Source organism: Oncorhynchus masou, chromosome 15, assembly GCF_036934945.1.
Source record: "Oncorhynchus masou masou isolate Uvic2021 chromosome 15, UVic_Omas_1.1, whole genome shotgun sequence".
Classification (NCBI taxonomy): Eukaryota; Metazoa; Chordata; class Actinopteri; order Salmoniformes; family Salmonidae; genus Oncorhynchus; species Oncorhynchus masou.
The window spans coordinates 42,978,576-43,122,754 of record NC_088226.1 but is presented as its reverse complement, the minus strand read 5'-3'; the positions used below and the strand labels follow the sequence as shown (position 1 = coordinate 43,122,754).

Genomic DNA, 144,179 nt, shown 5'->3' with positions numbered 1-144,179 from the left:
CTGTTTAAAATGGGAGCGTTTTATTTTTTTCAAAAATGAAAATACTGCCCCCTAGTACCAAGAGGTTTTAACACCCCGGTAGTCCTACAATCTAAGCTAGATGCCCTCAATCTCACATAAATTATCAAGGAATCCACCATGTACAACCCTAAATACGTAAACATGGGCACCCTCATAGATATTATCTTGACCAAGTTGCCCTTCAAATACACCTCTGCTGTTTTCAATCAGGATCTCAGCGATCACTGCCTTATTACCTGCATCCGCTATGGGTCCGCGGTCGAACGACCAGCCCTCATCATTGTCAAATGCTCCCTAAAACACTTCTGCGAGCAGGCCTTTCTAATCAACCTGGCCCAGGTATCCTGGAAGGATGTTGACCTCATTCCGTCAGTAGAGGATGCTTGGTCGTTCTTTAAAAGTAATTTCCTCAGCATATTAAATAACCATGCCCCTTTCAAAAAATGTAGAACTAAGAACAGATATAGCCATTTGTTCACTCCAGACCTGAATGCCCTCGACCAGCACAAAAACATCCTGTGGCGGACTGCACTAGCATCGAATAGTCCTCGTGATACGCATATTTTCAGGGAAGTCAGGAACCAAAACACACAGTCAGTTAGGAAAGCAAAGGCTAGATCTTTCAAACCGAAATTTGCAACCTGTAGCTCTAACTCCAGAAAGTTTTGAAGAAACTTGGAGAAGAAGAGCACCTCCTCCTAGCTGCCCACTGCACTGAGGCTAGGAAACACTGTCCCTACCAATAAATCCACGATAAATAATAATAAGCATTTCTCAATGGCTGGCCATGGTTTCCTCCTGGCTACCCCAACCCCGACCAACTGCTCCACAACCCTTGCAGCTACTTGCCCTGCATCTAATTGCCCAAGCTTCTCCTTCACCCAAATCCAGATAGCAGATGTTCTGAAAGAGCTACAAAACCTGGACCCTTACAAATCAGCTGGTCTAGACAATCTGGACCCTCGCTTTCTAAAATTATCCACCACCATTGTTGCAACCCCTATTACCAGTCTGTTCAATATCTCTTTCGTATTGTCCGAGATTCCTAAAGATTGGAAAGCTGCCACGGTCATCCCCCTCTTCAAAGGGGGTGACACTCTAGACCCAAACTGTTACAGACCTACAGTTGAAGTCGGAAGTTTACATACACCTTAGCCAAATACATTTAAACAACATTTTTCACAATTCCTGACATTTAATCCTAGTAAATTCCCTTTCTTATGGCAGTTAGGATCACCACTTTATTTTAAGAATGTGAAATGTCAGAATAATAGAAACGAGAATGTTTTATTTCAGCTTGAATTTTTTTTACCACATTCCCAGTGGGTCAGAAGTTTACATACGATTAGTATTTGGGAGCATTAACTTCAAATTGTTTAACTTGGGTCAAACGTTTCAGGTAGCCTTCCACAAGCTTCCCACAAAATGTTTGGCCCATTCGACCTGACAGAGCTGGTGTAACTGAGTCAGGTTTATAGGCCTCCTTGATCGCAGACACTTTTTCAGTTCTGCCCACAAATTTTCTATAGGATTGAGGACAGGGTTTCGTGATAGCCACTCTAATACCTTGACTTTGTTGTCCTTAAGCAATTTTGCCACAACTTTGGAAGTATGCTTGGGGTCATTGTTCATTTGGAAGACGCATTTGCGACCAAGCTTCAACTTCCTGAATGATGGTGTTTTTTGGCTTGCAAGCCTCCCCCTTTTTCCTCCAAACATAATGATGGTCATTATGGCCAAACAGTTCTGTTTTTGTTTCATCAGACCAGAGGACATGTCTTCAAAAAGTATGATCTTTGTCACCATGTACAGTTGCAAACCGTAGTCTGGCTTTTTATGGCTGTTTTGGAGCAGTGGCTTCTTCCTTGCTGAGATGCCTTTCAGGTTATGTCGATATAGGACTTGTTTTACAGTGGCTATATATATTTTTGTACCTGTTTCTGCCAGCATCTTCACAGGGCCTTTTGCTGTTGTTCTGGGATTGATTTGCATTTTTGCAACAAAGTACATTCATCTCTAGGAGACAGAACACGTCAGTATGATGGCTGCGTGGTCCCATGGTGTTTATACTTGCATACTATTGTTTGTACAGATGAAAGTGGTACCCTCAGGCATTTGGAAATTGCTCCCAACGATGGACCAGACTTGTGGAGGTCTACAATTTCTTTATGTGGTCTTGGCTGATTTCTTTTGAATTTCCCATGATGTCAAGCAAAGAGGCACTGATTTTGAAGGTAGGCCTTGAAATACATCCACAAGTACACCTCCAATTGACTCAAATGATGTCAATTAGCCTATCAGAAGCTTCTAAAGCCATGTTCTGTTCTGGAATTTTCCAAGCTGTTTAAAGGCACAGTCAACTTAGTGTATGTAAACTTCTGACCCACTGGAATTGTGATACAGTGAATTATAAGTGAAATAATCTGTCTGTAAACAATTGTTGGAAATATTACTTGTGTCATGCACAAAGTAAATGTCCTAACCGACTTGCCAAAACTATAGTTTGTTAGCAAGACATTTGTGGAGTGGTTGAAAAACAAGTTTTAATGACTCCAACATAAGTGTTTTTAAACTTCTGACTTCAACTGTATATCCATCCTGTCCTGCCTTTCCAAAGTCTTTGAAAGCCAAGTTAACAAACAGATCAATTCCACATTGTGAATCCCACAGTATCTCAATCCCACCGTACCTCAATCCGGTTTCCTAGCTGGTCACGGATGCACCTCAGCCACGGTCAAGGTACTAAACGATATCATAACCGCCATCGATAAGAGACAGTACTGTGCAGCCGTCTTCATCGACCTGGCCAAGGCTTTCGACTCTGTCAATCACTGTATTCTTGTCGGCAGACCCAACAGCCTTGGTCTCACAAATGACTGCCTCACCTGGTTCAGCAACTACTTCTCTGATAGAGTTCAGTGTGTCAAATCAGAGGGCCCGTTGTCCTGTCCTCTGGCAGTCTCTATGGGGGTACCACAGGGTTCAATTCATGGGCCGACTCTTTTCTCTGTATACATCAACGATGTCGCTCTTGCTGTGAGTGATTCCTTGATCCACCTCTACGCAGCCAACACCATTCTGTATACATCTGGCCCGTCTTTGGACACTGTGTTAACAAACCTCCAACCAAGCTTCAATGCCATACAACACTTTATCTGTGGCCTCCAACTGCTCTTAAACGCTAGTAAAATTAAATGCATGCACTTCAACCAATCGCTGCCCGCACCCGCCCTCCAAACTGGCATCACTACTCTGGACAGTTCTGACATAGAATATGTGGACAACTGCAAATACCTAGGTGTCTGGCTAGACTGTAAACTCTCCTTCCAGAATCATATTAAACATCTCCAATCCTAAATTAAGTCTAGAATCTGCTACCTATTTCTCAACAAAGCCTCCTTCACTCATGCTGCCAAACATACCCTCGTAAAACTGACCATCCTACCGATCCTTGACTTCGGAGATGTCATTTCCAAAATAGCCTCCAACTCTATACTCAGCAAACTGCAGTCTATCACAGTGCCATCCTTTTGTCTCCAAAGCCCCATATAACACCCACCACTGCGACCTGTATGCTCTCGTCGGCTGGCCTTTGCTACCTATTCGTCGCCAGACCCATTGGCTTCAGGTCATCTGTAAGTCTCTTCTAGGTAAAGCTCCGCCTTATCTCAGCTCACTGGTCACCATAACAACACCCACCCGTAGCACGCGCTCCAGCAGGTATATCTCACTGGTCATCCCCAAAGCCTACACCTCTTTGGCCGTCTTTCCTTCCAGTTCTCTGCTGCCAATGACTGGAACGAATTGCAAATATTGCTGAAGTTGGAGACTTATATCCCCCTCACTAACTTTAAGCATTAGCTCTCTGTGCACTCTCGCTGCAACTGTACACAGCCCATCTGTAAATAGCCCATCCAACTACCTACCTCATCCCCCATATTGTTTTATTTGCTTTTTTTGCTCTTTTACACACCAGTTTCTACCTGCACATCATCATCTGCAAATATATCACTCCAGTGTTAATTTGCTAAATTGTAATTACTTCACTACTATGGCATATTTATTGCCTTATCTACTTATGCCATTTGCACACACTGTATCTAGAATTTTTCTATTGTGTTATTGACTGTACATTTGTTTATTCCATGTGTGTCCATTGGTAATGTTATTCCACGTGTGTTGTTGTTTGTATCACACTGCTTTGCTTTATCTTGGCCAGGTCGTAGTTGTAAATGAGAACTTGTTCTCAACTGGCCTACCTGGTTAAATAAAGGTGATACATTTAAATATATATATATATATATATATATATATAAACTAATTATGTGACTTCTGAAGGTAATTGGTGCACCAGATCTTATTTAGGGGCTTCATAGCAAAGGGAGTGAATGTATATGCGCCACCACTTTTCCGTTATATATTTTTTTTAACAAGTTATTTTTTTAATTTCCCTTCAACAATTTGCACTATTTTGTGTATGTCCATTACATGAAATCTAAATAAAAATCCATTTAAATTACAGGTTGTAATGCAACAAAATAGGAAAAACGCTAAGGGGGATGGATACTTTTGCAAGGCACTGTATCCCTGACACTTTGCTGCATTTTAATTCTCACAGCTGACATCTGCCACACTCCCCGTTTGTAAACCATGAGGACTATTCTGAGATACAGAGAATGTGACAGGGCAATAAATATAACAGCTTGACTTTTTGTTGAACACAGCGTCGACAGTGCTAAGTGTTTGAATCATGTGACGATTGTGCTGCATATTTCAATCTTTAAATAACTGTGTAGGAACAGCTGTATAGAGTGTCAGGGATGGTACAGTACAGGTTTCTGCTCCTGTTAGGATACCTTAGATCATATGTATGCCGAATCTTACTGTAAGTCACTGAAAGAAAGTAAGAAAGAGAGGTGGATGGGGGTGAAATATTTATTTGACCTTTTATTTAACTAGGCAAGTCAGTTAAGAACAAATTCTTATTTTCAATGATGGCCTAGGAACAGTGGGTTAACTGCCTTGTTCAGGCGCAGAACGGCAGATTTGTACCTTGTCAGCTCGGGGATTTGAACCTTTCGGGATTTGAACCTTTCGGTTACTAGTTCAACACTCTAACCACTAGTGGGAATGAGAGAATTGTATTCAGCAGGAATTGATTTATAATTCAAGGCCTTTCAATGCTAGCATGTGCACCTGAGGATTGATGTCGTCAGAGAGAAGTATAGCACGATTCCAGTCTCTTATAATTATTTCTATACATTAAAACGTTTCAGTCTCCCTAAGACTTTTCAGAAACTTGTGAAACAGTATGCAGTATTCAATACAATACCATATGCATAACTGTGTGGCTCAGATTATGTCACTACATCTTCTGCATTGTGCCAATGCTACCGCTACTGAATTTCTGTGGAAAATAACAATGCCTGGAGCTATATGCAGGTATTCCAGGGAGGCAGCACATCTCTGATTTACATCAATTCTTGCGAAATTGTGTAAGGTGTCTATCAAACAGTCACCCATGAGCTGTGGGCACCAATCACATCACAGGCTATCTGTCACCCAGATTGCTTATCTGCAGGAGCAGAATTCTCTCCAAGCACCAACAATTATTTTAAAATGAAAAAGTAGCAGTAAAATCAATTCAAACCAAGTAAAGTAAAGCTACTGAACATGTATAGCTGTGGATTTATTGATAGAAAATGCAGACAATGTTGTAAAGGAACTGATAAGTAACAGATTCCCGTAGATTCATGTCTGGAACAGAGTGACAGAGGAAAAAACGTTCACCTTTTCGATAGTCTGCCAATGTATGAACTGCTGGTAATAAGTTTTGATACTTTCCCCATGGTGTGGATTTGTGCTGAGTATTTTTAATAATCACGTGGGGGCTGAGGTGGGGGTAAATTGATTAGGGAGACATTCAGTCTGAAACAGCAAGAGACACGGCTTGCCTCGTTTCTCTGTGCATTTGTAAAGCGGAGAGAGAGAAAGAAGAGAGAGTGAGAAACAACTGAATTTCCCCCGATGGGGGAGAAAAATGTATTGTATTATTTCCAAACTGTCAGCAGTTAAATATAATGCTATAAAACAAAATACAGCCACTGCAACAGCAGGAAGTAAATGCATCATGGGTAGCATAGTGGGTGGTAATAATTTTGTAGAGGCGGAACTCATACATTGAAATTCAGTGCATGAATGAAACAGCCCCAGATTATAGTTTGATCACATATATTATCCCCCTCTCTCTCCATCCCTCCCATATTGCAGTCGCCCACTCCCACCAGAGTGACTCAGAAGCCAGGTGCCATTGCACTTATTCATCCCACTGGTTTATGCTTCAGCGTGGGGTAAACTTGTGTTATTCAAACACGTCCATAGGACATCATTTGCTATGGCCCAGTGAACCTAAGAGAAAGGCCAACGTGTTTAAATTCAGTTTCTTTGCTTGCCACCACTACAAGGTACATATAGTAGGGGTTGCCAGACCTGCCATAATTGGTACAGCAACCTCTGGCCCTCTCTCATTTTCATACATACTTCAGGGATGAAGCGATTGCTCTAAATATGGAAGCTAGGTCACGTTGCGTTGCCGTGCAGGGGGTTTGTATGTGTGTGTGTGGTAAATCTGGTGTGCAAAGAGAGCGAGGGTGTGTGGCGTCCCTCCCATCTGCTGCTGTTCAGTCCTGTTGGCCCTTGGGAATACACTGGTTCTGGGCAGGAGGCAGGGAGTGTCAGGAAGGAAATATGATTTAAATACTAGCAGTGAAATGGGCAATATCACATTAGAAGCATACAGTATATGTTTCCATGCCCTTGAGACATAAGGGTTCACTCTGCCCAAGCTTTGATGTATTCTGGAGAATTGTTTATTGTTGTATTTTCCTCCCCTGACATGGGCATTAATATCATGCTACCCATTGCCTTGTTTCTCTGCTCGTGACTCAGCGTGAGGAAGAATCATGTTCCCAGGTCTGTTTTGTTATTCCAGGTCAACTGGAGAAAATAGCTGGTGAATTATGTCAAAGCTTCCTGTGATGGATGAGGATTTGGTCCCATTTGAAAGACAGAGAAAAAAAATCAATGTGCTTGATCATTTGCAGAGTGACTGAGGATGAAGTCTCATCAGCAGAGTGGACAGACCTGTCTGAAGTGAGCACAGTGTCGTAAGGTGCTGTGAAGAGATTAGGATTACCTATGAATCTCATCTCAAGTCTTATGCGAGCCTGAGGAGGGCCAATCAAGATGGTTTAAGAGGTTTACACACTCCACCAGCCTCATGGCTCTATCTATAAGCATAACTTGGAACTGTCATATATACAATGCAGATGTCCTCACTTGATGGATTTCCCATGTGGCTGAAACAATGGCACTGTTTGGAAAGGATCATTCCTTTCTTTCGCCTTCCTCCATTCCTTACTTCACTTCTTCCTTTCCATCCTTCCATCCTTTATTTTTTTATTTCTTTGTGCAATCACTGATCTGTAGCTTGAGTGATAAGTGTCCAATCTTTTTTTGTCCGAAAACTAAAATTCTTAACAACAATGTAAGTAACCTAATTTATGTCCCTCTAACTGCCCTAAATGCCTCTGCTGATCCCACAGCTATTGTATGCAGCAATCATTGGTTCACAGTCATGAGGTCTGTTAGCACTGCGGTGGTGTGCCCTAGTACTAGTAACTCTCCGTATCTGGATAATATGTGTGAAATGCTTGATAATGTATGTGAAATCAACATAGGTATGTTTTTGGGGGTGATTTCAATATTGACTGGCTTTCATCAAACTGCCCACTCAAGAAAAAGCTTCAAACTGTAACCACTGCCTGCAACCTGGTTCAGCTTGTCAGTCAATCTACCAGGGTTGTTACAAACAGCACAAGAATGAAATTATCAACATGTATTGATCACATCTTTACAAATGCTGCAAAAATTGCTTTAAAGCAGTAACCAAATCCATCGGATGTATTGATCACAATATACACTCAGCAAAAAAAGAAACATCCCTTTTTCAGGACCATGTCTTTCAAAGATTATTCCTAAAAATCCAAATAACTTCACAGATCTTCATTGTAAAGTGCTTAAACACTATTTCCCATGCTTGTTCAATGAATCATAAATAATTACTGAACATGCACCTGTGGAACGGTTGTTAAGACTAACAGTTTACAGATGGTAGGCAATTAAGGTCACAGTTATGAAAACTTTGGACACTAAAAAGTCCTTTCTACTGACTCTGAAAAACACCAAAAAGATGCCCAGGGTCCCTGCTCATCTGCGTGAATGTGCCTTAGGCATGCTGCAAGGAGGCATGGGGACTGCAGATGTGACCAGGGCAATAAATTGCAATGTCCGTACTGTGAGACGCCTAAAACAGCGCTACAGGGAGACATAATGGACAGCTGATGTTCCTTGCAGTGGCAGACCACGTGTAACAACACCTGCACAGGATCGGTACATGCGAACATCACACCTGCGGGGCAGGTACCGGACGGCAACAACAACTCCCCGATTTACACTAGGAACGCACAATCCCTCCATCAGTGCTCAGACTGTCCGCAATAGGCTGAGAGAGGCTGGACTGGGGGCTTGTAGGCCTGTTGTAAGGCAGGTCCTCACCAGACATCACCGGCAACAATGTTGCCTATGGGCACAAACCCATCGTCACTGGATCAGACAGGACTGGCAAAAAGTGCTCTTCATTGACGAGTCGCGGTTTTGTCTCACCAGCGGTGATGGTCAGATTTGCATTTATCGTCAAAGGAATTAGCGTTACACCGAGGCCTGTACTCTGGAGCGGGATTGATTTGGAGGGCCCTCATGGTCTGGGGCGGTGTGTCACAGCATCATCGGACTGAGCTTGTTGTCATTACAGGAAATCTCAATGCTGTGCGTTACAGGGAAGACATCCTCCTCCCTCATGTGGTACCCTTCCTGCAGGCTCATCCTGACATAACCTTCCATCATGTCAATGCCACCAGCCATAGTGCTCGTTCTATGCATGATTTCCTGCAATACAGGAATGTCATTGTTCTTCTATGGCCAGCGACGAGCCCAGATCTCAATCCCATTGAGCACGTCTGGGACCTGTTGGATCGGAGGGTGAGGACTAGGGCCATTCCCCCACAGAAATGTCTGTGAACTTGCATTTGCCTTGGTGAAAGAGTGGGGTAATATCTCACAGCAAGAACTGGCATATCTGGAGCAGTCCATGAGGAGGAGATGCACTGCAGTACTTAATGCAGCTGGCGGCCACACTGTTACTTTTGATTTTGACCCCCCTTTGTTCAGGGACACATTATTCCATTTCTGTTAGTCACATGTCTCTGGAATTGTTCAGTTCATGTCTCAGTTGTTGAATCATGTTATGTTCATAGAAATAGTTACATATTATTTATTTATGTAAATTTTCCTGAAAATAAACGCAGTTGACAGTGGGAGGACGTTTCATCTTTTGCTGAATTTAGTAACCATATCCACTGGCATGTATTCATGGATGCCAAGTGAAGCCAGGCTTCCCAAAAACATTTACCAATAAAAAATGTAGTCTCTATTTAATCATTTTCCTTCAATTCGCAAGATGCTGAATGTATCTCACAGGAGAAAGCATCCGAGCGAGCAAATTAGTGCCCCTCTGTCTCTCTACGTGTAGGCCATCCATTTGATGCTGTCTGGTCTAATCAAGTATGACATGTTGCCACCCGTAGCATTGAAAGCAAGAAAAGCCAGCGAGCATGGAATAGCCTTCATTTCTCAGAACAAGAATAGACTGATTAGTTTCAGAAGAAAGTTATTTGTTTCTGGCCATTTTGAGCCTGTAATCAAACCCACAAATGCTGATACTCCAGATACTCAGCAAGTCTAAAGAAGGCCCGTTTTATTGCTTATTTAATCAGAAAAACAGTTTTCAGCTAACATAATTACAAAGGGGTTTTGTAATGATCAATTATCCCTTTAAAATGATAATCTTGGATTATGTCACGCTCTGACCTTAGAGAGCCTTTTTATGTCTCTATTTGGTTAGGTCAGGGTGTGATTTGGGTGGGTATTCTATGTTCTGTTTTCTATGTTTTGGTATTTCTATGTTTTGGCCGGGTAGGGTTCTCAATCAGGGACAGCTGTCTACCGAATGGGCGGTCTCTGATTGGGAATCATACTTAGGCAGCCCTTTCCCTGTTGTCATTGTGGGAAGTTGTATTTGTTAGGGGTAATATAGCCCTTGTAAGCTTCACGATCGCGTTTGTTATTTATTGTTTTGTTGGCGACATTTGACTAAATAAAAGAGACAGATTAGCTAACACAACGTGCCGTTAGAATACAGGAGTGATGGTTGTGGATAATGGGCCTCTATATGCCTATGTAGATATTCAATTTCCAGCTACAATAGTAATTAATTTACAACATTAACAATGCCTACACTGTATTTCTGAATTTGATGTTATTTTAATTTAATTTCTCTTTAAAAAACAAGGACATTTCTAAGTGACCCTAAACCTTTGAACGGTAGTGTAACTAGACATAGAAGGCATTGTTAATTAGCTAACATTTCCCATGAATGGAAGTTATCACAACATATTGGTTGTAATATGGGTGGTGGGCTTGGCTTCCCCAGTGATTTTACCCACGCACCGCTACTGGCCATATCTAGGAAAACAAACGTTTCAAAGGCTGGTTCTAATATAGTGTACTGTATAAGAGTTCATACAATCAGTTTTGTGGTATCATTCTTATGTTGATGATGTAAAGAATATTTGTCAGTCTGTGGCATGTAATTAGGAACAACCCGACACTGCACCTGACACATTTATGAAATTGCTTATTCAAGTTACTAATAAGCATTTACCCATTAAGAAAATTACTGTAAAAACTGTTCTCTCCATGGATTGATGAAGAATTTGAAAATTGTTTGGCAAAAGACAAGGCAAATAAGTCTGGCACCAAAACCGATTCACAAAAGTACTGTAAATTGAGAAATGTAACTAAACAAAAAGAAGATGAAACTATACTATTGTAATGACGTTGCCATGTTGGATGAGGTTTATGACCCCCCCCCCATAAATAACTTTCCCCTTTTCTCTTCAGTCTACAGAATGGACAACAGAATGATATCAGAAAGTATGGTAACATCAAAAGTTTAGGGAATGGAACAATATTTCCCTTTCCCAACCAGTTGAAAGTGTCCGTTGGTACTTAAAGAATATGTTGTCAGATCAGTTGTTGTCTGGGACATTATATCTGATGACAGGACGACGTAAATTGTATCTTGGAAAGTCTACACATTCTAGTCATCAGATTCACATGGAAGTGTGCAATTTAAATGTTTAAATATGAAACCATTTTTGAGAAGATGAAATGTGATTTTCATTCATTATACATTAAATAATTGTTTTCATAAGTAAACTTATGCTCACTCAGTGGCCACACCCAAGTGAACAGTCATTGGTTGTTGAGTGATGAAACACCCCTTTCTCTTCCCCAGTACAAAAGCCCCCGTGACCCAATTCACGTTAGACTAAGCAACCCTCGGGATGAGCTGTGGTTGCGAAAGGTTGAACGACTACTCTATCTAAAGAAATTTACACGAGACCAGATCACGTGGAGGTGACAATCACCCTGCCGGAATGGTGAATTTCGACTAGAACAGCCAGAATACAGCACGAGCTGATTATGGCAACTTGGTATAAACTTTGAACTATTATTCACTAAAGGAGATGTGATACATCCTGGGCGTCAAGTTCTCAGCTGCAGCCGTAAATGTACGTGGCCTAGGAAAGGACAGACAATCTCAAGAACGACAGGGTATTTCAATGTATGCGCTCTACAACACTACAACCAGAAAGATTCTTCAAAGGACAATGGCGATCTGTGCTGGGCAAACCAGTCTTCCATCTTCGACCCATCTATCGAAGTGCAGCTCAGAGTAAATATATATCTTGCATTTTCCTTTTACGAATGGGCGGTTATTAGAATGCTTAAGATTCTGTATTTGCGGTAGCATAGCTTCTCAACGTCCGATAGAGACCCAATCCCTTTGTCCCTCCGTCTTCCCGCGCTCTTTCATTCAAACCCAACCCACTTCATTTGTGTAACCAACCATCATATCTGATTTGTTATGCACTTGAGTGAAGACCCAAAAGCGGTTTAACAGAAACAGAGTTCTTTTAATGAAAAAACAGGAATGGCATAGATCCTCTTCCGACGTTGTCAATGGCACAATAGACTACCCGCAGAGAGGGCGACAAATGAAACATAAAGTCCCTCTGATGAATAGCTGGGTTGCGGCGACAGGCTGCAGGTCACTCGCGGTCGGTGCGGGTCACAGAGGAACGGTGGTACCTGATCACACGTAGCATATGATGAACTGGACACAGTGCAAACAAAAGATAGTTAGAAGTGTACAGGATGCACCTGCCAGGCAGACTCCGACAGGATAGGACTAGGAGGAAGCAAACGAGACGATAGCTTGCTTCTGGCATGAGAAACACAAACGAGAATCTGACACCGAAAGTAGCAGGAACAGAGAGAGAAATATAGACCTAATCAGAGGGAAAAAAGGGAACAGGTGGGGAAAGGGTGAACGAGCTAGTTAGGGGAGATGAGGAACAGCTGGAGAAGGAGAGAAAGAGAAGGTAACCTAATAAGACCAGCAGAGAGAGACAGAGTGAAGAGAAAGGACAGGAACAGACATAATAAGACATGACAGTACCCCCCCCCCCCACTCACCGAGCGCCTCCTGGCGCACTCGAGGAGGAAACCTGGCGGCAACGGAGGAAATCATCGATCAGCGAACGGTCCAGCACGTCCCGAGAGGGAACCCAACTCCTCTCCTCAGGACCGTACCCCTCCCAATCCACTAGGTACTGATGACCACGGCCCCGAGGACGCATGTCCAAAATCTTACGAACCCTGTAGATAGGTGCGCCCTCGACAAGGATGGGGGGGGGGAGGGACGAGCGGGGGCGCGAAGAACGGGCTTAACCTCTTGAAACTCCCCATCCCGGATCCGGGATTGTGACTAAGCCTCAGGCTCATTAGCATAACGCAACGTTAACGATTTCTGAAAATCGCAAATAAAATTAAAATAATGCGTTTGCTCTCAAGCTTAGCCTTTTCTTAACAACACTGTCATCTCAGATTTTCAAAATATGCTTTTGAACCATAGAAATTGACTAATTTGTGTAAGAGTATGCAAAGCTAGCATAGCATTTTGTGTAGCATGTAGCACGCAACATTTTCACAAAAGCCAGATAACCAAATAAATAAAATCATTTACCTTTGAAGAGCTTCTGATGTTTTCAATGAGGAGACTCCCAGCCACATACCAAATGCGCAGTGTTTCCTGAAAGCGTCTGTGTGTAGGAGAAATCGTTCCGTTTTCTACATTGCGCCTGGCTACCGAAACGAACCGAAAATGCAGTCACCTACAACGTGAAACTTTTCCGGATTAACTACATAATATCGACCGAAACATGGCAAACGTTGTTTGGAATCAATCCTCAAGGTGTTTTTTCACATATCTCTTCATTGACATGCAGTTCATGGAAGCTTGCTTCTCTCTCTGTGCCCCATGGAAAAATACTGGCAGGTGACTTTTGCGCACCAATTTCGGCGCAGGACACCGGGCGGACACGTGGTAAATGTGGTCTCTTATGGTCAATCTTCCAACGATCTGCCTACAAATACGTCACAATGCTGCAGACACCTTGGGGAAACGACAGAAAGGGCAGACTCATTCCTCTTGCGTTCACAGCCATATAAGGAGATCATGAAAGACAGAGCCTCAAAAATCCTTGTCATTTCCTGGATGCCAAGTCATCTTGGTTTTGCCTGAAGCTCACGTTAAAGGGCACGCACAGAGAAGATATTTGTATTTCTGGACACGTCAGAGTGTTTTCTTTTGAACAGTAGCAATTATATGCATAGTCGAGCATCTTTTTGTGACAAAATATCTTGTTTAAAACGGGAACGTTTTTCTTCCAAAAATGAAATAGCGCCACCATAAGTGTAAGAGGTTAACACAGGAGACATGGAAGACCGGGTGAACGCGACGAAGATATCGCGGGAGAAGAAGTCGCACTGCGACAGGATTAATGACTTGAGAAATACGGAACGGACCAATGAACCGCGGGGTCAACTTGCGAGAAGCTGTCTTAAGGGGAAGGTTCTGAGTGGAGAGCCATACTCTCTGACCGCAACAATATCTAGGACTCTTGGTTCTACGCTTATTAGCGGCCCTCACAGTCTGCGCCGTAAAACGGCAAAGTGCCGACCTGACCCCCTTCCAGGTGCGCTCGCAACGCTGGACAAAAGCCTGAGCGGAGGGGACGCAGGACTCGGCGAGCTGAGATGAGAACAGCGGAGGTTGGTACCCGAGGCTACTCTGAAAAGGAGATAGACCGGTCGCAGACGAAGGAAGCGAGTTGTGGGCGTACTCTGCCCAGGGGAGCTGTTCTGACCAAGACGCAGGGTTACGAAAAGAAAGACTGCGTAAGATGCGACCAACAGTCTGATTGGCCCGTTCGGCTTGACCGTTAGACTGGGGATGGAAGCCGGACGAGAGACTGACGGAAGCCCCAATCAAATGGCAAAACTCCCTCCAAAATTGAGACGTGAACTGCGGGCCTCTGTCCGAAACGACGTCTGACGGAAGGCCATGAATTCGGAAAACATTCTCGATAATGATCTGAGCCGTCTCCTTAGCAGAAGGGAGCTTAGCGAGAGGAATGAAATGAGCCGCCTTAGAGAATCTATCGACAACCGTAAGAATAACTGTCTTCCCCGCTGACGAAGGCAGTCTGGTGATAAAATCTAAGGCGATGTGAGACCACGGTCGAGAGGGAATGGGAAGCGGTCTGAGACGGCCGGCAGGAGGAGAGTTCCCAGATTTAGTCTGCGCGCAGACCGAACAAGCAGCGACAAATCGACGCGTGTCACGTTCCCGAGTGGGCCACCAGAAACGCTGGCGAATGGAAGCGAGCGTACCCCGAACGCCGGGGTGGCCGGCTAACTTGGCAGAGTGGGCCCACTGAAGAACGGCCAGACGAGTAGGAACGGGAACGAACAGAAGGTTCCTAGGACAAGCTCACGGCGACGGAGTGTGAGTGAGTGCTTGCTTTACCTGCCTCTCAATTCCCCAGACAGTCAACCCGACAACACGCCCCTCAGGGAGAATCCCCTCGGGGTCGGTGGAGACCTCAGAAGAACTGAAGAGACGAGATAAAGCATCAGGCTTGGTGTTCTTTGAGCCCGGACGATAAGAAATAACGAACTCGAAACGAGCGAAAAACAGAGCCCAACGAGCCTGACGCGCATTAAGTCGTTTGGCTGAACGGATGTACTCAAGGTTCCTATGGTCAGTCCAAACGACAAAGGAACGGTCGCCCCCTCCAACCACTGTCGCCATTCGCCTAGGGCTAAGCGGATGGCGAGCAGTTCGCGATTACCAACATCATAGTTACGTTCCGACGGCGATAAGCGATGAGAAAAAAACGCGCAAGGATGGACCTTGCCGTCAGAGAGGGAGCGCTGAGAAAGAATGGCTCCCACGCCCACCTCTGACGCGTCAACCTCAACAACAAACTGTCTAGAGATGTCAGGTGTAACAAGAATAGGTGCGGATGTAAAACGATTCTTGAGAAGATCAAAAGCTCCCTGGGCGGAAACGGACCACTTAAAGCACGGCTTAAAAGAAGTAAGGGCTGTGAGGGGAGCTGCCACCTGACCGAAATTACGGATGAAACGACGATAGAAATTCGCGAAGCCAAGAAAGCGCTGCAGCTCGACGCGTGACTTAGGAACGGGCCAATCAATGACAGCCTGGACCTTAGCGGGATCCATCTTAATGCCCTCAGCGGAAATAACGGAACCGAGAAAAGGGACAGAGGAGGCATGAAAAGTGCACTTCTCAGCCTTCACATAAAGACAGTTCTCTAAAAGGCGCTGGAGGACGCGTCGAACGTGCTGAACATGAATCGGGAGAGACGGTGAAAAAATCAGGATATCGTCCATGTAAACGAAAACAAAAATGTTCAGCATGTCTCTCAGGACGTCGTTAACTAGTGCCTGAAAGACAGCTGGAGCGTTAACGAGGCCGAAAGGAAGAACCCGGTATTCAAAGTGCCCTAACGGAGTGTTAAACGCCGTCTTCCACTCGTCCCCCTCCCTGATGCGCACGAGATGGTAGGCGTTACGAAGGTCCAATTTGGTGAAAAACCTGGCTCCCTGCAGGATCTCGAAGGCTGAAGACATAAGAGGAAGCGGATAACGATTCTTAACTGTTATGTCATTCAGCCCTCGATAATCCACGCATGGGCGCAGGGACCCGTCCTTCTTCTGAACAAAAAAAAACCCCGCTCCGGCGGGAGAGGAGGAGACTATGGTACCGGCGTCGAGCGATACAGACAAATAATCCTCGAGAGCCTTACGTTCGGGAGCCGACAGAGAGTATAATCTACCCCGGGGGGGAGTAGTTCCCGGAAGGAGATCAATACTACAGTCATACGACCGGTGTGGAGGGAGAGAAGTGGCCTTGGAACGACTGAACACCGTGCGCAGATCGTGATACTCGTCCGGCACCCCTGTCAAATCACCAGGCTCCTCCTGTGAAGAAGAGACAGAGGAAACAGGAGGGATAGCAGACATTAAACAGGTCACATGACAAGAAACATTCCAGGATAGGATAGTATTACTAGACCAATTAATAGAAGGGTTATGGCGAACTAGCCAGGGATGACCCAAAACAACAGGTGTAAAAGGTGAACGAAAAATTAAAAAAGAAATGGTTTCGCTATGATTACCAGAGACAGTGAGGGTTAAAGGCAGCGTTTCACGCTGAATCTTGGGGAGAGAACTACCATCTAAAGCGAACAAGGCCGTGGGATCCCTTAACTGTCTGAGAGGAATGTCATGTTCCCGAGCCCAGGTCTCGTCCATAAAACAGCCCTCCGCCCCAGAGTCTATCAAGGCACTGCAGGAAGCAGATGAACCGGTCCAGCGGAGATGGACCGGAAAGGTAGTGCAGGATCTTGAAGGAGAGACCTGAGTAGTTGCGCTCACCAGTAGCCCTCCTCTTACTGATGAGCTCTGGCTTTTACTGGGCATGAGGTGACAAAATGACCAGCGGAGCCGCAGTAGAGACAGAGGCGGTTGGTGATTCTCCGTTCCTTCTCTTTGGCCGAGATGCGGATACCCCCAGCTGCATAGGCTCAGCACCCGAGCCGGCGGAGGAGGGTGGCAGTGATGCGGCAGGTGGCAGTGATGCGGAGAGGGGGGCAACGGAGAACGCGAGCTCCTTTCCACGAGCTCGGCGACGAAGATCAAACCGTCGCTCTATGCGAATAGTGAGAGCTATTAAGGAGTCCAGGCTGGAAGGAACCTCCCGGGAGAGAATCTCATCCTTAACCTCGGCGAGGAGACCCTCCAGAAAACGAGCGAGCAAAGCCGGCTCGTTCCAGTCACTAGAGGCAGCGAGAGTGCGAAACTCAATAGAATAATCCGTTATGGATCGATTCCCCTGACATAGGGAAGACAGGGCCCTGGAAGCCTCTTCCCCAAAAACAGAACGGTCAAAAACCCGTATCATCTCCTCCTTAAAGTCCTGATACTGGTTAATACACTCAGCCCTCGCCTCCCAGATTGCCGTGCCCCACTCACGCGCCCGTCCGGTAAGGAGAGAAATGACGTAGGCGATGCGAGCTGTGCTCCTGGAGTAAGTGTTGGGCTGGAGAGAAAACACCACATCACACTGAGTGAGGAATGAGCGGCACTCAGTGGGCTCCCCAGAGTAACACGGCGGGTTATTGATCCTGGGCTCCGGAGACTCGGAAACCCTGGAAGTGGGCGGTGGATCGAGGTGGAGTTGGTGAACCTGTCTTGTAAGGTCGGAGACTTGGGCGGCCAGGGTCTCAACGGCATGTCGAGCAGCAGACAATTCCTCCTCGTGTCTGCCTAGCATCGCTCCCTGGATCTCGACGGCGGAGTGAAAAGGGTCCGGAGCCGCTGGGTCCATTCTTGGTCAGATTCTTCTGTTATGCACTTGAGTGAAGACCCAAAAGCGGTTTAACAGAAACAGAGTTCTTTTAATGAAAAAACAGGAATGGCATAGATCCTCTTCCGACGTTGTCAATGGCACAATAGACTACCCGCAGAGAGGGCGACAAATGAAACATAAAGTCCCTCTGATGAATAGCTGGGTTGCGGCGACAGGCTGCAGGTCGCTCGCGGTCGGTGCGGGTCACAGAGGAACGGTGGTACCTGATCACACGTAGCATATGATGAACTGGACACAGTGCAAACAAAAGATAGTTAGAAGTGTACAGGATGCACCTGCCAGGCAGACTCCGACAGGATAGGACTAGGAGGAAGCAAACGAGACGATAGCTTGCTTCTGGCATGAGAAACACAAACGAGAATCTGACACCGAAATTAGCAGGAACAGAGAGAGAAATAGAGACCTAATCAGAGGGAAAAAAGGGAACAGGTGGGGAAAGGGTGAACGAGCTAGTTAGGGGAGATGAGGAACAGCTGGAGAAGGAGAGAAAGAGAAGGTAACCTAATAAGACCAGCAGAGAGAGACAGAGTGAAGAGAAAGGACAGGAACAGACATAATAAGACATGACATGATTAGCCCACTAGGGGCTTTTCATGACATGATTAGTATTCGATGTATGATCTATCCTGTGTATATATATGTAATTCTGTGTGATTATTTAGGTATTTGGTAAATAAATAATTAAGGCAATTTGTGTATTGCTGATTCAACTTGTTAGCCAGTGTCACAATCGTCATAATGAGCGGACTAAGGCGCAGCGTGTGTAGAGTTCCACATCTCTATTTCGGTGAAACTTCAAACAATAAACCAACAATGAAACGTGAAAGTAGTGGTGCACGTGCACAAACACAAAACAATATCCCACAACTCAGGTGGGAACAATGGAGAACTTAAATATGATCCCCAATTAGAGCCAACGATAATCAGCTTCCTCTAATTGGGAACCATACCAAGCACACCAACATAGAAATAGGTTAACTAGAACACCCCCCTAGTCACGCTCTGACGTAAACACCATAGAGAACCCGAGGGCTCTCTATGATCAGGGCGTGACAGCCAGGGTTCATGCAGATAAACAAGTACTTTACGACAATCAGAATGAGACTGATCGAGGGGACTATTAATAATTGACTGCAATTGATATAAAAGATCTTCAGATCTTTAAGAGTGGATTCGGCAGATAGCCGCTCTATATAAATCCAATTATTCCACTGTGCCCTAGGTTATTAATTGTTTAATTGTTGCATGGTTTAATTCAATCATGTAATTAATTAAACGTTCGGTAATCAATTTGATAAAATAGCATGTCATATAATTTAATCATAGTCAGAGACACAGCACTATGAAACAAAGATCAATTACATAAAGATTAATAGTAAAAAGCTTTGGAGCACCTTAAATGAAATTGTGGGTAAAAAGGCAAACTCAGCTCCATCATTCATTGAATCAGATCTGTCACGGTCGTCCTCCTCTTCCTCTGAAGAGGAGAGGCGAGAAGGATCAGAGGACCAAAAAGCGGCGTGGTATGTGTTCATCATTAATTTTAATAAAGAAAACACTGAACACTATACAAAAACAATAAATGACATAACAACCGTGAAGCTAATGCGAACTGTGCTGAAACAAGCAATCAACATAGACAATCACCCACAAACAAACAGTGCAACCCAGGCTACCTAAGTATGATTCTCAATCAACTAATGACAACTAATGACACCTGCCTCTGATTGAGAACCATACTAGGCCGAATCATAGAAATCCCAAAATCATAGAAAATCAAACATAGACTGCCCACCCCAACTCACGCCCTGACCATACTAAAAAATGAATACAAAACAAAGGAAATAAAGGTCAGAACGTGACACAATCACAAAAGTACTTAAATACTTAAATATTTTTACTTTGGCAAGATTAGCAAATGTAGGCATGACATGCTAGCTACAAACGCTGACACAACACATTCAAGTATATCTGACCAAATTATGAAAGACAAGCATTGTAATTTTGATTTACGTAAAGTGAGTATGGAAGAGCTGAAAAATTGATGGAAAATTACTGAGGATAATAGTGGACGATATTGCCACTGCTATTTGCCAAATATTCAATTTAAGCCTACTAGAAAGTGGGTGCCCTTAGGCCTGGAGGGAAGCAAAAATCATTCCGCTACTTAAGAATAGTAAAGCCCCCTTTACTGGCTCAAATAGCCAACCAATTAGCCTGTCACCAACCTTTAGGAAAAAATGGTATTTGACCAGATACAATGCTATTTTACAGTAAACAAATTGACAACAGAATTTCAGCACGCTAATGGGGAAGGACATTCAACAAGCACAGCACTTACACAAATCGCTGATGATTGGCTGAGAGCAATTGATGATTAAAAGATTGTGGGGAGTGTTTTGTTAGGATTCAGTGCAGCTTTTGACATTATCGATCATGGTCTGCTGCTGGAAAATCTTATGTGTTATGGCTTTACACCCCCTGCTATATTGTGGATAAAGAGTTAACTGTCTAAGAGAATACAGAGGGTGTTCTTTAATGGAAACCACTCCAACATAATCCAGGTAGAATCAGGAATTCCCCAGGGCAGCTCTCTAGTTCCCTTACTTCTTCAATCTTTACTAACGACATGTCTATGTATGCAGATGACTAAACACTATAAACATCAGCTACTACAGCAACTGAAATGACTGCAAATGTGATTAGCATGACGTTGTAAGTAACAATAAAATTTCCCAGGATATAGACATGTCTTGTATGGGCAGAAAGCTAAATTCTTGTTAATCTAACTGCACTGTCCAATTCACAGTAGCTATTTCAGTGACAAAATTCCATGCTATTGTTTGAGGAGTGCACAATTATGTACTTGAAAATGTATCAATTGACCAATTAGGCACACCTGGGCAGACTTGATACAACATTTTGAACAGTAAAGTCTCAAATTTGCAACATACACTGCTGCCATCTATTGGCCAAAATCTAAATTGCACGTAGACTAAGTGATATAATGGCCTTTCTCTTGCATTTCGAAGATTATGAAATAAATAGATGGATAATACTAATAATAGTATTATCTTTTACCAGATCTAATGTGTTATATTCTCCTACATTAATTTCACATTTACACACACTTCAAAATGTTTCCTTTCAAATGGTATCAAAAATAAATTGAAAAAAAGGATCCGATCCTTAAGAGGACCAAAAGATTGACAGCCGTGCCATGTAGATTGCAAAATAGTTGGGAAAATATTTCGATGTACCAATTCCTTGGCACATGGTTTATGAATTGACACGCAATTTCATGTTCCACCTGAACGTGAAATAAGAGTGTGCTCCTAATCTCAGTTTGTTACCTGTATAAAGACACCTGGGAGCCAGAAATCTTTCTGATTGAGAGGGGGTCAAATACTTATTTCCCTCATTAAAATGGAAATCAATTTATAACATTTTTGACATGCCTTTTTTTCTGGATTTTTGTTGTTATTCTGTCTTTCACTGTTCAAATAAACCTACCATTAAAATTATAGACGGATCATTTCCTTGTCAGTGGGCAAACGTACAAAATCAGCAGGGGATCAAATACGTTTTCCCCCTCACTGTACATGGTGTATGTTATTACAGCATAATCAAAGTGAGGACAATCGGCAATCTGCTGTATACTTATGGCCTATTGTAACCTGGAGTCACACCTTTCCAGTACTCCTCACTTGCAATCTCCTCACAAAAGATGCCATCCAACCATGTTGGGCTATTAGCTGGACAATAGACTCATAAACCTTTACAAAAGGATAGCTCGACTAGGACGGGAAAAAAATCCCCCAACTTGCAATGTATTAAGTACTCTAAAGTTTTACATTTCTAACTCTTAACCTAATGCAACCGCAAAATGTCGGATGAAGCACATACCGTACAATATTTCTTCAACATCTTTATGCTTTCGTTAATAAAATAATAACAAAAATACTCTTTCAAAATGCAGATGTTTATTTCAACTATCAGCAGGACAATAGACTCTTGCAGAGTTTAGGGATTAAAAAAATATAAATGGATCCATAACGAATTACTATGGGAATAAATATCACCGAATGACATAGTATGGGGACTGGTGTTGATAACTGGTGTTCAATCAGATTTTATTTAGAAATGTTAGTGAAGACCAAAATAATCCTATCACAATATTAAAAACGTTCAAATGCATTCATGAATTAAAGCGCCTTAGCCGACATGTTGCGGTTCATCTGATGAAGGTGCACGTGGGCTTATTTATATAATGAATATGAATTCAGAGGGCAGAAATTATTAAATATTAAAGCATTAAACATCTCACTAAAGGTGTCAGTCATACAAAAATTATACTTAAATCCGAACTAGTAAGAATGTCTCACCCCATGTTCAAGAATGGCCTTTTCCCTTTGTTCAGATTACAACCGCTTACTTTTGGTTATTTAAAAAGGAAATAATTTAAAAAATATTGTACATTTTATTACAAACCATAGAAAATTGGTTCCAATTTCAGTTTAATCCACCAGAAAAGACAATAATATAAATAATACAACAAATATTGTGGTTAAACTCAACTATAATAATTGGTTAAAACATTTGTTTTTATTATTGAAAAATTATCTTTGTAAATTATATCATAAATAGGACTGGTGGAGTTATGTCACACATGCAGCAAACACAAATATATGGAAATGTCTGCTCTACCCAAAATTACAACCAACTAATTGTAGCATTACACCGTACCCAAACTGGACATGTGTGTGCACGATCGTGCTCAAATTGATTTTGTCCCCCTACACCAAACACGATCATGACATGCCGGTTGAAATATCAAAACAAACTCTGAACCAATTACATACATTTGGGGACAGGTCGAAAGCATTAAACATTTATGGAAATGTAGCTAGCTAGCTTGTCCTATTTAGCTAGCTTGCTATTCCTAGCTAATTTGTCCTGGTACATAAATGTTGAGTTTTTATTTTACCTGAAATAGACAAAGTCCTCAACTCAAAATGTATCCACACATAAAACGGTCAACCGAATCGTTTCTAGTCATCTCTCCTCCTTCCAGGCTTTTTCTTCTTTGGACATTTTGTGGCAATTGGCATCAACCATTCGCAGGTGTATTACCAGGACAGACCGACCGAAGTTCATCTTTCAATCACACACATGGATATAACTAATGAGGAGATGGCAAGTGGGTATCTGCTTTTATAAACCAATGAGAAGATGGGAGAGGCAGGACTTGCACCGCGTTCAGCGTCACAAATAGAACTGACTTCTATTTTAGCTCTTGGCAACGCAGACGTTCGTTGTCGCGCGAGCAGTGTGGGTGCAATGATTGAATAACATGTATGTGTACATTTATTTTGCAACGGTCACGCACGTGACGCTAGCATTGTGGTCAGCATGTTACCGCAAAAATGGAAGAGGCAAGTGGAAGGGGGAAAAAGTAAGGAACTTCCCGACAGACAAGATTCTTACCTGGAAAACATGTTTTCAAGCACTTGTTTTTCACAAGGGCTATTAGCAAGACAATAGACAATAGACACGATGTGGTCCCAAAAACACCTATTTGACATAGGGTCCAGCATATCTCTTGATGATGTCATTGAATGTCTCACCAGCTTTGATCTATGCCTGGGCCTGCAGCACACAAAGATTGTGTCATTGGGTCAAAACTACAGAACAGTAAAAAGCAAGAGAACACACATGGTTATGTTATGCATTAGGGGGCGCTATTAAATATTTTGGATGAAAAACGTTCCCGTTTTAAACAAGATATTTTGTCACGAAAAGATGCTCAACTATGCATATAATTGACCGCTTTGGAAAGAAAACACTCTGACGTTTCCAAAACTGCAAAGATATTGTCTGTGGGTGCCACAGAACTGATGTTACAGGCAGATAAAGATAAAATCCAACCAGGAAGTGCCACATTTTTTGAAACCACCTCATGCCAATGACTCCTTATATGGCTGTGAATGAGCTACGAATGAGCTTACATTTTCCACGTATTCCCCAAGGTGTCTACAGCATTGTGACGTCTTTGTAGGCATTTCCATTGAAGAATGGCTGAAAGGGACCATATATAGCATGTGGTCACATGGTGTCTCCCGCAGAAAATCTTGCGTAAAATACTGAGGTAGCCATTTTTCCAATCGCTTCTTATGAGAAACCAATTGCCTCGACGGATATATTATCGAATATATATGCTAAAAACATCTTGAGGATGGATCCTAAACAACGTTTGTCGTGTTTCTGTCGATATTATGGAGCAAATTTTGAAAAAGGTTTGGCGTTATAGTTGCAGCATTTTCCGGTCGATTTCTCAGCCAAGCATGATGAAGAAACGGGAGCTATTTTGCCTACAAAAATACAATTTTTGGAAAAAAGGAACATTTGCTATCTAACTGGGAGTCTCCTGAGTGAAAGCATCGGAAGTTCTTCGAAGGTAAATGATTTAATTTGGTTGCTTTTCTTATTTTCGTGAAAATGTTGCCTACTGCCAGCAGAGCCTAGCATAGCATTATGCCATGATAAACTTACACAAATGCTTGTCTAGCGTTGGCTGTAAAGCATATTTTGAAAATCTGAGATGACAGTGTTGTTAACAAAAGGCTAAGCTTGTGTTTGAATATATTTATTTAATTTCATTTGCGATTTTTTTAGTATTTATGTCCGCTGCATTATGCTAATGCGTTTGAGGCTATGATTACGCTCCTGGATACGGGTTTGCTCGTCGCAAGAGGTTTTAAACTTCTAGATTTTTTTATATATATACACACACACATCTCAAAAAAATAAAGGGAACACTAAAATAACACATCCTAGATCTGAATGAATGAAATATTCTTATTAAATACTTTTTTCTTTTCTTAGTTGAATGTGCTGACAACAAAATCACACAAAAATTATCAATGGAAATCAAATTTATCAACCCATGGAGGTCTGGATTTGGAGTCACACTCAAAATTAAAGTGGAAAACCACACTACAGGCTGATCCAACTTTGATGTAATGTCCTTAAAACTAGTCAAAATGAGGCTCAGTAGTGTGTGTGGCCTCCACATGCCTGTATGACCTCCCTACAACGCCTGTGCATGCTCCTGATGAGGTTGCAGATGGTCTCCTGAGGGATCTCCTCCCAGACCTGGACTAAAGCATCCGCCAACTCCTGGACAGTCTGTGGTGCAACGTGGCGTTGGTGGAAGGAGCGAGACATGATGTCCCAGATGTACTCAATTGGATTCAGGTCTGGGGAATGGGCGGGCCAGTCCCTAGCATCAATGCCTTCCTCTTGCAGGAACTGCTGACACACTCCAGCCACATGAGGTCTAGCATTGTCTTACATTAGGAGGAACCCAGGGCCAACTGCACCAGCATATGGTCTCACAAGGGGTCTGAGGATCTCATCTCGGTACCTAATGGCAGTCAGGCTACCTCTGGCGAGCACATGGAGGGCTGTGTGGCCCCCCAAAGAAATGCCACCCCACACCATGACTGACCCACCGCCAAACCGGTCATGCTGGAGGATGTTACAGTTAGCAGAACGTTCTCCACGGCGTCTCCAGACTGTCACGTCTGTCACATGTGCTCAGTGTGAACCTGCTTTCATCTGTGAAAAGCACAGGGCGCCAGTGGCGAATTTGCCAATCTTGGTGTTCTCTGGCAAATGCCAAACGTCCTGCACGGTGTTGGGCTGTAAGCACAACCCCCACCTTTGGACGTCAGGCCCTCATACCACACTCAAGGAGTCTGTTTCTGACCGTTTGAGCAGACACATGCACATTTGTGGGGCACATTTTGCAGGGCTCTGGCAGTGCTCCTCCTGCTCCTCTTTGCACAAAGGCGGAGGTAGCGAGTCCACCAAAAGCATTGTTTTCTAATGTCATCTGGATGGATCCATAACAAATTACTATGGTTATAAATATCACTGAATGACAGAAATATTGGAATAAAGTAGGCTAATGAATGCAAGAAATTGTTGCTTACTGGAACACCCCAAAGTCATCCAATTGTTATGATAGGATTTGACACAATAGTTGACCACACGTGGGTAGGCTATCTTACACCATTTCGCACTGCTCTGAGACAAGCATGGGGACTGGTCTTGATAGATCAATGACATTTTTATTTTCACTGAATCTCTATTTCGGTATTGGTTAGAGGGTTTCCTTTTTCCTTGAATAGAAACACCATAATATTAATCTAATTAATTCACTGTTTAATATTTTGTTTTTGCTGTAATGTAAGTAAGTGCCTTAATGTGTTTAGACCCCAGGAAGAGTAGCTGCAGCCTTGGCAGGAGCTAATGGGGATCACTAATAAATACAAATTCCATCATGGCCACCTCATCGTCCTCCTCATTCCTTATTTCTTACTGTAAATCACTCCTCACATCTCCACCTATTAGCTGATGTGTGGTGAACATTCTGGCAAAAACAATTGTCACCGTGCATCACCCAGGTGGGTGCTACACATTGGTAGTGCATGAGGTGAGTTTCCCCCTACTATGTACTATGACTACCTCAGTTGGTAGAAAAACACTTTATACATCCAAGCAAGTATTGTTTAAGGACACATACTCAATTATACAATGCATGAATTCACACAGCAGTCTCTTTCAAAATGAAGTGCAGGAGACTTCCCACTAGCTGAGAGCCTATCTGAGAGGCATTCACAATCTCTCTATCAGATGATGATCAGCCCACCATGAGTAGATTACATGGGGCTAACCCATGAGGCTTCCTCCGTAATTACTTTACTGATCAGAAAAATAAGAGCCCCTTACGAGCTCTGTCAATCAACCATGCTGGTATGTTCAGATCCTCTCTCCAACTGCTGCCTAGTTAAATAAAGGTTCAATAAAATACAAATAAATGTATTTGTACAGTGGAGCTAAAACTTTTAATTTGTCTCTTTACTCCAAACAATGTTTTATATGAGGTGGCAGTAAAGAATATCACCTTTTATTTGATGGTATTTTCATAATTTTCTATTTAACCATTTGGAAATGAATGCACTTTATGTATCCCCCTATTTGTATTTGGACAAATTCACTGGCATTTTGTCGAAAGTTTAGTATTTGGTCTCATATTTCTAGCACACAATGATTACATCAAGCTTGTGTGTATTTGAAGTTTGTTTTGGCTGTGTTTACGATTATATTGTGCCCAATAGAAATGAATGGTAAATAATGTAGTGTGTCATTTTGGAGTCACTTTTACTGTAAATGGGAATATCATTTCTGAACACTTAGGATGAAACAGTCAAGAGGTCACCAAGCGCAACATAGCTTCAGCGTGTGAATCAGCTAATAAGATGTGTCGGCATCGAGTAATTGTCTCTGGCCCCCTCCCAGTTAGGGGGAGTGATGAGCTCTACAACAGAGTCTAACAACTCAATCACTGTTAGCCAGCCTGCCAGCATAGAGGAGTCTGCCACTAGCACAGTCAGTGTAGTCAGCTCAGCTATCCCCATTGAGACCGTGTCTGTGCCTCGACCTAGGTTGGGCAAAACTAAACATGGCGGTGTTCGCCTTAGCAATCTCACTAGGATAAAGACCACCTCCATTCCTGTCATTATTGAAAGAGATCGTGATACCTCACATGTCAAAATAGGGCTACTTAATGTTAGATCCCTTACTTCAAAGACAATTATAGTCAATGAACTAATCCCTGATCATAATCTTGATGTGTTTGGCCTGACTGAAACATGGCTTAAGCCTGATGAATTTACTGTGTTAAATGAGGCCTAACCTCCTGGCTACACTAGTGACCATATCCCCCGTGCATCCCACAAAGGCAAAGGTGTTGCTAACATTTACGACAGCAAATTTAAATTTACACACAAAAAAAATGACGTTTTCGTCTTTTGAGCTTCTAGTCATGAAATCTATGCAGCCTACTCAATCACTTTTTATAGCTACTGTTAAAGGCCTCCTGGGCCATATACAGCATTCCTCATTGAGTTCCCTGAATTCCTATCGGACCTTGTAGTCATAGCAGATAATATTCAAATTTTTGGTGACTAATATTCACATGGAAAAGTCCACAGACCCACTCATTGACTCAGTGGGTTTTGTCCAACATGTCTCTGGACCTACTCACTGTCACAGTCATACACTGGACCTAGTTTAGTCCCATGGAATAAATGTTGTGGATCTTAATGTTTTTCCTCATAATCCTGGACCTTCGGACCACCATTTTATTACATTTGCAATTGCAACAAATAATCTGCTCAGACCCCAACCAAGGAACATCAAAAGTTGTGCTATAAATTCACAGACAACACAAAGATTCCTTGATGTCCTTCCAGACTCCCTCTATCTACCCAAGGACATCAGAGGACAAAAATCTATTAACCACCTAACTGAGGAACTCAATTTAACCTTGCGCAATACCCTAGATGCAGTTGCACCCCTAAAAACTACAAATATTTGTCATAAGAAACTAGCTCCCTGGTATACAGAAAATACCCGAGCTCTGAAGCAAGCTTCCAGAAAATTGGTACGGAAATGGACCCACACCAGACTGGAAGTCTTCCGACTTGCTTGGAAAGACAGTACCGTGCAGTATAGAAGAAACCCTTACTACTGCTCGATCATCCTATTTTGCCAACTTAATTGAGGAAAATAAGAACAATCTGAAATTCCTTATTGATACTGTCGCAAAGCTAACTAAAAAGCAGCATTCCCCAAGAGAGGATGGCTTTCACCTCAGCAGTAATAAATTCATGAACTTCTTTGAGGAAAATATCATGATTATTAGAAAGCTAATTACGGACTCCTCTTTAAATCTGCGTATTCCTTCCAAGCTCAGTTGTCCTGAGTCTGCACAACTCTGCCAGGACCTAGGATCAAGAGAGACACTCAAGTGTTTTAGTATGATATCTCTTGACACAATGATGAAAATAATCATGGCCTCTAAACCTTCAAGTTGCATACTGGACCCTATTCCAACTAAACTACTGAAAGAGCCGCTTCCTGTACTTGGCCCTCCTATGTTGAACATAATAAATGGCTCCCTATACTCCGGATGTGTACCAAACTCACTAAATGTGGCAGTAATAAAGCCTCTCTTGAAAAAGCCAAACCTTGACCCAGAAAATATAAATAAACTCTCGGTCTATATCGAATCTTCCATTCCTCTCAAAAATGTTAGAAAAGGCTGTTGCGCAGCGACTCACTACCTTCCTGAAGTCAAACAATGTATACGAAATGGTTCAGTCTGGTTTTAGACCCCATCATAGCACTGAGACTGCACTTGTGAAGGTGGTAAATGACCTTTTAATGGCATCAGACCGAGGCTTTGCATCTGTCCTCGTGCTCCTAGACCTTAGTGCTGCTTTTGATACCATCGATCACCACATACATTTGGAGAGATTGGAAACCCAAATTGGTCTACACAGACAATTTCTTGCCTGTTTTAGAGCTTATCTGTCGGAAATATATCAGTTTGTCTCTGTGACTGGTTTGTCCTCTGACAAATCAACTGTAAATTTTGGTGTTCCTCAAGGTTCCGTTTTAGGACCACTATTTTTTTCACTATATATTTTACCCCTTGGGGATGTCATTTGAAAACATAATGTTTCACTGCTATGCGGATAACACACAGCTGTACATTTCAATGAAACATGGTGAAGCCCCAAAATTGCCCTAGCTGGAAGCCTGTGTTTCAGACATAAGGAAGCGGATGGCTGCAAACTTTACACTTTTAAACTCGGACAAAGCAGAGATGCTTGTTCTAGGTCCCAAGAAACAAAGAGATCTTCTGTTGAATCTGACATTTAATCTTAATGGTTGTACAGTCGTCTCAAGTAAAACTGTGAAGGACCTCGGCATTACTCTGGACCCTGATTTCTCTTTTGACGAACATATCAAGACTGTTTCAAGGACAGCTTTTTTCCATCTACGTAACATTGCAAAAATCAGAAGCAGAAAAATTAATCCATGCATTTGTTACTTCTAGTTTAGACTACTGCAATGCTCTACCTTCCGACTACCCGGATAAAGCACTAAATAAACTTCAGTTAGTGCTAAATACAGCTGCTTAAATCCTGACTAGCACCAAAGCAAATTATCATATTACTCCAGTGCTAGCCTCCTGACACTGGATTCCTGTCAAGGCAAGGGCTGATTTCAAGGTTTTGCTGCTAATCTACAAAGCATTACATGGGCTTGCTCCTACCTATCTCTCTGATTTGGTCCTGCCGTACATACCTACACGTACACTACGGTCACAAGACACAGGCCCCCTAATTGTCCCTAGAATTTCTAAGCAAACAGCTGGTGGCAAGGCTTTCTCCTATAGAGCTCCATTTTTATGGAATGGTCTGCCGACCCATGTGAGAGACGCAAACTCGGTCTCAACCTTTAAGTCATTACTGAAGACTCATCTCTTCAGTGGGTCATATGATTGAGTGTAGTCTGGCCCAGGAGTGTGAAGGTGAACGGAAAGGCTCTGGAGCAACTTACCATCCTGAGACAAGGCCGAGTATAGACCACAAAGATCTCCGCCACGGCACAACCCAAGGGGGGGGGGCAACCAGACGGGGAGATCACATCAGTGACTCAAATCACTCAAGTGACGCACCCCTCCTAGGGACGGCATGAAAGAGCACCAGTAAGCCAGTGACTCCGCCCCTGTAATGGGGCTAGAGGCAGAGAATCAGCCCTTGCTGTCTCTGCCTGGCCGGTTCCCCTCTTTCCACTGGGATTCTCTGCCTGGGCTAGGTCACTGGCTTACTGGTGCTCGTCTAATTCTCTCTTTCTCTCGGAGGACCTGAGCCCTGGGACCATGCCTCAGGACTACCAGGCATGATGACTCCTTGCTGTCCCCAGTCCACCTGGCTGTGCTGCTGCTCCAGTTTCAACTGTTCTGCCTGTGATTCTTATTATTTGACCATGCTGGTCATTTATGAACATTTGAACATCTTGGCCATGTTCTGTTATTATCTCCACCAGGCACAGCCAGAAAAGGACTGGCCACCCCTCATAGCCTGGTTCCTCTCTAGGTTTCTTCCAATGTTTTGTCTGTTCTAGGGAGTTCTTGGGGTTTTAGGCTGAGTTTCTGTACAGCACTTTGAGATATCAGCTGATGTACGAAGGGCTATATACAGTGGGTCAAAAAACTATTTAGTCAGCCACCAATTGCGCAAGTTCTCCCACTTAAAAAGATGAGAGAGGCCTGTAATTTTCATCATAGGTACACTTCAACTATGACAGACAAAATGAGAAAAAAATCAAGAAAACCACATTATAGGATTTTTAATGAATGTATTTGCAAATTATGGTGGAAAAGTATTTGATCACCTACAAACAAGCAAGATTTCTGGCTCTCACAGACCTCTAACTTCTTCTTTAAGAGGCTCCTCTGTCCTCCACTCGTTACCTGTATTAATGGCACCTGTTTGAACTTGTTATCAGTATAAAAGACACCTGTCCATAACTTCAAACAGTCACACTCCAAACTCCACTATGGCCAAGACCAAAGAGCTGTCAAAGGACACCAGAAACAAAATTGTACACCTGCACCAGGCTGGGAAGACTGAATCTGCAATAGGTAAGCAGCTTGGTTTGAAGAAATCAACTGTGGGAGCAATTATTAGGAAATGGAAGACATACAAGACCACTGATAATCTCCCTCGATCTGGGGCTCCACGCAAGATCTAACCCCGTGAGGAAAAAATTATCACAAGAACGGTGAACAAAAATCCCAGAACCACACGGGGGGACCTAGTGAATGACCTGCAGAGAGCTGGGACCAAAGTAACAAAGCCTACCATCAGTAACACACTACGCCGCCAGGGACTCAAATCCTGCAGTGCCAGACGTGTCCCCCTGCTTAAGCCAGTACATGTCCAGGCCCATCTGAAGTTTGCTAGAGAGCATTTGGATGATCCAGAAGAAGAATGGGAGAATGGCATATGGTCAGATGAAACCAAAATAGAACTTTTTGGTAAAAACGCAACTCGTCATGTTTGGAGGACAAAAAATGCTGAGTTGCATCCAAAGAACACCATACCTACTGTGAAGCATGGGGGTGGAAACATCATGCTTTGGGACTGTTTTTCTGCAAAGGGACCAGGACGATTGATCGGTGTAAAGGAAAGAATGAATGGGGCCATGTATCGTGAGATTTTGAGTGAAAACCTCCTTCCATCAACAAGGGCATTGAAAATGAAACGTGGCTGGTTCTTTCAGCATGACAATGATCCCAAACACACCGCCCGGGCAACGAAGGAGTGGCTTCGTAAGAAGCATTTCAAGGTCCTGGAGTGGCCTAGCCAGTCTCCAGATCTCAACCCCATAGAAAATCTTTGGAGGGAGTTGAAAGTCCATGTTGCCCAGCAACAGCCCCAAAACATCACTACTCTAGAGGAGATCTGCATGGAGGAATGGGCCAAAATACCAGCAACAGTGTGTGAAAACCTCGTGAAGACTTACAGATAACGTTGGACCTCTGTCATTGCCAACAAAGGGTAAATAACAAAGTATTGAGATAAACTTTTGTTATTGACCAATACTTATTTTCCACCATAATTTGCAAATAAATTCATAAAAAATCCTACAATGTGATTTTCTGGATTTTTTTTCTCATTTCGTCTGTCATAGTTGAAGTGTACCTATGATGAAAATTACAGGCCTCTCTCATCTTTTTAAGTGGGAGAACTTGCACAATTGGTGGCTGACTAAATACTTTTTTGCCCCACTCTAAATACATGTGATTTGATTTGATTCCACTTTAATATGGATGCTACCATGATTACGTATAATCATTAATGAATTGTGAATAATGACGAGTGAGAAAGTTACACATGCACAAAGATCATGCCCCAAAAACATGATAACCTCTCACCATTACAATAACAGGGGATTTTTTTGGGAGGGTATGATATTTATGCTTCTTTAACTTTCTCACTCATCAGTATTCGTAATCATGGTAGCCACATTAATATAGAAGTGTTCAGAAACATATTTTAGTATTTTTTATAATAAAAGTGACTCCAAAATGACACAATAGATTATTTAGTTTTTTTCGGTACAGCAAAACATCCAAATCACACAACCAATGCAAATGCATCCAACAAGTTTGATGTGGTCATTGCGTGCTATAGGACCAAATACTTCAATGTGGTCCAAATACTTATGACAGATTCAAGCATTTCACTGTAAGGTATACCTGTTGTATTCAGCGCATGTGACAAATACAATTTGATTTGAAATGGGGGGGACTAGATACATCAAGTGCTTTCATATGTAAATGAGAAATTAGATTTGAAAACACCATCAAATGAAAGGTGACCTTTTCTACTGTCACCTCAAACATTTGATCTCAAATCCAAAATGCTGGAGTATAGACCAAACGGAACATTTTAGCTGCACTGTCCAAATAAATACATAGCAGAGTGTATATTACAGGGTGAGATATCACCCATTCTTCTTGGTTTTACATTCTGGGAATCATGCAGCATACCTAAAGGTTGGCCAATTTACCAATTTCACAAACAAACACTGGGAAATGCATCAACCTCTCACATATAAATATGCAGATGTTTAAGCTCCAGTGATCACAGCCTGCAAACATGTTACCAAATCTTGAAACAGCTATGAAACGTGTATGTGTGTGTGTTGTAAGTAGCCTAGCGGTTAAAAGTGTTGGGCCAATAACCGAAAGGTCACTGTTTGGAATCCCTGAACTAACTAGAAGGAAAATCTGTCAATATGCCCTTGAGCAAGGCACTTAACCCTAATTGCTCCTATAATTCACTCTGGATAATAGCGTCTGCTAAAGGACCGAAGTGTATGCCTGCTTGCAGGCTGAGCAAACATTTCATTAAATGTGGTTTTTGTTTACTTTGTTAGATAGCCTGGCCTTGTTATTCTCATTCTGCTGTGGAGTAGTTTGCTTGGAAGAACTCTGGCCTCTGCAGACCTGGGGCCTCATTTCTAAACGTTGCATATGCACCAAATATACCGACAAAATATTTGTGCGACCATTTTCACGCAAAACTTTGCATTTGTTTAAATGTTACTTGACATGAGAATGTGCTTATCCATTTTACCAAGCGTACGCACCGTCTCTAGTGGTTGAAGTACTGCATGGCATGTAACAAAAACCTAGTAGTAGCCTTGTGCAAATGGGGAATATGTGATGACACTCTTATTCACAACAAAAAAACAGGTAGCTATATATAATAACAAGATGCAATAATTTGCCATTAGTGAGAACAGCTAAAAATCTATTTATTTTCTCTTTACATTCTAAAATAATTAGAAAAAGGCATCTATTTACTATTATTTATTGTAATGGTTTCATCATCGCAAAATAGCCTATAGGCCTACAAAAAGTTAGGATAGCCTACCATTCGTTCCATCTCTCATTAAGACTCGACCCATTCACAGTAGCCTAGTAAATAGATAAGCTATTTGCTCTATGCGATCCGATCCGAATCGCAGTTTAACGGTAGAACAGACGGTTCACCTTGTCCATTGACGTTTGTATACTACATCTGAATATTGTAATACAAATTTCTCAAGTAGCCAATTTGTGACTAGTTTCAACTAGGTGTAACTAGTTGTATGTCGCGTGTCACTACTTCATAGGAGAGGCATTTGAACATAAAAAAAATCATTTGGAGGCAGAAATGCCTTCTGGAACATGTGAACTTTCATGTGCCTTAACAATAAATGTGTATGCCATCTGTAAATACGAATACAATTATTAAATTATAGCTCAGGGGATAGAGAAAATTCTGGCGTTTGAAAAGAGAACACGCAGAAGGCTGTTGTATAAAACACCTATCTCCGGATTACATCTTCAAACTAAGGGCAACCGTGGCATCCGTGATGGAGAGGGAAAAGCATCCATCCATGTGTATGGGTAAGATAGTCTAGCTAGATACATTTTCAAAATGTAATACTTTTCTAATTTTATCAGAAAGCCCTTTTCATTTCAAGTTAAAGTGTACTGTAAGTTGTGTATGATCTGTGTAGTAATATTATTTGTATCTCAAAGCCATTTGCATTGTTAGTTATAGCTTAATGTTAGCTAGCTAGCTAACATTGAACCCGGTTGGTTAGCTACCTGCAGATTCATGTAGGGTAGTACCATTATGAGTTGGAATTATGGTTCATTGTTTAGCTAGCTAAATGTCTAAACAAAACACTCCACTATGCAAGTAACCATTTAACTACACCTTATGTATTGTGTGCATGTGACAAATGAAATTTGATTTTATTTGATATAATATTTATTTACCAGAAATGATAATGTGAAGAACATGATGAGCACGAAAGTCAAATTAGAATATAACGTTAGGCCAACAAGATAGTGTCCAAGTTCTAAACTGCTCCAGTAGAATGCCCTCCTTTTATTTGATCACACTCACAACCATAAGGTATTTTATGTAACTGGCTCGCCATTAACTTGTAAATAATGATCCTGTTGTGAGTTGATTTTCCTGTAATAATGATGACAAATTAGCTAAAGTGAAGACGTTGTCAGCTATATAATATGATCATTATTTGAATTTAATTTAACATTAGCTGGTTAGCTAACAAGATAGAAACGAAACAAAACAATGTTTAGAAAGTTGCTTTTAGTTGCCTGGTTTGTATAAATTGACAAATACTATATTCATTTTTAAACGGGTGGGTTTATTGGTGTTAAAATACACTAGTTATGCTATTTTGGATGACCAGGCTGCTGATGTCATGCAACCTGCAGTTTTTGTGTTCATACTTTCTCATAACGACAACGACAAGTTTGATGTCGGACGACATTAGAATGTTCATGATGTCAATGCAACAACTGTCTATAGACGTAGTATAAACCAGCCTATAGTCTTTGGTTGTTTGGTCCATGGCCTCACATGTGAATGCTTAAAGAGATGGGTGGGGCTAAGGCTGAATGGGTGTATACAAAGAAGGGCTCTCCAGTACGCTTACCAAAACATTTTCCTATAAGTGAGTTTACAAGTTTATCAACTTTCAAAGCAGAATTACCTTCCCATTGTTCCTCAACTGTAGTGTATGATACAGCATATCATTTTCTAGCTCCGAGTTTCTACTTTTATCCAATGTAAAATAAAATAAAATAAAAAAATAAAAATGTTGCTACATAAAGCCGAGTCGAGCCTGTCGGTCACATTATTTCTTTAATAAAACATATTGCATGATACATATACTGTATCATAACCATTGCATAATACATCCCTCACATTTTATGGCCATATTCCCGAAGTAGCCGTAGAAGATATTACCATCCTCATCTCTCATTTCATTGGGCCTATTAGATAGACTATTACACTTTCAAGATTTTGCTCCCTACTGAAGTTTTTTTTTAAAACAGTAGGCAATGTTTCAGATTTCGCTGGCAGTGCAGCATATTTAGGGTCGGGGAAAAAGTAAATGCAACATTATTGAATTCAAACTATTTGTTTACAAGTCCACAACAATTTGCAATTGTTTCTGTCTTTCAGAAATGGTCAGATAGGCTACCGCAAATGTCACTGCAAAAGAAAATATTCTGCCAACACCTCCAAAGACAGTAGATCAAGTTTGCGATTGCTATTTCCTTCAGATAATGTCTTGGCCTAATTCCAATACTTCCAAATTATACAGCAAATAAGGGCATTATTGTCGCCATAGAAGGTGAGTGATGGGAGTTTTTCAGGCAGAGTTTTAATGCTCGTTCACATGCTCACAGTTTTACGATAGGTCTGATTTATAACGGGAAACATGTGAATGTATGACGTGTGCAAGTTTATAAATCTCCATATTTTTGTGCATGCAGTCTTTTCAAAATGACGCACGTAGATATTTAGTGTAAAATGTACACAAAAGGTTATACATTTGGCCCCTGGGCACTGTCAGTAATATGTGTGTGCAAAACTGTATGTTTGTGTGTGTCTGATCTTCCATTCCGCTATACCATTAGTAGGGCTCTGTCAAACGGCTTACGAACAGAGGACCACAGTGCAGTGGGGAGGGCACAGGGCAATGGGGAGGGCACAGGGCAATGGAGTGCAGAAAGCCAACCTGTGGTGCGTTACAGACCGACGCACACACCTGCTCATCATTCTGACACCAACATGCAGGAGGCCTGTCAGAGATCCATGGCATGGTGCTCTGAGTGTTTTTGCATTAAACACTGTAGGGCAGAGGTGGGCAACCCTGAAAACAAAAGCATGCACACATGTTGGCTGTCGCTGCCTAAGATTGTCCACCCCTGCTTTAAAGAATTGTGAAATGAAATAAATATACCTGGTGACGTGTGTTTTGTCCTGTATAGGAAAACAGCATATCTATTATTAAATCTGCAGCAACAGCTAACAGGTCCTGTATGGTTACCAATAGGATCAAGAGAGATCAAGAATCATGGTTATTCACCTCTAATATGTGACTCATTTCAGGAAACTAGGTGTATGTCGCAAGTCACAACTTCACAGGAGTAGAGGAGAGTAATTTGAACATTATTTTAAATGTTTTTTGGGGGGGTCTCTCGAGTGGTACAGTGGTCTAAGTCACTGCATCGCAGTGCTGGCTGTGCCACTAGAGATCCTGGTTTGAGTCCAGGCTCTGTCGCAGCTGGCCATGACCGGGAGACCCATTGGGCTGCGCACAATTGGCCCAGCATCGTCTAGGTTAGGGGAGGGCTTGGCTGGCCGGGATGTCCTTGTCCCTTCGCGCTCTAGCGCGAACTCCTGTGGCGGGCCAGGTGCTGACATGGTCGCCAGGTGTACGGTGTTTCCTCCAACACATTGGTGCGGCTGGCTTCCGGGTTAAGCGGTCATTGTGTCAAGAAGCAGTGCAGCTTATCTGGGTCGTGTTTCAGAGGACGCATGGCTCTTGATCTTCGCCTCTCGCGAGTCTGTATGAGAGTTGCAGCGATGGGACGAGACTGTATCTACCAATTGGATCCCATGAAATTGGGGCATTTTTTTAATAATGCATTTTTGGCAGAAATGCCTTCTGGAATATTTCAAATTTTATCCGCTTGAATAATAAATGCATATGCCATCTGTAAATACAAATAAAATGGTTAAATTATGAGCCTAGTTGGTTTAGCCACAGAATAAGAGCAACCTTCCCGCTAGACATGATTGGCTGAGATAGTGAGTAGGCTGGACATGCCGAGAGATGAGTTTGGATTGGTCTGCCATATAGCAGTGTTGTTGTCACGGAACAAGGTGACTGAGTTTTGAAATCAGTAGAATGTCTGGTAGAAGTAGAGTATGATAAGGAGATGAATAGAATTCTTGCATTTGATTGCAAATGCAGAGGGAGTTGAAAAGAGAACAGGCTGCTGTATAAAACACCTGTCTCCGGATTACATCGTCAAACTAAGGGCAACTATGGCATCCGTGACAGAGAGAGAAAAAGATCTGATGATTCTTTTGGCATTGTACACGGTCAGTGTGAACCAGTATGACTGGACACAACGGACAAAGCAAGCTGTACAAACAAAATGGAAACTACACAGGATGTCTTATTTTAATGAAAGGGGTTGCAGTCTGCCATGAAGAGTTCATCCATGTAAGAGTCTAGCTACAGTTTCAGATAATATACGTTTCTAATTTTGTCAGAAAGTTGTTTTCATTGCAAGTTAAAAGTTTACTGTTAGCTAGCTAGCTGACTTTAGATGGGTGGCTCGCTAGCTGATATTGTGTATATGATCTGTATGTAGTAACTAACTAGCTAACATTGAATGGATGGATAGATGCCTTTCACTGAGCTGTGTCAAGACAGACGGGGGTGAGACAATTCATTTATCTTAATGTGATTTTGTTGTTTGCAGGTGCACTACCACAGTCTGGACTTTCACTTCCTGGTCACAAGCCACCAAGTTTGCCGCTGACTGATGCTTCGGCCTCATCAAGCAGCACTTCGTCTGAGATGGCTGGGGTTGTGAAGGACAACACTGTGAAAGGGGTCAACATCCCACAGGTTGGACAGGAAGATGGTATGGTGCTGGTGGAAAGCTATGGCTGGCAACAACACCTGACTCCGTATTTCAGGTCAAGCATTACCAGCACTTCAGGTGAATATCCTTTTCATTGCATTGTATGAGGTTATTCTTCTTATCTAAACTTGGGAGGTGAATTGATGTTGTGCAAGGTTGTAATGTATTCTCAATTTTCTTTGTTATATCCTGTTTTTTTGGTGTTATTGTCACCTAGGAGCGTTCGGAGTCAGTCGGGACCAGGTTTCAGCTGCTGCGCAACGCTGACATCTTTCCTCCCAAGCATCACCTGGACTGGACACAGCAAGACAAACGTATCTTTTTGAGAAGATCAGGGAGCTTTGTGACAAAGAGTCTATGGACATCACATGCCCTGCACCAAAGTCAAGGGCAGGGCAGAAACAGGCTCTCCGAATATAGATTCCCTTGTTCATGCGTGGTTTGGACAGACCAGTTCATCACTAGGAGCGAGTCCACAGTCATCAGCACTATCTTCAGTGCCTCTATTCAAATGAATCTCAGCTAACACACCCACAATTTCTTTATCCTGCTGCTCAGCCACTTTACCCCTGATTGTATCTATATAACTACCTCATCTATCACTGATATCGTTTTTGGTATTGGTCTTGTACATAATGTATATTATTTTCTTTATATTGACATTATCTATTTCTGATATTGTTACTATACAAGTAATAATTTTGCTGTACCGTTTACACCTTGTGTAGAGACAGATCCACTTAGCAAGATGTGGCTGGGGGTTATAGCATTTATTGAAAATGTGTCTGAGTAAGTGCCATTTAATATTTTCATCTGGACACTTTGTTTGCCTGGAATTTTTCCTTATTGTAGGCTACTACTTCTACCACTTTTAATCTTAATATACTACTCACTGTTAAGCATATGACCTCACATGTGAATCCTTAAAGAGATAGGTGGGGCTGGTTTAAGAGGGTGTGAACAATGCTGAATGTGTCACGTTCTTTATTTTGTCTTTATTTAGTAAGGTCAGGGAGTGAGTAGGGGTGAGCAGTCTATGTTTTGTTTTCTGTTTCGGGCCTAGTGTGGTTCTCAATCAAAGGCAGGTGTCGTTAGTTGTCTCTGATTGAGAATAATACTTAGGTAGCCTGGGTTTCACTGTTGGTTTGTGGTTGTTTGTTTCCGTGTCTGTCACCACACGGGACTGTTTTGGTTTTCGTTCATGTTCACATTTATTGTTTTGTATTTCTTAGTGTTTAGTTTATGTTTTATAATAAAGGATATGGACACTTACCACGCTGCGTTTTGGTCCATCCCCTAGCTACACCTCCTCTTCAGACGAAGAGGAAATCTGCCGTTACAGAATGGGTATAGACAAAGGAGAGCTCTCCAGTAGGTATCAAAACATTCAAAGGAACTTTGATGAAAAGTTTATCAATTTTCAAAGCAAAATTACTTTCCCATTGTTCCGCAAATGCAGTGTTTGATATACCATTTTGTAGTTCTATCTCTGCTTTTATCTAATGTATGAAACACCATCTCGAATTTTGTCAAATAACACCGAATCAGGACGGTCAGTCACATGTCTGTGTTAGACCACAGAACACCCTGCTGTGAGGGTCTGAATGGAAGAGAATATAATGTATTATTGCCCACATGTCCTATTTTTCCTCTTCTCATCCATCTGTCTGCTGAATTACCCATTTAGACCCTAGTACAGTCCTTGTACTTGTCAAAAGGGAAGGGATCACAAAGCTTTTGTGATGTGAAGTCTACCATTAGCCCTCTCCACACTCTCTTAAGTGTACTTAAGCTACAGTATATAGAGTACCAGTCAAAAGGTCACACACCTAATTCAAGGGTTCTTTTTGTACTATTTTCTACATTGTAGAATAATAGTGAAGATATCAAAACTATGACATAACACATATGGAATCATGTAGTAACCAAAAAAATGTTAAATCAAAATAAATGTTATCTTTTAGATACTTCAAAGTAGCCACCCAATAGCTTTGCACCCTATTGGCATTCTCTCAACCAGCTCACCTGGAATGTTTTTCCAAAGTCTTGAAGTAGTTCCCACATGCCGAGCACTTGTTTCGCTGCTTTTCCATCACTGTGGACCAACTCATCCCAAGCCATCCCAATTAGGTTGAGGTCAGGTGATTGTGAAAGCCAGGTCATCTGATGCAGCACTCCATCACTCTCCTTGGTTAAGTAGCCCCTACACAGCCTGTAGGTGTGTTTTGGGTCATTCCCCTGTTGAAAAACAAATTATAGTCCCACTAAGTGAAAACCAGATGGGATGGCGTGTCATTATAGAATGTTGTGGTAGCCATGCTGGTTAAGTGTGCCTTGAATTCTAAATAAATCTCTGACAGTGTCACCAGCATAGCACCCCCACACCATCACACCTCCTCCTCCTCCATGCTTCACAGTGGGAACCATACATGCGGAGATCATCCGTTCAACAAAAATCCCAAATTTTGACTCATCAGACCAAAGGACAGATTTCCACCGGTCTAATGTCCATTGCTCGTGTTTCTTGGCCCAAGCAAGTCTCTTCTTCTTAATGGTGTCCTTTAGTAGTGGTTTCTTTGCAGCAATTTGACCATATAGACAGATTCACGGTCTCCTCTGAACAGTTGATGCCGAGATGTATCTGTTACTTGAACTCTGTGAAGCATTTATTTGGGCCGTAATATGAGGTGCAGTTAACTCTAATGAACTTATCCTCTGCAGCAGAGGTAACTCTGGGTCTTTCTTCCCTGTGGCGGTCCTCATGAGAGACAGTTTCATCATAGCGTTTAATGGCTTTTGCGACTGCACTTGAAGAAACTTTCAAAGTTCTTAATGTTCCTGATTGACTGACCTTCATGTCTTAAAGTAATGATGGACTGTCGTTTCTCTTTGCTTATTTGAGCTGTTCCCTGCCATAATATGGACTTGGTCTTTTACTAATATGGACTTGGTCTTTTACCAAATAGGGCTATCTTCTCTATACCACCCCTACCTTGTCACAACACAACTGATTGGCTCAAACACATTTAAAAAGGAGAGAAATTCCACAAATTAAGTTAACAAGGCACACCTGTTAATTGAAATGCATTCCAGGTGACTACTTCATGAAGCTGTTTGAGAGAATATTATCTTCTTAAAATTTGATTTTATACCTAATCCTAACTAATGAAGGCCATGATTGATGAGTTGGTCCAACAGACCATTCGTACATTTGGGCGGAAGTGTCTGGGAACGAGATTTGGTGTAATTTGACTAACATGACATCACTTTAGACCATATTCTAATCCTTTGACCCAAAATGTCACCCTTTATAAAGCACATGTTTATATCATATTCAACACACGTGGGTTATGTCACACAGTTATGCCTCATCTATGAACCCTTTATAAACCTCATGACATAGGGTTAGATACTTTATAACACATGTATGTAGTGCTTATGAAGGCATTATGAAGGCTTTATGAAGCCTTTACAAGCTGAACATCATTTAAAGCGGGACCCAAGCAATCTGTTTTACAACAGCAAGAAATGAACAAACTCTATGCCCTGAGGCTAAATTTGCCTAATATTGCCTAACTACCCACTAAATGTGTCGCAGGTGGCTACTGCAAGAACATTTCAACACAACTGTCTTTTAAGTAAGCCAAAACATCTTTGACTGTTGCTGTGCTTTTGTAAACATTTAGAGAGCCCGTCAGAATTTGTTGCTGCTTTTACTTCAGGATAAAAGAGCCCATTAGACATTCATTATTTCCCCATCCATTACTTATTACTCACGTTCTTGATAATGTGGATTGTTAATGGAGTTACTCTTGTTGATGAAGAGTTTCTGCCCATTCTCTTCCACCAATACATTCATTACACAGAGAACGACTTCCTATTTCTAGTAAGCTTCAGTGAGGAGGACGGAAGTAATGGCCGCTCTGACATAAACTATACAAACTATACCATACTAATATTTACACATGGCTCCATTAGATAAACTGGCGGCTAATTGTACCATTCCACAACTCATAACAACTCGTGGCCTCCATTAGCGCCAATGTAATTAGTTGTAATTTGCATCATTAAAGAGCAAACAATGGCCTAATCATTTATGAATACTCAATCAGAAGATAATTACCGTAACTTGATCTGCATCTTCAGGCGGCAGGCTGGAAAGGAGAGGAGGAGAGGACGTAGTCAGATTACAGGACATTATCTTTCTCTCTCTCTCTCTCTCTCTCTGTGTTTGTCTGTGTGTGTGTGTGTGTGTGTGTGTGTGTGTGTGTGTGTGTGTGTGTGTGTGTGTGTGTGTGTGTGTGTGTGTGTGTGTGTGTGTGTGTGTGTGTGTGTGTGTGTGTGTGTGTGTGTGTGTGTGTGTGTGTGTGTGTGTGTGTCTCTTTCTCACAGCTGAAACAAACACACTAATTTAGTCACTGGGAAACAACTGTGTTTGTTCATGTCTGGTGGCTTGTCATGTGAAATTGTAAAAGATTTGTCCTTCTCATGTACAGTATATCACAAAAGTGAGTACACCCCTCACATTTTTGTAAATACGAGTGTTTCTTTTCATGTGACAACACTGAAAAAATGACACTTTGCTACAATGTAAAGTAGTGAGTGTACAGCTTGCATAACAGTGTAAATTTGCTGTCTCCTCAAAATAACTCAACACAGCCATTAATGTCTAAACCGCTGGCAACAAAAGTGAGTACACCCCTAAGTGAAAATGTCCAAATTGGGCCCAATTATCCATTTTCCCTCCCCGGTGTCATGTGACTCATTAGTGTAACAAGGTCTCAGGTGTGAATGGGGAGCAGGTGTGTTAAATTTGGTGTCATCGCTCTTATACTGACTGGTCATTGGAAGTTCAACATGGCACCTCATGGCAAAGAACTCTCAGAGGATCTGAAAAAAAGAATTGTTGCTCCACATCAAGATGGCCTGGGCTATAAGAAGATTGCCAAGACCCTGAAACTGAGCTGCAGCACAGTGGCCAAGACCATACAGCGGTTTAACTGGACAGCTTCCACTCAGAACAGGCCTGAGTGCACGTGCTCAGCATCATATCCAGAGGTTGTCTTTGGGAAATAGACATATGAGTGCTGCCAGCATTGTTGCCGAGGTTGAAGGGGTGGGGGGGTCAGCCTGTCAGTGCTCAGACCATATGTCGTATACTACATCAAATTGGTCTGCATGGCTGTCGTCCCAGAAGGAAGCCTCTTCTAAAGATGATGCACAAGAGAGCCCGCAAACAGTTTGCTGAAGACAAGCAGACTAAGGACATGGATTACTGGCACCATGTCCTGTGGTCTGATGAGACCAAAATAAACTTATTTGGTTCAGATGGTGTCAAGCGTGTGTGGCGGCAACCAGGTAAGGAGTACAAAGACAAGTGTGTCTTGCCTACAGTCAAGCATGGTGGTGGGAGTGTCATGGTCTGGGGCTGCATGAGTGCTGCCGGCACTGGGGAGCTACAGTTCATTGAGGGAACCATGAATGCCAACATGTACTGTGACATACTGAAGCAGAGCATGATCCCCTCCCTTCGGAGACTGGGCCGCAGGGCAGTATTCTAACATGATAACGACCCCAAACACACCTACAAGACGACCACTGCCTTGCTAAAGAAGCTGGACGTCAGGTCAGCGTTACACAGCCACAGGCAGATCAGTTGAAACTGGGGCAGCAGGATGACCAGGTGGACTGGGGACAGCCAGGAGTCATCAGGCCAGGAAGTCCTGAGGCATGGTCTTAGGGCTCAGGTCCTCCGGTAGGGGAGGGAGAGAGTGAGAATTAGAAGGAACATATTTAAGTTCACACAAGACACCAGATAAGACAGGAGAATTACACCAGATGTACAGTAACATACTGTCCCTAGCCCCCCAGCACATATACTATTGCAGCATAGATACTCGAGGCTGAGACATGGAGGGCCTGTGACACTGTGGCCCCGTCCGACGATACCCCCAACCAGGCAGGATATAACCTCACCCACTTTGCCAAAACAAAAAACCCTCCCGGAAGACCTGAACCCTTCAGATGGTTTGGGATGAGTTGGACCGCAGAGTGAAGGAAAAGCAGCAAACAAGTACTCAGCATATGTGGGAACTCCTTCAAGACTGTTGGAACAGCATTCCAGGTGAAGCTGGTTGAGAGAATCCCAAGAGTGTGCAAAGCTGTCATCAAGGCAAAGGGTGGCTACTTTGAAGAATCTCAAAAATAAAATATATTTAGATTTATTTAACAGTTTTTTTTGGTAACTACATGATTCCATATGTGTTATGTCATTGTTTTGACGTCTTCACTATTCTACAATGTAGAAAATAGTCCAAATAAAGAAAAAACCTTGAATGATTAGGTGTGTCCAAACTTTTGACTGGTACTGTATGTACAGTGGATTTGGAAAGTATTCAGACCCTTTGACATTTTCCATGGTCAACCTGACAGCTCTAGAGTTCCTCTTTGGAGATGGGAGAACCTTCCAGAATGACAACTATCTTTGCAGCACTCCACCAATCAGACCTTTATGGTAGAGTGGCCAGATGGAAGTCTCTCCTCAGTAAAAGGCACATGACAGCCAGCTTGGAGTTTGCCAAAAGGCACCAATAGGACACTCAGACAATGAGAATCTTAATTCTCTGGTCTGATGAAACCAAGATTGAACACTTTGGGCTGAATACCAAGTGATACCTCTGAAGAAAACCTAGCACCATCCCTACGGTGAATCATGGTGGTGGCAGCATCATGCTGTGGGGATATTTTTCAGGGGCAGGGATTGGGAGACGAGTCAGTATCGAGGGAAAGATGAATGGAGCAAAGTACAGAGATCCTTTATTAAGATTTGCTCCAGAGTACTCAGACTGGGGGTGAAGGTTCCCCTTGCAACGGGACAATGACCCTAAGCACACAGCCAAGAAAACACATGAGTGGCTTCAGGACACGTCTATAAATGTCTTTCAGTGGCCCAGCCAGAGCCCGGACCTGAACCCAATCCAACATCTCTGGAGAGACCTGAAAATCGCTGTGCAGCGACACTCCCCATCCAACCTGACAGATTGAGAGATTGCAGTAAAATATGGGAGAAACTCCCCAAATACAGGTGTGCCAAGCAAAAACAAACTAAAAACATATTTTAAAAACGTATAATGGGGTATTGTGTGTAGATTGAGGAAAAAAAATATTAAATCCATTTAAGGATAAGGCTATAACATAACAAAATGTGGAAAAAGTCGAGAGGTCTGAATACTTTCCAAATGCACCATATGTATATACAGTTGAAGTCGGAAGTTTACATACACTTAGGTTGGAGTCATTAACTCATTTTTCAACCACTCCACAAATTTCAGCATCTACTTTGTGCCCGACACAAGTAATTTTTCCAACAATTGTTTACAGACAGATTATTTCACTTATAATTCACTGTTTCACAATTCCAGTGGGTCAGAAGTTACACCAAGTTGATTGTGTATGTAAACCTGTAAACAAAAGTTGACTGTGCCTTTTTAAACAGCTTGGAAAATTCCAGAAAATTATGTCATGGTTTTAGAAGGTTCTGGTAGACTAATTGACACCATTTGAGTCAATTGGAGATGAACCTGTGGATGTATTTCAAGGCCTACCTTCAAACTCAGTGCCTCTATGCTTGACATCATGGGAAAATCAAAAGAAATCAGCCAAGACCTCAGAAAATAAATTGTAGACCTCCACAAATCTGGTCCATTCTTGGGAGCAATTTCCAAAAGCCTGACGGTACCACGTTCATCTGTACAAACAATAGTACGTCAGTATAAACACCATGGGACCACGCAGCCGTCATACCACTCAGGAAGGAGACGCATTCTGTCTCCTAGAGATTAACGTACTTTTTGTATGAAAATTGCAAATCAATCCCAGAACAAGAGCAAAAGACCTTGTGAAGATGCTGGAGGAAACAGGTACAAAAGTATATGTATCCACTGTAAAATGAGTCCTATATTGACATAACCTGAAAGGATGCTCAGCAAAGCAGAAGCCACTGCTCCAAAACTGGCATAGAAAATAGACTACAGTTGCAACTCCACATGGGGACAAAGATCTTACCTTTTGGAGAAATGTCCTCTGGTCTGACAAAACAAAAATAGAACTGTTTGGCCATAATGACCATCATTATGTTTGGAGGAAAAAGGGGGAGGCTTGCAAGCCGAAGAACACCATCCCAACAGTGAAGCACGGGGGTGGCAGCATCATGTTGTGGGGGTGCTTTGCTGCAGGAGGGACTCGTGCACTTCACAAAATAGATGGCACCATGAGGAGGGAAAATTATGTGGATATATTGAAGCAACATTTCAAGAAATCAGTCAGGAAGTTAAAGCTTGGTCGCAAATGGGTCTTCCAAATGGACAATGACCCCAAGCATACTTCCAGAGTTGTGGCAAAATGGTTTAAGGACAACAAAGTCCAACAAAGCCCTGACCCCAATCCTATTGAAAATGTATGGGCAGAACTGAAAAAGCGTGTGCGGCAAGAAGGCCTACAAACCTGACTCAGTTACACCAGCTCTGTCAGGAGCAATGGGCCAAAATTCACCCAACTTATTGTGGGAAGCTTGTGGAAGGCTACCCGAAACGTTTGACCCAAGTTAAACAATTTAAAGGCAATGCTACCAAATACTAATTGAGTGTATGTAAACTTCTTACCCACTGGGAATGTGATGAAAGATATAAAAGCTGAAATAAATAATTCTCTCTACTATTATTCTGACATTTCACATTCTTAAAATGAAATTGTTTGTCACGACTTCTACCGAAGGCAGTTCCTCTCCCTGTTCGGCGGCGCTCGGCGGGCGGCCTCACCGGTCTACTAGCCATCACCATTCCCTTTTTCCTTTTCGGTTTGTTTTGTCTTTGTTTCTTTTTCACACCTGGTTTAATATGCTTTAATATCTGTGTGTATATTTACCCTGTTGCCTGCCTAGGTTTGTACGGGATTATTCTTTCATTGTGATGTGCTTGGTGAGGTTATGCAATTCTTTGTTTTCACGGAGTGTTATTGTCAGAACTTTGTTTGTTCCTCCGTGCGTTTGTAGGGGTTCTCTGTTATCGAAGTACGCTTCTCATCTCTGCTCTCCTGCGCCTGACTCCTTCACCTACCTCCTAAATGCAACATTATCACATGGTTATCCTATCTGACCTAACACAGGGAATTTTTACTAGGATTACGTCAGGAATTGTGAAAAACTGAGTTTAAATGCATTTGGCTAAGGTGTATGTAAACTTCTGTCTTCAACTGTATGTATGTATGGAGCATAATGTATTTACAGTTTTATTCACGTTTTCAAGTTCTGGTGAGAAATAATGCATTCTGATTATTGCATAAATTGACATGGACACCTATGATGTGTGTAAAATACTTTTTTGAAGGTTGTACTGATTATAATTAGCTAATGCTAAGCTATTTGCCAGCTATGTGTGGCTCCATGTCTGTTAACATTATACATTGCATTCTGGGTGTCACATAAATGTCTGTCAGACCAAAGATGTTATAACGAGGTGAAGGAATGGTTCACTCATCTTTCGAGTAAACCTCCGGAAGTGAATGAAGGGAAGTGAATTATTGCTGATACACCCCTTCAACATGCATACTGCAAACAGACCAAATTCATCTTGTCTCCTCTCATTGGCTTTGATTGACAAGGGGGAAAAAAAACATTGTGGCACGCACAAACTACCCATTGTCAGATTACCTTCGATTTCTAGAAAGTTTTACTCAATTATTTTGATCAATGTTGAGCTCACCTGTGATGTGATGAATTATAAATAGTAATTGCTGGTTTCTGTCAGCTGAGAGTACTCTAAATACGACCGCTTGTGTTACATCAATCTTTCCTCAGTCAGCGCTAAGACTAATGTAGCCAACATTTTCTGGTTTGGATGATTGTATGCTGTCGCTACTTCTGTGAATGTCTGAACATTGCATCCAAAAATAAACTGGTCACATTCAGGACACCACTTTGTAAGCACTGTGTATGTGCAAATGTTTCTGTGGAAAAACAGTGTGGCTAGCTCAAATGTTGACTGTTGTGTCAATCGAGTAAGTAAGCTCTCTAATCACACCGGTTTGAGCTTACACTGCAAGGACCACTGTAGAATGATCACACCTGTATGTTGGTACTTGTGAAAAGGTTGAGACAGAGTCTGCGTCTCTCACATGGATAGGCAGACCATTCCATAAAAATGGAGCCCTGCCTCCAGCTCTTTGCTTAGAAATACTTGGCACAATAAGGTGGCCTGCATCTTGTGACCGTAGCATATGTGTAAGTATGTACCGAATCGAGGACCGAATCGAAGAGACAGGTAGGAGCAAATCCACGCAATTCTTTGTAGGTTAGCAGTAAAACTTTGAAATCAGCTGTAGCCTTAACAGGGAGCCAGTGTAGAGAGGCTGGCACTGGAGTAATATGATCACATTTTTGGTTGTCTTGAAGCACAGGCATCCTGGGTGTCACATTTATGTTGGGGCTTCACCATGTTTAATCGAAATGTCCAGCTGTATTTCGTCCACATAGCAGTAAAAGTTGACATTGTTTTTCCTAATGACATCACCAAGAGGTAGAATATATATAGTAAAAACAATAGTGGTCCTTTAACGGAACATTGAGAAACACTGAAATGTACAATTAATTTGTCAGAGGACAAACCATCTACAGAGACAAACTGATATATTTCTGACAGATAAGACCTAAACCAGGCAAGAGCTTGTCTGTGTAGACAATTAGGGTTTCAAATATCTCCAAAAGAATGTGGTGATTGATGGTGTTAAAAGCGGCATTAAGGTCTAGGAGAGTGAGGACAGATGCAGAGCCTTGGTATGAGGCCAATAATAATTAATTTACCACCTTCACGAGTGGTAAATATGAAAGTACTATGAAAGGGTCTAAAACCAGACTGAAGCGTTTCATACACATTATTTGTCTTCACGAAGGCAGTGAATTGCTACACAACAGCTTTTTTGAAAATGTTTTACTTCATCACCAAAAAGTTGAGGAATGGGAGATTCAATACCTTTTCTGGATGAAGGTTTGGTTTTTCCAGGAGAGGCTTTATTACTGCCATTTTTTTGTGAGTTTGGTACACATCCGGAGTATAGGGAGCCATTTATTATGTTCAACATAGGAGGGCCAAGCACAGGAAGTAGCTCTTTCAGTAGTTTAGTTGCAATAGGGTCCAGTAGGCAGCTGGAAGGTTTAGAGGCCATGACTATTTTCATGAATGTGTCGATAGATACAGGATTAAAACTCCCGAGTGTCTCAATTGATCCTAGTTCCTGGCAATTCTGTGCAGATTCAGGACACTGAGCTTTGGAGAAATAGTCAGATTCAAAGAGGAGTCCGTAATTTTCTTTCTAATGATCATGATCTTCTCATCGAAGAAGTTCATGAATTCATCACTGCTGAAGTAAAGGCCATCTTCTCTTGGGTAATGCTGCTTTTTAGTTAGCTTTGTGACAGTATCAAAAATACATTTTGGATTGTTCTTAATCTCCCCAATTAGGTTGGAAAAGTAGGCTGATCGAGCATCAGTGAGGGCTCTTTGATATTGCAAGGGCTGTCTTTTCAAGCTATTCGGAAGACTTCCAGTTTGGTGAAGCACCATTTCCATTCCAATTCTCAGGAAGCTTGCTTCAGGGCTCGGGTAGTGGATTTTCTGTATACCAAGGAGCTAATTTCTTGTGACAAAAGTTTTTTGTTTTTAGGGGTGCGACTGCATCTAAGTTATTACGCAAGGTTATATTTAGATCCTCAGTTATGTAGTGATTTTTGTACTCTGAATTCCTTGGGTAGGTGGAGGAAGTCTGGAAGGGCATCGAGGAATCTTTAGGTTGTCTGAGAATTTATAGCGCGGCTTTTGATAATTCTTGGTTTGGGTCTGAGCAGATTATTTGTTGCGATTGCCAACATAATAAGATGGTGGTCCGATAGTCCAGGATTTTGAGGAAAAACATTTAGCTCCACAATATTTATTCCATGGGACAAAACTAGATCCAAGGCCTGTGGCAACGCGTAGGTCCGGAGACATGTTGGACAAAATACACTGAGTCGATGATGGCTTCGAAACCCTTTTGGAGTGGGTCTGTGGACTTTTCCATGTGAATATTGAAGTCACCAAAAAGTAGAATATTATCTGCCATGACAACAAGATCCGATAAAAATTCAGGGAACTCCGAGAGAAACACTGTATTCGGCCCAGGAGACCTGTAAACAGTAGCTATAAAAAGTGATTGAGTAGGCTGCAAACATTTCATGAATAGAAGCTCAAAAGACAAAAACAAAAATTTATTTTTAAAAATAAATTATTGAAATTTGCTCTTATAAATGTTCGCAACACCTCCACATTTGCGGTATGCGCGGGGGATATAATCACTAGTGTAACAAGAAGGAGAGGTCTCATTTAACACAGTAAATTCATGAATCTTTAGCAATGTTTCAGTCAGGCCAATCACATCAAGGTTATGATTAGTGCTTAGTTAATTGACTATGATTACCTTGGAAGTGAGGGATCTAACATTAAGTAGTCCTATTTTGAGATGTGAGGTACAGTATTATCACAATCTCTTTCAATAATGACAGGAATGGAGGAGGTCTTTATTCCAGTGAGATTGCTAAGGCGAACACTGCCATGTTTAGTTTTGTTCAACCTAGATCGAGGCACAGACATGGTCTCAATTGGGAAAGCTGAGTTGACTACACTGACTGTGCTAGTGACTAACAACCTGTTGCCTGGCCTGCACCCTATATCAATGTGGAGCTAGAGAAGTTAGAGCCCTATCTACGTTGATAGGTAAGATGAGAGCACCCCTCCAGCTTGGATGGAGTCAGTCACTCCTCAGCACATCAGGCTTGGTTCTGTTTGTGGGGGAGTCCCAGAAAGAGGGCCAGTTATCTACAAATTCTACCTTTTGGGAGGGTCAGAAAACTGTTTTCAACCAGCGATTGAGTTGTGCGAGTCTGGGATTGTCACGCCCTGGTCTTAGTATTTTGTGTTTTCTTTATCTATTTGGTCAGGCCACTGTGTGACATGGGTTTTTGTATGTGGTGTGTTTTGTCTTGGGGTTTTTCACAGGTATTTGGGATTGTAGCTTAGTGGGGTGTTCTAGGTTAATCTATGGCTGTCTGAAGTGGTTCTCAATCAGAGGCAGGTGTTTATCGTTGTCTCTGATTGGGAACCATATTTAGGCAGCCATATTCTTTGAGTGTTTCATGGGTGATTGTCCTTATGTCCTTGTTTCTGTCGTGTGTTAGTTTGCACCAGTATAGGCTGTTTCGGTTTTCGTGTTACGTTTGTTGTTTTCGTATTGATTCGTGTTTTTCCTTGTTTCATTAAAATATGAATCACAATAGCCACGCCGCATTTTGGTCCGATTCTCCTTCGCATGTAGAAAACCGTGACAGCGATAGAGCTCATCACTCCCCCTAACTGAAAAGGGGCCAGGGACAATTACTTGATGACAACGCATCTTTTTAGCTAAGTTACACACTGAATATATGTTGCACTTGGTGACCTCTGACAGTTTCATCCTAGCATCGTTGGTGCTGACGTGGATAACATTATTCCTATACCATCTACACTTGCCAGTTTAAGTCTCAGCCAGCGCCATCTTCTGATTAGCCTTTACGTCGGTAGCCCTGACCCCTGGTAAACAATGTATGATTGCTGGGGATTATTTTTAAGTCTAGTATTGTGGGTAATTGAGTCGGCTCGGTCTCCGATTCGTTGCTTAATTGGGAGAACCGGTTGAAAGTTTCTGTCGGCTGAATGAGCGACATCGGTTGAGCATACCTACAGCATTTTTTTCCAGAAGCCTTAAGAAAGTAGTCAGGCTGCGGAGACTGTGCAGGGGGATTTATACTACTATCTGTACTTACTGGTGGCAAAGACGCTGTTTCATCCTTTCCTACACTTAAATTGTACTAACGATTGCGTCTGAAGCTGGGCTGGCAACTCACCTATCCTCACTATAGGGTGATAGTTCATAGTGTAGCATAGCGTTAATGTTTCCAATTCGTTTTCTCATCTGGTGGAACTCCGGTAGAACCATGCCCAGATAAAGTGTCTGGCGTGAAAAAGTTGAACGAAACAAGTTGAGCATGGAAAACAAAATAATACTTTGGTAAATATGTTAAATGCAGAGTTTTGATTAAATGGTTAACAAATTAAACGTTTGGCAGGGATCCAAGTAGCAACAAACAGCACAGTACCACAGAGACAAAGCGGAAATGATTAAATGAGATTAAGGAGAACAAATACATAAACAGCAAAGACTGTGTTGAATATGGATATTGTACAGCCGCTGTGAAGGTAAGCGTTATTGTGGGGTGAGCCTGCAGACAGACTGATGTTATTGAGGATAAACACAGACCCACTGAGACTGACAGATTACATATTACATACCTACAGCCAGACAGCAGCAGTAACCCAGACAGACAAAAAAAAACATTAAATGGGAACCATTTAAGAGAAAAGGTTATAACTTTCTAAGTATATACATTGCTGCTCTCCATCGGAAGTGCCAATAAGGGAAACAATAAGGAAATGACTTGTGGTTGAACACAATGAATACATCCAACTACATTTCACATAGCCCTAACCAATAGGTGTGTCCTGCCACTGAGACACATAGAGCCAAACACTTAGGCCATGGAGCAGTGGTAGCTGAGCTTTTAACATGAGCAATAGTGGCCACAGCAACTCTGTGCTTGGCCAGACCCACTGTCAGAGGAGGAGGAGAGGGGGAGAAAGAGAGACAAGGATAGGGAGAGAAGCCTAATAGAGACAGAGCTCCCCACAGTGGCTGATAATATGTTGGTTATAGGATGTCAGCTGTGGATTTGGCGATGCATACAATCAAATACTATACTGTACACCAAATGACAAAACAAATGCATAGTGTGTGTATGATTGTGTCTGTGGGTCAAAGAGAGAGAGAGAGAGAACAAGAGAGAAAGAGAGAGAGAGAGCTTTATGTAGAGCATTGACTGTTAGATGCATCCTCCGCTATGGTAATGTTTGAAACAGTGGAGAAAGGAACTCAGCCAGGCCACCAACATACCGGAGAACAAGCGCCCACGCGTGGACTATTCAGCCTCTACATCCATCCAGTCCAGATTTATATACCCCCCCAGAATGATCCAATGGAGATCCGCACCTTGAATTGCTTGTTGCGCCCCCTGCCTGCTTGGAGAACGAGCGAGGCACATCGCTGTGGGTGGGTGAGTGTGTCTGTCTGCACATGTGTCTGTGTGTCCGTCTGTGTTTTAATGTGTCTGTGTGCACTGTGGCTGTGGCTGGCGCAACCTCGCCGCAACCATAACCCGAGCTCCTTGAAACGTCCTGCGGCTATGTTCCTCTGCATCACCATGTTGGCCCTCTTTGAGGGATTTGTTCAGCCTAAGCACACCGAGGGAGACTGGGGGTGTGGTTGAACCAGCCCCTTTGCCAGCCAGCCAGCTAATTTTCAACCAGCCAGCCCACCGCTGTCTTTGTGTGTGAGAAAGGGAGAGAAGGATGGAGAGCGAGCGATTGAGCGAGTCAGGCCCTGGAGTTGAGCCCTCCTGGCAATCCTGTCCTGAGTCTGGAAATTCAAACACGCTCCCGCTTGCACCTCCGTGCCTTGGACCCCCCGATTGTGCTCCAGCCCCATCATCGACAGGAAGGAAGGGTCGTGCTGCCTCAAGAAGTACCCCACCAGCGACGTATAGGTGTGCCTCTGCATGGCGATGTTGTACAGGAGCTGAGCCATCCTCATCTGCATCGCGCCGCCCATCTCCCCTATGTATGTCACACCTGACAGACAGCAGCGGATGCCGTACATGCAGTTGGTCAGGTGGAGGACAATGGCGACGGGAAGCGGATTGGAAGCATGGCCCTCATCGAGGCGTAGAGGACGTTGAGCAGCTGGCAGAAGTTCTCCCCTGGCACCTCCCGCTAGCCGCTCATTAAGAAGCCTAAGATAGCTCTGCACCAGGAGATCCCGGAGGTCGGAGTTCTTCATATTGCAGAGATCCCCCCCCGCCACCGCACTACCGGGAACGAGCACCTAGCCGACTGCTGGAAGCCCCGCTTCCGCGAGCAAGGTGTTGACCGCATCCTGGAAGTCGTCCTGTTGCTTACAGATGCAATGGAAACGCAGCAGCTGGGACTTGGCCAGGCCTCTGAAGGTGTGCCATGGGTGGTAGCTGGACAAGGGTTGCATTTAATTACATTTTGAGAGAGAGCGAGAGGGAGAGAGAAAAAGAAAGAGGATTTGGAAGGAAATAAAATTGTTATTGTTACATTGGAAGTGAACAGGGATTTTTTCCAGTACGCCTGGTGGTCAAATGCTATGTAATTAGGGACTAGTGTTGCCACAGAGCAACCAGAACAAAACAGAGGAGGGAGAAGAGGAAGGCTGCTGGCTAATCAAGTCTCCAATCAGTATGGGGTGGTAATCACCATGAGTCCATGTGAAAATGCAAATCAGATTCATTAAAAATGGATGTCCCAGTCCTGTTTCTCCTGTCATAACAAAAGATAATTAAAGTCCCAGTGCAGTCCAATTTTTTCCAGTGTTTTATATATATTTCCACACTATGAGGTTGGAATAATCCTGTGAAATTGTGATAATGCGCATTAGTGTAAGAGCTGTTTGAAAAGACCGCATGAACTTTCTATCTGTTTTGATGGGATGCAGTTTAGGCCTGCCTGGTGACATCAATTATTTAATCAACCAATAAGAAGGAGTGTTCCAAACCTCTCTACCAATAACAGCTAGTTCCCCTCCCCACTCAGATTAATCCCAGACAGTCCTAGCAAAGTTATTGTTTGAGAAAATGCTCATTTTAATTGAAAACCATCACAGTAAGGTATTTCATTGTTACCCAGAAATGATTTGATATTGAGATAAAAACAGCTGCATTGGACCTTTAAGAAATAATAATGATATTGAAATCTCGTATCCGCTCTCTCCATCTCTTTCTGTTTCTCTCTGTTCTTTCCATCTTTCTCTATCTCTCATTTCCCCCACTAGAGAATGGATTTGAGTGAATAGAGAGATTTTATTGAAAATCAGTGGAATGTTATAGAGCAGTGGCGGTTATTCAAACCAGGAGTTGAGCTAATCCAAACTTCTTCAGGAAGTCTATATTGCCTCTACAAATATCTAGAAGTTTACACAATGTTTACCTAAGGTGTCATTTACACTTGTGAAATCTTTGTAGTTAAGAAATCTTGAATAACTTTTAAAAAATGCATTATCTACTGAAGAAGTCTGCTTCAAGAGCGTAGATGTTGTATATTTTACAGGCATCATTTATCACTCATGTATCAGAATAATTCCCAGCTGGACCACCTCTCATCTCCAGTGCAGCCCTTCCCCTTTACTCAACATCTCTGCTCTCCTTCCACTGCAACCTTTCCCCTGGTCATTGTTGCATAGGAGTAATGCCCTCTCAAATACATAACCTGGTGGGATGAAGGTCAATAAATAAAGGTAAAGAAACGATTTCATCACAAGCCTCAACAGGACTGAGTGTTCTCACCTTGTGAATGGATGAATAGAGGGAGGTTGGCTGGAAGATGAATGGCTGTTTCATTCAGCTTGGCAGAGGCACTGAGCCCAATGGATAAACTGGCCTTCACCTGCCCTTGTATACAGCAAAGCCATGGCCATAGTTCAGAGGGAATTAATGCAATGACAAATACATGACAAATAGGAAAAGGGCTAAGATGGGTTTTATGTCTGCTCCTGGACACAGACCAAGTGAAAGGCTGGGGGAATCCACATAGAAGAAGCGTGGCCAATCACGACCATGGAGGCCAGCATGTGTGTAAAGGCTTTTGTAACATACCTGATTCAACACCATCCACCTAATACATGGTCTCAAACACTGTCCACGGTTAGTTGAGTCAGGTGTGTAAGTGCTGGGCTGTAGAATTGCCTGCATACATTGTGGCACATGGCACAGAGGCTCCTGAGAAGGAATGATAATGTTAGCCTGTGCAACATGAAACACAGGCTCATATCTAAAAGGTTTAGTTTGTGTTGTCAGGTTTCCAGCCACAGAAGCCGTGTTTTTATAGCACCTGTTCTCATTCTCCCACAGCGTCTCATCGAGGGCTCACAAATCTGCCGGGAGGGGTGGACAGGTAGAGACACTCTGCTGCGTCTGTCCCCAAAGCTGTCGCTTGTCCCCCTTGCTCACTACACTGCCAGTTGTTCTGTCATCAGTCATTTTCATAGCGCTCGTAACTGGGGGACGACGGTGTGTGTGTGTCCCTGTCTCCCTCACTCCTTCCTTTCTTCCTCCTTCTTACCCCCTCCTCTGCTGCCTGTCTTCATGGGAGAGTGATGGGCAAATGGTTTATCGTTGAACTGAGTCGAACATCTCTCTCTGATTTTTCAAGCTTCCTTGATTCCCACACTGGGAATTCCAAAATGCACAGTAAAATCTCTGAATCACCTCTTAACCCTCCCATCTGCCAATCCTCCTCCCAGCCCAACATGTGGATACTTGTGTGTTTTAGCCAGAGGGGAATAGCAAACGGGGGAATAGAATAGGGAAGTCCAACTAGAAGTAGGAAAAAAATCAGTTGTTGAGCATATCGACCAGTGCTAATTTTTCAGGAGTACAAACTAATTTTCAGGGATTTTGAAGGGATTTTGGATAACTATATATATACATTGTAAGTATGAGCTTTATACTTTTCTTTTCCTGTATAGAGAAATAGAGAACCTTGGGTTGGGACGGTTCCTTTCACATTCCTTTAATTCTGTACTGAACATCTACTGGCCGACCTAAATTGTTTTGCTGCTTTTGTTTGCATTTCTAAGCACAAAGGAATTATGCTTCATTGTAAGTGATTAGTAGTTCATATATCGTGAGTCTGATACAGAATGATAATGATCACTGATAAATGGTCAAACATGACAGATTATTGCTTGTTTTAAACTATTTTGACATGGGGAATGCTCCTTACTTCCGTAGCAAACTGTTGGTTACTCATTGTGAAGTAATACTTGTAATCTATTAATGAATAAATAATCATAATAGATGATCAGTGTCTTCTGAAACATCAGCAGATTCTGTAAGCTGAAGTTTAGAGGTTTTCTTTTTCTGTCCCATAATTCATAGCGATACTGTCCAGTTGCTGTTCTGCTTCTGCATTTTTTGGCACAAAAACATCTTTGACTAGACAGGCTTCCTGTGCTCTGTTGCCTCTCTCTCTCCGTCTCTCTGTCGGTGTCTCTCTCTCTGTCTCTCTCTCTCCTCCGGTCTCTCTCTCTCGCTCTCTCTCTCTCTCTCTCTCTCACATCTCTGTCTATCTCTCATTTTAGATCAGCTGTTTCCATCCTCCATCTCTCATGTTAGGTCGAATATCAGGCACAGGGGCATGGACAGGAAGTAAGTCAACATCATGTTCTGTTTAAATGTAAACCATTGGAACATCATCATCATCATCACCAATATCACATTCATCATCAACAACAAACAATTAAGAGTCTCTAGGCTTTTGTGTTGTTTCTGTAGGGCCCCCAAGCCCCCGAACGACGAAGTTGTGTCATGGCGACAGTCCCTCAAAAAACTTCTGGAGTGTAAAAGTAAGACGAAGTACTCTTCTTTACTCTCTGTCTTTCTCCACTGATACTGTTGATACAGTCCTACCAAAGCATGTGCAGAGAAGTGGTGCCAGTATAAGTCTGAAGTCCTTGGAATAGGGGGGACAAGTTGGCTGCCATTGTACATATTTTGTCTTGTGTCGATTTAAGTCAGTTCTCCAGCTGTGATTTATGTAATGCAATTAGTGTGAGTAATGTATGTTTGTGTTCCCAAAAGACGAATAACAATTGGCACAGCTGCCCGGATCTTTAAGTAAGCTAAGCATTTTGAGAAGGCTACAGTAGGTTACAGGACACAAAGTACAACTATACCCATATGACATCTGAAATAATGACTCACTCACATCTAAAACAAATGTCATGTTTTTTTGGCATTGTACATTTAACACCCTTATTCTGTTGTATATTAATTTACTATAACAGCATTGGAGGTTGCAAAATAACAGTACAGGACCATTTTAAAATGGAAACCCAGAACATCTGTTGTGCTTGAGCAAACATATTCCTTTAATAAGTCTCTGTCATTTAGGGACTCACTCAAACTAAACCAGTTTGACAACTTCGTGGACCAGCCTACTCTCTCTCTAAACCTGCAGGTCATGGGCAGTGGCCATGCTCACATGTGTGTGCCTGCCTGTGTGATTCGTTCTGTAATTCTAATTTCACACCATTCTCCTTTTTTCTGTCTCTACTGTGTAGCAGGGCAGCTGGCCTTCAGAGAGTTCCTGAAGACAGAGTACAGCGAGGAGAACATCTTGTTCTGGCTGGTCTGTGAGGAATACAAGACCATTACCTCCAACACTGAGATGGCTGAAGCAGCGAAAAGAATCTACACAGAGTTTGTACAGGTCGACGCCCCCAGACAGGTGCATATAGACATCAGATGGAACATCTCTTTCGGTGCAACTTTATCTTCTTTCTTTCTTTCATTTTCTCTCTCTAGCTCTCTCCCTATAACTGTCTCTGTCTTTCTCTCTAATTCCCCCTTTCTCTGTCCAACATAATGGTTTCACAAAGACAATGTTTCATTCATTACTCAATTCCAGATAAACATCGACTGTGAGACCAGGCAGGAGATTACAAACAGCATGTCTCAGCCGACCCTGAGCTGCTTCGACAAGGCACAGAGAGTGATATACAAGCTGATGAAAAAGGACAGTTATCCCAGATTCCTGAAATCTGAAATCTATCAGGCTCTTTTAGAACCATCAGACGCCAGCTGAGGTTCCAGGACCAGGTGAAGAATAATACCTGTCTACAACCATCAGGCTGTGGGCTGACAGTGATTCAACTCTCTCTTCTCTAACTACCTGTCCGTGTTAGTTCAGCGTGGTTTAACTTTGGGCTGGAGCACAAAACACAGGGCTCTCTCTAATGATAATTCATCATCAAGCTTAGTGGCTCCCAATCGTGTTCTATTATTGTAAGGCGGGATAATCTATCCTTATAAAAATGCTACAATTATAGATATGATTAAACATTTTATACTATAAAGACTTTATTTACAGTGTAACGTATTATGTATGTTTTATAACTTGTATTATTTTTTACAAGGTTAGTATTATCCATTAGTTATCCATTGATTGTTACTTTGCACATGAGCTGTAATTATTTATGGTATTTTCCCACTGTCTATGTAAATTAGGATATGTCAGACTTGCCATTAATGTACAAGATAAGTTATGTTGATTTGTTCATTTCTGTGTTTCTGTCTAAGACAGGAATTCAACAGGCCAACCAATGCAATTTTGTGTGTGTGTGTGTGTGTGTGCATTTGTGTGTGTGCGCATTTGTGTGTGTGCATGTGTAATTGCAATTCAAAAGGCCAAGCCAACACAATCAGTGCAGCATCAACTGAGGTCGTAGTCTCTGTCTCTCAGTCGTACCCTCATGTTGTTCATCTTTATCTCTCATAACCAGACCAACCCCAAAACATTCTGCTCCCTCGGCCACCAGGCCAATGGGCCATCGTTTGAAACATCTCTCTCTCTCTCTCCCCCTCTGCTTCTCCCTTCTGTTTTCACACATTGCACAACGTGATTTCATGTTGTCTACATTAATCTAATATAGTGCTATGTCTAACACCAATCCAGGTGTATAGTCTCTCCCCAGCAGGTGTCTATGTACTGTAGAACCACCACACTATAACACCCATGACATTCCCCTTTTTGCTCACAGACCCCCTGCAAGGATACACACCTGGTGTCTTCCACTAGTAAACGTGGATACATCCAAGTGTAGCATGTAAAAACCTGCTCTGGGATACAATATCATGCTCAGTTGAGTTACACATCAATGTTCTCTCAGTGAGTTACACATGCATGCATGCACCCACACACAAATGGGACTTTAATTGTGTTTCTGGCCAAATCTACTGCATGTGTTGCTGGTATACATCACTCTCTGCAGGAGGCTGTATCATGCTGAGAGGAAACAGCAAGGAATACTGAGACTTAACACAGTCTGTTAAGTCCTGGACTGTAGTCTTATTACTGTCACTAGGTCTGCCTATATGGCCCCCTGACGTCTTCCTCTCTCCAAAAGCTGTGGCAGTTTTTAGTATACTTTTCCATTCATATCAACACATCTAATCACTGTTCCAGCTGTATGTGCACATGGACATCTTTCCAATTGGTCATAATACATTAAAGCCCTGTCTCCACAACGCTGTCTGAATCAGATGTACTGTAATCATTAGCTCTGGGATGGGATGTGGATTTCTCTTTTACAGATGGATGAAAGTAAGTAGAGTTAGGATTAGTATGTGGAATAGTATTGCCTTTCCAGGAACACATTGGGAGAATTTGATGCTGATGTTTCTGCCAAAAGGCAGGAGGTTCAACAATGTGACCAATTTGTTACTGTCTGTCTGAGTTTGTGAGAGTGTGTGTGTGTCTGTCTGTCTGTGTGTGTGTGTGTGTGTTTCTGTCTCACTACAGAGGACTGGAAAGTTCTCCAACCAAGACAGCATCTGACATTTGGGATATGAAACTTGAAGACAGTGTTAATAAGACAGTAGGGTGATGAATCTGAGATGAGACCTGTAACACAGCATTAAATCAACATAATACTCCGCCAGGCAGGGCTACAGCAGGGATTAGGTGTCTGCCTCCACCAAACATACTATTACATTCAAATAATCTGTTCCTCTGTCTTCCTCTGTCTACTTTTCCTGGGATGACAATACAAATGTGCCTGAACCAATACAACGATTCTCAAAGCTATATAAACACAATAATAGGACAGGGCATTGTTTGGGCCTAAAGAAAATACAATAACACTGCGTTCTGTATCTGGAAACAAAGAAACCTTACTTCAAGTTCCAAGTTTATCATGAATTCATGTCCGGTAGCCTAGCTCAAGTTGGCATTACACAGAAAAACACTTTTCTGTGTTTATTCCTTTATACCCTGCTTATGTACACAACATAGAGCAGGTAGGGACAGACAACAACATTGTGTGTGAAATCTCACAACATGACTAGAAGCTTCATGCCATCCAACCCACAGATCCCTCTGGATTGGAAGAGGGCTGGGGACATTGGGAAGAAGTATAGTTTTGAAATGCTCTCTACCATCTCTCTCGGTGTGTGTGAAGGACGAACGCCCTCCTGCCTATCTGTGAGAAGGCAGCAATCTTATTCCATTCCGTCACTATTCTGATGGACCCCTGTGAGGACTGGGTGCTGAGTTGGGAGGCAGGCAGGGAGGGGAGGGAGGGGAGGGAGGTGGCATGTCCCCAGCAGGCAGGACTACTCTGGGCTGCAGAGGAGGAGATTACTCCCTAGGACTTTGTGTCTGGCAAAGTAGCTCACGGAGGAAGGGAGATTAGGTGTCTGGGACTCTGCTGAGTCCCACAAATTGTCCCTGGTCCTGACTGGGGAAGGTTTCTTTCACAGTATAGCTCCTGTAGTACAGCTTCCAGCAACCTAAAACCAAGCTTCAAAGGTTTAGAAATGGTTTCCTACATTATCTGGGAATGTACCTTATCCCAGGGGTTGGAACCGGTTCAGGGAACAGAACAGAAAACCGGAGAATAACAACATTTTTAAAGGAACAGAAACGTTATTTTAAAACCATGAAACCGGTTAATACCATTATTTTACATTCCAGGCATTTTTTTTCTCGTCCCACAAAAAAACACAACAAAGCGCCTATATGCAAAGCCTTCACTCACTCAAGCAGAAACTTATTCCAGTGTCTGCCTGCAAGCTGACATTTTTTTCCTGTGCGTATTTAGGCTACCTGCCCCTCCCCACTCCGAGGCATAGGCTACTGTACTGATGTTACAAGCTTGATTCAGAAGACAGGGAGAGTGATATTTAATTTGCTTGAGAAGAATGGATTAACTTTTTCAATGCCAGTTAAGGATACTATGGGTCTAGTTATCACGTTTCAAGTTGGATTTATTAACTACAAAAGGGTAAGACGTGTTTTTAAGTCTGGTGCTGTTCTGCACAAACAAGCTTGTTAGCTTGCTCGCTCAAAGGACATTCAAAGTTCCTCTATATAAGCCACTCCTCCTTGGACCTAATTCATATAATGCATGGCATAACATGATAACCAGCACTTCAAGCCTCCTCCCCAACCCTCTCTGGCTCTCTCCCCCACCCACAGAATTTCAGTCGCATCTTGCGCCATAGGCTACACTTGACTATCCATCACGCATGTAAATAACTAGCTTGTCTGCTCTATCCGCACTGATTGGTGAAGTAATTTAATAAGCTAAATGTAAAAAATGGTTGATTTCACAGGCTAAAAAAAAGGAACAGACAATAACAATATAAACCGTTCTGTTCAGAACAAAGTGATTGGAAAGTCATTTTGGTTCCAACTCCTGCCTTATCTCAAGTTCTTTCTGAACACCCCAGTCTGAACACATGCTTGTGCTCACACCAACCTCACCTCTGATTCCCTCACTGCATACGCTGCTTTGTTACTGATCTGTTTGGATTTGCTATGATGAGCTGTTTGCAGGTTTGTTTGGTCAGTGAGTATCTGAGGAAAGTTAGATTTGATTTTTGTCTATTTTTTTTAATCATATGTTCTCTGTTCTCAGCAGTACGCTGCTACTGAATGTGCAGTACATCTCTCTGTTTCTTATTAAGTCCACTAGATGGCAACAAAGACAACATTGCAAGTGCACGTTTCTGCCCTGTTACAGCAGCAACAATTTATCTTATGTTTCAAACTTTTCAGTACAATGATTAATCTAAAGTCAGGTTTCAAAGACAAATTCAACTTCATGACCAAATAAATCATGAAACAACTTCACTTTAGATTCTTGTCCTAAACATTGAATAGGGACCTATTGTATCTTTGAGTAATGCCATTGCATTAACTTCTTTCACTTATGTGAAGAACTAATTAAAGTCTCTTGCAACCACGTCAACCAGACACACATGAGGATTTGGACCGTAATGCCTGAGCTGGTTTTTCTCTGAGGGGATTTCAGAAACCACACAATGTGAAACTGTCAGTCTGACTTCTGCCTGAAGCCCCTGTGTTTCCTTGGATGTCAAGCCGTTTCACTTCCACCTCAGTTCAGAGGAAGTCTGCGAGGGTTTCACTAAATTACTTGCAACACAGACTCCCACATTGTCCTCAGAGCTGTGGAGAACGGTGCCCCTCATTCCAACACTCTGAAGCCCTGACAATGGATGCCGGCTCTCTAGCACCCCCTACCCACTCATACGCACACGCACGTGCACACGCACGTGCACAGTCACACACTTTTAGCTTCTTATTTCCTCATGCACCACTCCCTCTTTTCCAATTTCTAGGTTAGATGCCAGTTATTATCAAATGTTTGCCGCCAACCCATACTTGGAATCAAATTGAATGAAGTTGAACATTAAGAAACCCATGCATGTTCAACTCAATAGACAGGAGTTGTACTGAAACCAAGCCCAACTGGTTTCTGCTTCTGTTGTCTCCAGCTCTGTGAGACAGAATATCACTCGCTCCTGAAAGGCAAGTTCAGGCAAATTATGTGAGAGATCAGTCCCCTCATCCTCTCAGCTTTCGCTCAGAGGCTGCTTCTCAATAGTCTTAACTTGCTTCCTTTCCTCTTCTCCTTTCCTCTATATGTACTGCCATCTATGAACTGAAAGCAAATTATTAGCTGACATCCACCATATTGCCATATTTCACTCCACCAGGTTTCCGATTGCAGGTAAAGGAAAGAAGGAGGACAGGAAGCCACTTTAGACTATTCAGATGCACCTACAGTGTCCTGCATCACAAAACTGTAAATACCTCAACTATCCTAGGTGTGTACGTCATGAGAGGCAGCAGAATAGGAAGCGTGTGCTTGTCCACATGCTTTATATGACAATAAAGCATCAGCAGCACACAGTCATTTCAATGTTGCTTTGCGTAGTTCGACAATATAATTGGCACCCCTTAGATGAGATTGTCCTTGACATATTTGCACATTTTCCCAATATAGCTACAATGCTTATCTGATAATAGGGCTCTTCATATTGTCTACTGTACCTCCATGTTGTAACACAATAGTAGTCTGCCCTCCTGTTCTAACACTATGTAAATAGTTATTATTGTAAAGAGAATTTGTTTGCTAAATACAAGGTGCTAGTGCACTGCAACAACTCCTGTTAGTTGGTCAGATATTATTGACAACAGTACGAACCTCTCAAGAATCAAAATAACTCAGAACTGAGGCAAGACAGTCTTCTTTCTGTTTGTTTGGAATATTGAAATACTGAATTTCACAATTTATGCTATGTTGCTAAAATTAGTTAAAATCAGTAGCACTTTTGCAATAGGGATTGCCAAAAAAAAGTGTAATTGGAGGAAATAAATGGTTACATTGACATCCTGAGGCGTTAGTTCACTCATGAGTGTGAGAAAAGTAGTCATATCAGAGGTGGATAGGTGCAAGTTGATTTGAGTAAATTTTATGTAAACCAAAATAATATTTTATCAACCACATCTAGGACCTCTTTCTTGGTACCACACCATCTCATTATCATTGAATTACCACTAAATTAAATTAGCCAGCTGTTTAAAGAGCTTCTAATTGGAGTCATAGGCTGAGGCTCCACTTCAGAGAGAGAGAGAGAGAGAGAGAGAGAGAGAGAGAGACAGTAAGAGGGTTAGCTGCTCATTGAGGGTCTTTCTTTCCTGGTAGATACACTGGCACAGCATACTTCCACTATACATTTAGGAATGTCCCATCAGCTTCCACAAGTAAGATCATTCCCGTCAGGGTTTAACCTTGAGGTCATAGACTACAAATATAAATAATGGTGATTTTAGTGACAATTAGTTGTGATAATTAACCTTTATATGGGAAGTAAATAATTAAATGAAGAAGATGTTGACTTTGAATGTAAAATAATCAAAACATTTGACTGAAGTCCAAGTGAGGGTAAATATACAGATGGACCCATTTACGGCATTAATCATTTACTTTCAATCCTGTTTGCTTTGGACTACATGTCAACATGTCCCAATGTCTGCATCCTATGACGCAACATCATGACTGACTAGTCGATACACATCCTGTGATAAAATAATAACAACCTGTAGCTCCACCCTTCAGACCTCACAGACACTACAATACAGTGTTTTTTCCTCCTATAGAATTCCGGTGTGTCTGCAGGCATTTGTTCCAGCACAGCACTAACACCCGAGTCAGCGAATAAAGGGGTTGTTCATTAGTTGATTATATGTTGATTATTGATTGATTGATCAATTTAGCTTGAGCACAATGCTCCATCTGTTGGTGGCCTCCTTCCCATCCTCAACTTCAGTTCCATTACATACACCTGGACAAAGAGAGTGAATGGAAAAAGAATAATGTCAAAACTAACAGGGGAAAGCACAATTACTTCTGTTTTGTTAAATCACATCAATAGACCTTGGATGAGCATCTGGATCACCCACAGTGATCTTTTCCACCCTGCTACCCAATCTTCAAAATTAAGCACCTGCTATTATAGCTGCTAAACTGATTTGATTTGGGGAAAAAAAACACTCAGTCTTTGTATAGTGTATATTCAACAAAAATATGAAAGCAACATGTAAATGTGTTAGTCCCATGTTTTATGAGCTGAAATAAAAGATCCCAGAAATATGCACAGAACGCTTACTTCACTCCAGTTTAATGCACACATTTGTTTACATCCCTGTTAGTGAGCATTTCTTCTTTGCCAAGATAATCAATCCACCTGACAGGTGTGGCGTATCAAGAAGCTAATTAAATTGTGCAGGGGACAATAAAAGGTCACTCTAAAATGTGCAGTTTTGTCACACAACACAATGCCACAGATGTCTTATGTTTTAAGGGAGCATGCAATGCTGACTGCAGGAATGTCCACCAGAGCTGTTGTCAAAGAATTGAATGTTCATTTCTCTACCATAAGCATTTTGGAGAATTTGGCAGTACCTCCAATTGGCCTCATAACCGCAGACCACGTGTAACCTCGCCAGCCCAGGACATCCACATCCGGCTTCTTCACCAGCAGGACCATCTGAAACCAACCACCCAGATAACTGATGAAATGTGGGTTTGTACAACCAAAGAATTTGTTTGGGATGCTCTTTTTTTTTATTTTTTTATTTAACCTTTATTTAACTAGGCAAGTCAGTTAAGAACAAATACTTATTTTCAATGACAGCCTAGGAACAGTGCATTAACTGCCTGTTCAGGGGCAGAACGACAGATTTGTACCTTGTCAGCTTGGGGGTTTGAACTTGCAACCTTCCGGTTACTAGTCCAAAGCTCTAACCTCTAGGCTACGCTGCCGCCCGCTCTGGATGGACGGTGTGTTCCGGTTCCCGCCAATATCCAGCAACTTCGCACACCCATTGAAGAGGAGTGGGACAACATTCCACAGGCCACGATCAACATCCTGATCCACTCTATGAGAAGGAGATGTGTCGCGCTGCATGAGGCCAGCGTCCTGGAGTCGCATCTTCACTGTTGACGTTGAGACTGGTGTTGTGCAGGTACTATTTAAAAAACCTGCCAGTTGAGGACTTGTGAGCCATCTGTTTCTCAAACTAAACACTCTAATGTACTTGTCCTCTTGCTCAGTTGTGCACCGGAGCCTCCCACTCCTCTGTCTATTCTGGTTAGAGACAGTTTGCGCTGTTGTGTGAAGGCCAGTTTTATTGCTTCTTTAATCAGGACGTTTTTCAGCTGTGCTAACATAATTGCACAACTGTTTTCTAATGATCAATTACCCTTTTAAAGTGATAAACTTGGATTAGCTAACACAACATGCAATTGGAACACAGTGATGGTTGCTGATAATGGGCCTCTGTACGTCTATGTAGATATTCCAATCTGCCATTTCCAGTTACAATAGTCATTTACAACATTAAAATGTTTACACTATATTTCTGATCAATTTGATGTTATTTTAATGGACATTTTTTTAAACTTTTTTTTCAAAAACAAGGACATTTCTAAGTGACCACAAACTTTTGAATGGCAGTGTACATCTAATTGAAGAATGTGTGTACAACATACTATTCCATAATTAGATCAACAGTTAAATGGAGTAACAAGTAATCCATTAAAAAATGTGTAATGGAATTATCACTCCATTAATAACCCTATTATTACATTATTGATGCAAAAGTTACAAAAATCGCCACAAAAGGTCACATATATGTGAGTATATTAACTCTTTCCTCCTGGGGTTCTATCTTTCCATTTCCACAACCACAAATTGCATGACATTACAAGTCTTGGTGTGTGTGTGTGTGTGTGTGTGTGTGTGTGTGTGTGTGTGTGTGTGTGTGTGTGTGTGTGTGTGTGTGTGTGTGTGTGTGTGTGTGTGTGTGTGTGTGTGTGTGTGTGTGTGTGTGTGAATAGGACTGGCCACCCCTCCGAGCCTGGTTCCTCTCTAGGTTTCTTCCTATTTTCCTGCCTTTCTAGGGAGTTTTTCTTAGCCACCGTGCCTCTACATCTGCATTGCTTGCTGTTTGGGGTTTTAGTGTGGGTTGCTGTATAAGCACTTTGTGACATCTGCTGATGTAACTACATTTGCTTGAATGAATGAATGAATGAATGAGTGAGTGACGAGTGAATGAGTTTTTGTGTGTGTGTGTGTGTGTGTGTGTGTGTGTGTGTGTGTGTGTGTGTGTGTGTGTGTGTGTGTGTGTGTGTGTGTGTGTGTGTGTGTGTGCGTCTGCCCGCATGCGTGTTATGAGCACATGTTAACAGTACAACAGTGTAACTAACGCCTACCCATTCAGATATTTGAGAGGTAATATATTGCCATGCCTCCTTTCCCCATTACATATTATTTGCCCTCTTATGTCATTTCCCTTTATACTAGTCACAGTAAATGAAAGATGTTCTCAGGAAATAGACTTGTGAAAGAGTGTGGCTGTGAGTAAACACTGAAGATTATATTAAGGTGGGCATACAGACACTTCTCTCTTAACAAATGCTCCTTAACATGCAATGTCTTCAGAGGGAATTATTATCGTGTTTAATCTATAAGATGTGTCTTAGGAAAAAAATGGGAAAAATTTGTAATAGGAATTTTACAGGAATGTAATATCCATGAGTCAAAGACCTTGCGTCCTAGGGGAGTTTCAGTAAGCTGTGCCAAGGCATCTAGGGGCCTGCACCAGCACACCGCAAACATCACCATAACACACCTCTCTTGAGATGATAAATACCTGCCCAGGATGGGCCTGGAATGTTTACTAAGACCGTACGGTCTACATCGAATTCCTAGGAGGAATCGCTGTCAATTATGTGAAGATGCCCAAACTATTATTTTCAAAGATTCGGATCTATGAATTGAAGGATATACCGCAAAATAGAACTCAGAGAAGAAGGTAAGTTAAATGATCTATCTAGGAAAGGGACCTTTATAGGCAGTTCATGATACATTTGTGCTATCATAATAGATTGGATGATAATACATACTACTTCCACAGGATCGATATCCTTCTTTGCAGAAAAAGACAGAAAAAAGACATCCCGTGTATTCTGGCGCAAAAGATAAATGATGAGTCCTTTTCTACAAAAATCAAGTAAGTACGGCAACAGTGGAGACTATTTCATAACAATAACATGTCAAATAGTTGACTAATATTGTAATATTGACCCATATAAATCCCCCCCCCCATTTTTTTCAATCTTTTTAAGTCCAGAGGACAATAGAGGAATCCAGCCAACTCTTGAGACCTTGTTGAAGGACGAAAGTAATGACAACTGTTTTAACTATGTTGGCCCAGAGTACATTCATTATCATCAATAGTACAGTCTGATTAGACCACCTTCTGACTTTAGCATTAATAATCCCCCAGGGTGCCTTGCAGCCTTCCGAGCCTTCCTGCGGTCCGAATTCAGTGAGGAGAATATTGAATTTTGGCTAGCATGCAGAGACTACAGAAAGACCATCTCACCGGCTGACCTGTTCTGGAAAGCAACAGAGATCTACCAGGAGTTCCTCCATCCCCAGGCCCAGAGAGAGGTCAGTTAGTCAGGCTATGCATCAGCATTCACCTTGGCAGTATCTGGATACAGTTATCCAAAATTCTAACATAATATAAGCCAAAGTAGCAGATATAGCTATAATTCCTAGGGTGTGACTACGTAATTCCATGTACTTTGCTGATGTGGGAAATGGACTATTTCAAAGATAACTTAGAACTATCACTTGAACAATTTGACAAGCACTGAAACTTTCTGACGTAATAAAATCCCTCCTTCAAAAATACAGATAACAACCTGTTGGGACAAGATATGATTTCAACAAGCTCACGTAGTGAATAAATGGATTGGCAAGCTTAGGGTGGAAAGGTGGCCATATCGCTCAGCTCAGGCTTTTCATACCATTAGCTTCACAAATGTGCGTAGAACTTTCCCTTGGCACTCATTGTAATGGTTTGTGTTTTCCCCCTACAGATCAACGTTGACCACCACATCCACGAGAAGATCAAAAGGTCCATGAAAGCCCCTGCTCTGTGCTGCTTTGACGAGGCAGTGGGACATGTGTACAAACTGATGGAGAGCGACTCGTATTCCAGGTTCCTCAGGTCAGATGCCTACCTGGGGCTCAGACGCAAAGCCAGGACCTTCTGGTAGAGGTTAGGGGTCAAGAGTTTGTGACTCAAGATTCACCAAGTCCAAACAAGGAGGATTCCAAACGAGTCATGGAAACATGAGACTTTAGATCCTGAGGATAGAACTGAAAGATCCCCACAGGAAGTGACACATAATGACCACAGGAAATTACTTATGAGTTGGAGAAGAAGAAGAAATTAGTATAGAGTATGGAGAAGCATTGAGTGTTAGAGATGAGTGATGTGTGGTGATGAGTAGTGTCAATGATTCAGAGTGCTAAACAGTACATTTATTCAAACATCTAGACTGACTGATGCATCAAGTGGCGTTGGCGTAAAAAAAATGTGTGTATAGGGAATCGGTTTAGGTAAGAACAGAAGGTACAGAATGTCTAAATGGAAGGACTTACATTACAAATGGTTACAGAAATGAGTTACATATGTTACAGAAATAAGTTACGTATGGTTACAGAAATGAGTTACGTATGTTACAGAAATGAGTTACGTATGTTACAGAAATGAGTTACGTATGGTTACAGAAATGAGTTACATATGTTACAGAAATGAGTTAGGTATGGTTACAGAAATGAGTTACGTATGTTACAGAAATGAGTTACGTATGGTTACAGAAATGAGTTACATATGTTACAGAAATGAGTTAGGTATGGTTACAGAAATGAGTTACGTATGTTACAGAAATGAGTTACGTATGGTTACAGAAATGAGTTACATATGTTACAGAAATGAGTTAGGTATGGTTACAGAAATTAGTTACATATGTTACAGAAATGAGTTACGTATGGTTACAGAAATGAGTTACATATGTTACAGAAATGAGTTACGTATGGTTACAGAAATGAGTTACATATGTTACAGAAATTAGTTACGTATGCTTACAGAAATGAGTTACATATGTTACAGAAATGGGTTATGTATGGTTACAGAAATGAGTTACGTATGGTTACAGAAATGGGTTATGTATGGTTACAGAAATGCAGCACTAAAGGGCTTTTAAGTATTCCATTCAAGTGTTATTTGTTTTGGCAAAGACAAAAATCTGTTTTTTCATTTCATGCTTATTTGACACCCATGATATGGATCTGTCAGCAATATGAAACATGAATAACTGTTATTCATTTAACTCTTAATACTAATATAGCATGGATGGACCCTGTCAGTTTAAATATACAGTATACTTCCATAAGTCCGGATGTTGACGTTGTCAGAGTGAAGGGTTATCTTTAATTCGTCCTGTGACACTGAGTAATCGCGTGTGGTCGGTGCGCAGGGAAAATCGGAGAAAATGATTTTCCACAGCCTGCTGACTGTAAGTCTGTTGTGATCACATGTCAGCTGTCTCAGCTAATTGCCCAGAGCCATCCCAGCGACTATATATTGAAGCTGGAAAAAAATTGCCCTGTCACCGTTGACCCCACTCTATAGATGGCTCTATTTCTCAAAGTAGTCTCTTAAAAAGGTAATCTGGATGGCTCTAAGAATAACTGTGAGTTTGACCCAGAACTCCCACCAGTGGATTGGAGTCAGTGGATGCTCTGACGCATGGCAAATTGGCCTGAATGTGTCCCCTTGTTAGGGAAGTAATCTCATCACCAAGGAACAACTGTTCTGTGATGACTTTTAGCATCAGCATGGCGCACTATGGACAAATGTCTGGAGGCTAGCACAGCATGATCTTCAATTGAGCATTGCACAATAATTATGAGAAGAACTCAATGTTATTACTACATACAAGGTTATAAATAGACCACAGGAAGAGTAGCTGCTGCTTCAGCAACAGCTAATGTGGATCCTAATAAAATACTAAATACTTAAAGCAGTCTTCAAAGGGAATGTTTTATGTGAGAGTTGATATTTTCAAAGAGGACTATTGGGTAGAGGGAAGACCAGAAAATAGTAAATTCTATTGCAATATTTTGCTCGGTAAGTCAATAGTATGGTATAATATATTAAATTAAACAACATTTTGTTTAATAAAAAAAAAGGGGAGGGGGGAGTTGGCATGAAGGGATATTCTTGCTCGATGACAGGGATCTCCCACTGGGGCCACCCATATGCAGTAGTGGCCCCAGCCGACTTGTAAGTCGCTTTGGACAAAAGCGTCTGCTAAATGGGATATATTATTATTATATTATCTCACCCCTCCTGCCTCACGACAACATCACACCACTTTGTCCTTCACAGTCTGACGCTGTTTTCCTTTGTCCCAAACGGTTGCCATGACAGCTGAGGGGAAGTGAGTAATGTGCAGTGTATTTCTGATACTGTCTGAGTTACTCAATACCGTCACTCAGGAACTTCTAGAATGGATACTGTTCATATTGGTGTAAAGCAGAAGTAGAAAGGAGATTCAGTAACTCTTGGAGGACAATGTTATTCAATTATTTTTTTTAAAGCATATTTATGGTGTCAACCACACAGGTGATTGTGGTGTGTTCATTTAAACCTCTGGTCAGTTTTTACTGTATGATGTAAAGGTAGTTGTGTGGTGGTGTGGAATTGAGGGCACAAGTCAGATTAACTGTAAGTGGACATGTTTTGGTGTCACTTGGTTGTGCTTGACTGCTTGTGGCCATCTTTGGGTAAGTTGAGGAGAACCACATCAGTTACTGTGCGGAATGACAATGGACAGGTCATTGGACATTGCTGCCTATAGTCACATTGGCCATGAGGTGTCTATATGACTCTGGCTAATGTATGCAAAGGCTATAAACCCACAATCTACAAACTAAACAACTGACTGTCTATATTGGATTTAATCATCATATAATTTAGTAAAGACACAACCTTGACACTGGATACAGTATAAGAAATTAAACATCCCAATGACATTTCAACAGGGTACCGAAACACACACCAAGCGAAGGTCATGATTTGCCTATCACTGTCACTGTCTCTGTCATTTGCATCTTAGCAGCCCAGACCAAAAAATATGGTGGACATAAAGAGCACACTTTGAACGAGGAGCAGTTAGGCTGCCTGGAAAACCGGACAAAGACAGAGAGAGAAAGCGAGAGAGAGAGAGAGAGAGAGGGAGAGAGAGAGAGGGGTATCCATAGAGAGAGACAAGAGAGAGAGAGGGAGAGAGAGCATGACACAGAGAGAGGTTGAAAGAGAGTGTCGCAAAAAGACAGAGAGCGCATGTCACAAAGAGAGAGAGAGAGAGAGAGCGTAGGGGCTTCCTCTCTTGCTACGGTTCACTGGTCTGAGTCTGTGTTTCACCTTCCAGCCCTGCATATAAAGGCCTGAGGTGGAGGGAGACCCCACTATACAGAGAGTGATTCACCCCAGCATGAGCAGCAGCAGGGGACAGAGAGTGTGGGGTTAAAACATGCCCAGCCTAATCATCACAGAGACACTGATACAAACACAGCACTTCAATATGGAGCAGGATGACAGGAGGAGGAACAAGAACTTGTGAGTGTAGCTTATAGCTTTTTTATACTCTCAACAGCTGGCGATTTCGGAAAATGTTTTATGGAGCTTATGTATATTTTGTCAATATTAGGCTATATATTCAATGTACTCTCGTAATACTATGGATGTGTCATATACTTTCTAAATACTAAAATGCTTGTACAAATATTTTAGCGGCATACTACATACTTTAGGCCACACATTGTATATAAACACGCATATGTTTTACTAAACCTGTGAATACCTTCAACCAAGATACTACATACTGAGATGTCCTTATACAGCAATGGAATAAGTTGTTTTATGAGACGATCATGACTGTTCTTTTTTTCTCTCCATAGGGGAAAGAACTTTATGTGCCGACTGCAATGCATGTTCTCACATTCACCCACCTCTGAGAGGTAAGGATTCTTACCCTTTCTTACTCTGTTGATCCTAATGGTTATTATTATTATATTATTTTAAATGTATATAACAATACAATACATGTAATATATGTTTTATATATATATATATATACATGTAATATATGTTTTATATATATATATATATATATATATATATATATATATATATATAAAACATATATTACATGTATTGTATTGTTCAAAATCAAATACCATATATGTTGTAGTGTCCATCTGTGGTAGTGTGTGTGAATTCAAATTAAACTTCAGAAAGCAGGCACGCACATAGTCACACACACACGCACCCATGTGCGGCTATAATTGTTTCCTAATTATGTTGGTTCTATGTGCCCTTTTGCCCTCACATCAAATACCAGTTGTATTTTTACCCAGATTTGATTCTAGTTGAGTAATCACCACACATTTTCTTCCTAGCAGGCTAAGTTTAGAAGATACCCAACAATGGTCTCAGTCACTGGAGAGACTCCTCGAGTCTAAATGTGAGTTTCACTTTATCAGACGATCAAAATAGTTCAAGATAAATAGCTAAATTAGATCAAATATCTAACTGAAAACAGCCAGATAGAAATGTTGAACAAAAACAGCACATGTTTCCAGGCTTGGGGCTGTATCATTGTTTCATGTCTTGGTATGTTTTTATTCTTCCCCACAGATGGACTGGCGACCTTCAGAACCTTTCTGAAGTCTGAATTCAGCGATGAGAACATTGAGTTCTGGCTGACGTGTGAGGAGTACAAGAAAATCAAGTCTTCATTCAGAATGTCATCGAAGGCCAAAAAAATCTATGAGCATTTCATAAAGGCTGAGGCTCCTAAAGAGGTACGACTGTTATAGTACAGTATATATTACAGTACATGGCTACATAATAGAGATTCAAATAGCTGCAGTGACATTTCTACAGAAAGCTACCCTGCATTTGAACTCTTTGTAACCTCATTGATGTTTCAATGTATTTCATCAACATCATCTGGTTAATAAACCCCCCTCAAATGTTTATTTCCAAACATGCTATATGAAATCCATCTGTACTTCGTAAATCTAAATGAATCTTGCTCTTGTTACAGATAAACATTGACTACCACACGAGGGAGCAGATCAAGAGGGCCGTGAAGAATCCTACACTCCAGTGCTTTGACGATGCCCAGAAGATTGTCTATGGGCTGATGGAGAGAGACTCGTACCCTCGCTTCCTGCGCTCAGACATTTACCGATCCCTCCTGGATTCCCTCGCCGCTGACGCCGTCAAGGGCTAATAGGAGCGGACTAGACGACAGGAGAACATGACAACAGAAACTGGAATGTTTGGGATTCTACAGGATGGAAGGCTGACCAAGCATAGAGAGACTGACAGGCCTGTGTCCCTACGAATCGTGGTCGCCACAACACAAGACCACACCCTAAAACACTGCAAGTGGGATTCGCACAGAGAAAAAGAAAGACAGAAAGACAGAAGGAAAGGCAGAGAGGATATGAGGAATGCTACAGCGCTGCGATCGCACTGGATGCTGCTGTCTTATCTATAACTCTGGGAGTGACATCATATCATAGGTGATTAGATCGTATTTGACAGTGAATGAATCACAGAGTGAATGACGATCAAACTGAAACACAACGTCAGCAACCATGCAGTCCCCACTCAACCGGAGTTGCTTCCTGTCCTAAAAAGATGGTGAAGAGAGTGTATGTGTGTTTGTGTGTGTGTTTGTCTGTGTATGTGCGCAACAGGATGCCTATGATAGTGTGATAAGATAGGAGATGCAAGGTGGACTTTCACTAGCAATACTAAAGTATGTGGTCTGGAGTGAAACAAAGGAGAGAGCACGCACACAATGGATACTGGCCCAAAATACTATACTGTCCTTAATAATATTCACATTTCGTCTCTAAATTCAAACCAGTTTTTCGAAAGGCGGTTGAATCTTTAGATTTGCAAGGCAGTTAAAGACTTCTTACACTGTCTATCATTGAATAATTACCCATTTGGAAGTAGAGGTTAAGTTGTCTGAGTGCAATTGTAGACAGAAGGGTGGCCTATGTCCCACTTTGTTTAATTGAACTTTGAACTCCTACTTCTCTGATGCTGAATATTTTTTGATTGCTTACAAAGAAAGCACAATACAATGTTGATAAATTAAGATTAGAATGTTGTACTATTTATTACACAGTCACTGTTGGGATGCTGACTTTTGCAATGCTTATAAAAAATGTTCACGATTAGATTATTAAATTACATTAAATTAAATTATAAAATTATTTGCAGACAAAATATTTATTGTCAATCACTCTCTTCTGGCTTATTCTCAATTAACAACTAAATTAAAAAACAACATTTCACTTTGTGGTTGCTCCTGTATGTGTAAGCCCTTAGATCGCAATATCTACTAGGCTAGCATATGGAATTGATTTAAGACAGTCATAAAGTTTATAATTTAGCCATTTGATTTTGAATTTTGGACCCCTGTAGACATACTATATATACAGTACCAGTCAAAGTTTGGACACACCTACTCATTCCAGGGTTTTTTGTTATTTTCTTTTACTATTTTCTACATTGTAGAATAATAGTGAAGACATCAAAACTATGAAATAACACATATGGAATCATGATAGAGCTGTTAAGAAGATAGAGCAACATTGTATTATGGACATACAGTAGCAGTCAAAAGTTTGAACACACCTACTCATTCAAGGATTTTTCTTTATGTTTACTTTTCTCTTTTTTTACGTCTCTCAGATATAGGAAACCTCGAAATCTTGTCCTTATGATCGATTTTTTGACTGCCTGGTTTTGCCATGTACAAATGTGTTATTCACTGCATTTCTATAGGCAAAAAAAACTCAATCCCAAAATTTGTGGGACCCATGTTTGGTCACTTTATTCGTGACACAGTTTTATTCGTGGCACATTTTACCCTCTATGAACTTTTTGCACATTTTACATCCCGGTACTGGTTTACCTTGAGATGATTCCCCTGAATCATGTGTGTGTCATAGACCAGAACACCTGGTCTACGAGGTGAATGTCTCGTTTTGTCATATTGGTGACATATTAGTTTGTAGCTCCAAAGGTTCAGTCTGGACAGTCGCTTTTGTGATCTCTTCAAAATGAAGTGGTCCTCAACAGAGAGTTCAGACGACTGCAGTACAGCTTGTGGATGCCAAACAACCGACACTGTAGTATTCGTGAGTCTCATCTTTCGATGGTGGTGACTTATTCGTTTCTGTCTCACACAGTTTGGGTTTTACAGACGATTTTGTGACAATTGTCCTGTTCAGGCACAAAGAGGTGATTGAGCTGCAGCCATTACAAGAAACGGTGAGTCTCTCACTTGAACACATGGGGAGCTATTCAATATTCAAAATGACATCACCGTATGATCCATGGGAGCATCATACGATTCTCTGGGGTGCTTTAACCCTAAAAGTCTCTAGATCATAGCAAAAATTGTCTTTTCATTATTTATCTGACTTTCATTTATCTACATTAGACTCACTATGAATTGTTTTACCATTTTCTTCTCCGGACAACCAGGGCTACAAGTAAAACACAAAACATCTTGACATAAACAATTGCATTCATGTGTTTAATTGATAAATGTAAATTTAAAAAAAAGGTTCACCAAAGCAAAAATGTATTTATATGAATGCTGTAAGTACAAAAAATAGTATACTCATTGGAAAATGAATATCCAACTAGTCAGTGATATTTGTGTGACATTTGGAGTGTGACAGCAACTATGTGAGCTTATTAGAGTATTATAGACACTATGTCCTGGGATTACCTATGATCTTCTATGTAGAAGAACCCCTTACCTTCTTACAACTATTATGTAACTTTTCATAGATAGCTTTTAATAGTTTGTAGCTCAAACCGTGTCCTTTTTACTGGGCCCCTTCAGGATCACCCTTGTCTCACAAACACAGCTCTAGCTCAGTCCCCCTTAATCACACAGACTAATGGTTGGTATCAATGGATGCAAAAGAAATAGATGAAACCATTGGTATAACCTGGAAGTATGTAACACACAATGTTTTAAAGGGGTTAGAAGTACAAAACACACATGGTGGGACTGTAGGAGTTCAAGTTCACAGCTCAGTACAGATGAAATGTCTCAAGATTCCTTAATTTCTTACTACAATGTTTAACCAGCGAAACATAAGTATAACATAACCATTCCATGAAAAGTGGTATACAATTACAATTGTGTGGCAATAGTATTAACAAATAAATGACACGTGTTAAATTTGATCCCTTGACACACCTTACTCAAAGATATACATGGGAAGTAGTGAGAGGGCAATGACCACAAAGAAAATCATATGACAGCATGATGAGTTTGAGTACACCTGATGGTCTTGAATGTACAAAAATACTTTTTTTCAATAACAAGATACGCTACATTACCAAAACTATGTGGAAAGCTGCTTGTCGAACATCTCATTCCAAAATCATCAGCATTAATATGGATTTGGTCCCCCCTTTGCTGCCTTAACAGCATCCACTCTTCTGGAAAGGTTTTCCACTCGATGTTGGAACAATACTGCAGGGACTTGCTTCCATTCAGCCACAAGAGCATTAGTGAGGTCGTCCATCGGACTGCCAGATGGTGACGCATGATCATCACTCCAGAGAACACGTTTCACTGCTCCAGAGTCCAATGGCGGCGAGCTTTATACCGCTCGAGCCGACGCTTGGCATTGCACATGGTGAACTTAGGCTTGTGTGCGGCTGCTCGGCCATCGAAACCGATTTCATGAAGCTCCCAATGAACAGTTCTTGTGCTGACGTTGCTTCCAGAGGCAGTTTGGAACTTGGTAGTGAGAGTTGTAACTGAAAGCAGACTTGGCAGTCCATTTCTGTGAGCCTCTGTGGCCTACCACTTTGTGGCTGAGTCGTTGTTGCTCCGAGACCTTTCCACTTCACAATAGCAGCACTTACAGTTGACTGGGGCACCTCTAGCAGGGCAGAAATTTGACGAACTGACTTGTTGGAAAGTTGGCATCCTATGATGGTGCCACGTTGAAAGTCACTGAGCTCTTCAGTAAGGCCATTCTAGTGGCAATGTTTGTATATAGAGATCGCATGGCTGTGTGCTTAATTTTATATAACTATCACCATGGGTGTGGCTGAAATAGCCAAATTCACTCATTGAATGGGTGTCCACATACTTCTGTAAATATAGTGTGTATCTTCATCATTGTGGTTAGATGTTCCTTCATGCTTTTGCTTTTCATGCTTTTGTTATTTATTTGAAAGACACATCTGCTGTCTTATTTCTAAGGTGTTTTTTCTACATAGTGAATAACATAGAAAAGGGAAGGTGTGAGTTTCAGGTTAATGACAAGGGGGTTTATGAGAAGTAATGTGTTATTACAGTAAATTGAAAGTTAAATAAACAATGTGTGGCAAGAGTCTATGATCCTTGAGATATTAAGAACCATGACGTTGCAGACAAAGGTGTTTCATCATCTCAATGACAGTGGGCCCTCCTCATCTGACAAAGACCTTCATGGCTGTTTCTCTCTGCTGTATGTTACAAACAAGGTCTCTGTGCATGATGAATTCTCCATTTGTCAGCATTTATACTGTCCAAGGTATGGCCCTCACCTATGTTCCTCACCAACTGTTTCAGAGGCCCTCGTGTAAACTACTTTACAAAGTAAAAAAAAAACACGTTGTTGTTTTGCATTGCTTGAAGTGGTTTGGAATGTGTTTAAAGAGTTTTAAAGTGATCATTGTGTTCCATCCCATGCATTGCACATTACGACCACTGCAGTGTTTGCCAAGTTGTACAGTACACAGTTGCTTTAAAGGGAAGGTTCACCCATTTTTTATGTTATGTCGTTTTTTTGTGCATCGCTGTGTGATGTTCTATCGATTCCCTAGGTCAATTCATGTTTTCATGTGTATCTGAGTTACTGGCATTCAAGCAGTCAGAAATCCGTCCGGTATTGGGTAGCACCGTGACAAAGTCACTCTCCCTACACTGGAAGTTAATAGGAATATGACTTTTAGATCACAAAAAAAATCTATCATACATGTCAGATTTCAATACTGGTCGCATCGATGTCATAACTCAAGAGGATGTCTTCTCTCAAAATGAGCCATTGATAATATTTTTGCGATATTCCTACCTTGAGAAATGTGTCATTTAATGGAGGGTCTAGCACATTTTTCCTATTTGTCTGCCTCTTTAGTCCTGTGTACATTGCAATGAAGGCATAACGCCCTACCCAGCAGACTGTTGACCAATCACGTTCACGTTGTCATGCTGCGTCAAGCAGTTGCTGAACTAATCTTAACGCAATCCCTTCTCAATGTCAGTGTATATTGTATGTTGAGAAATGTGCCTATTTTCCTTAAAAGTATGTAATGTCACGTTTCCAAAGCTATACGATAGTACAAATAGTAAGTTAATTATCTCACATCTCAGAATTATATTTTTTATTTATGTACTTCTTGTTGACGAAATTCGTACTAATGTTAGGTTTTTGAGCTAGCGCCCAATAGACTCCCATTCACTCCTTGAAGGACAGTGCTCCTTGTGCCAGAATCGCCCAGAATGCACCGCTCGGACCATTGATGTAGCCTGTGCAACATTTCCCATCTCCTCAAAAGTACTGAATATCTTCCGTTGCGAGTAATTTGAAGAACGTCACTTTTATTTTCCCTCAGAAACAACACAACAAAACACGCACATGCTGCAGGAGCACAACTTGTACTTTCGGACTCTGGGATACTTAGGAATCCTGTCGGGGACAAAATATGGTTCAGTGCTGGGAATTACCTGCTACTACTACGTAAAGCTTTTTGGAAGCATTAGTCTAGGTGGAAACTTGGCTCTGCTCCCTATTCTCTTCTGAACAATCCGATGCTTACACACTGTCTGCACATCATAATAAACAGAACAGACCAGCCCCCTCTCTGTTTTGTGGTCCTCAGCAGGCCTGGTGATTTACCTGCTAGTGCCAATTCACAATGAGAATCACGACAGAGATGCAGACGTACTGTACTAATAATGATCTAGTACAAAAATACCAAAGTATTGAATACATGGCCTCTGCTCAAAGCCTGTCAAAGACGGATGGATGAATAGAAGCTGTGAGAGTTGACCTACACATACAGTATTAGGAAGGATTATGTACATGGCACAGTCATTTTAAGGAAAACAGACCCCTCACCAAAATCAAAATGGCAGTCAAACAAATCAACAGGGATGTGGTTTCTTAGTGTGGCTAATATCTTTCATCTGATCAGTTGAGTACATTATGCCTGAGCAGGATAATATGTGCTTTCAGAAGGTATTCACACCCGTTGACTTTTTCCACATTTTGTTGTGTTACAAATTGGGATTAAAATAGTTTCAATTGTCATTTTTTTGTCAACGTTCTACAAAAAATATTATTGAAAAATAAAGCACTAATATATTTTGATTAGATAAGTATTCAACCCCCTGAGTGAAAACGTGTTATTATCACCTTTGGCATTGATTACAGCTGTGAGTCTTTCTGGGTAACTCTCTAAGAGCTTTGCAAACCTTAATTGTACAATATTTGCTCATTATTCTTTGAAAACATTTTTGAAGCTCTGTCAAGTTGGTTGTTGTTCATTGCAAGACAGCCGTTTTCAAGTTGTGCCTTAGATTTTCAAACCGATTTAAGTCAAAACTTTAACTATTTTTATTTTACTAGACAAGTCAGTTAATAACAAATGGAAAGCACACTGAACCAGGTTTTCCTCTAGAACTTTGCCTGTCCTTAGCGCTATTCCTTTTCTTTGATCCTAAAAAACTCCCATGACATGATGCAGCCAGCACCATGCTTGAAAATATGAAGAGTGGTACTTAGTGATGTGTTGTGTTGGATTTGCCCCAAACATAATTCTTTGTATTCAGGACAAAAAGTGAATTTCTTTGCCACATTTTTTCAGCATTACTTTCGTGCCATATTCTAAAAAAATATGCATGTTTAGGAATTTGTATTCTGTAGACTTCCTTCTTTTCACTCTGTCATTTAGGTTAGTATTGTGAAGTAACTACAATGTGTCACTGGTGTAGAGAGTAGGAAGGAGGCAGTCACAGGTGTAGAACTACTGCATTTATTTAAGCAATATAGATCAACATGGGACAAAACCCAAACGCTGTTGTGCTCAAAATATATCTTCACAAACAAAGTCACAGGGCAAACCCAAATTTCCAAATATAAAGTACTCAGAAAAAAGTAGGAGAGATTCCTCTTAGGAAAACAAATAACATTTACAATGACCAACAAAGACAATTGACGGAGGGAGAATATATACAGTGATAAAGTAGGGATTGGAAGCAGGTGTGTGTAATGATGACGAGACAAGTCCGGGGTTGATGAGTGAAGGGCCTTTGCCAGCAGTAGCTTAAGCGGAAACTAGAAGGCCGGCGACGCCGAACGCCTGAGCTGGACAGGAGGGGGAGCCAAAGCGAAGGCTGGGTGTGACACAATGTTGTTAATCCATCCTCAGTTTTCTCCTATCGCAGCCATTTAACTCCGTAACTGGTTTAAAATCACCATTGGCCTCGTGGTGAAATCTCTGAATGGTTTCCTTCCTCACCGTGAACTGAGTTAGGAAGGACACCTGCATCTTTGTAGTGACTGGGTGTACTGATACATCATCCAAAGTGTAATTAATAACTTCACCATGCTCAAAGGGATATCCAATGTCTGTAAGGGACTTTGACATTATGTGGTATTATATGTATATCAGTGACACAAAATCTAAATTGTATCAATTTGGAATTCAGGCTGCGCTGTATAAAGATTGAAACATCCAGGTTTGCAAAGCTCTTACAGAGTTACGCAGAAAGTTTCACAGCTGTAATCGCTGCCAAAGATGATTATTTTCTTATATTCTCCTTACAGTGTGATTGCTTAAATGTGTGGCTGTCATCGATGACCAGACGCAAGCTGCAGCTCAACCGTAAAAAGCCTTAACATTGTCTTAACCTGACTATTCCCCTTTCCTTCCCACTTGAAAGCCCTCAACAGCTCCACAGTTCCTTCTCGGGGTCTCTGACCAGACAAAATCCTAGAGAACCGAATGGCCAATCTCAGTTCTACCACTATCCCTCTGGTATTTCTCATACTACTCAGTCAATCTTTTCAGATCTATGAGAAGTCAAAGGGTAGCAGCTAGGGGATGAGGTTGGACTGGGTCTACTGTAAGTGTGACCTTGGACACCTAATAAGAGCGGACATTAGGAGACCACTCATCCAATGGCAAGACCCCAACACATTCTGTCTACATGTAATACTAGCGACTGCCTATGACTTTGAGCACTAATTCAATGACACTGATATAAACGATACCACTTTGTATTTACGGAACATTTAAAACTTTGTTCCTGTATATGCAAATTCACAGATTTCCATCACTACACTGGCATACTGTACCTACAGGTAGCTGTAATTTCTGGGTAAGGACAAACATTAACGTCATCCACCATGCATTTGCATGAAACCAATGGGTGAATGGAAAGATGCAGCACTACTGCCAAGGCAGGTGATTTGTGTGCTATTATATTATCTTGCTGGTGGGGCAAGAACCAGTCATTCAGGTTGGAGCGCTGCGCTGATAATCCACATTATCACTCTGGGTCAGTTGGACATATACACAACTGTATTTTCTTTCATATGAAGACAGGAGATAATATTTGTTGAGTCGAGATCAGAGGTCTCGAACATGTCGCTCATGAGATACCAGTAGCTCACAGCCCAGCTACGAGTAACTTTACAAACAACTCTGAAAGTAAATGCAACTTTTTATGTGTTCCATCACAAACGGTCATAAACAAAGTATCAGACACTGCAAGGTTCCAGCTACTATCTAATCAATGCAACTTGACATTATCCCACCCCTGGTTAGCAACTATTGACTTAAAAAGACAAACCTAAGATAGTTTATTTGACTTTCCAGCAATATTGCCATTCTCTTTCTGTGTGGGGTGTGCGTTTGTCTAGCACTCTGTGTGTAGTCAGTTGATGTGATAACCGTCTTGTGGATTGACAGAAATATTTCCTCAAAACCTTCTTAATTAAATGTTAACTGCCAAGTAGGCTTACCTCACAGAAGTCTATCATGAGTAAGTATATCATTGATATATGTATTATTTGTTATTTGCAAACTTTGCCAAGAAAAGAACAGCAGCAGTACAGAACCATCACTCCTCTTGCATATTAGATGACACATTCCTCACTCGCTGGAAGCGTAATTAAAGGGCCAGATGCGCAATTAAAGGGGAATTACACTTCAAAATATATTTGTACATGTTTAGACATAGATGATCGTCAGACGAGTCTTGGTGTGTAGCCCAAACTGTTCGGACACTAAAGACAGAAGTTGGTAGATAGGCTGTACTGACTTCAGGCGAGTCCCAAGACAGTGAGGGTTCTAGAGCAAAATGGAGAACACCATTTTGTTTGTGAGGGTCTCATCTTTCCATAGATGGGTCATAATAGTTTGTACTGTTTGAAAGCTACAGGCGATTTTGTGAGAAGATCAATTTTCGGGATGTCTCATGGTCTGACAAACACCGCTCTAGCTCTGTCAGCTTTCACAGCAGATGCGGAAGTGCGACATAGGCGGATACTGTGGATTGAGATGCAATCCATGCAAAAAAACATATTTCTATCTAACACTGACAGATTGTTATGTTGATTTTTGTGTTATGCTAATTAGGTCTTCAGCGGGGTGCAGACAACGAACTTAGGGGCTTTTAAAGAGATTAGAGGTGAAAGGGTTTGGGTCATCTTTACAGAAAACAATCTGGTTGACCCTCAAAACCTGACCAGTGACTGTCCAAATATTTCCAGATAGTGGTTAACTGCATTAGCTTGCACACTGTTGAATTAGGTAATGTCCCCCCTCTTTCATATCAATCTAACAAAGGCACTTATTAAGTTAATTGCAGGTGAGCACATTTCTACAAATTGACTGAGAAGCACTGTCAAAGACATAAATGCTTGCAGAATTGCAGCTAAAGTAATTTATTTCCAACCACTTCTTCCCACCTTTCTATTTTTACAACTAAGACTCTATTTATAGAGCATCAACAGGAATGTAAGAAAACGAGTTCGATGTGCTATGGCATTCCAATCAGTACGCATCTGACATCTTACTTTGTGTTGTCAAGCGGATATTGCATCAAGTTAAGTCCTCCTCATCATACTTTCCATGCATTATTTTCTTGGCATCTCCCACTGCTTGAAAAGATCAGGTTGGATTAATTCATAAGATATATTTTTGTGTCTATTTCAGGACAATTTTGCTTTTTGTTTTTGAATTGGAAGACCACTTGAAGTATATTAAAAAAAAAAAATAAAAAAAAAATGATTTGATAACATTTTTATTTTGGCCTTACTGCTATTATCCCATTCAAACGCAATGGATAAGAGACTCACTACATGGAACAAAAGATTCTAAAGGATGTTTGTTCTGAAATGTCTGTCCTACAGTTGAAGTCGTAAGTTTACATACACTTAGGTTGGAGTCATTAAAACTCGCTTTTCAACCACTCCACAATTTTCTTGTTAACAAACTATAGTTTTGGCAAGACGGTTAGGACATCAACTTTGTGCATGACACAAGTAATTTTTCCAACATTTGTTCACAGACAGATTATTTGACTTATAATTCACTGTATCACAATTCCAGTGGTGGCAGCATCATGTTGTGAGGATGTTTTGCTGCAGGAGGGACTGGTGAACTTCACAAAATAGATGGCATCATGAGGATGGAAAATTATGTGGATATAGTGAAGCAACATCTCAAGACATCAGTCAGGAAGTTAAAGCTTGGTCGCAAATGGGTCTTCCAAATGGACAATGACCTCAAGCCAACTTCCAAAGTGGTGGCAAAATGGCTTAAGGACAACAAAGTCAAGGTATTAGAGTGGCCATCACTAAGCACGGACCTCAATCCTATAGGGAATTTGTGGGCAGAACTGAAAAAGCGTGTGCGAGCAAAGAGGCCTACAAACCTGACTCAGTTACAGCAGCTCTGTCAGGAGGAATGGGACAAAATTCACCCAACGTATTGTGGGAAGCTTGTGGAAGGCTACCCAAAACATTTGACCCATATTAAACAATTTAAAGGCAATGTTCCCAAATATTAATTGAGTGTCAGAGTGTAAACTTCTGAACCACTGGGAATGTGATGAAAGAAATAAAAGCTCAAATCATGCTCTCTACTATTATTCTGACATTTCGAATTCTTAAAATGAAGTGGTGATCCTAACTGACCTAAAACAGGGAATTCTTACTTGGATTCAATGTCAGGAATTGTGAAAAATTGAGTTTAAATGTATTTGGCTATGGTGTATGTAAACTTCCTACTCCAACTGTATATGTGACAGATATATGAAACTTTTTTATTTTTATTTTTTACATATATTACATGTATTTAACCCCTTATGTATAAACAGTCTCCATATATAGTTACATACATTTTTTCAACTGGTACTGGGGGACCTTCAGACGATTCTTGGTGTGTAGACCAAACTGTTTGAACGCTAAAGACAGAAGTTGGTTGATCGGCTGTACCGACTTCAGACGAGTCCCAAGACACTTGTGAGGGTTGTAGAGCATTGTGTTTGTGGGGGTCTCATCTTTCCATAGATGGGTCATAATAGTTTGTACCGTTCGAACGCTACAGGCGATTTTGTGAGAGGATTGATTTTTGGGATGTCTCATGGTCTGACAAACACCGCTCTAGCTCTGTCACTTTTCCCCACAGATGCGGAAGTGCGTCATAGGCGGATACGGTGGACTGAGACGCAGCGTATGCAAAAAAAAAACATATCTCTAGCTTAAACTGACAGATGTTTTAATGATTTTTGTGTTATGCTAATTAGATCTTCCGCGGGGTGCAGACATCGACCTGAAGGGCTTTTAAAGAAATTAGAGGTGAAAGGGTTTGGGTCATCTTTACAGAAAACAAACCGGCAGAAATGCTTGGAGAATGGCAGCTAAAGTAATTTATTTCCAACCACTTCCTCCCACCTTACTATTTTTATAACTAAGACTCTATTTATAGAGCGTAAACAGCAATGTAGGAAAACGAGTTTGATGGGCTATGGCATTCCAACCAGTATGCATCTTACATCTTACATCTTATATATATATATATTTGTTCTATAAGAGCTGGTGTGTGTGTATGTAAGGGGGGGGTCCTCTAAACTACATTTTAGTTTTGGGTGGACTTGGTGCGCCTCTATGTCATTGGCCTACCCGGAGTTAAATATGGAAGCACTTTCAGTAGTGTAACCGTTTACACTAAACAACCAATCACATTCCCTAGCACTTCTTTACTGCCGCAGGCTCTCACTGTCAGCAGATGGGCTAGCCAACTGTTCACAGAGTGGGCCAATCAGGTTACAGATCTGTTACTCTAGGCCGGCCTTCCTAGCATGACGATATCAGAAGGAAAATATAAAGTGCTCTGACTGCTCTAGAGGGAGGTAGATTCATTTGACTGCTATAGTCTGCTATATTCAGTTTTTTTTACCACAGAATATTGAGAGTGTGTTGTATCAGACAGAGACATGGCATGTACAGACTGTATGAAGGCGTCAGATTTCTCTATTGATAAAAAAGGAATCAAGTGAGTTAATTATTCTGTTTGTGTTATTACAGCTGATTAACGTGACCTTGTTAAGCAATGATAGCAGTCACATGGAATGATACTAACAGAAAAATATATTTTTTAGGAAGAGAAACTGGAGGACAAGGATACGATATCTCTTGAAGATCACCTCTTCTTCAAAATCCATGGCAAGAAGAAGATCTTACAGGTAAGGCTCAGGGGTCTGAATCATGTAGTATTATGGATGTAAATAAGGGAGTACCATAAGGCTCCATATCCTAATAATGATCAACCTTGATATATGTGTCTAAAAGCAGTAGGTACTACTACTTGTATGCAAGTAGTATATACAAGTCGTTTTTACTACTGGTATACTGCTACTACTACAGGCCTCTAATGTGACTGTTCTCTCCTTCCTAAGGCCAACAGTGGATGAAGTCAACCAATGGGCACAGTCACTTGACAAACTCCTGAGTCACAAATGTAAATGCCACACCCTGTCTTTTATAGCTCATATGATATCAGCATGACTGTATGAAATAGGCACAAATGTTATAGAGTGAAAATGTACATGAATGAAGTGAGTCAACTTGAAGTACAGTTGGATCTAAACTGCACCTCTGATTGGTTGATATTTGACAGTTCTCAACTCAGCTTGAAGACATTCTACTGCTTGAGAGCTGCTTTGACATTCTCTCTCCTTCCCTCCCTCCTCTCCTGCAGATGGAAAGGCAGCATTTCGGATCTTCCTGAAGTCAGAGTTCTGTGAGGAGAATATAGAGTTCTGGACAGCCTGTGAGGAGTTCAGGACCATCTCGTCTCTAGAGAAACTGTCGTCGAGGGCCAGAAGCATCTATGAAGAGTTCATCCAGTGTGATGCTCCTAAAGAGGTGAGTTTTCCTTTCACTACGTTCAGGAGTCATTCTTAAAGTGCTGATATTAAGCAACAATCATATAATAAAAATATGGTAACGATAAAGTGATAGTTATGTTTCTTATTTCCAAACAACTTATATCTAATGCCAATGTGTGATCACTCTAATTGTGCAAAGACTTATTGGTGTTCTTGTCTCTATTTGGTTGCAGATCAACCTGGACTACCAAACGAAAGATGCTATCGTCCAGAGCCTGTGTCTGCCCAGCCGGACGTGTTTCCTGTTGGCCCAGAAGAAGGTGTTCAGCCTGATGGAGAACAACTCGTACCCTCGCTTCATCCACTCTGAGCTCTACAAGGAACTCTGTGCCATTGCCAGGGGAGAGGGGCAATATCTCAAGTCCTAAGATGAACCACTTTCAAGGATTGTCTATGCAATGACACATGACATGTTGCACTGACACCATGTAAGTTACATGGGATGTAAAACCATTTCACATTTGAGCCATGTGGTCAATGGCAATGCTGTAGGGCACTATTTATAAATAGTACTGTAATGTAGGAAGTACAGTGAATAACTGAATAGCTTTTCGTTTACATTTTAAAAATGTAAATTCAACTTTGCGCATCCTGCTTTTGAAGATTGAGACAAAACAATGCAGATCAGACAGTCATTTTGATAATGGCTTAAAATGGAACTGCCTATCCTGTGGGGTTTGAATATGCAATTGAGTTAGTTTCACCAAACACCAGTACCAGTAAATAACTGTCTAATAACTATTTGCAACTATATGATGCGAGTAAGCACTTTCTGGGACCAGTGGAATAGGTTTAAATTGGTAACTGTTTTGTTGGAGAGCTGAATGGAGGTGAATGTTTTGGGTCACATAAAGGTGTTTACACTAAATATTGTAGCGGATGTTGCTTCAAACCAAGTATGGGCAGACTTTTTGGTTCGATGCCCACATCAGGATTTCGAAATTCAACGGAGGGCCGCACAGATATATATATTTTTTTACAGAAAAAGGGCAGTTATTTGAAAATATATATAGGTCCATTATAGTTTCTACATATTTTCTATGTAGTTTCTTTATAACCCCCTGCAGTTCATTGTGGGTGAACTTACTGTAAATAAAACAATAGACAGAGGCAAAGGTATGGTGGCAGCTGGACTGCAATACTGTGTTTCTTTTTTATTTTGTTGAATACATACATGTCCAATGTCAAGTCTAATAAAATATTGAATTCAGAACATTTCCAGTTATTGGGCCCTGAAGGCTTTAACACTGTGTTTTTAATGATAAAAAGACACTTCAGATCCAATTAAAATTGAACTCCAAGTCATAACAAACCATCATGTCAACGAAAGTGAATGAAGTCCAAGACAGGATCAACTATACAGTACATTTTACCTTGCAACTTCACAGCAGTACCTTGAGGCTGCTGAGGAAGGGGATGTTTTGGTGTAAAGAGATTCCATATATGAGTCCTTCCCAGTCTGCTCCCTTCCAGACCAAATATTTACTCAAAACACAAAATGTCAAAGATATAAATACCTGCATCATATCAATTCCCTTTCCTCACGACTCCTGGATGGAATCTATCTACTGTAACACTACCAGACAAATTGTCTGCACAACACATCATTTGGCTTCCAGTGGAACAGTGCTCACGCAGCGGAATGGGGTCATATGAATAAGAGGTTCCAGTAAAAATGGTGCTGTGTTCTCGAAAAAAAGATTATGACTGACACAGTGTACAATATCTCTGTGCCTGACTATGGGGATGTGCAGACCTTGTGTTAATCCTGACATGACAAAGTGTTGTTGGTACAGAGGAGCATGAACTCGTTATAAAAGCTGACACTGAGAAGACAGCTCTCCTCTCTGACAGCTGTCCGGTAGTACCCATGGCCTCTTATGATATTTGACCATTTCTGTTATGAAATGTGACCATTTCTCACCTTACACACCTCAACTCAAACAGACCCAAAATAACTCCATACACTCCGAGCATGCAGGCATAATAAGACATCCATCTAACACATTCTCCCAAATAGACCAAATATAGCTCAATGTTTCTTAGAAGCAGGCTCAATGTTTTGCAAAGGGCAAGTTTTTTCACACTAAACTTCCAGTCAAAACTTCGCAGGAACTATTGTGGTTGGTTTTGGTCGTTTCATTTGACACAGACAGTTTTTCCATCCTAAAAATGACCACTTAAGACTGCCCGCCTAAGAATTTCATACACAGCAGAAAAAAATCTGTAATTAACTCCAATGACTGTAATTCTCAATTTTAAAGGGAAAGTATACATTTTGGTAATGAAACAATATATATACTGTATATTGGAGTCATTAAAACTATTTTTTCAACCACTCCACAAATGTCTTGTTAACAAACTATAGTTTTGGCAAGTCGGTTAGGACATCTACTTTGTGCATGACAAGTAATTTTTTCAACATTTGTCTACAGACAGATCATTTGACTGTATCACAATTCCAGTGGGTCAGAAGTTTACATACACCAAGTTGACTGTGCCTTTAAACAGCTTGGAAAAATCCAGAAAATGTCATGGCTTTAGAAGCTTCTGGCTAATTGACATCATTTGAGTCCATTGGAGGTGTACCTGTGGATGTATTTCAAGGCCTACCTTCAAACTCAGTGCCTCTTTGCAGGACATGACATTTTCATGGGAAAATCTAAAGAAATCAGCAAAGACAAAGAAAAAAAATTGTAACCTCCACAAGTCTGGTTCATCCTTGGGAGCAATTTCCAAATGCCTGAAGGTACCTTGTTCATCTGTACAAACAATAGTATGCAAGAAAAACACCATGGGACCACACAGCCGTCATACCTGGTGCTCTTCCATGCCATCCCTAGGAAGGGTACGTCACTTGAGTGGGTTGAGTAACCGATGTGATCTTCCTGTCCGGGTTGGCTCCCCCCCTTGGGTTGTGCCGTGGGGTTGATCTTCGTGGGCTATACTCGGGCCTTGTCTCAGGATGGTAAGTTGGTGGTTGGGGATCTCTCTCTAGTGGTGTGGGGGCTGTGCTTTGGAAAAGGGTTGTGCCGTGGGGGAGATCTTCGTGGGCTATACTCGGGCCTTGTCTCAGGATGGTAAGTTGGTGGTTGGGGATCTCTCTCTAGTGGTGTGGGGGCTGTGCTTTGGAAAAGTAGGTGGGGTTATATCGTGCCAGTTTGGCCCTGTCCGGGGGTATCGCCGGACAGGGCCACAGTTTCTCTTGGCCCCTCCTGTCTCAGCCTCCAGTGCTTATGCTGCAATAGTTTGTGTCAGGGGCTAGGGTCAGTCTGTTATATCTGGAGTATTTCTCCTTTCTTATCCAGTGTCCTGTGTGAATTTAAGTATGCGCCCTCTAATTCTCTCTCGGAGGACCTGAGCCCTAGGACCATGCCTCAGGACTACCTGGCCTGATGTCTCCTTGCTGTCCCCAGTCCACCTGGTCATGCTGCTGCTCCAGTTTCAACTGTTCTGCATGCGTCTATATAACCCTGTTCACCAGACGGGCTACCTGTCCCAGACCTGCTGTTTTCAATCCTCTAGAGACAGCAGGAATGGCAGAGATACTCTGAATGATTGGCTATGAAAAGCCAACTGACATTTACTCCTGAGGTGCTGACCTGTTGCACCCTCTACAACCATTGTGATTATTATTATTTACCCTGCTGGTTATCTACGAACATCTGAACATCTTGAAAATGTTCTGTTATAATCTTCACCCGGCTCAACCAGAAGAGGACTGGCTACCCCTCATAGCCTGGTTCCTCTGTACAGCACTTCGTGACATCAGCTGATAAGAAGAGCTTCATAAAATAAATTTGATTGATACCATTGTTTTTCTGTCTCCTAGAGATGAACGTACTTTGGTGCGAAAAGTGCAAATCAATCCCAGAACAACAGCAAAAGGACCTTGTGAAGATGCTGGAGGAAACAGGTACAAAAATATCTTTATCAACATAACCTGAAAGGCCGCTCAGCAAGGAAACCACTGCTCCAAAACCACCATTAAAAAGGCAGACTACAGTTTGGACAAAGATGGTACTTTTAGGAGAAATGTCCCCTGGTCTGATGGAACAAAAATATACCTGTTTGGCCATAATGACCATCATTATGTATGGAGGAAAAAGGGGGACGCTTGCAAGCCCGGTGAACACCATCCCAACCGTGAAGCACGGGGCTGGCAGCATCATGTTGTGGGGGTGCTTTGCTGCAGGAGGGACTTGTGCACTTCACAAAATAGATGGCATCATGAGGATGGAAAATAATGTGGATATATTGAAGCAACATCTCAAGACATCAGTCAGGAAGTTAAAGCTTGGTCACAAATGGGTCTTCCAAATGGACAATAACCCCAAGCATACTTCCAAAGTTGTGGCAAAATGGCTTAAGGACAACAAAGTCAAGGTATTGGAGCGGCCATCACAAAGCCCGGACCTCAATCCTATAGAACATTTGTGGGCAGAACTGAAAAAGCATGTGTGAGCAACGAGGCCTACAAACCTGACTCAATTACACCAGCTCTGTCACGAGGAATGGGCCAAAACTTAGTGGGAAGCTTGTGGAAGGCTACCTGAAACGTTTGACCCAAGTTAAACCATTTAAAAAGGCAATGCTACGAAATACAATCAATTAGTATGTAAACGTCTGACCCACTGGGAATGTGATGAAATAAATAAAAGCTGAAATTAAATCAATCATTCTCTCTACTATTATTCTGACATTTCACATTCAGAAAATGAAGTGGTGATCCTAACTGACCTAAGACAGGGAATTCTTACTCGGATTAAATGTCAGAAATTGTGAAAAACTGATTTTAAATGTATATGTAAACTTCCGATTTTAACTATATATACACACACTACTGTTAAAAAGTTTGGGGTCACTTAGAAATGTCCTTGTTTTGAAAGAAAATCAAATTTTTTGTCCATTAAAATGATCAGAAATACAGTGTAGACATTGTTAATGTTGTAAATGACTATTGTATCTGGCAGATTTTTTATGGAATATCTACATAGGCATACAGAGGCTCATTATCAGCAACCATCACTCCTGTGTTCCAATGGCACGATGTGTTAGCGAATCCAAGTTTATCATTTTAAAAGGGTTATTGATCATTAGAAAACCCTTTTGCAATTGCAGAGTTAAACTGTTGTGCTGATTAAAGAAGCAATACAACTGGCCTTTAGACTAGTTGTGTATCTGTAGCATCAGCATTTGTGGGTTCGTTTACAGGCTCAAAATGGCTATAAACAACAAACTTTCTTCTGAAACTCGTCAGTCTATTCTTGTTCTGAGAAATGAAGGCTATTCCATGTGAGAAATTGCAAAAAAACTGAAGATCTCGTACAACGCTGTGTACTACTCCCTTCACAGAACAGCACAAACTGGTTGTAACCAGATTAGAAAGAGTGGGAGGCACCGGTGCACAACTGAGCAAGATGACAAGTACATTAGTGTCTAGTTTGAGAAACATTAAATAGTACCAGCAAAACACCAGTCTTAATGTCAACAGTGAAGAGGTGAATCCGGGATGCTGGCCTTCTAGGCAGAGTTGCAAAGAAAAAGCCACATCTCAGGCTGGCCAATACAAGGATTAATATGGGCAAAATAACAGACACTGGATAGATGAACCGTGCCGAGAAGGCCAGCATCCCAGAGGCACAGTGAATTGAGCTATCCGATTGGCCAGCGCCGTAAACGCACTCAATTTATATTTGTGTCATTTAGCAGACAATCTTTTGCAGAGCCATTTACAATAGTGAGTTCAACCCTGGCACTGCAAGCACCATACACTAACTAAGCCACACGGTAGATCAATTTAGCCACAGATCTCCCAGTCAAGTAGGCAGAGTTTGTCTTTCAGACTAATAAAATAGTTAAAAACAAGCACATTTCGCTTACCCAGTAGGGCTTCTGAATCAAGTTCACCATCCACAAAGAGGGGAAAAAAACATGGAAAAAGGGCAAGTCTTTATCGTTGACTTTTCTACTAAAATTTTGGTGACCAACTAGGAATGCCTTGAGGATTGACGACCACTGATCTAAAGCATTTTAACTTGGTGTGGTGGTACATTCATTTAAGACCAGTGGTGGAAAAAGTACCCAATTGTCAAACTTGAGTAAAAGTAAGATACTTGAGTCATTTTCTATTAAGGTAAGTGAAAGTCACCCAGTCAAATTATACTTGAGTAAAGTATTTGGTTTTAAATATACTGAAGTAAATGTAGTTTAAAATATATTTAAGTATCAAAAAGTAAAATAATGGTTTAAAATTCATTATGTTAAGCAAACCAGACTACACAATTCTTGTTTTTTTAATTTACGCAAAGCCAGGGTCACATTCCAACACTCAGACATAATTTACAAATAAAGCATGTGTTTAGTGAGTCCCCCAGAGCAGAGGCAGTAAGGATGACCAGGGATGTTCTCTGGATAAGTATGAAATGGACCATTTTACAATCCTGCTAAGCATTCAAAATGACACCCAAAAGTACTTTGGTGTCAAGGGAAAATGTATGGAGTAAAAAGTACATAATTTCTTTTAGAAATATAAATAGTAAAGTACAGATACCCCAAAAAACAACTTTATTTTTACACCACTGTTTAAGACCGAGTGGCACTTGTTTATCTAAAGATAGGGGCGCTTACATTTGTCATGTTTCAAACATGTGCACTCCGATGGTTAAGTCGTGGCCAGGAATCAGACAGTATTGACGGCGACTCTGGAGCAATTAGGGTTAAGTGTCTTGCTCAAGGGCAGATTGACAGATTTACCTTGTCAGTTCAGGGATTTAAACTAGCAACCTTTCAGTTACTGGCCCAATGGTCTAACCGCTAGGCTACGCAACGACTATTAAAAAAAACGACACACTTGACCATGTCGGCCACAATGATGAAATGCATTTAACAATAAAATTACAGCATGTTCGAACATCTAAACATTTTATTATGAAAATAAGACAAGCCCATTTAAACATATCTTTCCAGGCATGCATTACAGCTGAAGGGTAGACCTGGGTGGGACAGTGAACACAGTTCTGTCCCACCACATGTGCTCATGTCTGGCGGGGGGGGCGGGTTCACAGGATACAATTGTGGGGAGAGGGTCCATGGCCTTTCACATGAATAAGATGACTGACTAACAAGGGCGTGTGTTTGTGGGGTCACTTTGCTTCCTGGACTTTTTTGGCACTCTGCTTCTCTTTTGCCTGGGGAGCAGAACACACAAATTCATGAAATAGTTTAGCGCCAGTGAGCAGGTGTCTATGATAGGTTAATACTACCCTCTAGTGGGAATCAGCTGTATATCAAGAACTACACTCAAATTAGTTCAGAACAGGAGTTGGAATGGTAATTATTTACCGTTATGGTGTTCTGACCATGGCAGAAAAAACAACTTCTGTACCGGTTCGACCCACAAAAAAAGGATCACATTTTTCCTTTTGGCTAATTTTTATTTAACTGTGAAATCAACATTGTTTTTACATTTAGCTCATTAATAAAATGCACTCCACCAATTAGCACAGAAGCTCGCTGTGAAAGAGGTAAGATAGTCGTTTAGATGTTTGATTGGTGAGAAAAGCACAGGCGTGAGATGCGACTGAAATTTCATGGGTGGGGAGAGAGCAAGAGAGGGGGTGGACATTGAGGGGGCTTGGCATGAAGCACTGATCATCATGGAGTGAATTGGAATGTGTTTAGACTACTACAAACAATATAACTTCACCAAATCACATACTCGACATGAGGAATATTTTTGGAACTAAAGATGACATTACCAGTTCTCAAGACGGGAGTGGTGTCATGAAAAAAACCTCTCCCTCAATTTCAACAAAGCAAAGGAGCCGATTGTTGACTACAGGATATAGAGGAGCACCCCCCCCCCCCCCACCCCCCCCCCCACACAAACAGACAGGACCGCGGTGGAGATGGTCTAAAGCTTCAAGTTCCTTGGCGTGCACATCACAGAGAGAAGGTAAAAGGTGCATCAGAGCCATGAACAAGACACTGAGAAACAGCTATCACCAGGCTATCAGACTGTTGAACAGCCATCACTAACCAGCTACCTGCCCAGTACTCTGCCCTACACCTTTTGTATTTATTAGGGATCACCATTAGCTGTCGCCAAGGCAGCAGCTAGTCCTCCTGGGATCCAAACACATTAAGGCACTTACATTACACATAAATCCACATAACATTATTACACATCTACATGTGTAGAGTGTGTGTGCAAGCGTCTGTGTGTGTGTATTTCTCTGCAGTCCCTGCTGTTCCATGAGGTGTATTTATTAGTCGGATTCTACGACTTGCATCAGTTACCTGATCATTGACTACAGCTCAGCATTCAACACCATAGTGCCCTCAAAGCTCTCCACTAAGATAAGGACTCTGGGACTAGACACCTCCCTCGCCAACTGGATTCAGGACTTCCTGATGGGCCACCCCAAGGTGGTGAGGGTAGGTAACAACACATCTGCTATGCTGATCCTCAACACAGGGGCCCCTCAAGGGTGCGTGCTCAGTCCCCTCCTGTACACCTATAACTGCACAGCCAGGCACGATTCAAACACTATCATTAAGTTTGATGACAACAGCTGTAGGCCTGATCACGGAAAATTATGAGACAGCCTATAGGGAGGTCAGAGACCTGGCCGTGTGGTGCCAGGATAACAACCTCTCCCTCACTTGATCAAGACAAAGGAGATGATTGTGGACTTCAGGAAAAGGAGGACCAAGCACAGCCCCATTCTCATCGACAGGGCTGTAGTGAGCAGGTTGAGAGCTTCAAGTTCCTTTGTGTCCACATCAAACTATCATGGTCCTAACACAAAGACAGATGTAAAGAAGAGGGCACAACAAAGCCTATTCCCCAGATCCTCAAAAAGACCTAGAGCTGCACCAGAGCGCATCCCGACTGGTTGCATCACTGCAGGGTATGTCAGAGGAAGGCCCTAAAAATTGTCAGACTCCAGCCACCCTAGTCATAGACTGTACTCTCGGCTACCGCATGGCAAGTGGTACCAGAGCACCAAGTCTAGGTCTAAAAGGCTTCTTAACAGCTGTGTGCACACTACCCAGACTATTTGCATTGACGTCGTCCCCAACCCACCCTTTTACGCTGCTGCTAATCTGGTTATTATCTATGCATAGTTACTTTAATAACTCAACCTAGCCTCCCAGGTGGCGCAGTGGGCTAGGGCACAGCGCTAGCTGTGCCACCAGAGACTCTGGGTTCGCGCTCTGTCACAGCCGGCCACAACTGGGAGGTCCGTGGAGCGACAATTGGCCTAGCGTCGTCCGGGTTAGGCCGGTAGGGATATCCTTGTCTCATCGCGCACCAATGACTCCTGTGGCGGGCCGGGCACAGTGCACGCTAACCAAGGTCGCCAGGTGCACGGTGTTTCCTCCGACACATTGGCGCGGCTAAATTCCGGGTTGGATGCGCGCTGTGTTAAGAAGCAGCGCGGCTTGGTTGGGTTTCGGAGGACGCATGACCTTTGTCTCTCCCGACACCCGTACGGGAGTTGTAGCGATGAGACAAGATAGTAACTACTAATAATTGGATCCTACGAAATTGGGGAGAAAAGTGGGGGGTAAAATTCAAAAAAAATATTATAACTCAACCTACATATTACCTCGACTAACCTGTGCCCGCGCACATTGACTCTGTACCAGTAACCCCTGTATATTGCCTCAATATTGTTATTTTACTGCTCCTCTTTAATAATGTTATTTTTATTACTTAACACATTTTTCTTAAAACTGCATTGTTGGTCAAGGGCTTGAAAGTAAGCATTTCACTGTAAGGATTACTATTGCAACAACACATCATCAGTATGGTAAACCTAACCTGTCTCACAACGGTCTAATCCCGGCTCACGTTCCCTATTAGTGGATGAACAATCCAACGCTTGGTGAATTGTACACCGACACCTGTTGTATTCGGCGCAAGTGACAAATAAAATGTGATTTGATGTGGGTGGGTGGGGTTATATCCTTCCTGTTTGGCCCTGTCCGGGGGTGTCCTCGGATGGGGCCACAGTGTCTCCTGACCCCTCCTGTCTCAGCCTCAAGTATTTATGCTGCAGTAGTTTATGTGTCGGGGGGCTGGGGTCAGTTTGTTATATCTGGAGTACTTCTCCTGTCCAATTCGGTGTCCTGTGTGAATCTAAGTGTGCATTCTCTCCTTCTCTCTCTCGGCGGACCTGAGCCCTAGGACCATGCCCCAGGACTACCTGACATGACTCCTTGCTGTCCCCAGTCCACCTGGCCGTGCTGCTGCTCCAGTTTCAACTGTTCTGCCTTATTATTATTATTATTATTATTATTATTATTATTATTATTATTCGACCATGCTGGTCATTTATGAACATTTGAACATCTTGGCCATGTTCTGTTATAATCTCTACCCGGCACAGCCAGAAGAGGACTGACCACCCCACATAGCCTGGTTCCTCTAGGTTTCTTCCTAGGTTTTGGCCTTTCTAGGGAGTTTTTCCTAACCACCGTGCTTCTACACCTGCATTGCTTGCTGTTTGGGGTTTTAGGCTGGGTTTCTGTACAGCACTTTGAGATATCAGCTGATGTACGAAGGGCTATATAAATAAATTTGATTTTGATGTGAAATAGAGTTCCATGTAGTCATGGCTCTATGTTGTACTGTGTGCCTCCCATAGTCTGTTCTTTACTTGGGGATTGCAAAGAAACCTCTGGTGGCATGTCTTCTTGGGTATGCATGGGTGTCCGAGCTGTGTGCTAGTTGTTTAAAAACAGACACCTCGGTGCATTCAGCATGTCATCACTTCTTACAAAAAACAAGTAGTGATGAAATCAACATCTCCTCCAATTTGAGCCATGAGAGATTTACATGCATATTATTAATGTTAGCTCTCCGTGTACATTCAAAGGCAAGCACACTGCCCTGTTCTGAGCCAATTGTAATTTTCAAAAGGTCCCTCTGTGGCACCTGACCACACGATTGAACAGTAATCCCGGTGAGAAAACTAGGACCTGTTGGACACGTCTTGTTGATATTGTTGTTAAGAAGCTTTATTATGGACGGACTCCTTCCCATCCTAGCTACTGTTGTATCAACCTGTGGTGGTCAGTGCCGTTTAAGACGAGGGCGGACTATTTATTTTCTTCTTCACAAGCATAGCCTTATTTCTATTACAGCGTACTGGATAACAGCCATTCATATTGCATACATCCAGTTCAATGCAACAGCGAAATGACAATCAAATTTCCCCTATGCCCATCATGAGGTTGCTACAACCTAGCCTATGAAAGTTTAAAACGTAAAGTTTACACACAGGTCGAGAGACTAATTTGAAGTGACAGACAGTGAGATTCAATACCACCTTGCAGTCTTGCCTGCATCTAGCTGATATAGGGTGTAATCAGTCCAACAGTTGCAAACAAATTCAGGTATGTTGATCCCCATTTTGTTCCTTTTAAGGAACATTTTATCACAAATCGTCCGAAAGAATACACCCTTGATCACACTTAAAAACAGAGTGCACTCATAACAGCCACGTTGTATTCCTTTTCTTCCCTTGTGGACTTTAGTGCCCAACAAATCAGCTGTATGTGACCAGGCAACAGCAAAGAATTCCAAGACAAACCTCTACAAAGAGCCTATATCATTGTCACCATATTATCTAAACTAACTTCATAGTCAGCATAGCTAATAGAACGTGTTAGTCAACACGCTACAATCATGGAGTAACATTAGTATACAGTCGGTAATTAGTTATACTGGTAGGCCCCGGTGGCAATATATTTGTAATACCAAAAGCTTACCTTGACTTGGAAGTGTTCCAGTGTTGTGTTAGATAACTAACATAGCTAGTTTAGCCTACTCAAACAGAGGGATGCCATCTACATTTGCTAGGTAAGCGAAACAAAACAAATTAGAAATATCAATTTCTCTTGCTTCTCCTTCATTTTAGAAGAATCACATTTTTATCAAAACTGTTAAACTATTGTCTCTCCAAGTCAACTAAACACCACATTGTATACAGTGCAGTGCTAGCTAGCTGTAGCTCATGCTTTCAGTACTAGGTAAATTCTCTGAACCTTTGATTGGGCGGACAAATGTGTCAGTTCATGCTGTAGAGCTCTGAGGCTGGAGAACTTCTGGAGGACGTCCTCCAGCCTGTCATAATTACTGTGTAAAGTCTATGAAGAGGGTGAGAACCGTGAGCCTCCTAGGTTTTGTATTGAAGTCAATGTACCCAGGGGAGGAAGGAAGCTAGGTGTTTTTAACCTATGAAATTTACTGAGGATGGTCCTCCCCTTCCTCAGAGGAGCCTACATAATACGATTATTAACATGGTTTTGACCATGACAGTTTACAATCCAGGGTTACTCCAAGCAGTTTAGTCACCTCTACTTGCTCAATATCCACATTACTCATTACAAAATTGTGTTGAAATATTTAGGACTAACTTATTCCTTGCCACCCATTCTGAAACTAACTGCAGCTTCTTGTTAAGTGTGGCAGTCATTTCAGCCACTGTAGTAGCTGGCATGTATAGTGTAGAGCCAGCCGCATACATAGACACTCCGGCTTTACTCAAAGACATGTCATTAGTAATGTTTGAAAATAATAAAAGGGCCTAGACAGCTGCTATGGGGAATTCCTGATTTTACCTGGATTATGTTGGAGGCTTTCATTAAAGAACACTGTTCTGGTAGACAGGTAACTCTTTATCCACAATATAGCAGGGGGTGTAAATTCATAACGCATAAGTTTTTCAAGCAGCAGACTTTGGTCGATAATGTCAAAAGCTGCACTGAATCATAACAAAACTCTCCCCACAATATTTTTAGCATCAATCTCTCTCAGCCAGTCAGTCATTTGTGTAAGTGCCCTTCTTGATGAATGTCCTTCCCTAAAAGCGTGCTGAAAGTCAGTTTAAAGTAAACAAGCATTGTATCTGGTCAAACAATTACTTTCCAAATTTTTACTAAGGGTTGGTAGCAGGCTGATTGGTCAGCTATTTGAGCCAGTTAAGGGGGCTTTACTATTCTTGGGTAGCAGAATGACTTTTGCTTCCCTCCAGGCCTGAGGGCACACACTTTCTAGTAGGCTTAGATTGAAGATATGGTAAATAGGAGTGGCAATATCATCTGCCATCATCCTCAGTAATTCTCCATCCAAGTTGTCAGACAACGGTGGCTTGCATTTGTTGATAGACAACTTATTTTTCACCACTTCCACTTCACAGAATTCAAAACTACAATGCTTGTCTTTCATGATTTGATCAGTTATACTTGGATGTATAGTGTCAGTTGCTGGCATGTCATGAATAAGTTTGAGACGAATGTGAGATGTGTGTGTGTGTGTGTGTGTGAGAGAGAGACATTGAACACTGGTCACTTTACCTACTGTTTACTTACTGTGTATGTATGTACAGTGGGGCAAAACAGTATTTAGTCAGCCACCAATTGTGCAAGTTCTCCCACTTAAAAAGATGAGGCCTGTAATTTGCATCATAGGTACACTTCAACTATGACAGACAAAATGAGAAAAAAAAATAATCAGAAAATCACATTGTAGGATTTTTTATGAATTTATTTGCAAATTATGGTGGAAAATAAGTATTTGGTCACCGACAAAAAAGCAAGATTTCTGGCTCTCACATACCTGTAACAACTTCTTTAAGAGGCTCCTCTGTCCTCAACTTGTTACCTGTATTAATGGCACCTGTTTGAACTTGTTATCAGTATAAAAGACACCTGTCCACAACCTCAAAAACTCCACTATGGCCAAGACCAAAGAGCTGTCAAAGGACACCAGAAACAAAATTGTAGACCTGCACCAGACTGGGAAGACTGAATCTGCAATAGGTAAGCAGCTTGGCTTGAAGAAATCAACTGTGGGAGCAATTATTAGGAAACGGAAGACATACAAGACCACTGATAATCTCCCTCGATCTGGGGCTCCACGCAAGATCTCACCCCGTGGGGTCAAAATGATCACAAGAACAGTGAACAAAAATCCCAGAACCACGCGGGGGGACCGAGTGAATGACCTGCAGAGAGCTGGGACCAAAGTAACACACTACGCCACCAGGGACTCAAATCCTGCAGTGCCAGACGTGTCCCCCTGCTTAAGCCAGTACATGTCCAGGCCCATCTGAAATTTGCTAGAGAGCCTTTGGATGATCCAGAAGAAGATTGGGAGAATGTCATATGGTCAGAATGCTGAGTTGATCCAAAGAACACCATACCTATTGTGAAGCATGGGGGTGGAAACATCATGCTTTGGGGCTGTTTTTCTGCAAAGGGACCAGGATAACTGATCCGTGTAAAGGAAAGAATGAATGGGGCCATGTATCGTGAGATTGAGTGAAAACCTACTTCCATCAGCAAGGGCATTGAAGATGAAACGTGGCTCGGTCTTTCAGCATGACAATGATTCCAAACACATTGCCCGGGCAACGAAGGAGTGGCTTCGTAAGAAGCATTTCAAGGTCGTGGAGTGGCCTAGCCAGTCTCCAGACCTCAACCCCATAGAAAATCTTTGGAGGGAGTTGAAAGTCCGTGTTGCCCAGCAACAGCCCCAAAACATCACTGCTCTCGAGTTCTGCATGGAGGAATGGGCCAAAATACCAGCAACAGTGTGTAAAAACCTTGTGAAGACTTAAAAACGTTTGACCTCTGTCATTGCCAACAAAGGATATAACAAAGTAGAGAAACTTTTGTTGTTGACCAAATCTTATTTACCACCATAACTTGCAAATAAATTCATAAAAAATCCTACAATGTGATTTTCTGGATATTTTTCTCCTTTTGTCTGTCATAGTTGAAGTGGACCTATGATGAAAATTACAGGCCTCATCTTTTTAAGTGGGAGAACTTGCACAATATGTGGCTGACTAAATACTTTTTTTGCCCCACTGTATATACTGTATTCTCAATGTAGGTCATCCTAATATACCTACTACTGTGCATACAATTTTGTTTTACAAATTATATATGGTCTACACAGACCATATATTTATCATTCAGGCATTTGATTTGAATTTGCTAGACATTGTTGCACTGTTGGAACTAGTAACATAAGCATTTCGCTGCGCCTGCTATAATATCTGCAAATCTTTTTATGCAACCAATAAACTTGATTTGAAAATAAAAAGGTTCTGTTTCTCTAAAGAAAATGTGTTCTTGTTCGGTTTTGTTCCCCTGGTAGAAATCAAAATTGTGCATTTAACACAACGGTTTGTAGAGTACCTTCAAATATCATAACATAAAATAATATTACACACCAAATTCACGTTCCTGGCCTCAGCTGTTCCTCACCTTTTCCACCAATGGTATCAACTGCTGGTATTCAGCCAGTGTTTTCAGCAGTTCCATGATGAAGGGTAGGTAGTTGTGCTTTCGTCTGATGTTTTCAATCTACAAAAAAAAAAATGTACACACACACACACAATGTTCAAGAAAAACATCAAGCGTTATAATATAGTATTGAAATGACTGCATATCTTCTAAAACGCCCATATTATATTATCTGACGGCTATCGACCCACGGTCAGCGAACACACCTTGTATCGTTGGAGCTTCTGATTCTCCTCATCGATCAGCAGCTGATACTTTGCAATTTCTGATTGTAGGGAGCTGAGGAGGGTGCTGCTCTGGTCTGTGTCCATTGGCTCTTCCTGGAGAAAGGGTGAGAATTTCCATTCGGTACAATGCGAGATTTACCATATCAAATAAAAACCCATCTGAATACCACCGTGTGTAGGGTAATGTGTTTTGAGGAGTGTCCACATGGAAGAGACTGTAGTTATTATGCGAGGAAGATTGTTAGCCAACGAAGTGAATGGTAGCTAGAACAATGCACGTCTCCCTCTATCCACCAGGCTTGTAAAAATCCTCAGTTTCCGTATAAATGTATATTTCCACTTGTATGTGCCTTCATCATTTATACAGTTGCTAGTTAACCAGCTAGCTTGATTTGTACTGTTTTGGGCATTTTTAAGCTAGCTGCTCAACCAGGCTTTAGACTAGAGGAAGAGAAGGAAGAAATATCACTTCATCTAAATACTCCTCCTTGGTGGACATTTCTGTAAATTGTGTTTTAGGGAGATTAATCTAGCAAAACGTCAAAAAACCTGAACATTTGTCCCCTGTTTGCATACAGTCATGTCTGTCACAGACTCACTTGTGCCGGGAAACATTGCAGGCACTACCATGATAGAGTGTTGCAAGTTTGTCAGTGAGAGCGCAAATTCAAGACAAGACAGGCAGAGAAGACAGGCATAGTAGACAAATGACACGAATGAAATACAACCTCCCCGTGCATAGCTAATTTGATTTATAGAGGATATTTATCTCATCCAAATTATTATATGTTGGTTTTTATGTATTTATATCAGCAAAAAGCAGGCAATAACCAGCTAAAGGAAATTCTGGGGTGACACTAACATTACTTAACACAGATAGGATAGATGTTTCTTTCATCATAAGCAGACATTTTAAAGGACTTGATCAATGGCAGTGACATGGGTGGAAGTCTATTCATGGCCTTGGTGGCAGGTAATTGTATCGTCCTGGCCTGAGGGCTGCACCATGAATAACTGCAACACCACTTGCCTCTGTTAGCTGGATCTGCAGTTCGGCTATCTTCCTCTCGTAAATCATCTTCCTGTCGGACACAATGGCCATCAGGTTGAAGCGGATCTCTCCCTCACTGTACCTGATACCAGGGACGGAAGATGCAGTTGTTTCATATTTTATTTTCTGATAATTGAGTCGGATAGAAGTTGCCTAGCACAATGAGCAACACAAAGAGCAACCATATATGACACTTATTTACCAGGGTATATTTACTTGTAAAAAATATATTTACTTCTGTATTCTTTTCTCAATCACTGGCCGAACTGCGTTGATCCAATCGTCCTGGTTGCACACACCTGAAACACAAAACAAGCATAAAGTGTAGATCATGGATCAATCATCAACTAGATTTAGCCACGGGACAATTTTTCTTGAGCAGATGGTCAGGGGGCCAGAACCTAATGACAAATCATTTATAGACTGCAAATTGACCAAGAAGCTCAAACAGATTTCATATTTGACTAAAACAATTTCAAACCTTGCTTAAATTTGTATACGATGTTGGGGCGGCAGGTAGCCTAGTGGTTAGAGTGTTGGGCCAGTAACCGAAAGGTTGCTAGATCAAATCCCTGAGTTGACATGGTAAAAATCTGTCGTTCTGCCCCTGAACAAGGCAGTTAACCCACTGTTCCTAGGCCATCATTGTAAATAAGAATGTGTTCTTAACGGACTTGCCTAGTTAAATAAACTGTATATTATGTGTAGGAAAACTTTGGAACAGATTCCAAAATTAAAATAATTTGGAGCTGATTTGCTTGTGTTTTTAAAGTATTTTATGTCCAACAATAAAATAAAAACACGCCAGTTGGGGAACCTTTGTGGAGATAATCATCAAGGGTGTTTCTGAAGAATGTGTCAGGTTCAAGACGAGATTAACTGCACTACTGGCCACAGTCACAATTCACTATAATTTTTTTTAAATAAAACACTTAAAAGCTAAAAGTATATAAAACCTAAAAGATTCTGAAAGAGCAGCTTTTTTCAAATTCACGTAGCTAACCAAAACTGCTACTATGAAAGACTACAAAACATTATATGTAGGACAAAACAGCAACTTTATAGATCTATAAAGCTAAATAGATGACCAGTATGTGCGTACCGAGGTCGATGGGTCCTTCACGTAGGCCGTCCAGCTCATAGAGCCTGCCGTTGACAGGGACGTAGCTCACAAAGTGGAACGCATCCTCATCCTTTGCAGAAGACTTGGCGTCAAACTCAAACATCTGCTGTCTGAACACAAAGACGACAGTTTTAGATTTCATTAGCAGAGAAACTAACATGGCCTTTATTCTCTTCCATTTTCAGCTCTGTGGGTAATGTCTTATGAAAAACATTCAATCAAAAATGGCAATTTGTCTACTTAGAGCCAAGCCTTCGATTAATCTGGTGACGTTAGCAGTAATAAACTATCCCGCTGAAATTAAAAGTACACTCACCTGGCAAAGCTGTTGTGAACTTGTCGAATAACTTCAGAGTTGCTGAGAGCCAGACCTTTCATCTTTACAGGAGAGAGAATATCATCAATGTGTGAGTTTTATGTTGTCTCCTGACTTCAGGGTCTGTTTAATGTCTGCACGATTCATCAATAACGAAGGTGGCTGGGATTTTACTGTGGATGGTTGTCCTCAGTTTCTCTCACTCCAAAAAAAATACATATAAAGCCACACACATTTCCAGAGCGACAACTGTTGCATTTTCAAATCCAAACACCACGAGTTCAGACCCCAGAGGGAAGAACTTTTGAGAGAACCAAATCAAAAGTCTCAATGTCTGGGCAAATATTATACCAACAAATTGCCTCATGTCCAGACCAGTATGTCACAGCTCTTCTTCGCTGTGTACCACATGGGTCACGGCAACCAGGCTAGGTGTTATGCACATCTCAAGGACAAAAAACACAGACTGATTTTTTTTTTTAAAGCTTGCAAAAACTAAACGCTGCCCCAATAATCAGTATCAACTTACAGCTGCATCAAAGCTGAGTGAAAACTCTCTGAACTCTGTGAGTGTCTCTCCCAACAGCATGTCAGAGTGGGTACAGTTCAGCAGCACGCTCACAATGGCCTGGGTAGCACATGCATTGTTTATCACCTGAAAAAGCACACATAGCAGGTTGACAGCAGGTTATTTACGTTTGTCATGAGTCTTTCCCTAGAGGAAGAACTGAGCAGTTTCCACTGAATGGGCCAGCTGCAAAGACAATATTGTCTAGGTTGTAAAAATTCAAAACAAAAATGTGCTTTTTGGTATTAAACTTAAGGTTTGGCATTAGGCTTTGCAGTGTGGTTAAGGTTAGGTTTAAAAATCGTTCCATATAACTTTGCAGCTGTGCCAGCTAGTGACCACTCTCCAAAGCTGCCTCCAGTACATGAGTCATCTCAATAAATGCCAACCTGCACACACACAGGAGAGACAGGAGAGACATCAAATGAGATCCTGTAATTTTACATTTTAGTCATTAAGCAGACATTCTTATCCAGAGCAGACTTAGTCAACACATTGAACATGAGGTTTAAAAAAACAACCACATCAATAATAATGCACAGGTAGACTCTTCGAAATAGCCGCTATCAGCAGAATCTGTGCCAAAAAGAAAAACAAGAGACTTCTGAGAATACTTCAGAGAGCAATTTGGATATGTTCTAACTCTACAAAACATACAATGAATACAGATGTAAAACCAAACCATGTACCTGCTTGGCAAAGAAGATGTTGTCAAGCCTTGAATCCTGAACGATAGATCCTCCCGGCTCCTCACCTGGTTGCCACTTGAACAGGAAGATCAACCCATGAACTGGTCTTGAAGGAAGAAAGAGAAACCTAGTACCACTGCAATACTATGAACGTGTAAAAGTAAAGAGTTTAGGGCATGGGCCATGGCTTACTTGAGGTTTTCAAAATTCTCTGGTTCCATACTCCAGATTTCTTCCACCTGAGCTCCTTTACAACCTGGGTTAGTAGAAAGGAGAAAGATGGGTTAACTACTACATAATTACATAAACCAGGGAAGGGCAAACTGACCCCTCTTTTGGGATGGGCAAAATGGCCCCTCTTTTGTAGGTCCAAGAACTCCAAAATGTTTTATCAGTCACAGTCTCAACTTACTGTTGAGGTTTATTATAACAGAATACATAAGGTGCAATTTTGAAATTTGGTTTTGCATCAGCAGTCACTAAAGTCAGCAAATGTTCTTTTTAGATTGTCTAGCGGCCAGCTAATTTACCAGTCTAAACTTGTAGTAAGCAAGGTTGAATGAATTACCGAATAGGGTGGGGACCATTGATCATCAGTTGTCATTAAAAACTGGAAACATTTGCCTCCGCCCTATAGCAAAATGAGTAAAATTGCATTAAATTAGTTATAAAATTGCAAAATCTTCTCCGCCCAATGGTAAAATGTGTAGAATTGCAGGAAATTAACTTTAAAAATGAAATGCATCTTAGCTGTCACGGGGGGGGGGGATATGAATATGCGACCTCTCACTGCGGCCTCTCATGACGAGTTCCGTTTTTGAGCCCCCACCTCCATCAAAGTTGCCCATCTATGACATAATTTAAACCATTAGTTAGTGGACAGGACTAGCCATCTAACGTTAGTTTGCCATTTGAATTTGCAGAGAACTGCACCAACAAGCTGTTTATCCATCGAGTTGATCATATTGAGTACAATATTCAATCGAAAGGCATGCAGTGAAATTGATTTGTCAGTTTCTAAAGGAATGTCAGCTAGCTAGCTAGCTAAACTAATAACCGCCGACACATACACACCAAAGTGTCGTGGTAGCATGCTAATTCTCTCTCATAATTATCCCGTAATGGAATCAACGACGCCACCTGGCTAGCATGTTCGCGGTTTCAGATAACAAGTTGAATCTGGTTCGCAAATAGAATCATAAAATTTGCTGGACTGCAAACTAACACCAATCGTTTATGCGCATAGCCAATACTGCACAGACTTGACTAGAACTTGTTGGCAATCGAGTAATAGTAGACTAGCTAGTTGACATACAGCACACTCACCAAAACCTTTGATCAATTCTGTGAAAACACCAGGATCACTTTCCATAAGACACCATTCTCCTGCGCTTCCAGACATTACTATGTTAAGATTTCAAAAAAGACCGTAGGGCATGTGAATTTACTGCAATCTAATATTCGTAGTGATTAGTTAGCTTAGCTAGCTACCTAGCTAACAAAATGAATCAAAATGTCACGCTAATCGAAGATTTATAAGATCTGGATACCGCATCAAAGATGTCCGCCCGTTGTTTGCAAGAAAATCTACTCACGTCCGCATACGCCGATTCATGGACCGCCTATATCCGGGTTGTATCCGGTTTATACGAACTAACAGCACATGGAACCGCAGGATCAGAAATGATGTCATCACTTCATACAGAAACAAGGCAGACATTGGATGAATATAAAATGTTAATATCTTCGAACGTGAGTGATGAAAAAATGATCGGCCTCAGCGACAATTATTTAAATAATTAAATGCATGTTTTGTAAAGGTCTGGACAAAACAAGAATCGTAATGATATGGGAAATTTTCTGGATGTAATTATGATCTGAGTTTTTTTTGTTGGAGTCACCTCTTCACTGTTGACGTTGAGACTGGTGTTTTGCAGGTACTATTTAATAAACCTGCCAATTGAAGACTTGTGAGGTGTCTATTTCTCAAACTAGAAACACTAATGTACTTGTCCCTTTGCTCATTTGTGCACCGGGGCCTCCCACTCCTTTCTATTCTGGTTAGAGCCAGTTTTCTCTGTGAAGGAAGTAGTACACAGCGTTGTACGAGATCTTCAGTTTCTTGGCATTTTCTCACATGGAATAGCCTTCATTTCTCAGAACAGGAATAGACTGACGAGTTTCAGAAGAAATGTATTTGTTTCTGGCCATTTTGAGCCTGTAATCAAACCCACAAATGCTGATGCTCCAGATACTCAACTAGTCTAAAGAAGGCCAGTTTTATTGCTTCTTTAAACAGCACAACAGTTTGACTGTGCTAACATAATTGCAAAATGGTTTTCTAATGATCAATTACCCTTTTAAAATGATAAACTTGGATTAGCTAACACAATGTTCCATTGGAACACAAGAGTGATGGTTGCTGATAATGGGCCTTTGTACGCCTATGGAGATATTCCATTAAAAATCATTGTCATTTACAACATTAACAATGTCTGCACTGTATTTCTGATTATTTTGATGTTATTTTAATGGATAAAAATGTGCCTTTCTTTCAAAAACAAGGACATTCCTAAGTGACCCCAAACTTTGTAACACTAGTGTAGCACAGCCACAAAGTCATAAGGCCTGCCTACTTGACCAATCAGATGAGGGAGTGTGATGACACGTATGCCAGTTTACGGTTCTCAGGCAATGACCAATCAGAGTAGGTGTTGAGATGACACGTACAGTTGAAGTCGGAAGTTTACATGCACCTTAGCCAAATACATTAAAACTCAGTTTTCACAATTCCTGACAATTAATCCTAGTAAAAATTTAGGTCAGTTAGGATCACCACTTTATTTTAAGAATGTGAAATGTCAGAATAATAGTAGATAGAATGATTAATTTCAGCTTTTATTTCTTTCATCACATTCCCAGTGGTCAGAAGTTTACATACACTCAATTAGTATTTGGTAGTATTGCCTTTAAATTGTTTGGGATGATGTTCTTCAGCTTGCAAGCATCCCCCTTTTTTTTCCTCCAAACATAACAATGGTCATTATGGCCAAACAGTTCTATTTTTGTTTTATCAGACCAGAGAACATTTCTCTAAAAGTACGATCTTTGTCCCCATGTGCAGTTGCAAATCGTAATTTTTTTGTTATGGTGGTTTTGGAGCAGTGGCTTTTTCCTTGCTGAGCGGCCTATCAGGTTATGTCGATATAGAACTCATTTTACTGTGGATATAGATACTTTTGTACCGGTTTCCTCCAGCATCTTCACAAGGTCCTTTGCTGTTGTTCTGGGATTGATTTGCACTTTTCGCACCAAAGTGCGTTCATCACTAGGAGACAGAAAGCATCTCCTGCCTGAGCTGCAAGATGGCTGTGTGGTCCCTTGGTGTTTATACTGGCGTACTATTGTTTGTACAGATGAACGTGGTACCTTCAGTTGTTTGGAAATTGCTCCCAATGATGAACCAGAGGTCTTTGCTGATTTCTTTTGATTTTCCCATGATGTCAAGCAAAGAGGCACTGAGTTTGAAGGTTGGCCTTGAAATACATCCACAGGTACACCTCAAATTGACTCAAATGATGTCAATTAGCCAATCAGAAGTTTCTAAAGCCATGACATAATTTTCTGGAATTGTCCAAGCTGTTTAAAGTCTACTTAGTGTATGTTAACTTCTGACCCACTGGAATTGTTATACAGTGAATTATAAGTGAAATACTCTGTCTGTAAACAATTGTTGGAAAAATGACTTGTGTCATGCACAAAGTAGATGTCCTAACCGACTTGCCAAAACTATGGTTGTTAACAAGAAATTTGTGGAGTGGTTGAAAAACCAGTTTTAATGACTCCAACCTAAGTGCATGTAAACTTCCAACTTCAACTGTATGCCGTCTTGCGGTTAATGGGAAATGACCAATCAGATGAGAGAGTGTGATGATGTGTATGCCAACCAGCTTGCAGGGGCATACAAGAGACATGCATTTCTTTCAAGAAATCTGTGAACTCAGACTAAAACGAGGTCAAATCATGAAGTCAGTGGTCAGAAAGTTGAAGCTGTAGAAAATTGGCAGTTTCCAACATTGGAATTCTGAGTTGGATGACTTTTCAAAAATATTTTTCACAGTCGGAGCTAGTTCGCAGCTGTCTAGAACGCACTGAAGTCAGAGATTTCCGAGTTCCCAGTTGTTTTAAATGCAGCATTATTAGCTATAATAAAACCAAACATTCTAAATGTAAAATGTGATAATCGGATGTCTTATTCAAACTCGTCTTGCAGGCTTATCATGATGTTTGCCATTACCTGTCAAAATAGGTTTACTCCAACAGCTGTATTGTTTTAAAATGGCATGTAGACAAACAAATTGACACATCTTGATTTCAGATTTTTATTTTCAAAATCCAAAAGTAAAATGTACATAGATTCACAGAAATGTTCACAGAAATTTTAAGTTTGGCAATTAGCACATTTCTGTCAGCTTTTTAGATGAAAACTTCAACCCTGTTACTTTATTTAGCACTTCCCTAACATCAGCTGTCTGTTGGATGTATACTGAACAAAAATATAAACGCAACTTGCAACAAGTTCAATGATTTTAACAAGTTACAGTTCATATAAGGAAATCAGGTAATTTAAATAAATTCATTAGGCCCTAATCAGGGCGGCAGGTATCCGAGTGGTTACAGCATTGGGCCAGTAACCAAAAGGTTGCTGGATCGAATCCCCGAGCTGACAAGGTAAAAATCTGTTGTTCTAAGCAAGGCAGTTAAACCAATGTTCCCCGGGCGCCAAATATGTGAATGTCGATAATGGCAGCACCCCCACCCACCCACCTCTCTGATTCAGAGTGGTTGGGCTGCATGCAGAAGACACATTTCAGTTGAAGGCATTCAGTTGTACAACTGACTAGGTACCCCCCTGTCCCTTAATGAATCTATAGATAACACAGGACTGGGCAGGGGCTCATCCAAAGGGGGCTCATGTCACCACTCTCAGGTTAATAGACAGAGCTATGGATGCAAGGACTGACCATCCATGATATCAAAATTATTGTTTTAACCATGTTATGAGGCTATACAGTGGTTGTTTACATTTACAATGTTTACAAACATTGGAGAAAAACAAGCTTATATTTTGGGTTCTCATGGAGTGTGACAGTTAAACTCGGCTAATGAGGCATTTATAATTTATATTCTTCAAGAACCAATGGATATATATATATATATATATATATATATATATATATATATATATATATATATATATATATATAATAATCATAAATTCATAAATCCAAAAATGGATGTAGCAATTACAGATTGAAACTTTAAGTCTAGGCCTCAGTCTAGGCCTATGGTCTAGGCCTATTTATCAGCATGAATTAGATTGAGCAATAAAATACCCACTTTTATTCCCTAGGCTGGGATCCGGACTATGCTGCTGTTGCAAGAGCGTGTTTTTCCCTGACTGTCCACTGGTTTCAAAAACAATGATTGGCAGCTTAAACCTCTTGAATTGAAACCATTATTGGGTTCAAATACAATTTTGATTTGTGAACAGTCACCAACAGCAACCACAATCCGTGAGGCGTAAATAGCTAAATGAGAGAGCAGCAGTGTGATTCACATCAATGCGATATGTAGATATCAATAATAAGTCATATCCGTGTGACCGTAGACAACACCACTGCTGTCATCCTTACCTCCAAGCGTTTATTCAAGTTGGATAATATTTGGATGCCAACAGCAGTCGCACCATTGAAAGACATAGCTTGGACTGTAGCCTACAAATGACCTGCTCTTGTCCAGAAATTGATCAAACACATTTGGTGTGTCATAGTGGTCTCTGACTTGTGGTCAGACTCGCTCAGGTGGAACAAACTTAAACTTGCACCTTTTTTCAATTCTAATATGAATGTCAATGAGAAAGCAAGAGGTCAAATAATTTTTCACAAGCATCCTTTCTGAATTTAAAAAAATCCTCGAAGTAACCAATCTAACATCTAAAATATGTTTTAATTTGTTTAACACGTTTTTGGTTACTACATGATTCCATATGTGTTATTTCATAGTTTTGATGTCTTCACTATTATTCTACAATGTAGAAAATAGTACAAATAAAGAAAAACCCTTGAATTAGTTGGTGTTCGAAAACTTTTGACCGGAAGTGTACATCTTATATATACTCTCTCATCTGAAAAACAAATATTTATTTACCTGGCCAACAACTGCATGTGAGTTATAATCAGAGAGAGGGGAACCTGACGCAGTAGACAACCTCTGCCTTCACTGAGCTGGGATTTTTCGCTTAGTGCTGACATCATAGTTTGCCAGGTCTCCTTTTTAGAGCACATTGTACTTTCCTCAGTCTAGACATGAAATAAGGGGGTATTTGTTACATGTGTACTGTTATTATGTAAAGCGTTAGGCTGTGTTTACACAGACCAATTCTGATATTTTTTTCGCTAATTTAGCTTTTGACCAATCAGCTCTTCTGCCCATAATTGGAATTGGGCTGCCTATGTAAACAGAACCTTAAACGTTGGCCAACGTTAGGCCTTTATATACTTTTTTATATTTACCTGTAAACCAGGATAACATGGGAGATTATAGCCTTGCAGTCCACCTTTTTGGTATTTTGTACCTGTCGCACCCTGATCTGTTTCACCTGTCTTTGTGCTTGTCTCCACCACCCTCCAGGTGTTGCCAATCTACCCCATTATCCACAGTGTATTTATGCCTGTCATCTCTGTTTGTCTGTTGCCAGTTCGTTTTGTTTCCTAAACCTACCTGTTGTTTTCCCTATGTTCCTTTCTGCTCTAGTTCCTGGTTAATACAGGCTTCACACAAAGAGTTGCCTGTATTGTGGGCTTACTGATCAGTTCCTCTCAACCCGTCCACAAAAAAAAACAGGCTCACCGTTAGGAGCGAGTTCTCTGGTGGGCCATACGGATAACTTTTCCTCTCTCCTTACTCGCACCCCCTTTCATGCCATTTTGCTGTGGGGGAACCAGTCAAAATCTCTTTAAGGACACTATCCTGGCTTCCGAGCTGGACATCCTCACTCAGCCCCTCTCCATTCCCATGGACGTTAGAGCACTGGATGGGCGCTCTATAGGCCGGGTCACCCACAATACCACCCCCATCAATCTACGAGTGTCAGGGAACCACAGCTAGTTGATCCAATTCCTGCTCATTAAGTCTCCACAGGTTCCCGTGGTATTGGGATTCTTCTGGCTCCAGTGACACAATCCCCTCATTGACTGGTCTGCTGGTGCCGTCATGGGCTGGAGCCCTTCTGCCACGCCCATTGCCTGAAGTCAGCGCAGCCTGCCCTGGGACGTCTTCCTTGGGGCTTCGCACTTGCCCCGGACCTCTCCGCCATACCTGCAGTGTACCAGGACCCCTGGGGGATGTTCAGTAAAGCCCGTGCCACTTCTCTTCCGCCACAGCAACCATATGACTGCAGGATTGACCTTCTCCCAGGCACCACTTCACCCCAGGGACGACTGTACTCTCTGTCGGGTCCAGCAACCAAGGCTATGGAGACCTACATTGAGAACTCCCTAGCTGCAGGGTTCATCTGTCCTTCTGCCTCCCCTGCCGGCGCAGGGTTCTTTGTGGAGAAGTACACCCAAGAGCACGTGCTCTACGTCCGATAGGTTCTCCAACGCCTCCTGGCCAACCAGCTGTCTGGTTGTAGAGAGACAGAGGGGCGCTGTTTCGCTCGCTCGGATTCTTTCTCCTGTGAGATACATTCTTGCGAATTGAAGGAAAATGGAAAACTTATGGCATACCCCCTCGATTCGAGTCCTGGGTTTAACTTACCAGCCCGTCACTGACACAGAGATAGGCTATTTAAAGAGTGCGTGGTGTTGGGAGGAATTGGATAAAAGATCCATGGATAGCAGCCTATAGCCTAATTGTGTCTGTCAAACAGGTAGGCTCAGGGGCGCAACTTTGGTTTTAGAAGTGGGGAGGACATAACTTTTATTTTATATCCAGTCGGATCTACACTACGATTACTTGGAGGTGTCATCATGGTCCTAAAACATACCGTTGCCGTGTTTTGTATCACATTCCAAATGATAAAACTTGGGGGAACAAAAATGCTATTTCAGAATGTGGTGTGGACATGCCCCCCATCCTACCCCTGGGTAAGCATACCTCTTATTTCTTCAATTGGAGGAAATACGCTCCAACATAAAGCCATCATGTTGTTAGTAAAGTCGAATTAAGATGAAGACAGTTTAAATGATTATGCCTACTCGAATGCCCCTACTTTCAGCACCATGATTGTTTCGATTGATTGTGGCGCAGCTTTCGCTTCAAATTTCAGCACCAAGTTACTTGAATCTGGCTCATTTTGAGGTCAATGCCTCTGATAAATACAGAATGTCCAAGAAACATAATGGATTTTAATAAAAACTATAATGGTAGCAAGCTATCAATGTTGACCTCCGGTCCTCCTCATATTCATGCTCTTATTCTCAAACTGAACAGAACATAAGCTTGACTGCGAGCACAACATTGCATTTCATGGACAAGGCTTAATTAAACATGATTTATTTACAGCATCCCAGCAACACAAAAGACTCTTAAAAATATAACATTGCTCTGTGCTTCTACAAGCATGCTCTTCATATAGGCTATGGGTAATTTGTTTGAAGCCACACTAAATAGCCTATAGCACAACTAGTATTGTGCGCTCAGATGAGGAACAACATCTGGAACACATCGATATATAGCCTAATAAGCAACTAATTATAAAACACTGAGAAATATCGACATTTGATCAATTACAAATTCCATGGCCCTCCCCTGGACTAGACCAAAAAAAATCGAAACCCTTCCCGTCTTAAATTTAAACAAGCATGACCCTCCCCCATTTTCCCCCATTATGTACATTTCAGGGCATAAAAACTACAATCTGACTCCTGAATTAGCCTAGTGCACATATGCGCCCAGCTGGCGAGCTGACTATGCTAGTTTTTGTCCTCATTGTCAAACTTGATAAATACTTCACCCTCAACTTCAAAACTCTGTTGCTAGTTATACAATCATGTAACTAAGACATTAGCTAGAAAGAAACTTAAATTATGTATTGTTTTATTAAATAGTCATTACTGGGTCAAGATACACTACATGACCAAAAGTGTGTGGACACCTGCTCTTCGAACATCTCATTCCAAAATCATGGGTATAAATATGGAGATGGTCTCCCCCTTTTCTGGTATAACAGTGCCCACTCTTCTGGGAAAGCTATCCACTAGATGATGGAACATTGCTGTGGGGAGTTGCTTCCATTCAGCCACAAGAGGCTAAGGGGCCTAACCCAAACCATGAAGAACAGCCCCAGACCATTATTCACCAAACTTGACAGTTGGCACTATGCATTGGGGCAGTAGCGTTCTCCTAGCAGTCGCCAAATCCAGATTTGTCCATCGGACTGCCAGATGGTGAAGCGTTTCCACTGCTCAAGAGTCCAATGGTGGCGAGCTTTACACCACTCCAGCCGTTGCTTGGCATTGCGCACAGTGATCTTAGAATTGGAAACCATGGAAACCCATTTCATGAAGCTCCTGACGAACAGTTCTTGTGCTGATGTTGCTTCCAGAGGTAGTTTGGAACGCGGTAGTGAGTGTTGCAGCTGAGGAAAGACTATTTATACAAGGTATGCACTTCAGCGGTCCTGTCTGTGTGTAAGAACCGATGCAGATGATGAGAAGCAGGTACAGGGAATGATGATGGTGGCAGGAGTGCGTAGTGCAGGGCAGCTTGGTGCCCTCGAGCGCCAGGGAGGGAGAGCGGGAGCAGGTGTGACACTGTGAGCTTGTATGGCCTACCACTTCGTAGCTGAGCCGGGGCAGCTCTAGCACGGTAGAAATTTGACAAACTGACTTGTTGGAAAGGTGGCATCTAATGACGTTGCAACGTTGAAAGTCATTTCAGTACCGGCCATTCTACTGTCAATGTTTGTCTATGGAGATTGCATAAGTGTGCTCAATTTTAGACACCTGTAAGTTGTTGAAATAGCCGAATCCACTAATTTGAAGGGGTGTTCACATCCCTTTGGCCATGTAGTGTATCTGTCATAAGACGAAAGTGGGCAAGGATATCATTGCTACTTAATACAGATCCAAGTTCAGTTTTGAGATCCAAAGGTGTCATTAGCGTAGAGTCAGCTGGACATATCTGACTGGTCTTGGAACTGTGGCAATGGGAAGCCTCTCTATCCCAGCCTCTGTGATATGTAGTGTTTTTGCCAACACAGCCATATGTGTAGAAAAGGGGGTAGCTGCAGTATGGGCAAGTGGGTGTGTCGAAAGGAAAGTAGTGGGCATGTGGAAAGGAATGGGTGTGTCAAGTGCTCTGCTATAGGTTAGAAGGTTTTGATTAAGCTGTTTTATTTCTTTTTCGTTTCTTACCACGCAACTGGTAGCGTAGGCAAGTGGTTAGAGCAGTGTATTAGCAACTTGAATGGTTGCAAATTCAAACCCTTGAGCTGACAAGGTACAAATCTGTCGTTCTGCCCCTGAACAGACAGTTAACCCACTGTTCCTAGGCCGTCATTGAAAATAAGAATTTGTTCTTCAACTGACTTGCCTAGTTAAATAAAGGTAAAATAAATAAAAACTACCGTACATTGAGCTACCCTACTCGGAGATTTTGGACTTCTGTTTTTAAGCCAGAGGTTGAGTCTAAGTCAAATTTCACTGTTAGTTTTACACAAATAGTTTAAAATGTTCAGTTATAAACTGACAATTGTTTATTTTTGATTAAAAGTATTTTTGATGGGTGTAGGCCTAATGTTACTTGATGCGTCATATGCATGTACTGTCGTGGAACTATACAGTTAATCATATTTCTCAAATATCTGTGAGTTCAAATATACTTTTATTACAGCATAATAAAAGCCGAGCTGTTTCATGAAACAACTAACTTTCCAGTCTTGGCACAGACTTCTAAAACATTTTTTCTCCTTACGTCACACCCATAGTAACTCCTCTTAATGACTCATCCCCTCTGGCATTTAGCCACCGTTACCTTATTGCCTTGCACGTTTAGTTTGGTTTCATCGTAGGGCATGGAAACTGTAGAGCCACACCAATAGTTAAAAAATACAAACATGTACTCTCCTTAAGACAGGTGCATGCATGTAGGACCATAGCAACAGTCCTTGGCACTTTATAGAAATAACCAAACATGTCATCCTGCTAACTCCTCTGAATGGGACACCTATGTTCTGGAAAAGACCCAAGAGGTGTAACTATAGTAACAGTACATATTAGGCCATAACAAAATTACAGTATTAACTAGTCGTGTCCACTTCCCAGACAGGTGCATGTCTAATGTTGTCTAATGAACCAGAGCACATATAGAGAGCTCTAGTTTTGCTGACTGTCCTGAAATGTACAATGGCCACACATGTTCTGGAAAATTCTCAATAGTACTTACTGTAACTCACACTGATATTGGCCACAAGGTATCTACTTTCCACGCTGTTGCCGGACAGTAGTGCTTGGTAAGAGTGAGAAAAGGGCACTGTTTCTCGTAGTTGGTGTTCATGCCCTCCCCATTGAGTAGTAGACTGTATGTAGGCTGTGTGCCAAGGTGACATCTAGATGGTTATCACTATTTGTTGTCACTATCACTATCGAGTACAGGATTAACTGAATGGCAACAGAAGTAGAATACTAAATTAATTTTTATTGAATAGTTTGGGGTAGGCCTCATCTCAGAGGATGGCTCCCCAGAGCCAGATGCTGATGACAGGTTGCCCTATGCTGGGCAGCTGGCACCGAACCCCCCCCCCCCCCCCTTAATAGATGAATGAAATAACGATCCATTCTGACTATCCTTACTGATTAACTTTCGTAACTACATGTATTTCTTGTGTTGGCTGATATCTTATTTGAAATAAAACCATGTAAGAGAAAGAAATGTTCACGTAAGCTATCGCTGACGACATGACAGTGATACCCAGTAGGAAGCACTTCAAGTCGGCAGGCAGGCCTTAACAACACCGGTGCACTGATCGCTGGCTCATCGACTCGTTGTGCAGCCTAATCAACCACGCAAAATATTCTTGGGTGACAACAAATCTGCCCAATTAGCTGATTCTCTTTCCTTACACCACCGTTTGCCATATTGGGCTGCAGCTACCCATACTTGGATATGTACACAGTCTTGTACCCAGGGGTAAAAGTAACCGGCACGGCGACCAGGCAAAATAAATTGTGGGGGTACGCTGTACTGGTAAAACAAGAGCCTATCAAAATTATTAGAACAAAATGTCAAGTAAAATGTACGCTATTACACCACTTTTTATCATTACCGCATGTCAGATGCATGAAAAATGTTGAATTTCAAAACATTTGGAATTTAACACATTAATGCTTCTCATAAAAAGAAGTGATGCAGTCAGTCTCTCCTCAACTCTTTTCCAAAAGAGACTGGCATGCATAGTATTTATATTAGCTCCATGATTACAATGAAGAGCAAGACATGCCACTCTGTTCTGGGCCAGCTGCAGCTTAACTAGGTCTTTCTTAGCAGCACCTGACCACATGGCTGGACAATAATCAAGATAAGACAAAACTAGAGCCTGCAGGACTTGCTTGTGGAGTGTGGTGTCAAAAAAGCAGAACATCTCTTTATTACTGTCACGCCCTGACCTTAGAGATCCCTGTTTATTCTCTATATTTTGGTTAGGTCAGGGTGTGATTAGGGTTGGTACTCTAGTTTTTGTATATCTATGTTTACTTTTTCTTTGTTGGCCTAGTATGGTTCCCAATCAGAGGCAGCTGTCTAGCGTTGTCTCTGATTGGGGTCATACTTAGCCAGTCCTTCTTCCCACCTTCAGTTGTGGGATCTTGTCTTTGTTTGGTTGCATGTATTTTGCACGACAAAGCTTTTCGTTCGTTTTATTGTTTTTTCCCCCCCTGGTTCACATTTTAATAAAATATGATGAACCCAAATCACGCTGCGCCTTGGTCTCCCCTTAACGACAAACGTTACAATTACGGACAGACCTCTCCCCATCTTTACAACCATTGAAACTGTATTTTTTGACCATGACAGTTTACAATCTCAGGTAACACCAAGTAATTTAGTCTCCTCAACTTGTACCAAATACAATGCTTTTAATTTTTTAGAGATTTCAGGACCAGTTTATTAGTGGCCACCCTTTCCAAAAGACTGACTTCAACTCTTTGTTAAGGGTTTCAGTGACTGCATTAGCTGTGGTTGCTGACACATATGGTTGAATCATCAGCATACATGAACACACAGGCTTTGTTTAATGCCAGTGGCATGTCATTGGTAAAATAGAAAAGGTAGAGGGCCTAGAGAACTGCCCTGCGGTACCCCACACCCTACATATTTGACATTAGAGAAGCTTCCATTAAAGAAAACCCTCTGAGTTCTACTAGATAGATACACCTGCTCATCAAACAATTAATTCTCCCCCCCCCCCCGTAGCTGTTATAACGGCCTCCAATCTTATGGGAAAGATTTCCACTAGATGTTGGGACATTGCTGCGGGGACTTACTTCCATTCAGCCACATGAGCATTAGTGAGGTCGGGCACTGATGTTGTGCGATTAGGGCTGGCTTGCAGTTTGCGTTCCAATTCATCACAAAGGTGTTTGATGATAAGGTTAGGGCTCTGTGCAGACCAGTCAAGTTCTTCCACACCGATCTCGACAAACCATTTCTGTATGGACCTCACTTTGTGCCCGGGGTATTGTCATTCTGAAACAGGAAAGGGCCTGCCCCAAGCTGTTGCCAGAAAGTTGGAAGCACACAATCATCTAGAATGTCATTGTATGCTGTAAGGTTCATATTTCCCTTCACTGGAACTAAGTGGCATAGTCCAAACCATGAAAAACAGCCCCAGACCATTATTCCCCCACCACCAAACTTAACAGTTGGCACTGTGCATTCTCCTGGTGAAGAGTGATTCTTCACTACAGAAAACGTGTTTACACTGCTCCATGGTGGAGATCTTAGGCTTGTGTGCAGCTGCTCGGCCATGAAAACCTATTTCATGAAGCTCCTGACGAACAGTTCTTGTGCTGACGTTGCTTCCAGAGGCATTTTAGAACTTGGTAGAGAGTGTTATGTGAGATTGTGTGGCCTACCACTTCGGGGCTGAGTTGTTGTTGCTCCTAGAAATTTCCACTTCACAATAACAGCACTTATAGTTGATCGGGGCAGCTCTAGCAGGGCAGACATTTGAGATGTGATGGTGTGGGCGTGCTTTGCTGGTGACACTGTCAGTGATTTATTTAGAATTCAAGGCACACTTAACCAGTATGGCTACCACAGCGATACACCATCCCATCTGGTTTGCACTTAGTGGGACTATCATTAATTTTTCAACAGGACAATTAACTAACACACCTCCAGGCTGTGTAAGGTCTATTTGACCAAAAGGAGAGTGATGACCTGACCTCCACAATCCCCCGACCTCAACCCAATTGAGATGGTTTGGGATGAGTTGGACTGCAGAGTCAAGTAAAAGGAGCCAACAAGTGCTCAGCATATGTGGGAACTCCTCCAAGACTGTTGGAAAAGCATTCCAGGTCAAATCAAATCTTATTAGTCACTTGCGCTGAATACAACAGATGTAGAACTTACAGTGAAATATTTACTTACGTGCCCCTAACCGATAGTGCAGTTTCAAAAAATACAGATAAGAATAAGAGATAAAAGTAACAAGTAATTAAAGAGGAGCAGTAAAAAAAAAATATATATATATATACAGGGGGGTGCTGGTACAGAGTCAATGTATGGGGGCACTGGTTAGTTGAGATAATATGTACATGTAGGTAGTTAATTAAAGTGGCTGTGCATAGATGACAACAGAGTGGCAGTGGTGTGCAGAGGGGAGGGCAATGTGAATAGTCTGGGTAGCCATTTGACTAGATGATCAGGAGTCTTATGGTTTGGGGGTAGAAGCTGTGGAGAAGCCTCTTGGACCTAGACTTGGCGCTCCGTTACCGCTTGCCGTGCGGTAGCAGAGAGAACAGTCTGTGACTAGGGTGGCTTCAACACTGAGTAATGGCACTCAAGCTGCTTGATTTGGATTACAGGCACATGTTGTCTGAATTCAAGGCCTTTGGTTCTCAAGCCTAAACCTCCTGCAACCTGCCCCCACTCATTTGGGCTGCTCAGTTGGCCTACTCAGTTATTGAAGGTGGATTACTGCCATCTGCTGGAACATAAAAATACTGTCACTGTACATCATTACATTTCCACTCCTGTATTTGTACTATTGATCACAAACAGTCATATTTAGTATCCATCAAAGCAACATTCGCATTGCAAATTAAGGGCATTCCATTAATTTGGATATTTTCTCCATACTTGAAGGGTGTATCTACCAAGTTTCAAACACTGATTGGCTGGTGAGTGTTGAGACATTATCTTTTCTGTGTCAATCTGAAAATCCAGAGGTATTTGGGAGTAGGTCCTCTGTTATCCTGGTCAAAAATATTCTGGTAGAAAATTCCCATGACTTTCTGAATCATAATCTAGCTTTATTGTGGCCATGGAACCTTTGGGCCAGCATAGTGCCAACCACATTTCTAATGATAAACACCATACAAGAGCTTTTAAACCTAAGCCCTAATTTTAGCATTGCACACTTTTTTTATGTATCCTATGGGAGCAACCAGAACATTTTGGTACTGAGTTTGAAAATAGGTGAAAAAATATGACTGAGTTTCCAAAACAGGGGCACAAATGAGTAAGATTTACTTACCAAACATACCACATTTGTACACATTGTTGAAATTAAGAGATGGAATGGTGTGTTTTACTGGCAGCGTGGGATTGGTGCCAACAGCAAAGCAACTTCCCATAATGTATCATGGCGAGAAAGACAGAGCATGTGGCAGTGGAGGAATCATTCAAATTATGTGAAAGGGACGCATTATTCTAACACACAGGTACCAAGTAAATAGCCTGGTGTGGACACCAATTTAGAGGCAAACTATGTGAAAGTGTCTAGGAGTCATCTATAGGCAATATACCACACAACATGACAAAGAGACACACCTAGAGATCATCATGCCAAACAGTAAGTGTAAAGTAGGTGCTTTCCTTGAAAGACTGGGAAGGAGAGGTGAGTCTCGGCCGAGGTCCAAGCATTCTGATATGTTCTGTCCAGTTGTCCCTCAAACAGGCCTGTAGGTGCCATCACTCAGCCTACTGGCTGAGTGAGTGAACTGTGAGCATGGCAGAGAGAGAAAGAGAGATCATTGCATAACTGTTAAGCATTTTATTTAAACAATTGTATAATACTGTTCTAGAGTCTGATTGTCTCAGCATGGCAGGGTACTGCAGGGTTAGAGAGATATGCAAATTGCAGTCATCGGGCCAGGCTTTTTGCTTCTCATCCGGGTGTTGTAGGAGGAAGTAGTGTAGGACTTTGAGACTTTCTGGATAGGGCTGAGTGACTGGACTGTTGGAATGGTCCTGTGAATGAGAGAGGAGGAGAGTGTAGGGGGAATCCGTAATCAAGTAATATCAGACTGGATCTGTAAAATAGATTATCAGCCTCCTGAAAGGTGGCATGTATACATTCAGAAAAGAAGGTCAATTGTCCTAGCGATTCATGTAGTTTCCTCACACATAGCCTTTTCTATATCTGCCTTTCTGTGAGCAGGCAAGGAGGTTTGTGAATTATACCCACACCAATAAAAAGGCTGATTTTAAAAACTTACTGCATTGGCTGATGTAACTGAATGAAGTTCATGATGATCTGTTCAGATGCCATACTGTGCTCTTCTCCTGCGGGCATATTATGAACCCACACACACAATATCAGCATTGACTGTAGTTTAACTGGATATTGTTGTGTTTTATGTGTAAGAAATACATATGCAAAGGCCCAGACAGGTAACCATTTACATTAACTGCAGTTAATTATTAACCTACTCAGTTAATAAGCACCAACATCAGCCAGCAAGAAGATCTAGTGAAGTTAGCTGCAAAAAAGCAATGTAGAAATATCACCTTTCTGCAGCAGGTACACCTCTGGCTGGGCAGCTTCATCTTGTAGCAGGTTGAAGATTGACTTTCACTAGCTAGCATAACGATAGCCAGTAGCCAGCTAGCTAGTCGGTTAGCCAGCTTGCGAGCTAGTCAGTTAGCCGGCTAATGCTAGCTAGCCAAGTGGTGCAAGCCAACTTTGTTCAGTTGTTGTTGAGTTATACGTATTTATCTTAGCTAATGTTCCAATTTGTATCATCCTGTCACACAAATGTCTAATCCAACATTGCAGCTTACTTTGCCACCATGGCCTTTTTTTGCCTTTACTTCCCTTATCTCACCTCATTTGCTCACATCGTATATAGACTTGTTTATACTGTATTATTGATTGTATGTTTGTTTTACTCCATGTGTAACTCTGTGTCGTTGTATGTGTCGAACTGCTTTTCTTTATCCTGGCCAGGTCGCAATTGTGAATTAGAACTTGTTCTCAACTTGCCTACCTGGTTAAATAAAGGTGAAATAAAAATAAATAAATACATTTGGGCTGCTCAGTTGGCCTACTCAGTTATTGAAGGTGGATTACTGCCATCTGCTGGAACATAAAAATACTGTCACTGTACATCATTACATTTCCACTCCTGGAAATGTCTAATCCAACATTGCAGTTTAACAGACTGTAACCAAACACCCGTTATGCACAATCAATATTCTATTAGAGGGCATGTATTGTATGAACAAAACGGAAAACAAAATCTGGGATATATTTTGGCGCAATTTGTTTTCTGTTAATCAATGCCCCATTTGCACACCATAAACGAGAAAACTTGTTGATTTCCGATTTTCATTCATAAAATTCTGAAACCAAACACAATACATGACCCGTTTCCTGCTTTTCCACTGATTTGAATGGAATAACCAATGAACAAACGATACACAGACCTTTGCACCAGACACTGGAAGATGAATTCCCCTTTTTGCAGGACAATAACCTAAAACACAAGGCCAAATCTACACTGGAGTTGCTTACCAAGAAAAGAGAGAATGTTCCTGAGTGACAGAGTTACAGTTTTGACTTAAAATCTACTTCAAAATCTATGGCAAGACGTGAAAATGGTTCTCTAGCAATGATCAACAACCAATTGTACAGAGCTTGAAGAATTTAGAAAATAAAAAAATTGGGCAAATGTTGCACAATCCAGATGCAGAAAGCTCAGAGCCTAACCCAGAAAAACTCACAGCTGTAATAGCTCCCAACAGTGATTCTACCAACTATTGCCTCTGGGGTGTGAATACTTATGTAAATTAAACGTTTCTGTATTTAATTTTCAATAAGTATGCAGAAATGTCTAAAAACATGTTTTCACTTTGTCATTATTGCTTATTGTGTGTAGATGGGTGATATTATTATATATTTTTTTATACATGTTTAATTCAGGCTGTAACGCAACAAAATGTGAAATAGGTGAAGGGGTATAAATACTTTCTGAAGGCACTGTAAACCATTTGTCTTCCTGTCTGAATGACGTGCCCAAAGTAAACTACCTGTAGCTCAGGCCCTGAAGCCAGGATATATATATATATAATTGGTACCATTAGAAAGAAAACACTTTGAAGTTTTTAGAAATGTTAAAATATGTAGGAGAATAACACAATAGATATGGTAGGAGAAGATCCAAATAAAAATAACCAGAATATTTTGTTTTTGTTGAGACCGTCCTCTTAGAAATGCAAGAGAAATGTCATATTAAAAATTAGCTCCCTAGATGCAATTCCTATGGCTTCCACAGGGTGTCATTAGTCCATGTTCAAGGTTTCAGGCGTATAACTTCAAAAACGCATAAGAAATATCGGTTTTATTGGAGGGACACAGTCTTGGAAATTCGTGTTTGCGCGCGCCATGAAGACATTATGCACCTGCTATCGGTTTCCTATTGAACATACTTCTTTCCGAAATAAATATTATAATTTACAACATTCTAGGGTGTCTGAGAAGTAAATAGAAACGTATTTTGACTTGTTGAAACAAAGTTTAGCGGTAGATTTTGTTTTTGTATTCTTTGAGGAGAGCTCTCATATCACATCTGACATGGTCACATGATGACATCATCATGGCAAACCTTCAGTTGGAAAAATATCAAATTCTTGTTGCTAGGCTACCAATTACAGTGCTTATAGCTTGCGGATTGATCACACCATTAAAATTTATACCTAGTTTCTGCATTAATGATATGGATTTAATATTTGTCAAATTGTTGTGCATGTCCTCAAAACTCAAATAAGCTTCAGGAATTGTTCTTATTTAGTATATCAATATCCTGATATGGACCTTCTCAGCATTGTATGTGTTGAGAAAATATGCAATGTAGGCCAACTGTCAGTATTTGTCATCATATAGAGAAAATAAGATGTACACATAAGCCTATCTCAGGATATCTAATGAGTCAATATCCAGCAATACCATGTACAATATCTTTTATTTAACCTTCATTTAATTAGGCAAGTCAGTTCAGAACATATTCTTATTTACAATGACAGCCTAGGAACAGTGGGTTAACTGCCTTGTTCAGGGGTAGAATGACAGATTTTTACCTTGTCAGCAATGTCAGGATTTGATCTAACAACCTTTTGGTTACTGGCCCAATGCTCTAACCACTAGGCTACCTAAAACGGCCTGTTTAGCTTGTTATTTTGGCATTAATACGTGTCATATATCAGTTTGCAAACCATGTAAAAAAAAACATGTTAATAATGCCGTATACAAACTAGGTCTCTTTTTTTGCTTTCTTGAGTAAGGCAGCTCCAAAATACAGGTGTTTCAGCCTAGATCAGTGCTTTCTGTGGTGGTGGTGAAGCCAGCGGAAATACAGAGCGTAGGGGTTGGTAATGTTCTCTAGTTGTGCCGTGATTGGCTCAGTGTTCTGTCACTCATGGAGACACTACATCACCTCAGAATTATGGGGAGAGCTCAAAAATTCAAGCCCCTTGGGTGCTGCTATAAGCTACATTAGAAGTGCCCATTCAAGAAGGCTCAAGGTCATTGAGCACAGATAGAATTACGTCAAATCACGTTATATCTACAGTAGCTTTGATTGGACTGATCATGTCAACGTCATACTTTCGTAATCTTAGCTAGCAAGCTAGCAGTCATCATCGACAATCTACCGGCACATCCTTTTCAATCCTTGTCATGTGAAGAGAAATTAGAGATAAAATGTCTTGGTGCTTATCGGCCATTGGACATAAACATTACACAAGTCGGAAATTGCAAATTCAACGATGAGTGGTTTGGAAGGAATTAGTGGCTAACTGCAAGCATCTCGAAGCAATCACTATTTTGCATCCCCTGCCTGCTATTCAGTGGAGAGGGTTAGTGGTCCAAGTCTGGGTTTAAGGATTTAAAACATGTCTGAAAGTGTCTCAAAAACATGACAATTGTGCATCACATATAGACAAAGCTGTTAAACTCTGATTACTGGGGAAATCAAACGTTGTGGCTCAGCTGGACACTGCATATAGACGACCCATTGACATTCACAACCAACAAACGGAGGAGAATAGGTATGTGCTTGGCAGAATTATAGTATGCATTCAATTCTTTGGCAATTGTGAGACAGCACTGCGGGTCCATGACGAGTCGACCGACTCCTTGAACCCAGGCGTTTTCTGGGGAATTTTTGAGACCATGCGTGAAGGAGATTACAGGCTACAACGGCATTATGATGACCAAACCATTTTTAAGGGTACATCAAGCACGATCCAAAATGAACTTTTGGATTGTATGTATGAACATTGCCCTTTCCCACCTTGACAAAAGGAACACACGTCACCGCAAAATAAAATGTGAGAATGCTGTTCATTGACTACAGCTCAATGTTGAACAAAATAGTGCCCACGAAGCTCATCACTAAGCTCGGACTAAACACCTCCCTCTGCAGCTGGATCCTGGACTTCCTGAAGGGCCGCCACCAGGTGGTAAGAGTAGAAAACAACACGTCTGCCACGCTGATCCTCAACACTGGAGACCCTCAGGGGTGTGTACTTAGTCTCCTCCTGTACTCCATGTTCACCCACGACTGAGTGGCCAAACATGACTCAAATAAAATTAAATGCGCCGAAAACAACAGGTGTAGACCTTACAGTGAAATGCTTACTTACAAGCCCTTAATCAACATTGCTGTTTTCAGAAAATACCTTTAAAAAAGTAAGAGAAACAAATAACTAAGGAGCAGGAGTAAATAACAATACCGGGGCTATATACAGGGGGTACCGGTTCAGAGTCAATGTGTCAATGTGCGAGGGTACCGGTGTCAAGGTAATTGAGGTAATTATGTAAATGCAGGTAGGGTTATTAGAGTGGCTATGCATAGTTAATAATAGAGAGTAGCTGGCTTGGGGGTAGAAGCTGCTTAGAAGCCTCTTGGACCTAGACCTGTCATTCCGGTACCGTTTGACGTGCGGTAGCAGAGAAAAATGTCTATGACTAGGGTGGCTGGAGTCTCTGACACCGCCTAATATAGAGGTCTTGGATGGCAGGAAGCTTGGCCCCAGTGATGTACTGGGCCGTACGCACTACCCTCTGTAGTGCCTTGCGGTCGGAGGCTGAGCAGTTGCCATACCAGGCAGTGATGCAACCCGTCAGGATGCACTTAGTGCAGCTGTAAAACCTTGAGGATCTGAGGACCCATGACAAACCTTTTCAGTCTCCTGAGAGGGAATAGGTTTTTGCCGTGCCCTCTTCATGACTGTCTTGATGTTCTTGGACCATGTTAGTTTGTTGGTGATGTGGACACCAAGGAACTTGAAGCTCTCAACCTGCTCGATGGGAATGAGGGCGTGCTCGGTCCTCCTTTTCCTGTAGTCCACAATCATCTCCTTTGTCTTGATCACATTGAGGGAGAGGTTGTTGTCCTGGCACCAAATGGTCAGGTCTCGGAGTTCCTCCCTATAGGCTGTCTCATCGTTGTTGTGATCAGGCATACCACTGTTGTGTCATCAGCGAACTTAATGATGGTGTTTGAGTTGTGCCTGGCCGTGCAGTCATGGGTAAACAAAGAGTACAGGAGAGGACTGAGCATGCACCCCTGAGGGGCCTCCTTGTTGAGGATCAGCATGGCAAATGTTTTGTTACCTACCCTTACCACCTGGGGGCGGCCCGTCAGGAACTCTAGGATCCAGTTGCAGAGGGAGGTGTTTAGTCCCAGGGTCCTTAGCTTAGTGATGAGCTTTGAGGGCACTATGGTGTTGAATGCTGAGCTATAGTCAATTAATAGAATTCTCACATAGGTGTTCCTTTTGTCCAGGTGGGAAAGGGCAGTGTGGAGTACAATAGAGATTGCATCATCTGTGGATCTGTTGGTGTGGTATGCAAATTGGAGTGGGTCTAGGGTTTCTGGGATAATGTTGTTGATGTGAGCCATAACCAGCATTTCATGGCTACAGACGTGAGTGCTATGTGTCAGAAGTCATTTAGGCAGGTTACCTTAGTGTTCTTGGGCACAGGGACTATGGTGGTCTGCTTGAAATGTGTTGGTATTACAGACTCGGACAGGGAGAGGTTGATAATGTCAGTGAAGACACTTGCCAGTTGGTCAGCGCATGCCCGTAGTACACATCCTGGCAATCCATCTGGTCCAGCAGCCTTGTGAATGTTGTCCTGTTTAAAGATCTTGCTCACATCGGCTGCGGAGAGCATGATCACACAGTCATCCGGACCAGCTGATGCTCTCATGCATGTTTCAGTGTTACTTGCCTTGAAGCGAGCATAGAAGTTATTTAGATCGTCTGGTAGGCTCGTGTCATTGGGCAACTCTCGGTTGTGCTTCCCTTTGTAGTCTGTAATAATTTTCAAGCCCTGCCACATCTGACAAGCATCGTAGCTAGTGTAGTACAATTCGATCTTAGTCCTGTATTGATGCTTTGCCTGTTTGATGATTCATTGGAAGGCATATCGGGATTTCTTATAAGCTTCCGGGTTAGAGTCCCGCTCCTTGAAAGCGGCAGCTCTGCCCTTTAGCCCGGTGCGAATGTTGCCTGTAATCCATGGCTTCTGGTTGGGGTATGTACGTACAGTCACTATGGGGACGACGTCCTCAATGCACTTATTGATAAAGCCAGTGACAGATGTGGTGTACTCATCAATTCCATCGGAAGAATCCCAGAACATATTCCAGTCTGTGCTAGCAACGTGAGTGTGAGTGCGCTGTCTGTGGAAGCACTAATCACTGGACCAAAGCTCACTGTCAGATGCAACAGCTGTGTTTCAAGTGCTTCTCTGCTGGCCACTTGAGCTTTGACTGTAGTGAGACTGGGAAGCGGAAGAGCCCTGGATGTGGACAGACTGGGGCAGGTCTCAGGAAAAGTAGAAAGCCTCCATTCTGAGGGCAATGTGGGACAGTCTATTTTTTCCTCCACTGATGATGATATCCAATCTGTTTATTCTTATTTTTGTGAGTCAGTTCCCAAGAACACAGTTATTTTTCAGAACACAAAGAGTATTACTCAGAATGACAGTGTTTTACACCACCGTGCTGTACAGGATAAAGTTGAGCTGAAGGGGATGTTAGATAGTGGGTCCATGGCTACTACTCTGCACGCAGATATTGTACCTCGGTTGTGGGAGGCAGGAGTGGTAGAGGGGAACTTTCTAGCTCCTTCAGACATCATCCTGGTGGGTTGTGGTGGGATCCAAACTAGCCCAGTGGGCATGTGTGACTTAGAAATACAGCTTTATGGCTTTAGTTATGTAGTCCCAGTGCTTATTGTAGATGGGCAGGTTGATGAACTCATTGTGGGCACTAACGTGTTGAAGTCTCTGATTAGACTGTTCAAATCAAATGACAGCTACTGGCGGGTGGTGGGTACCCCAGGTCCTTCTGGCCAGTGTGATGACAGCTACTGGCGGGTGGTGGGTACGCCAGGTCCTTCTGGCCAGTCTGATGACAGCTACTGGTGTGTGGTGGGTACGCCAGGTTCTTCTGGCCAGTGTGATGACAGCTACTGGCGGGTGGTGGGTACGCCAGGTCCTTCTGGCCAGTGTGATGACAGCTACTGGCGGGTACGCCAGGTCCTTCTGGCCAGTGTGATGACAGCCATTTCCTGCGTCTCCTATCAAATCTGGAGAGATGGCGAGGAGACTCCATCCCAGATAAAGTGGGCACCATTAAGTTGAAGAGAGCAGTAACGCTCCAACCCAAGAGTAAGCATCTGGTGTGGGGCCGCCTACCCCCAAAGACAAAACTCTCTGTGGGCAGTACGGTTGTTGACGAGCCCAGCACGTCTCATTGTGTGAATCGACACATATTAGTAGGGAGATTTCCTTAGCCTGTATTTATCACAGACCTTATTTTCTGTTTATCCAAAAACTACACAAAATGAATTTCCCCACTAGGCTTTGTCCAACAAACCATAGCAGAGTTAGTATTTACAAAAAGACGCCATAGTAGTATTGTATTAACTAGGCTCTATGTCCCTGTCCTATGTGTGTGTGTGTGTGTGTGAGGGTTCACGCAGTTCATCGCGTAAGCAAAAGGGAATATGTTCCATTATCTATGTTAATTAACATTAGTGCACATTGTACACTGATATTCATGTAATTTCTTGCCCCTTTTCACTTTCTAAAAGTTTATTTACCCTCAGGCACACACATTTGTTCTTTGTTTTTATGAAAGTAATCTGTTTAGAATGTACTTTTTCCCACTCAATCACCCTATCTATTTATAATTGCTTATGTATATTCAGGGTCCTGATTGCGTCCAGACTGTCAAACTCCGAACACAATGACCATAAATACCAAATACCAAGTCCTGGCAAATCTGAACCTAATGTGAGCAGAATGTGACTTTCGTTCATACAAAACTAATGCAGCTTGGAGTGATCGGATGACAGAAGTAGCATTTAAGTGCCGAGTATAACAGAGGCCATAGATGAGCTCTATCCATTACTTTGACAGTTTTATATAATATAACTAAATGTGTTTATTTTTGTGTTGCAGGGGCAGTCATATGCAGAGCTGTGGAGACCACCTCAACCATGCCCCTGGTTGAGCAGGGGCTGGTGTTTACCATGCCACCTTCAGCAGGCTTGAAACGTGGTAGCGTTTGTCTTTGTTTGATCCATTTGTTTGTTTCAGTTTTCAGCTGTTGAATTCTTTGAAGTGTTGCTGATTTCCAAAAATGTAATGTTCAACAAAAATGCATTGGATTGGTTGAAAAGTAATACTAAACTTACATATCATGCACAAACTTGACATTCTGTTTTTCATACTAAGATGGACCAAAATATGTGTTGCTTTGCACATATTTGTTAATTGGTCTTGCAAGTCAGTTGTTTGGTCAGTTGATTGGGTTAATTGGTTTTGCAATATGTTGATGCCATTTATTAATAATAGTATGCGATGTCCAACCAAAATGATAAGCTCATTTTACTCCATTGTTTGTAAACGATATAATTGTACCAAAATATTATCAGTTGCATAAATATTGATTACTAAATGTCACCTGAAATGAAAAATATTAAATATCAAATCTGAATGTAAACCCCTGTATTGATATGTATTGGCAATAATTCACTGAATGGTGAGTAATGCCACGCTGGATGTTTGAAATATGAGTAGGTATGATTAACTGGGTATGATTTTTCTACTCATTGATGTATACATTTGTATTACCTGTTCATTTCCCACTGTGATTAGCTCTATGCAAGAATATCGAGAAGCTGCCACTCTAGAGAGGGTGTGCTGAAGTTGGAACTCCATTATCAACGACTCCTGAAGAAAGCAGGGAAATGATTGTGCCAAAACAGAATGTTGCACTGTATCACATATGGAACCAACCTACCGATACCAGTCATGACTTTGTGTCCTTATACACCACTGCAAGCAGAGGAATGGACAAAGGAGTGGCTGGAACCAAGTGTCCATATCCTACATGTAGTACATTAGTTTTTACAGAACAGACAATATAATGGTTAATTCTGTTTTTTCATTGAATTCCAGACTTTGGTTGAAGAATATTGTACATGGGGCATTGATCTTGAAGTACATTGCGCAACTATCCACTGACTACCAGACGTCAGGGCTAGAGGCATATCACACTCTGATGCTGCACTTCCTTAGGAAAAACACTGCCTTCTCCTACAAGGGAATGCATGCAAGGTTGGTGAAGCCATTTCAAAGTAAGATCATTTTCAACTACTGAAATGTTCATTATAACAGTCAAGTGTATCACAGCCCTTTCCATTGTTTGTCTCTCAATTGTCACCAACCCATCAAATGTATCCTATGCTTATTTTGTAGGTCCACCGATTAAATCGGAATGGCCGATTAATTAGGGCCGATTTCAAAATCGGTATTTCTGGACACCGATTTGGCTAATTAAAATAAAATAAAAAATACACCTTTATTTATAATTACTTAACTTGGCAAGTCAGTTAAGAACACATTCTTATTTTCAATGACGGCCTAGGAACGGTGGGTTAATAACTGCCTTGTTCAGGTTTTTACCTTGTCAGCTCAGGGATTCAATCTTGCAGCCATACAGTTAATTAGTCCAACGCTCTAACCACCTGATTACATTGCACTCCACGAGGAGACTGCCTGTTACGCGAATGCAGTAAGAAGCCAAGGTAAGTTGCTAGCTAGCATTAAACTTATCTTATAAAAAACAATCAATCAATCCTAATCACTAGTTAACTACACATGGTTGATGATATTACTAGTTTATCCTGCGTGTCCTGCGTTGCATACAATCGATGCGGTGCGTATTCGCGAAAAAGGACTGTCTTGTGGACCTAACCATAATCATCAATGCCTTTCTTAAAATCAATACACAAGTATATATTTTTAAACCTGCATATTTAGTTAATATTGCCTGCTAACCTGGCTCGTTGCGAACTTCGCCAAACGGTGGATGATTTAACAAAAGCGCATTTGCGAAAAAGCACAATCGTTGCACGACTGTACCTAACCATAAGCATCAGTGCCTTTCTTAAAATCAATACACAGAAGTATATATTTTGAAACCTGCATATTTTGCTAAAAGAATTCCAGGTTAGCAGGCAATATTAACCAGGTGAAATTGTGTCACTTCTCTTGCGTTCATTGCACGCAGAGTCAGTGTATATGCAACAGTTTGGGTCGCCTAATTTTAAGTAATTATGACATAACATTGAAGGTTGTGCAATGTAACAGGAATATTTAGACTTATGGATGCCACCCGTTAGATAAAATACGAACTGTTCCGTATTTCACTGAAAGAATAAACGTATTGTTTTCGAGATGATAGTTTCCGGATTCGACCATATTAATGACCTAAGGCTCGTATTTCTGTGTGTTATTATGTTATAATTAAGTCTATGATTTGATAGAGCAGTCTGACTGAGCGATGGTAGGCACCAGCAGGCTCGTAAGCATTCATTCAAACAGCACTTTTGTGCATTTTGCCAGCAGCTCGTAGCTGTGCTTCAAGCATTGAGCTGTTTATGACTTCAAGCCTATCAACTCCCGAGATTAGGCTGGTGTAACCGATGTGAAATGGCTAGCTAGTTAGCGGGGTGCGCGCCAATAGAGTTTCAAACGTCACTCATTCTGATACTTGGAGTGGTTGTTCCCCTTGCTCTGCAAGGGCCGAGGCTTTTGTGGAGCGATGGGTAACGCTGCTTCGAGGGTGGCTGTTGTCGATGTGTTCCTGGTTCGAGCCCAGGTAGGGGCGAGGAGAGGGACGGAAGCTATACTGTTATACTGGCAATACTATAGTGCCTATAAGAACATCCAATAGTCAAAGGTATATGAAATACAAATCGTACAGAGAGAAATTGTCCTATAATTCCTATAATAACTTTTTTATGTCTTTATTTTAGTTGGTCAGGGCGTGAGTTGGGATGGCATTCTATGTTGTTTTTCTATGCTTTGTTCTGTTATATTTCTATGTGTTTGGCCTAGTATGGTTCGCAATCAGAGGCAAGTGTCAGTCGTTGTCTCTGATTGGGAGCCATATCTAGGTAGCCAGGTTCTATTGTGTTTTGTGGGTGGTTGTATCCTGTGTTAGGGTTTTCAACATACGGGACTGTTTCGGTTGTTTGTTTGTATTTTTGTTCAGTTGATTTATTAAATATATCATTATGGACACTTACCACGCTGCACATTGGTCTGATCCTTGCTACTCCTCATCTGAAGGAGAGGAATTCCGTTACATAACTACAACCTAAAACTTCTTACCTTGGAATATTGAAGACTCCTGTTAAAAGGAACCACCAGCTTTCATATGTTCTCATGTTCTGAGCAAGGAACTTAAACGTTAGCTTTTTTACATGGCACATATTGCACTTTTACTTTCTTCTCCAACACTTTGTTTTTGCATTATTTAAACCAAATTGAACATGTTTCATTTTATGAGGCTAAATTGATTTTTATTGATGTATTGTATTAAGTTAAAATAAGTGTTCATTCAGTATTGTTGTAATTGTCATTATTACAAATACTTAAAAAAATTAAAAAAATGTTTTTTAAATGGGCCGATTTAAAATCGGTATTGGCTTTTTTGGTTCTCCAATAAATCGGTATCGGCGTTGTAAAATCATAATCGGTCGACCTCTTTTGTATCCTTTCATTTTATTTTAGATCATACCTTGCATTACAATGAGAACAGTGGATTGACGCAGGCATTGAGAAAAGACAGCCTGCTCAGGTACTCCCTCTCCTTCCCAAATGCCAAGAAGGGTGGCTACACAATTCAGCCAGTGAAGACCAAAACCACCAACGGTAAGATTGCTTTATATCCTATCAAGTATTTTTTTTTTATTGAAGTCCACCAATATTGCTGAAATTCCTGTTTATTATGTGTCTTTACAGACTATGCTGCCAAAATAGTCAAAGCTATGGTTTGCCCCCCTGGAGGAGGAGTCAGACCCCAGGATCCTGGAATCACCTCCACCACTCTGTAGCCAGTTTCAGTGTCCCATGAAGGACCAGGCAGTGAGGGAGTATATACGTCGTTTTAAGGCTGCTCGCACACCATGAGCACCTGTCTTCACACATTTTAAATTACATTTGAGTCACTTAGCAGACGTAGTTCTCCAGACCGACTTACAGTAGTGAGTGCTAAGATTGTTTTCTTACTTTTTCATACAGGAATTTCAAGTCTTTGGCTGAAATGTAGAAGTTTACACTAATCGTGCAGTGATTTATTTATTGATTCATCTGGCTTTGTGGATGGTTCTGGATTTGTGGAGTGATGAGATGCCTTGGCACTTGACACTGCAGACCTTGCTCGAAATGTTGACTGTTTTGAGAATTGTTGGTGTTCGTTATTGACAGTGAACCATACCAGTTATAGCATCCTGTCCTCGTCCCTTCTAATTGTGCTCCCTGTGTGACCGATCCCCTGATTCATCAGGGACTACCTCCACGTGTGGCTGATTGGTAATATGGTGTAGTGGAAATTCGCCACTAAGGACTCAATCTCAATGTAAATGAATTAATCTTTATTATCACGGCCGGAGAGGTTCACAAACTCAATCCAAGCTAAAAGGGTGTTCCCTCTCAGTCCTTTTATTCTGCTATACAATCAAGTCATATAAGCATGATATACATTATTATTAGAGTTGGTTCCTGCATGCGACTGAACAATGTTATGGGCGTACTGCCAATTGGTCTGAGGTCACATTCACCTACACGAACCAAGGAGATGCTGTTTGCAATTCAATACTAGCTCTTCAGACAACATTTTCCCTCACAATGGCTTGCTATTTTGCCACTGAGAATACACATCTGCTAGAGTAGATCTGTACCTGCCATTATTTTTTTTACAGAGTTGTTCCCCCTCTGCTCATGTTTACTACCCATTACTGAGCTGAGATACTTTTATTAAATTAAGGAGCACTTTTATTCTGTAACAGGACAATGGGCTCGTTGAGCCTTCTCACACCAATCGCTACACGTCTCTGCTGCTGCGCCAAGCTTTCAGTGGCACTTGTTCATCCATAAAAATGTTAAAAAAAATAGAAAGACAATTATTGTATTTCTAAATGTAAGATAATATACAATAAAAGTATCAATATTATGGGTACTGTGACCACTAAGTGAAATGTGACAGACTAATGACTAAAGTGATGCACCAGTATTGGTATAGACATATAATACGTTGTATTATTTTTATGATACTTGAATCCCATATAGGGCATGTTATCCTAATTTGGGAACCTAGTGTGACTGCACACACTGGAATTGGCACATTGTCGTACCACCCCAGATAGCCCCAATTCCAGCTGATGAACTGCCTGAAGGCAACTGTCTGAACTTTATAAAAAGGGAAAAATGTACTACTATTGGTAGGGGGAGTGGTGTAACATTATTTGATTTCATTATTGCATTAGATTCCTGAAGATTCTATGTATAAATTAACTTGTGTTGAGTATGGAATGTCAGGTCCTTGGGTGTAGTCCTGCCGGTATGTATTGTAGGCTGTGTGCAGCACATTGACATCCAGACAGACCGTGGGGAAGCTAGAATATTGCTTTATAAAACCCTCTCCTTCCTCCGTAATCGTGGACCTGGTATTCCTGACAGCACACAGACTCCATGGCTGTTGGCATGGCAATACACCTGCTGCACGAGCACCTACAACAAGTTATTTTTACATGATTCAGCCATAGTTACGAAGGACGTGACATTATAGGGTGTATTCTCAGTAGCAAACTAGCTAGCCATATTAACAATAAACAATCACTACATGTAGAGCCGCATCCTACACTACAAGTGCAGCACCAGCATGCTCTCGGGGCCTTGCTTCGAGGTCAAATTGGGAAAGTAATCCTGACTCAGCTGCCTGCTCTAGCACCACCTTGACTATATCAGATTCTCCAAAAAAGGTCAGGCCCAGAAGAAACCGAGTTCCTGCTATGCTCGGAGTCGCTGCTTCTGCCTGATATTGACATTTCATATCTGGCTGAAGTTTTATCTGCAGTGATATGATAGCTGGCAAGCCGAGTTAGCTGGATACAATAGCTAAGCTTCTCACAACAGAAGTGCCTCTCTCCCTGGCTCTTGCTTTATTTGGTAGCTGACTCAACCTACTGTCCTTACATATTGACAGCTGGGGCCCATCATGGTAAGTCGCCAGTCTCTCTGCTTTTTCTTTTTATCTGCTGGAGGGTTTTGTTCTGTGGGTTACTGCCTGTGTACGCTGGTCTTCACTGATGTAAGGTTAGCTGGCTAGGCTATTTAACCTGCTCAAACGGCTAACGTTAACTGGCTGGCTAAGATAACTGCATATAACCTAATGGTTAGATGTGGCTATGCATTTCCAAAACTTTGGTTTACTTGTAGCTGTAAGCTAGGTGTTGATAGCCAGTTGCTAACGTAATAGCTGTCTTTATATGTACCACAGGAGAACCAAGAAATGAAGAGCGACACCATGGCTGTCTTTTATGTTGATCTGCAATAGTATTGTGAAAAGACAGGACAGGAACACATCAGTCTCCAATGCACCATGTGACAAGTTGTTCTATACAGGAGCATGAAGAAGGTTAAAACACATATCTTGTCTCACATCCCCAATACATTGCTAGGTGCTTTCAGTGTTGAAAGTACCAAAATACAACAACTCAATTGCAAAAACACTGCAACACAAAAAAGTTACAACGTGAAATCGCCTCTATCCCCATTCAGACCTTAGAGGGCCAAAACTACATCTCCCATAATGCAACGCAACCACCAGTCAGCAGCTCAGCTAACCGTCTGCATCACAGAAAGGCATGCAAGCTAGCGAGCAACAGCAGCACTTTTAGCACTCTGTAAACTATATTAATAACAACAATAAAACTCTGAAAGTTACATGTTTCAATAGTCTCACACTCCCTTATAATAATATCTACAGCATTAACCTTGGAATGTTTTATTTATTTCACTTTATAGACTTCTACAAAGGATAAACTGCTGCACATACCTTTCACTCAGTGTTCTCTCGGACTGAGGAGAACGGGAGCTACGGGTAGTACCAGGCTGTTAGGTGACGCAAGCACCCAGATGAAATAAAATACATATAATGAAACAAAACCCGAAGATGTTAACATCATTTAGCTACTGTAGCTGCCTACCTAACATCAACAGGCAGCACCAGTAGCGCAACAATTAAAAATAGACACAAAAAAAGTAAAGCTCCTGGCGATCATAGCGATCTGACTCCGCCCTTCTGTCTGAACTTGGAATATTCCTGTTCGCGGCCTTTGGCCACTGACCCTCAACCTGGTTGTTCTGTTCTGCATTGTGTACTATTCTAGTAATTTTAAGTTTGATTTAATAACCTTTTTAACTCTCCTACACTGGTAGGGCTAATGTTAGCAGGCTGGTAGGGCTAATGTTAGCAGGCTGGTAGGGCTAAAGTTAGCAGGCTGGTAGGGCTAAAGTTAGCAGGCTGGTAACCTTGCAAGCTGATTTGTAACAATATACAAAGCAATTATTTGCTTATAAATTGGCTGAACATTTACTGAAATCAGTAGTGATGAGTGCCTACGATTTAGTTTAATTTGAAGTTATTTTCGTTGGATTTTACATTATAGGGAATAGGCCGGCATGACTTGATCAGTTTCATACTCGGAAATTAGAAAAGAAGTGAGGTGTAAATTTGCAAATGGACTTATAATGCGTATTCTAATGCAAATCAACATGTTACATGGTTGCATTTATGCTACCTACACTTTAACGTTGATTCTTTACATGTCACGGAATATAGCTAAATGTAAAGTTTTTGTTGAGATCTCTATGCGTGTGAGTGAATATTCATAATATTCGAGAAATACTCAGCACAACACCGGAGGGAAAAGCCATTGTGGCAAGCCTCCAGAGGTTTGTAGAAACGTGAGTGTTCTATTTACTTAATGACAGACTTGTCTTCAAGGATGCTTGGTACACCCAAGGATGACATCACCGTCCTTCTACTGGTTTCCTTGAGGAACGCCTCAGGAACCTGAGAAAGTGGCTTTGGAGACCAGGACCAGCTGCAGCCCCCTAAGATGACAGACCAAGCAGGAGTACTTACTTGCCTCCGTAAATGTTTCAGTATATGGAGTGGGTACACACACACCCTCCCGAGAGGGTAAGATATTAATAGACAGACAAGATCGTCTGTGTCCATTCTGTTGTTATCAAGAGCTTTAATTGATTCAAATAGATGTAATGATATTAGGCCACATTTTAGTTTGATCGTTTCCTAGATGGTCTACAGCAGGGATCGTTTCCTAGATGGTCTACAGCAGTGATCACCAAGGTATTCCTAGTTGATCACCAAACAATTAAATTTTTTTTTAACTACGATAAAGCCTTGCATTTCTATTTATTTGTCCTGTTGCCGATAGGTGCACTCGATTCAGCACTAGGCACCGGGTAGGCAAAGTGTTTCCATCTCATGTATCTGAAGGTACAAATTCTGCCTACCTGGCGGTCCCGGAGAGCAAATCAAGTGCACTATAGGCCTATCGCAGGCCAATCGGTTGGCCGTGTCAGATTTACGTTACTGCAGACATGGTACAGGCCTAAAACAAAGTTAAAGCAAAGTTGATACTGTGAGATTTCAAAACCATGACTAGAGAGATACTGGAAAGAAATATAGCAACGACCTGTTTTTATAAAGTGAGTTCATGTTATTACTCAGCACTGTCAACACTTTTTATTCAACACTTTTATAAGCCATAAAACGTGTGTTCTTCCTACTTCCACTGGTGCTATAACCAGCACTGCAGTTGTAATGAAAGAGTAGGAAAGTGTCGATAGGCTTGCGTTGTCGTTATTATTAGCACCTTGGGTCTTTTTTCATATCAAGGAATATTTCACTTTCTCTGTTCATGGGAGTAAAACATGAATTTGTGATTGAGGCAGAAATAATGCAGTGCAATGAGTTTCTCTATCAGCTGGAAGACTTCCCTTTTTGGTCAGTGTCAGCGGAGGAAAGGGAGAGCAGAGTAATGTTGAGAGGCGGACCCTCAGTCTGCTGCTCTCTCCCTCAACTAAGACTAATAATCATATGCAGGCACCATCAGCCCAGTAAAATACAATTGTGTGTATTTGTCAAATAAAACAGATGGTATTCAAAATCAAATCAACCCCCCACAAAAGTCTACTAAAATGTAAGGGGGTGAGTATAATTTGTGTAACGTTCCAACAGGAATCTGTTCCAAGAACTTGGTAAATAACAATGTTGCCAACAAACAACTTAAACAAAGTTATGTAGCGGCAGAATAAGATACCAAGTAGGTGAGTGGGAAATGTTGAGTTTTTCACTCATCCACGTTTATTCTGAAAAATGTCTGTCCTCACTCTGGTAGCCTCTGGAAAAACATTAAGAATAAGCTACTGGTGAGTTGATGCATATTCGGCAGCTAGTTAGCTAGGTGAATTGATCATGCTACTTTGTATGCGTTGTTTGTTTGCATCCTTGTTATTTACAAAGTTTTTGGAACAGATTCCTGTTGGAACATTCCACAGATTCTACTCACCCAATGTAAGGCTCTGAAACACAAATGAAAAGCTCAGCTTTGGACAGCCAACAAAGTCTCAAACATTCAAAAAAAGGAAAGTCAAAGCTTAGTTCAGTTTAGAATCCAAGTAAGAAGTCCAATTGATCCAAATGCGGAAAAATGAAAATAAGGGTACCAGTACAGTTGATCGGTTCAGAAGAATTATCCAAAGGAAATCCACAAAGCCAAAACCCCCCAAAACAATGAATAGACCATGGAATTAGCCTTCCAAAACATTGTTCTTTGCTTGTTTTTTTTTCAAGCAATGGACACTCTTCTATAAAGCCCAGCTCTGTGGAGTGTACGGCTTAAAGAGGTCCATGGACAGATACTCCAATCTTCGGTGTGGAGCTTTGAAGCTCCTTCAGGGCTAACTTTGATCTCTTTTGTTGCCTCTCTGATTAATCCCCTCCTTGCCTGGTCTGTGAATTTTGGTAGGCGGCCCTCTCTTGGCAGGTTTGTTGTGGTATCATATTCTTTCCATTTTATAAAATAATGGACTTAATGGTGCTCCGTGGGATGTTCAAAGATTCTGATATTTTTTTAAATAACCCAGCCCTGATCTGTAGTTCTCCATAACTTTGTCCCTGACCTGTTTGGCGAGCTCCTTGGTCTTCATGGTGCCGCGCTTGCTTGGTTGTGCCCTTGCTTGCTTGGTGGTGCCCTTGCTTGCTTGCTTTGTGGTGCCTTTGCTTGCTTGCTTGCTTGGTGGTGCCCTTGCTTTCTTGGTTGGTTGGTTGGTTGGTTGGTTGGTTGGTTGGTTGGTTGGTGCCCTTGCTTACTGGTGTTGCAGACTATGGGGCCTTTCAGAACAGCTGTATATATACTGAGCTCATGTGACAGATCATGAGACACTTAGATTGCACACAGGTTGACTTTATTTAACTAATTATGTGACTTCTGAAGGTAATTGGGTTTTTTCATTTCACTTCACCAATTTGGACTATTTTGTGTGTGTTCATTACATGAAATCCAAATAAAAATCAATTTAAATTACAGGTTATAATGCAACAAAATAGGAAAAACGCCAAGGGGGATGAATACTTTTGCAAGGCACTGTATACACATCATTTATTGGCCTATCCCTCTGTGCTGGCACAGATCTACTATTCACAGGGGTCCTCTCACAATCCCTCAACCTTTCTTCACTGCCTCAGCATGTGTCATCTTCTGTACTACTCTGACTCTAGCTACCTCAACCTGATTCCTCTCACACTGGACACTTCCGATCCACAGTAACATGTGCACCCTTACAATTGACACACACAACTTT

General features: G+C 41.6%; 5 protein-coding genes and 1 long non-coding RNA gene across 13 annotated transcripts; 4 read left to right on the top strand and 2 right to left on the bottom strand.

Annotated features, from left to right (window-relative positions):
- Positions 1 to 36,219: 36,219 nt before the first annotated feature.
- Positions 36,220 to 43,272, bottom strand: LOC135556277 (uncharacterized). Its single transcript, XR_010457969.1, has 4 exons — positions 43,162 to 43,272; positions 41,064 to 41,276; positions 40,312 to 40,368; positions 36,220 to 39,332 (listed from the first exon to the last, which is right to left on the bottom strand). It is a non-coding gene; the product is annotated as an uncharacterized LOC135556277 (long non-coding RNA).
- A 14,296-nt stretch (positions 43,273 to 57,568) lies between these two features.
- LOC135556274 (regulator of G-protein signaling 21-like) lies at positions 57,569 to 61,322 on the top strand. Of its 2 annotated transcripts, none has more exons than XM_064989345.1 (5): positions 57,569 to 57,718; positions 58,371 to 58,437; positions 58,564 to 58,634; positions 59,352 to 59,518; positions 59,699 to 61,322. In XM_064989345.1, the coding sequence occupies exons 2-5, from the start codon at positions 58,427 to 58,429 to the stop codon at positions 59,873 to 59,875; spliced, it is 426 nt and encodes a 141-aa protein (XP_064845417.1). In that variant the 5' UTR covers positions 57,569 to 57,718; positions 58,371 to 58,426; the 3' UTR covers positions 59,876 to 61,322. The 2 variants fall into 2 exon arrangements, with proteins under 2 accessions (XP_064845417.1, XP_064845416.1); XM_064989344.1 differs by having other exon boundaries at positions 58,543 to 58,634.
- Positions 61,323 to 68,920: 7,598 nt separating this feature from the next.
- On the top strand, positions 68,921 to 72,491 carry si:ch211-117l17.6 (regulator of G-protein signaling 8). The gene is made up of 5 exons (XM_064989342.1): positions 68,921 to 69,478; positions 69,581 to 69,676; positions 69,792 to 69,847; positions 69,953 to 70,119; positions 70,554 to 72,491. Exons 1-5 carry the CDS (start codon positions 69,402 to 69,404, stop codon positions 70,731 to 70,733), a joined length of 576 nt encoding a protein of 191 aa, XP_064845414.1. The 5' UTR covers positions 68,921 to 69,401; the 3' UTR covers positions 70,734 to 72,491.
- Positions 72,492 to 73,803: 1,312 nt separating this feature from the next.
- LOC135556271 (regulator of G-protein signaling 21-like) lies at positions 73,804 to 80,059 on the top strand. 3 transcript variants are annotated; one of them, XM_064989340.1, is made up of 5 exons: positions 73,805 to 74,146; positions 74,488 to 74,547; positions 74,992 to 75,053; positions 75,227 to 75,393; positions 75,639 to 80,059. In XM_064989340.1, the coding sequence occupies exons 1-5, from the start codon at positions 74,061 to 74,063 to the stop codon at positions 75,825 to 75,827; spliced, it is 564 nt and encodes a 187-aa protein (XP_064845412.1). In that variant the 5' UTR covers positions 73,805 to 74,060; the 3' UTR covers positions 75,828 to 80,059. The 3 variants fall into 3 exon arrangements, with proteins under 3 accessions (XP_064845413.1, XP_064845412.1, XP_064845411.1); XM_064989339.1 differs by having other exon boundaries at positions 73,811 to 74,146; positions 74,989 to 75,053; XM_064989341.1 differs by lacking the exon at positions 74,992 to 75,053 and having other exon boundaries at positions 73,804 to 74,146.
- Positions 80,060 to 88,055: 7,996 nt separating this feature from the next.
- Positions 88,056 to 90,314, top strand: LOC135556276 (regulator of G-protein signaling 2-like). The gene is made up of 5 exons (XM_064989351.1): positions 88,056 to 88,204; positions 88,311 to 88,394; positions 88,608 to 88,669; positions 88,910 to 89,076; positions 89,273 to 90,314. The coding sequence occupies exons 1-5, from the start codon at positions 88,146 to 88,148 to the stop codon at positions 89,465 to 89,467; spliced, it is 567 nt and encodes a 188-aa protein (XP_064845423.1). The 5' UTR covers positions 88,056 to 88,145; the 3' UTR covers positions 89,468 to 90,314.
- A 5,692-nt stretch (positions 90,315 to 96,006) lies between these two features.
- LOC135556275 (ubiquitin carboxyl-terminal hydrolase isozyme L5-like) lies at positions 96,007 to 110,002 on the bottom strand. 5 transcript variants are annotated; one of them, XM_064989347.1, is made up of 13 exons: positions 109,730 to 110,002; positions 109,131 to 109,251; positions 108,972 to 109,034; positions 108,596 to 108,659; positions 108,404 to 108,509; positions 107,676 to 107,801; positions 107,147 to 107,208; positions 106,810 to 106,940; positions 105,943 to 106,006; positions 105,683 to 105,789; positions 104,636 to 104,745; positions 104,391 to 104,489; positions 96,007 to 96,289 (listed from the first exon to the last, which is right to left on the bottom strand). In XM_064989347.1, the coding sequence occupies exons 3-13, from the start codon at positions 108,988 to 108,990 to the stop codon at positions 96,245 to 96,247; spliced, it is 933 nt and encodes a 310-aa protein (XP_064845419.1). In that variant the 5' UTR covers positions 108,991 to 109,034; positions 109,131 to 109,251; positions 109,730 to 110,002; the 3' UTR covers positions 96,007 to 96,244. The 5 variants fall into 5 exon arrangements, with proteins under 5 accessions (XP_064845419.1, XP_064845420.1, XP_064845421.1 ...); XM_064989348.1 differs by having other exon boundaries at positions 109,187 to 109,251; XM_064989349.1 differs by lacking the exon at positions 109,131 to 109,251 and having other exon boundaries at positions 109,730 to 109,775.
- Between the last annotated feature and the right edge of the window lie 34,177 nt (positions 110,003 to 144,179).

Excerpts from the sequence above, each read along its gene's own strand:
- LOC135556274 (XM_064989344.1), top strand. Across the intron at positions 58,635-59,351 it reads AAAACTTCTGGAGTGTAAAA|CAGGGCAGCTGGCCTTCAGA; the intron begins GTAAGACGAAGT and ends TCTACTGTGTAG. Across the intron at positions 59,519-59,698 it reads AGGTCGACGCCCCCAGACAG|ATAAACATCGACTGTGAGAC; the intron begins GTGCATATAGAC and ends ACTCAATTCCAG.
- si:ch211-117l17.6 (XM_064989342.1), top strand. The coding sequence starts at position 69,402 with ATGCCCAAACTATTATTTTCAAAGATTCGGATCTATGAATTGAAGGAT. Across the intron at positions 69,848-69,952 it reads GACCTTGTTGAAGGACGAAA|GGTGCCTTGCAGCCTTCCGA; the intron begins GTAATGACAACT and ends ATAATCCCCCAG. Across the intron at positions 70,120-70,553 it reads ATCCCCAGGCCCAGAGAGAG|ATCAACGTTGACCACCACAT; the intron begins GTCAGTTAGTCA and ends TTCCCCCTACAG.
- LOC135556271 (XM_064989339.1), top strand. The coding sequence starts at position 74,061 with ATGCCCAGCCTAATCATCACAGAGACACTGATACAAACACAGCACTTC. Across the intron at positions 74,147-74,487 it reads AGGAGGAGGAACAAGAACTT|GGGAAAGAACTTTATGTGCC; the intron begins GTGAGTGTAGCT and ends TTCTCTCCATAG. Across the intron at positions 75,394-75,638 it reads AGGCTGAGGCTCCTAAAGAG|ATAAACATTGACTACCACAC; the intron begins GTACGACTGTTA and ends CTCTTGTTACAG.
- LOC135556276 (XM_064989351.1), top strand. The coding sequence starts at position 88,146 with ATGGCATGTACAGACTGTATGAAGGCGTCAGATTTCTCTATTGATAAA. Across the intron at positions 88,205-88,310 it reads ATTGATAAAAAAGGAATCAA|GAAGAGAAACTGGAGGACAA; the intron begins GTGAGTTAATTA and ends TATATTTTTTAG. Across the intron at positions 88,670-88,909 it reads CAAACTCCTGAGTCACAAAT|ATGGAAAGGCAGCATTTCGG; the intron begins GTAAATGCCACA and ends CCTCTCCTGCAG.
- LOC135556275 (XM_064989346.1), bottom strand. The coding sequence starts at position 109,805 with ATGTCTGGAAGCGCAGGAGAATGGTGTCTTATGGAAAGTGATCCTGGT. Across the intron at positions 105,790-105,942 it reads ATTGAGAAAAGAATACAGAA|GTACAGTGAGGGAGAGATCC; the intron begins GTAAATATATTT and ends CCCTGGTATCAG. Across the intron at positions 104,746-105,682 it reads GATCCAGCTAACAGAGGCAA|AGCCAATGGACACAGACCAG; the intron begins GTGGTGTTGCAG and ends TTCTCCAGGAAG.